General features: G+C 37.8%; 7 protein-coding genes across 11 annotated transcripts; all 7 read left to right on the top strand.

The window, feature by feature from the left end:
* The first annotated feature begins 6756 nt into the window (after nt 1-6756).
* LOC112576295 (E3 ubiquitin-protein ligase TRIM33-like) lies at nt 6757-9927 on the top strand. The gene is made up of 3 exons (XM_025258648.1): nt 6757-6916; nt 8005-9082; nt 9340-9927. Exons 2-3 carry the CDS (start codon nt 8015-8017, stop codon nt 9490-9492), a joined length of 1221 nt encoding a protein of 406 aa, XP_025114433.1. The 5' UTR covers nt 6757-6916; nt 8005-8014; the 3' UTR covers nt 9493-9927.
* Nucleotides 9928-10785: 858 nt separating this feature from the next.
* Nucleotides 10786-24102, top strand: LOC112576265 (E3 ubiquitin-protein ligase TRIM33-like). 2 transcript variants are annotated; one of them, XM_025258587.1, is made up of 7 exons: nt 10788-12715; nt 13311-14400; nt 15405-15458; nt 18252-18410; nt 18756-18908; nt 19608-19787; nt 21004-24102. In XM_025258587.1, exons 2-7 carry the CDS (start codon nt 13327-13329, stop codon nt 21034-21036), a joined length of 1653 nt encoding a protein of 550 aa, XP_025114372.1. In that variant the 5' UTR covers nt 10788-12715; nt 13311-13326; the 3' UTR covers nt 21037-24102. The 2 variants fall into 2 exon arrangements, with proteins under 2 accessions (XP_025114371.1, XP_025114372.1); XM_025258586.1 differs by lacking the exon at nt 21004-24102 and having other exon boundaries at nt 10786-12715; nt 19608-20365.
* A 4812-nt stretch (nt 24103-28914) lies between these two features.
* On the top strand, nt 28915-52810 carry LOC112576268 (E3 ubiquitin-protein ligase TRIM33-like). Of its 4 annotated transcripts, none has more exons than XM_025258605.1 (8): nt 28915-29029; nt 29904-31042; nt 31567-31632; nt 32589-32747; nt 33097-33249; nt 33739-33915; nt 34778-34854; nt 52674-52810. In XM_025258605.1, the coding sequence occupies exons 2-7, from the start codon at nt 29918-29920 to the stop codon at nt 34808-34810; spliced, it is 1713 nt and encodes a 570-aa protein (XP_025114390.1). In that variant the 5' UTR covers nt 28915-29029; nt 29904-29917; the 3' UTR covers nt 34811-34854; nt 52674-52810. The 4 variants fall into 4 exon arrangements, with proteins under 4 accessions (XP_025114390.1, XP_025114388.1, XP_025114387.1 ...); XM_025258603.1 differs by lacking the exons at nt 31567-31632; nt 32589-32747; nt 33097-33249; ... (1 more) ...; nt 34778-34854; nt 52674-52810 and adding exons at nt 38814-38831; nt 39349-39423; nt 40994-41167; ... (1 more) ...; nt 42489-42668; nt 42920-43940 and having other exon boundaries at nt 29904-31006; XM_025258602.1 differs by lacking the exons at nt 31567-31632; nt 32589-32747; nt 33097-33249; ... (1 more) ...; nt 34778-34854; nt 52674-52810 and adding exons at nt 38814-38831; nt 39349-39423; nt 40994-41167; ... (1 more) ...; nt 42489-42668; nt 42920-43940 and having other exon boundaries at nt 29904-31009.
* Nucleotides 44709-49828, top strand: LOC112576294 (transcription intermediary factor 1-alpha-like). Its single transcript, XM_025258646.1, has 6 exons — nt 44709-44918; nt 45574-46635; nt 47362-47520; nt 47850-48002; nt 48740-48919; nt 49193-49828. Exons 2-6 carry the CDS (start codon nt 45907-45909, stop codon nt 49223-49225), a joined length of 1254 nt encoding a protein of 417 aa, XP_025114431.1. The 5' UTR covers nt 44709-44918; nt 45574-45906; the 3' UTR covers nt 49226-49828.
* Nucleotides 52811-57776: 4966 nt separating the features above from the next.
* Nucleotides 57777-68225, top strand: LOC112576273 (E3 ubiquitin-protein ligase TRIM33-like). Its single transcript, XM_025258614.1, has 8 exons — nt 57777-60405; nt 61391-62474; nt 64085-64138; nt 64361-64414; nt 65718-65867; nt 66253-66402; nt 67161-67339; nt 67574-68225. Exons 2-8 carry the CDS (start codon nt 61401-61403, stop codon nt 67575-67577), a joined length of 1665 nt encoding a protein of 554 aa, XP_025114399.1. The 5' UTR covers nt 57777-60405; nt 61391-61400; the 3' UTR covers nt 67578-68225.
* A 1456-nt stretch (nt 68226-69681) lies between these two features.
* On the top strand, nt 69682-73802 carry LOC112575740 (probable E3 ubiquitin-protein ligase MID2). Its single transcript, XM_025257747.1, has 3 exons — nt 69682-70382; nt 71303-72386; nt 73644-73802. The coding sequence occupies exons 2-3, from the start codon at nt 71319-71321 to the stop codon at nt 73800-73802; spliced, it is 1227 nt and encodes a 408-aa protein (XP_025113532.1). The 5' UTR covers nt 69682-70382; nt 71303-71318.
* Nucleotides 73803-79344: 5542 nt separating this feature from the next.
* LOC112576298 (neuralized-like protein 4) lies at nt 79345-98584 on the top strand. Its single transcript, XM_025258653.1, has 5 exons — nt 79345-79946; nt 80971-81129; nt 81465-81617; nt 82327-82506; nt 96585-98584. The coding sequence occupies exons 1-5, from the start codon at nt 79497-79499 to the stop codon at nt 96615-96617; spliced, it is 975 nt and encodes a 324-aa protein (XP_025114438.1). The 5' UTR covers nt 79345-79496; the 3' UTR covers nt 96618-98584.
* The last annotated feature ends 4234 nt before the right edge of the window (nt 98585-102818 follow it).

Raw genomic sequence — 102818 nt, 5'->3', positions numbered from 1 at the left:
GATTGCGAAGTGGGGGCCGTCGATGATGCTTGCCAGCGCCCGAAATCCGGGTAACAGAGGGAGTGGAAGAAGAGCAAGAGCTTGGGAGTAAGAACGTGCAGATGAAATAGCGACGCCATCTTAAATGTGGCTTGTGGACGGAGCATCAAAAGAAAGCAGCTAACAGGTAAAATATCATGCAAAGACACGACAAACTGTCTAAACATGAACTAACCCTACCCGGGTGAGACGAAGGATGAAAAATTTGAAAATTTGAATCTGAAAGTGAGAGGCTGCAGAGTGACGCGGAGCGGCATCTTAGTAACTTTCTATACCAAAAACCAAACCACACAATCCACAAGCAACCACACCACCCACAACAATCAACACCAAACACAACTTTATGAAAGACTACTAGATACATGTGTCAGACACACGGTAAAGCTGTTTGATCAGGATAGCCCCAGCGGTAGTTTGATGCACCTTACTTCACAGTCTTACAAATGTCATATCTATCCAAAGCAGAAAGAGAATGAGATGAGATCGTGAAATCTCACGATACTGCAAGTGACGTTCTCAATTAACCGCCGACGTCTTGGTCGTTGAGTACTCTCGTGTGCGAACCCATTTTCGCATTTGAAGTATACCCACTCTCTGTTGTTAAAATGTAAGAATTTAAGTAATAGGCTGAAATGATCGGGTAGTTATCTTGTTTTCTCAAGGAAACAATACTGGAATGCTCCGACATGGACGACCAGTCTGGGTTACTGACGTGCGAGACACGTGGTGTCTGGCTGTCAACCACGAGCGATTGAGGTAGTGGCTGTGTCGCTTTGGCCGAAACGCTGTCGGATGTATGAAGTAGCCAATGTACCAAAGAGCTAGGCTTTTTCTAATGTCAGCTGGGCTCACAGTATTTTTTTTTAATTTGTAGCGGTAAGTAGTGTAGAGACTATAGGATTCCATCCCTGTAGTGTGTGTATATGCGTGAGTTGAAAGAGGAATGCAGAGGGAGAGCCGTTGCCATACTTGGTTATTGTACCGTTGGTTCGAACCAACATGGGGTAATCGTTTTTACAAGCAGGTTTCATCCGAATTTAAACTCTTTAAAATACTTATGAAAAGAGTTGGTCATGTGACATATGTCAGGAATGTATTGTTTTAGAGAATTGTAATAGTTCAACAGCTAACTTTTTGTATTTGTATGTGATACTACATGCCGATACAACCACGTATCATTTGATCTAAATGGTAACGAACATGCGGCACCCACACAACGATCTAAACATAGGCCGTTTGGAGAATGTTACGGGACGCTATCTACATCAGAAGCTAATACTTCCATTACTGTTCACAGCGGTAGAACAGAGATTGAGAATGGTAACATAAATGTGTTGTAGACTGTTGTTTAGAGCTTGAAATAAGTAGCATAACGTGTACACGCAATCCTGATCCACAAAGGTGATATCAATCCTATAAAAACCTCAAGAGAAAGACCACAAGTTTTTGTAGTTTTGTTCTTATTTAAGAATGCATGTTTTATAAAGAGATTACCAAATTGTCAGTCTCTACTGACGTTAATGTATTTCTATGACAACATCGCCAGTATTTCTGCACAATATACCAAACGTGTTGTGTGGTATTTGGGATTTAAATGTATGGGAAGTGGACTCTAAGACACAGCACTTTCCAAGTGAATAGAACTGTAACAAATTTCAAATCACAATTAATACCTATACAAAAAACATTTTAGTTATAAATCGTATCGTAAAGAATATGTTATATTTCTATTTTATTTTATTATTTTAAACTTATTGCTGTCTTAGATCTGTTAATATTTATTTACAGTTGGTCAAGCCAGTCCTTTGTGTTACGCCACTGCGGACCAACTTCGTTGAACAACGGTAAGGACGGGAGAAGTAGATATGAGACTTCAAGTGCGGGTGGGTGTAACGTGACCTATGTTTGGCGAACCGTCTGTAGAAGTAAGATATTTGACTAAAATATGATCGAGCACGAATTACATTTAATGAATGTTAGTGTATTAATAAGTCGGGAAGAAAGCGCTTTATGAAAAAAAATAAATTTTCTGCTATTACAGTTTATTCACACAGCATATATAAATTTTTTAGCATGTTTTAAAGATCGTTGATACATGTTGAATAAAGGTATGAGGAAAGATTTGAAGTAGGTTGCAGTAATATTCTCTGCTCGCTGTAGCTTTACTGAGAGATTGATCCTTTAGTGCAATAGTCAATGCCTAATAGCTGTCAAGCTTGACATGTCATGACTGGATGTTGACGCGGTCAGTAGACGTAAAGACTGAAAGAGCTATCTCATTGGGTGTTGAAAATTTTCCTGAATACTCCCTGTGCCAGTGGTGAACATAATGATCCGTTATAAGCCGCCGGTGTGTCTATCAACATATATTTGTGAGTCTCATTTCTCTGATACAGATGTGTGGTTTGGTCTTCGTGTAAGATAAAGCTGATTAAATTTTTCTTTTACTGTTATTACAAAAGATAAATTGAAGGTTTCATTGGATTTCTTTTTTTTCTAATGAGCAGGTAACTAAGGAAATTTATCCAATTAAATATCATATTTTGATACTGTAAATAAGTCTCAATCTCTCAATATATTAAGGAATAAAGATATTTAGAGTATTGTATGTTTATCTACAGGTGAGATAGGGTAAACTTTGGAAGGTTTGATTTTTTGGAGAGATTTATCAACTTTTGAGTAATATGCAGTGGTGGTATAAGCTAGATTTGTAGGACATGTTTCTATGGAAGATGATGCCGTTTGAATATTACTAGGCTTTTACTGCTAAATAATCAACTTGAAGTCGTAATAAACACTTTTTTTCTGTCTACAAGTCACGATAAATGAAATCTGCTTGGTCAACTAATTTTCGAAAGGTTCTTTATTACGTGACATGATTAACCAAAATATTAATGAAGATGCGTGTAAATGTAGCAGGTCAGTGGGTGTGTCACTCCAACGCCAGTTATTTTATTAACTATAGATAAAACTCTTTAGGTATTATATGTAGAGTGCGTTACCGCTCGCAATGAATTTGGGGACTTGAGTCGGGAGTCGAGTGGTGGTACTGGTGACCTCATCATACTTCACATTAATGAAGCGGTGGCAGGGCGTTACTCAAGAATGTAAAACCTTGGATTTGCTGTCTTTAGAATTGAGATCGTTAGTAGGTAGAAGGAAAGTTATCTACAACCCAAGTTTAGTCGTCAGGCAGCCCTGCAACCGAATGAGATCCATGAATGAAAAAACAATGCGATGGGCGTCTCAGTTTTACTGAATTAGGCATTCTTTATGATATTTTCTACATTAAACATTCTATATGATATTAAAGGATATAATGATGATACAACGTAACTTAACGATAAATTACTAAAAAGTCATGCAGTCTTACTCCGAAATAATCTAAACATGATTACTCTATAGCTTTTCATAGAACACTATGCACGTTTTCTATCCACAATGAGCTCTGGTGGGCGGGATTACATTTCAGTCTTATACACAACATTCAACACGTGTGTTAGGAAAACCTCATTGAGTTTAAGTGAAGATAGCCTCCCCATAAGAACTAAAGATGTCTAGTTACCTGTCTTCGGTACGACAACTACCCAATGTACAGTCGAGGGAGATAACTTGTTCCCTACTACAAATACTTATATACAGGAGGATTGGATCAGGGGAGACCTAAAGATTTTTAACGTGGATACGTCAGATTGCGTTAATGCGTAAAAACAGAATAATTTTTACTATCCATGGTGTGGGTCACAGCACCGTTTATTACACAGTCATTGTAAGATGTTGTGGTTCTATAGTCAAAAGCATAAGCTATATGTACTCGTGCATATTGGTCCTTTACAGTGGGCTCGCTATCTTTATCCTTTATTCTACAGGGCATATTATAGATACTAGATTTCCTATTCTTACCATGAGAGAGTGGATGAAATATTATTGCAGCAATATAATGTTGTTTAGCATCTAAGAAGTTAACACTGAGTGCTGTTGTAAGTTAGTTACTGGTGTGTAATACATTGATGTTGGCTTTTCTTTGTGTTGATTATTTTAAATGGTTTTTACAGTTAATATTAACATAACCAGAATTAAACCATAATCATCCGTTGTGTGATTTGCTATGCTACCCAATAAGTAAAATTATTACTTACAGTTTTTGTGCCTCTACGTAAAGAAAATGTCTGTATTCATTTCCGGACTGTGTGGGTAGATTAAAAATGAGTAAAATGTAGACCAGGACACTTCACAAGTTGAGAACTACACTTTACGTGACTTCCAATCACTTCTGTGGAAAGCTGTTAACCCTGTGTAGTGTGGTGGCGGTGGTACGACTGTGTTTATTTTCTGTTTTCTTCTGGTTCAAGAAAAGATAAAATGGCCTCTAAAAAGACGATCAAAGGATATCAAAGAAGGAACAGGGAACTAGCATTGACTGTAGTATGTTGAGAAGTTCTACTTAAACACTACAAAGCTTAAAGGATGAAATCAAATGTAACTGCCTGTTAGTCTCAGAATAAACCTGTTAATAGGAAATAGACTTTAGAAATTCCTTCAAGATAATAATGTGCATCCATCTGAAATCAGGTTTGTTTTCTTAAGCGCGGTGTTACAGAGACTTATGTTATTGATATACTCAGGTGTGATTCTAACAAGACAATAAAGTGACTCACATTTCAGTTATCTGACACATCGATGAGCTAAGATGTTTAACTGATTTTATGGCGATTTCGTCAGTTCATTGTTTTCAATTGTCACTTACTAAGATGTGTTTTCCTGTTTATATGGTTTTAATATGTCGGCTGAAAGCTACGGTTAATGTGTGAAGCCTATTCTTTGTCTTGGAAACACAGTCCGATAATGCAACGGACGTGTGTAGGTAGTCTCGCTGTTAGTCTCGGCGAGCCTTAACAATGAATATGACATAACCGGAAGCGTTGTATACACCAGCCTCGTTCTAGTAGTTAACTGTAAACAATCGTCACATGCCTAAAGCATCAACAATCCTTTCCTCACATAGTTTCAAATGCTTGTAATCCATCATCATTGTCAGCAGATGTCGATCCTTTTCCTTCTGTAGCCAAAGTCACATGGTAGTAAATAATATAAACACACTGAGTAAGCTGAATGCTTTGTATTGGTTAGTTACTGTGGTGGCACTGCTCATGTACAATAACAGAGAAAATGTGATCATTCCTGACAATTAACAAACATTAAACAGACTTACTTAAATTAATTTTACTTTTTTGTCATTTTGTATACTCGCCCCAAAGAATTTTTTTCTAAAGCGACTCCACATTCTGATAAAGCATACAGCAACAATGTTTAGATGATTTCTTACTTTGTAAAATAATCGCTTTTTGTGATTGTGTATGCTACAGATATGTCTTCCTGCTTTGTTTTAATGTGGTCTTAGCATAGGTTTTATATTATATATTGGCGCCATCTGTTGGCTATTGACGCTGTAATCCACTATATGCTTTGATAAGTAAAACTTTATGAGATTAGTGTGTATGTTAAAGAAACTCTCTAGTAATAAAATCTAATGATATTCAAATTTCTACATCGTGTACTTGTATTTTCTCATTACGCTTGTATTCTTTAGTACAGGACAGACGGACAGCATAAACAGACATGTGACCTTATAAAAATGTTGTTGAAAGTTGCATTTTTATATCACTTTTTTTCTGGATTTTCATCAACTGTAAACGGATGCGCATAAGTTGATAGATCGTATATGAGAACCAAAACTCAGATGTACAAATAACGATACACAGGCAACAAAATGCATGGACTAGTATGTTTTTTCCGCTTGTATTTTCAAGTTTGTATACAGCTATTGTCTCACAAAGAGAGATAAACAATGAACCTTTTTTAATTTTCTTATGCTTTACATATTTTAATTTTTATATTTCTTTGCTTTTCTTCAATTGTAAGCATACATTAATATATATATAAAAGAACTAAAATGTAATCACCTATGCGTTTGATGGTGATCACAAGAAAATATAGAGAGTCTAATATTTCATGAAATTGTTACTGTCCTTAAGTTTGTGTCTGTTGTACAGCCGACTACAACACAATTATTAAGCTTGAGTAAAAGAGATTTACATGGAAAGTAGGTCCACTTACATTTCTAGAAAAAGGTTATCACTGGGCAGCTTAAAAATTAACAGCAATTAATGTTGATGAAAAGTTTACTCCCGTCAGAAGAATGTGGACATCAGTGAAAGACACATCATCACACAAGTAGTGGATGGTAGGTGAGGGCACGTTCAAATACGGGACTGTCACGCAAAACGTTACAATGACGTCACTTATATATATATATAGAACAAGACAACAATACTCACAGTGTCCTCTGCTGGAGGGACACTGTAGTCAGTGGGACTGTGTGGCTCCCTACTTTCCACTCCCAGACCTTCATAGCTCCTTCAAGTAACGTGGTGACCACGTGTTTCTAGCATCTTCTATTCTTATTTGCATGACGACTTACCCACAATTATTCTCATTATGTGCAACAAAATTACAGGTCATGATAGATAATGTTTTGAACAAAGTCTGACATTAATAAATATATATCAATGTACTTGAAAACAGTTATTTGTTACATATCATTGTTCGGTTTAAGCTGTCTAGAGTGGTTTCTTACAATGCACAAACAAACCCAATTAAGCAAAATCTAATTGTGTACAAAATTATTGTAACGGGAATTTCCAAATTAGTTGCTGTGTCGATAAATATCACGTGACGTACACAGACACGACCGGTCGTCGTAGCGAGAAACACTGTGAGCTAAATAGACTCTTTGGTCTGAAATACTTACGTAGACTTACAAGTCAGGCAGAGTAAAGCCTCTACAAAGTTAGCAATTGTTTATCTAAAGGAGCAGGTGAGTACACTAACTACTTACACTACTTAGTGTCGACACATTGAGTAAGTTCCTGGTCTGTGTGTCACCTACCCGCCATGTACTGTGAGTAGAGGGTGAGTCAGGTAGGTCAGCCGTTGTGTAGTGACATTTATTGCTTCAGGTGTTCAGTTATGTTCACAGTTTGCTGTAGCAGCCTAGAGCTTGTACAGAATTATAATAACAAGTATTAGAGGTCAGGTGCTGGATCATAAGTTCTTCACGACAGTTTCATTTCCTCAGTTCGCTAACTGGTTGTGTATCTGTACCTCACTGCTGCCACTAATCACTCTGTTCAAATTACCTCATTAAATAACAAAAATAATTCATGTGATCAGCTGAAATTCTGCTATTGTTTTTAATGTCAAGAGACATTTGTTTTAGTTCTTCTATTTTATGTTTCATTTCTTTTCTTCCTACATCCAGAACATTCAACCTGCAAGGTGCAAGACTAAGTGAAAACAATTAGCAATAGAAAAACTGCAGCAACAGTCAACGATGTCTACTAAACTCACGTTGTTTTAATTCTTCCTTTCCTTAATTTCACATCTCATTAATCTTTATCTACCAAATTTGTATTTAAAATTTTGAGTTTATCCCGTCGAGTAAGAAAAGAAAAAAAATTGTCACGTTTCTGTTTTGTAACATCAGTAACATAGACTCAAAGATTGCTCAGCGATAAGAAAGACAACGTCCAGTGATTAACACTAAATCATTACTCTGATGATTTAACTATTTTGTTATCTACTGTGTCGACAATGTGTCACTTCTCCGACGGATTCCAAACGTTAAGCTCGTTGTCCGCTGTGTAGGTGTCCTATCGTAGAGCAGTTAGATCGAAGTTCGTGCTACACTCTTGACAACCTGCCGACAGATTTTCTTTTTCATTAAACCTTTATCCTTCTTCGATTGCACTCCTCTTTTTCTTGATTTTGTTCCACTCGAAAATACCTTTTCAAAAACACAGCAATGTGATGTAAATGTCTTTACACTAAATTCTGTTTTACAGAGATAACCACTAACCTAAAACTTCAAACCGTGCATTATGTTTAAATGTTTTGTATATTGAGGTTTGTCAAGATGGCTGAGCCAGACGAAAGAGAGTGTGCCGTGTGTACGAATGACTTTACCATTCCAAAGATTCTACCCTGTGGTCATCACCTGTGTCGAGAATGTGTCATTTCCTGGATGGATTCGAAATCTGCAGCTGGATGTCCTCTGTGTCGATGTCCTATAGCACAGCAGTCAGATGGAAGTTCGTCCGCCACTGTTGACGCCCTGCCGACAGACTTTGTGATGGAAGCGCTGGTGGAGAGCGCTCGTGTACTGAGTAAAGATCACCTTTGTTGTGTGTGTGAGGACGTCAGGGCGGACTTCATCTGTATGCAGTGTCAGGACATGTTGTGTTCAGCGTGTGCCAATGTTCATAAGAAGCTCTCAGTAAGCCGCAGTCACGATGTGGAGAGTGTCAGCACTGTGACACCTGAACGTCTGGCTGCCAGCCGCCCTGCACTGTGTGCTGACCACGGCGACAAACAGGCGGAGTTCTTCTGCCGCGAGCACCGCCTCGCTGTCTGCTCAGCCTGTAGGTCTCACAAACACAAAGTATGTCGAGAAACAAACTATCTTGAAGATGAAAAAGAATTAGCCCAAAATTCACTGAACGACCTAAGAAAGATTCTTGTAGAAGCGGAGCAGAAGCTAGAGCAGGCTATAGGTCAGGTGACGTCATGTCTACAGGAAGTTGATGTCAGCGAACAAGAAGACATGGCGCAGGTAGACAAGTCATGTGATCGTCTTCAGAAGCTGGTGGAAGATTTTTGTAACAAGTTAAAGGAAAACACTCGCACGTCACATCTCAAAATCAGGAATTCATTACGTGAAGTGAAGACTAACTTTAGCAACCGTCTCGGGAAGGTGACGTCACACAAACACATTTTGACGCGAGCCACGGCGGTGTCACCACGTCCTGCACTGATACACATGACACAGACTCTGACAGACAGGGTCATCGGCCTTGACCTTAGCGCTGAACTGCACCAAGAGGTGTGGGTAAAACCCTTGTCAAGTGTAGAATGGTGTCAAGAAGTTGCGGGTCGGATAGAAAACGAACTCGTGAAGTTCAGTCAACAGAACACAGAGTCAGAGGTATATTTTTGGTATTTTATTATTCATTTAGCCCTTTTTGTTAACACAACAGTTATTTTGTCTTATAGTTGTCATTCTCATCTCAAGGACCTTTACTTTTCCCTTGCTTGTATCGGCATTCAGAGAGCGTCAATGTGTGTGCGTTAAAAAAATTATGGTATCATATGCAGTCTGTAGAACTATCTTTTGAGAAAGACAGTCTGTGTGTGCGTGTGTATGTTTTTGTTTCTGGATATCATTTACATTTGGACACACAGCCAGCAGCCTTTGTGTTCCATGAAAACTGCGGAACCAACATCCGTCTGAAGAACTTTAAGATGACCGCCAAGAAAATTGAGCCGTATACATTGGGCAACGGGCAGGTTGTGTCTCGTGACGCTATGTCGACGAACGTCTTGTATGAAGTATGATGATTATTAGTAGTAATATTTTTTTTAAAGTGCTACGGTAAAACATTTAATGTCATTCACACCTATTTCTCTTATATCACAGTGATGAAAACAAAACAATCATTCTGAATTTTTGCTTCAAATCGTGAAGACAATTTGAAAGCTTATCTCGATGGATTGAGTAGTATCATAACATAATGTCTCTGGTCACGCTTTTTGTTTAATTTATAGTAAGAGAGAGGCAGTATGTAGATCAAGTACTCGCCCTAATTAGCTGTCACATATTGGCATGTCATGATAGTGTAATGTTGACACAGGTCAGAGTGGACGCAGTATCAGCAAGATACAGTGAACTATTCGTGGGTGTCACAGGAATCCCTCCTGACCAGCTGCTAGTGACAAACGGGTCCATTGACCTGAAAGACCCCGTCATTGTAGGGCCCAGTTTTGTCCTCCACCAAGGAGAAACTGTGAGTTTCCATGGCTACATGTACAAACAAATGGCTCTGTGGTTTGGTCTTCCTTCACTTTTTTCATGTTAACTCAGCATTTTAAAGGTTTACTTAAATGATCGTGTTCTAATTAGTACACACTAATTAGTGACATGCTATTTACCCAAACTTCTTTGTCTACTGTAGATATGTGCCTAACAACATCACAGTGTACAGGGAAATTTCAACAAGACATAAAAATCCCTTATGTATACGTTCAGCTTGAATGAGTATAAGATAGGAAGTAGGTGATTCCCACAAATCTGTGGGAATGTTGACTTAAGCCGAGGAATACATAGTAAGGAGAAAGAAATTTAATTAAGGCTTTACCTGACCTCATTATAAATCAGACCTCAGTCGTAAGTCAGGACCTTTGTGTCACGAAACAATACAACCATCATAGCCATTACCCAATAGTTTTCGGAAGGCAGGAAGAATTTTTGTTATCATACACAGTTACAAATAATTCTTGGAAAGGGCACATTGCAATTAAAGACGTGATTCAAGGTGGGGGATTAGTGTAAATATTTAATATTTTATTAAAAGCTTAAATTAATAGGTATTTGTCTTCAGGTGTTGAACGCGTTAGGAGAAGGTCTCCAGAAACTTCAAATTGGGAGTCGAGTCGGGGTCCTAGTGGACTCATCAAACGATCTTCACCTCTTCGTCGACGGACAGGACCAGGGTGTGGCAGCAAAATCTGTATTACGACCATGTTTTGCTGTCTTTAGTATTTACGATACAGTCATTAAGGTGAGAGACAAGTTATACAGCATAGTGTCGGATCGGATAGAGATAGTATAACTATTAAACTGTGACAACGTGAAAATGCCCAGAAGTCTGAAGTTAAAGTAAAAAAAAATGTGTGAACATTATAAGTACTTTTCCTGCCGCTGACGTACAGATTTTACCCGGAAAGTGGAGATTTCAAAAATGTTTATTTGCTGTATAGGTAAAACATTATGTTCTGTTCTTGTTGCCTCGTTGTTTGTTTAACAGGTGACAGCCCTTCCCACATCAAGGCGGACATAAAAAAATTAAAGAAGAAGAAGCCTGAAGCAGCAAAAGAGGAATATTTGTGTTACTGACGAAGACATTTAACTGCGTAGTGATACCACCAATAAGAACACTAGTTTGTTTTGTTAACCTGTTTATTATACGCGAAGAGTACATATGTTTTGCATATGATTACTTTTTCTATTGATAGACATTAACAACTAGGGGAAAAATACATATTTTGCTTTTGTTTGAGCTACTCTTCACTCACCCGACACAAAAAGGAAAAGAGTAGGAAAATCTTGAAATTAAAAGAAGTCCGTGTTTTATCTTGTGTAAACAATACAAAAACGTCTACATAATAGTGTTTCCAGAAATTATTTTTTTAAATTAATATCTTTAAATTAGCATTTACATGATTGTGTTCTGTAATAAAATGCTGCTTATGAATAAGCAAATATTTATCTACCGTAAAAATGAAAGAAAAAGGTTTAAAAATAAAACCACTCAATGTCCAGTTGTCATCACTTGTTCACAAAGGTGTTGACGATAGTAACACCAGAAAAAGTTTTGTACAACAGCGTAGAAGGTGGAAGAGCTACACACAGGCAGACTGTGCTGGACTCGAGAGTCTCGCTTCCCTTTCATTGGTTTTGCTTTGTTTTTGTTGTCCACTAACTAAAATTATTAATTACTTACAATTATTACTGACTTCAAAGTGATTTTTTAAGACTATGAAATTTTCTTTGATTCTATTGACCCTTTATTTGCATCAATGAAGATGAAAGAGTGTAGCTAGTAAAAGACGATTGGTCCTAACCGCCACCGAGTATGTACTGCGCATGCGCCGAATAATTTTAAATTTGGTAGGGCTACGGGCCTTTCTAATGCGATTTAATAGTATTATAATGTGAATCTTGTGTTAACCTGGAAATCGCAGTCAGTATAGGTAAAATATTTACAGTTCCTTTTTTGTTGTAGTTCTATATTGCACAAAATAAAATTTGTAAATACTTCTGCGCTATGATTCTCAAGAGAATGTACACATAAAATCAATACTGATCAATAATGAAGCCGAAAATACACACGTACACAAACAATCGCTAATGAAGATAAGATTCTTTTCTTAAGTGATGAGTACGCTACCTAGCACAGCTTTTATTCAATGCAACACGTTCAGCCCTGGATCACACCATCCACAGTCTAATCAGGTCTTTTCAAAAGCTGTCATTCCATCCCATTTCACACACTCTTGATTTCTTACAATGTGGCAGAATAACCGATCATGATGTATAATGTGATTCAACGAATTTCAACAGAAATAAGTAGAGGTCACTGTATATGTACAAAAGAATTTTTAAAAAGTAATCGATGTAAGCTAAGCCGATTTCTCTAAAATAAAAGATAAAAAGGAACGAAACGAAAAGTGGATTGAACTACTGTGACGGGAATTCCCAGATTAGTAGATGTAATTCTATGAACGTCACGTAAACCTGATTGTTATTGTCACTGCTCCGCCTGTCGTGATAGCGAGAAGACGTTGTGAAAGATAAGTTTCTGGACATTTTAGTCTGAAATATTGAGGTATATTGTCAGGCCAGACAGCCAACTCTCACCTAACTCGTTCATTAGAAGGAGCGGCAGTAAGTAAACAGTATCATAACATTGCAATACACCACATATCGTTAACACATTCGCCAACATCTGGGTCAGTGGATACAGCAACCCGCCATCTTTGTGACAACAGTGTGACTCAGGTAGGTCAGTCGTTGTGTAATAACAGTCAATAGGTATTTAGTTAATTTACAGTATGCTTTAGTGGTTGGTAACTTCTAGAAAATAAATAAAATCAAAAGAGAAGCTACTGACATAAACATTACTTTACACCTCATCAATTCGGGTTCTGGTCTTTGTTAAAATAAGAAAGTTAATACAATTGTAAATGTCCGCGAAAAAATAGGTTGTCACTGAAAGAACCTGCCAAAGCTGATGACATTAAAATATTTGTGAATAATTATCAATCAGAAATAATAAAAGAAGTATTATAATCGAATAACTTTCTGATATTCTCTTTAGGAGACTTTCTCATGTTTCGTTTTAGAAAGAGAAAAAAATTTTATCTTTTCACTATTCTGCTGCTCCTTCGCTTTTCTTTTCTAGTCTCTCCATCCTTTGCTTTTTTTCTTCTAATCACAACACACATACATGTCACGGAGCACGGTTAAGAAAACCAGCAGCGATAGAAATGTCTGCAAAAAATCCTGAAACAATAGTTCACAATTTACATTAATTTTCTTGCATTAAATTTGTGTTATTGTCCCTCTAACTTGTCTGTATGTTTCCTATAATCAGTAACTTAGAATCCAGGATGGCTGAGCCACACGAAAGAGAGTGTGCTGTGTGCACAGAAGAACTCACCACACCAAAGATTCTACCCTGTGGTCATCTCCTGTGTCGAGAATGTGTCATTTCCTGGATGGATTCCAAACCTGATGCCGGGTGTCCGCTGTGTAGATGTCCTATAGTAGAGCAGTCAGATGGAAGTTCGTCTGACACTGTTGACGCCCTGCCGACAGACTTTGTGATGGAAGCGCTGGTGGAGAGCGCTCGTGTGCTGAGTAAAGATCACCTTTGTTGTGTGTGTGAGGACGTCAGGGCGGACTTCATCTGTCTGCAGTGTCAGGACATGTTGTGTACAGCGTGTACAAAGGCTCACAGAAAACTTTCGATGAGCCGCAGTCACGATGTGGAGAGTATCAGCACTGTGACACCTGAACGTCTGGCTGCCAGCCGCCCTGCACTGTGTGCTGACCACGGTGACAAACAGGCGGACAGCTTTTGCTTCTGTCACCGACTCGTTGTCTGCAAATCCTGTAAGGTTCAGAAACACAGTGGATGTTTAAAAGTAAGCGATTTTGATTTTGAAATACATTCAGCTGAAAACTCACTTACCCACCTAACAAAGATTCTGGTAGAAGCGGAGCAGAAGCTAGAGCAGGCTATAGGTCAGGTGACGTCACGTCTACAGGAAGTTGATGTCAGCGAACAAGAAGACATGGCGCAAGTAGACAAGACATGTGACCGTCTTCACAAGCTGGTGGAAGATTTTCGTGACAAGGTAAAGGACAAGACTCGTGTATCACATCTTCAAATCAGGAATTCATTACGTGACGTCAAGACTGCCCTTAGCAACCGTGTAGGGAAGGTGACGTCACACAAACTCATTGTGACGCGAGCGGTGGCAGTGTCACCACGTCCTGCACTGATACACATGACACAGGCTCTGACAGACAGGGTCAACAGCCTTGACCTCAGCGCTGACTTGAAACAAGTGGTGTGGGAGATACCCTTGTCAAGTGCAGAATGGAGTCAAGAAGTTGTGGGTCGGATAAAAAACGAGCTCCTGAAATTGGAGCATCTGAGGACTAAGTTTAAAAAAAAGGTTAACTGCTTTTTGTTGTATTATTAATTTGTTTTTTGTTAAAAGAAACAGGTTTCCTCGTCTTTCAGCCATCCTTCTTTCATTGTCCTTTCCTCTCTGCTAGAAGTATCCAGCGAGAGTGTGTCCAAGTTACAATGCGATAGATAAAGGTGTGTGTGTACATAAAATCCCATTCTGTGCTGTTATGTGTAGTCTGTAAACATTTTTGAGAGAAAGAGAAAAAAGATGTTACTCTGCGTGTTTGTGATAACGGTTGATACTTACATTAACTTGGTCGTATAAGTAAGAGTCACTTAGGGTAACTCGTCAGGAAAATTCTTAGACCCGTTATTTATTAGTAAATTGTATTCCAATTTTTTATTTGGGATAACATTGTAATGAGCAATTGTTATATATTTTAAGATACTATATTGATGTTTGTAATAGATTTATACATTACACATTTAATTTGTATTATTTGTATTAATTTATATTATAAAAGTGTATAGATATGCATATTTATGGACAAACCATTCATTTTTAAATGTCTATTTTTACTTTTATATTAATTAGGACATCAAATGCATTCAGTAACAGACAAATTAAGACCCCATACTAATGGTATGTGAAACTAGTATGCAATCATAATAAATAACTGTTTTTGGTAATATACATATAATAGATTTTTAAACTTTAATGTGTTTATGTATATGTATATTATTTAAATACGCTAAATACAAGATGAAACATATAAGAGCCATTAGTTGTGGTCAGTGAAGCAAGTGAACGATTTAATGAAGTCAACGAGTAACGACGTTCTCTGTCTCTCTCACTACTAAATGTCTGTTAGAGTGACTGAAAAGAATAAACATTAAAATAAAGAGAAGCAGAAAATGATATAAACCTTTTTTAAATATGCAAACTAACTCAAAGAAAAATTCTTAAAAGAGTCTTGTTTTCAGACTGTTAATCAAGTTTGGGATCATCAAATGACATGTTTCTCAATGCTCTCTGTCTGTTAATAGAGTTCCTTCTCAAGCTGCTCGTTTAAAGTGGAAAAGACTGATAAGCAAATCAAGGTAAATAATCTTTTTCACACATTTTATTTGTACTCCTGATATATGTATTAATGTAGCTATATGCAAGTTTGTATGTAAATTGTGTAAAATATTTTTCACCTATTTTCCATTATATTACACGCCTAGAAATTTCACAAGTAACTCATTTAGGGGAACAATGCAATATTACATTTAGCAGTCCAAGTCCATCGCATATTTCTCAATCTTCTCTCTCTGTTACTACCTGCCAAATGATTCTTCCAAAAAGAAAAAGTTTGTAAAGAAAAACCAGGTAACAATTTTTCAATATTTTTAGCATCGTCTATATATATATATCATAAAACATATAAAGAAACAGTTTTGAACTTTTGCTTAATTTCCTCAACTGTAAAAGCTCTAACAGCTGGAAGAAAGTATGTCTATAATTTTCCATTTACAGTTGGGTATTGAATCACATCAGCGACTTTGTTGATTAAATGAAGAGTATTCTATGGTTAAGATCTGTCAAATTAATTCTCTCTCTTTCTTCGGGGTTTTTGTAACATTTAAACAAAATTTTTGTTTGCTAGTCTTTTTCCATTTCTTCAGAAACCTTTTTCAATCCCTTGTATCAGCAGCTAGTGACAAAGCGAAAATGGAGTTATATGTAGTGTGTATATATATGTGATTCAAAACAGAGAGAAAGCACGTTTGCCATATATCTGTGTTATCTGTGCCCGCTGATTTCTCACCACATCGGGGTGCTTAAGTTTTAACAAGCAGGTCGTTAGAATCTTTAACCATCTTAAAATATATTATGAAAACAGTCTGGTCATGTGACATGTGTTCAGGAAATGTATTATTTTAGGAAGCATTGTGATAGATTCAAAGCATACTTTCCTTTTGTATTTTTGCATGCGATACCGATACACTCAACAATTACATTTGAACTTAACTGGATACAACCGAACGTGCGCTCAAACACACGATCTAACGATAAGCAAGTTCTATGAGAAGGCTCTTGTAAAAAGGTTTAAGAGGACACAAAGTATCTACACAGCATCACTAGATAATTGTTCATTACTTGTTTCTACAGCTCTCAAAGTAAACAGAGGAAATTTAACTGTGTAACGGACAACTGCGTAGTAGAGGGGGCAAGACGGGATGGGGGAAGGTTGACATCCGGTGTTGACGGTTTGTTTTTAGAAAATGCTTGCGACGCACTTCAGCGAAGACCACGTGCGGGACAGGCAGTGCTGACACCTGGTCTAGAGAGACTGGGGTGGGTATATTTAAGCCCGACCATAAGTGGCCAGGGGGCGGCTGATGATAATTTGGTGGATTTGTGGTTTTAATTCACCGACTCGACGATCTCTGTGGACGTAAAAATATGTATGTATTACGGGGGATCTACTTTGTGGTAGTACCATCTCTGTGGATGTGATACAGTGGCTGTATTACGGGAGATGTACTAGTGCAGATGTACTACTGTGGATGTACATCGTGTTTCTGTAGTCCGCGTCATCGCCGTGGGAGCTCTGTGGTGAGAGCATCCGGCCGTGCAAAGTCTTGGGGGCCAAGAAGCTGCACACCGACGTGGGCGAGCAGGAGCAGTGGACTCGGAGTAAGGAGGGGGCTACCCTGCCCTTCCTTACGCGGACGTACCGACCACCACCAGGGAGGGTACCTGGTCAGCTGAAACTAAATCATCGCCGTGGGAGCTCTGTGGTGAGAGCAACCGGCCGTGCACATTCTTGGGGGCCAAGAAACTGCACACCGACGTGGGCGAGCAGGAGCAGTGGACTCGGAGTAAGGAGGGGGCTTCCTTACGCGGACGTACCGACCACCACCAGGGAGGGTGCCTGGTCAGCTGAAACTAACCGCCGGAGGAGGGATGGTTTCCCTCTAAGTTTTATCCCAGCTGCATATTGTTCTACCCCGCCTGACAGTAACTTATCGGTATGGTAAAAACACTCTTTTATCATTTATTGAACTGTAGAAGAAAAGATTAAAGTAGACTAAAAGAAACCAGGGGACTGGAGAGCTGCAGGGACTAAACGGTTATTAACATGTTGAACTTTGATGGTGTGTTATTATGGTAATTCTTCATATGATGCCGTGTGGATTCCGGCTGAGTGACATGTTGAACTTTGATGGTGTGTTATTATTGTAACTCTTTAAATTGGTGCCGTGTGGATTCCGGCAGTGACTTGGTAAACTTTGATGGTGTGTACGTGATGGAGTGTTATTATTATTGACTGTGGATTACTGTGCATATTTTGTCTACTTGTAAACTTGTGTTTGGTTCTAATAATTAGTGGTGCCTCTAAGGAGGGACGCCCACCCTTAAGCGATCTTATATTGGTTTTTGGAAAGAATGCGCATGTCTGCGGATGGTCCGTGACAAACTGTTATACATCTTTATCAACATCCTGTTGTGACTGTTGTTTAGAGCTTAAATAAATGTCAGGACTAACACTGTAGCTAGCAAAACGCAGATCACAAAAGTGTATATCCCATTTCCTTACATAAAAACTTACAGACACACACAGTCTGTTGTAGTTTCGCTAAATTTATTTCAGAATGAATGTTTTATTTCATCGCCTGTAAATTCTTCAAACGAATGTAAAGGTTAATGTGTGATATGATTTAATGTATGGGAAGTGGACTCTTATAGACATAAGACTTTCCGAAGAGTATGATTGTAGATGTCAGCAGAAAAAATAATTATCAAATAGAAATCATAACACTAATACACAAACATTTTTAGTAAGTAAACACAGTATACTATAGATATGTGTATAATTTTCATGGACAAGAGAATATTTTTTACAGTTTGACCCTCAGCCACCAGTCTTTGTGTTCCATGACAACTGCGGAAAGAACATTCGTCTGACGAACGGTAACAGGACCGCGGAGAAGATAGAGCTGAATACTATCGGTGACTGGGTGGTCGTGTCACGTGACCCTATGTTAGCGAACGTCTTGTATGAAGTAAGACATTTCACTAAAACTATGATGATGACAACGATTATCATTATAATGATGATTAGTACTGTTAGTAATAAATCGGGCTTCAGATTAAAAATTACTTTATTTATGTTTCTTTCTTTTACAGACGCGAACAAAAAATCATTTTGAATGATTTAGTTTCCATTTTCTTAAAATCGTTAATACACGTTGATGACAGCTTACTTACGACGGATTGAGTAGTCTCAATACATTCTTTCTCTTTTCACGCTTGTGGCTTTACCGAGAGATTGACATCCTTTAGTGCAAATAGTCATCTTAATCAACTGTCACAGCTTGACATGTCATGACACTGGGATGTTGACGCAGGTCAGAGTGGACGCAGTAACAGATGGGTACACCGAGCTAGCACTGGGTGTGACAACAATTTCTCCTGCAGGCCTTACTGTGACAACATGGTCTACTGACCTGCAAGACTCCGTAATCATCATGCCAGGTTGGGTCTTGTACCAGCAAAAACATGTAAGTCTTTATATCTGTGAGTGCAGATGACTTGTGGTTTGGTCCACGTGTAAGAGAGGAAGCTAAGTGACATTCACTTTTTTTATCTTTTTTTATTACACAAAGCACAATTGAAGGCTTAGCTTAATTTTCTTTTCTTTTATTTCTAATGAGCAGGTAAATCTTCGGTCAAAAAATTTATTTCCAAATTGAAATCAAAATCTTTGCTTACTGTAAATAAAAACCTACAGACATCTAAATATGTAGAATGAGGCCGATAAGAGAGACTTAGACGAATGCGTATATGTTTGCTTAGGTGAAATAGGATAAGTTATTTTCGCGGTTTGATTTTTTTGGACGGTAAATTTTATAAAATTGTGGAGAAAAAAATGGAAGTGTGTTCTAAGACTTGATTTGTAAAAATGTTTTCCTAAGCCGAGGAAAATCCGTTTGGAGAAATTGAACTAAAGCTTTTACTGACCTAAATAAATTAGACCCTAGTGTTTAAACAAAATCTTCTTTTGTACATCAAGTAAATGAAATCACCCTACTCATACCTAACATTTTTCGGAAATACTAAGCATTTTTTCTCGTACTCAGTTACAAAAAATAATTGTCGAGAAGTGCGTGTTAGAGTTAAAGACGGAGGTCAAGGTGGGGGGCTCACTCCACGCCCAATATTTTATTATTAAGATAAAAATATCAGGTATTTATATGTAGATGGCGATACCGCTCACAAAAGAACTCGGGAGACTTAAAGTCGGGAGTCGAGTCGGGGTACTGGTGACCTCATGCAACGACCTTCACCTCTACATCAACGGACAGGACCAGGGTGTTGCAGCAAAAATTGCTACACAACCCTGGTTTGCTGTATTTAGTATTAGCAGTTCAGTTGTTAAGGTAAGAGACACAGGTTATCACAAACACCACAGTCAGTCATACAGGCAGACACTGACACTGACAGAAGAAAACAAACATAGATCAGTGGGTGTCTCAGTGCCCAGTGGAATTTATTTTTACTTCATTAGCTTCATTTGCTGTTGTAATACTTATTTTCTTTGAAATTCTTTTTCTCTTTTCTAAGCATGATCCTTAATGTAGATATGTTTACAACCAAACACTGTATCTTTACGATCAATTTTACTAAAGAACGTCATGCAGGGTTGTAAACACAAAAGTAAATACATAAACACATGAATCACTCTATATCTATTTATATATTCTACACTATCTCAAAGTTTTCTGAATTAAGTAGGACGACTTGGGTCACAGTCTCTAAAGCTTGTTTTTTTGAAAACCAAGAAATTCCAATGTCTGATAATGGATATGGATCCGCTAATTGGTTTTCACAAACTATAAACTACTTTCACTCAAGATGTCCGCCACGAGGCCTTTTGAAAAGCAAAGGTAGCATCTCTGGGTCACTAGGTTGTTAGACTAATCACAACACAAAAAGAAAATTATCCATTAGTGGATCTTTTCCGTTAGTCTGGGAGTAGCGACGGTTATCCACGCCTCCGAGTAAAATCTCAATATTCTTTGAAACAAATGAGCCTCTGTTGGCTTCTCCAGTAGTTCCACCTGTTACAACTATGAGGGAGGTAGAACCTTTGTAATATTTGTAACATTTTGGTGAGGTTCTTCTGTCAACTTTGGGACTTGTCCAGGCATGTCGTTCCTTTATTTTCCCCCATTTTCTGGGCAAGGAACTACATTACTCCCGACTCTTTCCTTCACAAACTTCACACACTCTTTCTGCCCCACAGGCCTATTAAGGAATGCCTCAAATGAGTTTACAGTGAACACTAGTCTCCCTACTAAAGAATGTTTAGTTATCTGCAGTGACGACAACACACTACACAATCGTAAACAGTCGAGGTCTTAACACAAACACACTTTATATTACACAGAGGAGTTTGGGATTGCCTGGGCAGACTATAACGGTCTCTTTAACGGTGATTACATGAAGTTGTCTAGAAAACTGCTGTTAATGAACAATAAAGAGAAGACACTTGTCTTACCTATCTCCTGGAGTTGGCATAAAACGTTTTTTCAATTTATTAAAGTTTACACTTGTACATTGTTTGTACCTGCTGCTCTGTTGTCTGTTTTACAGGTGACAGCCCTTCGTACATCTTGGAGAACATAAAGAATATCAGAGAACAAGGCTTAGAGAATAAAAGTAGAATTTTTTTGTGATCGAGGATGACACCAACCTGGGAGTTGATATTACCAATGAGAGCTCTAGTGAATTTGTTTTGTCAGACTGTTTGCTATCCAAAACAAGACGAGTACACATTGCATCTGTGTAGGATTTTTTCCAGTTGAAAGAGATTAACAAAAAAAAAATAAAGCTACCTCCCCCTTACACACACACATAAAGAAAAGAGGGAAAACTTTTTAGCATGAAGAGGAGTGGGATGATATATTATTTTAGCAAATATAATATATTGTGTCAGCACTATATAAGTATACACATAAGTGCTGCTGTCAATTAGTTACTTGTTAAATACCTTGAATCGACCTTTGGCTTCTGGTTGTGTTCATTAATTTTGAAAAAAGGTTGTTCATAAGTTACTGTTTATCAACAATTAAAATAATCATACGTTGTGTGCTTTGCTCCTGCTACATAATAAGTAAAATTATTACGTACAGTTTCTGTGCCTCTGCGTGAAGAAAATTTCTCTATTCATTTGTTAAAAAAAAACTTTCCATACTGAGTAGGTAAACACTTTCACGAGGCACTGAGTCATAGCTCACATCTTAATGTTTTGCTTTAGCTTTAACGCAGTTTTGTGAAAATGAGTGAAATGCACAGCAGACAGTACAGTAGTTGTAAATACACTGTACGTGACTTGTAAACACTTCTGTGGAAAGCTGCTTAACTGTGATTTATGGTGGCGGTGGTACGACTGAGTTTATTGTGTGTCTTCTTCTGGTTTAAGAAAAGATAAAATGGCCTCTAAAAATACGACTAAAGGAAAGCAAAAGAGAAAAAAGGGGAACTAGTAACGATGATAGTATGTTGAGCAGTTCTACTCAAACACTACAAAGCTCAAAGGATGAAATCAAATGTAACTGCCTGTTAGTCTCAGAATAAACCTTTTAATAGGAAATAGACTTTAGAAATTCCTTGAATATAATAATGTGCATCAATCTGCACTCAGGTTTGTTTTCTTCAGCTCGGTGTCACAGAGACTAATGTTATTGATATACTCAGTTGTGATTTTAACAATACAATAAAGCGACTCACAGTTCAGTTATCTGACACATCGATGAGCTAAGATGTTAAACTGATTTTATGGGGATTTCATCAGTTCATGTTTTCAGTTTGCACTTACTAAAGATGTGTTTTCTTGTTTATATGGTTTTAATATATCGGCTGAAAATTATGGTTAATGTGTGAACCCTATTCTTTGTCTTGGAAACACAGTCCGATAATACCGCGGACGTGTGTAGGTGGACTGATTGATGTCTGCCGAAACCAACACTAAGCCTCTTGTAAAGCTCTTCACTGTTAGTCTCAACAATTAATATTACTTAACCGGAAGATTTGTATACCCCAGCCTCATTTTAGTAGTTAACTGTAAACAATCGTCACATGCCTAATGAATCAACAATGGGTGCTTTGTACTGTACTGTGCCAACCTCTGTTACTGATGTCATCACGTGACTTTCTAACTAGACACTAGGACTCCATGTGTGATGGAATGAATATAGCGACTCCACATTCTGAGACATCCTAAAGCAACAATGTTTAGTTGATTTCTTACTTACTTTGTAAAATTATCGCTTTTTGTGATTGTGTATGCTACATATGAGTCTTCCTGCTTTGTTTTAATATGTGGGCTGAACATAGGCTATATATTATATATTAACGCCATCTGTTGGCTTTTGACCCTGTAATCGATTTTGTGTTTTAATATTTAGTAAAACTTAATGAGATTAGCATGTGTGTTAAAGAAACTCGTTAGAAATAAAATCTAATAATATTTAAATTTCTATATCGTTTAATTGTATTTTCTTCTTACGCTTGGATTCTTTAATACACGAGGGATTGACAGCACAAACAGACACGTGGCCTGCCTTAAAAAATGTTTATAAAAATTGATTTTTTGAATCACTTTTTTTCTTGTTTTTCATCAACTGTAAACAGAAGAGTAGAAGTTGATAGATTTGTATATATAGGAACCACAACTCAGATGTACAAATAACGATACACAATCAACGACATACACAGACTAATATGATATTTCGCTTGTATTTTCAAGTACAGTATATATATATATAGCTATTGTCTCACATAGTGAGATAAAGAATGAACCTTTTTTGAATTTTTTTTATACATTCTTACATATTTTAATTTTTATATTCTTTGGGATTCGTCAATTGTAAGCATAAATTTAAAAAAATATTCAATAGAAGAACTAAAATGTAATCACCTGTGCGTTTGATGTTAATCGCCAGGCAACACAGAGAGTCAAATATTTCATGAAATTGTTACTGTCCTTAAGTTTTGTCTGTTGTATAGCCGACTACAACTCAAATGTTAGACTTAAGTAAAAAAAAAAAAAGGTTGTTGCCCCTGTCTGTTGTTAGGGATTATTGCCCTTACCAGTATGAGAGTGTGTTTGCTGCGTCGTAGTTTCGCGTCAGAACCCGACGTCATTTTATGACGTAATTTTAGAGGGACGTAGCGTGAAAATTATTTGGAAGAAGGCAGACGGTTGTGAGAAGTGAAGAGAGGCGGACTGAAAGTGTGGAGTGTCCGCTTTGGATCTTGTGTGTCGATCCCAGAGAATATATTCGTGGTGTTTGCTTTGGATCTTGTGTGTTGATCCCAGAGAATATATTCTTAGTCGTCGACTAGATATCTGCCAAGTCAGCACTTACTCCTATTAAGAACCGGAACGTGTATGTGGTTTCCCCTAAAAGTTTTGTTCGTGGATATCAGTCAAGTGTTGCCAAGACTGCACAACTTCTGGACCAGGGAAAGGGAGGAATTTACCAGGACGTTTTATTTTTGGGTTGCACAGACGTTCACTTCAGGCAGTGCGGTGTGAGTAACTAAGACTTTAACGAAATATTCAAAAACATACGTCAGCTTTGATTTACATGCCGTGGTGTGGAAGACCTACAGACTTTATATATATGTAGTTCGCAGTATCGTGTTTGTGTGTTTAATTTTGACTGATATAAAAGTTTTGTTTGCCCACGACAAATCTCTGTGATTTGTGAATGACAGAACACTTAAGGGGAAGTGAGCGTACAGTGAGTGCGAGTAGTGTGAAAGTGTGAATTGAACGCGTCCCCGACACAAAGGTGAAATACTCTTTCCAGAGAGTGAATTTCTTCTATTTGTTCCTCTATTTTCATTTTCAAACTGCACTTTTTGATTTACTGTAGTAACCTAAAAGCGAAGATTAAAATGTTTCATTGAGTGATAGATTATACAAGTCGTCGATTCACTGGTTTTACTCCTTGAAATATTTTTTTGTACAAAAGTAGTTGTGTACTCTGACATAATTTACTTAACAAAAGAACTCTGCCTTCATATTTTAAATCAGCGAATAAGATATGTGTAGTGTTTCATGCTACTTAAAATCATTAATGGTGACATTTTGTGAATGGAAAGAAGACTGTCAAGGGACGGTGCTGCAGGATAAATACATCTTTTTGATTCGTTAATTATACTCTTTGTCGTTAACCCGTCAAATAAATGTGTAGAACATGTTGGAAACAAAACAAAAATAAAAATAAAAACAAAATAATTACCGCAACACCAATTACATTTGGCTGAAAACAACACAGACAGAAGATTATTAATGTCTGAATTTAAAGCTGTTTCTGTTTGTATTTTTACAACCATGTACACAAGCCAATCTCTATTCTCTCGCTTGAAGCTATGATTAAGTATTCAGATAATAAGAGTTAAAACCAAATAAGATTACTATTATAAGCTGAATGACCCGTCCAGCTAATGGTTTCCTACTTACGGCCAAAAGTTCACGTGACTGTCTTTTTTTGTTTAACTTCAAGTTTAAAGTCGTAAACTAAATTGTTGCATTCAAAGAAAGACTTCATAAATATTTTTCTTAATATGTGTGCTTGTGTACAGGTAAGGATATATGTGTGGCTGCTTGTTTATGTGTATGTGTGTTTGTGTGTGTGAGTGTTTGTGTGTGTGTGTGACATACACATGAAGCGGCGTGTGATGATAGATAATGTTTTTCAACAAACCTCGACATAATTAAATATAGGTCACTGTATTTGAAGACACAGATATTTTTTATGAATTATTGTTATGTTTAAACTGTGTAGAGCAATTTCCTTACAATTCACAAAAAGCAAATAAGCAAAATCTACTGTTGTACAAAATTATTTTAACGGGAATTTCCAAATTAGTTGCTGTGTCTATAAATGAAACACTCTTAGTGAAAATGTTCTCACACTTTAGTCTGAAATACTCAGGTAGACCGTCAGGTCAGGCAGATTAAAGCCTCTCCACACCTAGCAATTGTTTATCTAAAGGAGCAGGTGAGTACTCTACCTACTTACACTACTTAACGCCAGAACATTGAGAAACATATCACTCAGTGTATCACCTAACCGCCATACCATGGTAAGTAGACGGTGACTCATGTAGGTCAGTCGTTGTGTAGTGACATTGATTGCTCCAGGTGTTCAGTTAAAATCACAGTTTGCTGTAGCAGCTTGTGACGTCTACAGAACAAGAATAACAAGTATTAGAGCTCAGATGGTGGATCATAAGTTTTTCGTGTTGCTTTTCATTTCCTCAGTTCGGTAACTGATCTTGTATCTACAACTCGCTGCTACCACTACTCATTGTGTTCAAGTTACCTTATTAAATAAATATAATAAAAGAATTCCTGTAATCAGCTAAAGTTCTGCAATTGTCTTTGATATCAAGAGACATTTGTTTTATTCCTTCTTCTATTCATGCTTTATTTCTTTTTCTTCTTCTTTTCCTTTTTTGTCTACATCCAGAACACTCAACAAGCAATGTGCATGACTAAGAGGAAAACAATCAGCAATAGATAAAACTGCAGCAACACTCAACGATGTCTACTAAACTCACATTTTTTTCTTCTTCCTTTTCTCCATTTCACATCTCATTAATCTTAACATACCAAATTTGCATTTTAAATATAGAGTTTATCTTGTCGAGTAAGAACAGAAAAAAATGTCTCGTTTCTGTTTTGTAACATCAGTAACTAAGACTCAAAGATGGCTCAGCAATACCAAAGACAACCTCCACTGATCAAGAATAAATCATTGCTCTAAATCAGTGATGCCCAACCTTTTTCTGCCTGCGGGCCATATACATTTCCGACATGCGTGTCACGGGTCCCTTCGCCGCACAAATGCAAAAAAAGAAAAAAATAGAGCAGATACCATTTTCATTAGAAACAAGTTGTCTTCTTCTTCTTCGTTCCTATTCGCCCCCATTGGAGCATAAGGCCGCAACCACACGCCGCCATCGGACCCGGTCCTGGGCATCCCTTTCTAGTTGGGACCATGTCATGCCAGCTGTCTCTACCTCTCTGTGGACTGATCTCCTCCACGTCTGTCTGGGTCTCCCAACCTTGCGCCTCCCCTGTGGGTTCCAGCCCAGAGCTTGTCGCGTTAAATTGTCGGCTGGCTTTCGTAGAGTGTGGCCAATCCAGCCCCACCACTTCCGCTTCTTGATGTCGTCGCTGGCAGGGTTTTGGTTGGCTCTCTCCCACAGGTCTGTATTGGAGATCTTCTCAGGCCATCGGATGTTAAGGATGCGGCGCAGACATTTATTGATAAATGTCTGTATCTTGTTGGTGATGGAATTTGTCACCCGCCATGTCTCAGATCCATACAGAAGGATTGACTTTACATTGGTATTATAGATGCGGATCTTGGTGTGTAGAGACAAAGCCTTGGAGTTCCAGATAGGTCTTAGGGTGTGGAATGCAAGCCTGGCTTTGCTTATTAGGCTTCTGACATCTTCATCTGTACCTCCGTCCTTGCTGCTGACTATGCTGCCAAGGTAGGTGAAACGGTCAGACTGTGTAATACATTCTCTATGTAGTTGGAGTGGGGCTTCTTGCTTTATGTTGACCCGCATTACCTCCGTCTTCTTGATGTTGATGGTCAGGCCAGTCATTGCTGCTTCTTCTGCGAGCCGAGTGAGCTTTGTCTGTGCGTGTTGTTGCTTGTGGGACACCAGGCTGATGTCATCCGCAAAGTCAAGATCCTCAAGTTGCCTGGCGAAGGTCCACTGAACGCCCGTGTTGCTGTTAGAGGTTGTTCTTCTCATGATCTAGTCTATGACGATCAGGAAGATAGTTGCTGAGAGCAGACAACCTTGCCTCACTCCAGTCCTCACTGCGAAGGGGTCAGTCAGCTTACCCTTGTGTATCACCCGGCATGTCTCGTTCTCATACAACTGCTGGATGATGGCAATGAACTTTGGTGGAAATCCGTAGTGCTGCATCAGTTTCCAGATGGTTTCTCTGTCTACGGAGTCAAAGGCCTTCTCAAAATCTACAAAGTTTATGAATAGTGGTGACTGCCATTCGATGGACTGTTCGATAGTAAGTCGCAGAGTAGCGATTTGGTCGGTACATGATTTTCCCTGCCGAAACCCTGCCTGTTCTTGCCTAAGTCTCCTATCGAGGGCGGTTTTCAGTCGCTCCAGGATGATTTTGGTCAACACCTTGCTTGGAATGGACAACAGCGTAATCCCTCGCCAATTGCTGCACTGTGTTAACTGCGCATGCGCTTAATAATTCTTTTTCTTGGGTTACGCGCCGTTTTATTGCGCTATTATTAGAATTTCGAAATGATTCGCTTGTTGATTTGCATTGATTGATAAATTATTTAGTATTTCCTCGTGTACATTCATTCAATATTGTACACAATGTAATGTGCATTTTCTGTAAAAAGCTCGAGTGTAGAACGTGCACATGGAATCAATACTGATCAATAAGGAAATATAAGACACAAACACAGGCAGACAGAAATTCTCTCTGTCACTAAGACACATGCATACACACGCGCTGACAGAGATTTCGATGTGCAAGTATGGCATTACTGACCACTTGAAATCAATCAGAACTCCATATATGTATTTCTGCATATATACGTGTCTTGATTATTTGTTGTATCTGTAGTATATATTCTTAGATATATGTAGATGTTAAAGATGTAATATCGAAAGTTTTAAAGCAAATCATTTTTATATATGTGTAGACAAGATTTTTTTGGTAGATATATTTGTCTTTAGAAAGGACAGGCTAATGGAATGTAGGTGTCATTGAGCTGCTGTTTTATTTTTACCTTGGAAAGGGACAGGAAATAAGGAAGAAAGAAGGTGTAGAAGGCGAGCAATAGGTTTGTGTTTTTAAATAAGGGTTCCTGAAAGGTCAAAACGTGTTAGGTAGGGATGAATGAAAAAAAGATGATTTATTGTGCTTTGTTTTAATTGTGGGGTCGTCTCTTCCTTTAATGAGTCGAGGAAAGTGATATTCTTCTCCTCGGTTTATAAACAGGAAAGAAAAAGAAGTCCTGACAAGTAAATTTGTCGAATTGAGCCTGTTAAGGTTTTCAGGAGCGGAAGAATCATAGATGGACATAGGAATACAGATTCCTTTAGACTAGACCAATGGGTAGGAACGGCAGACAGATGTGATCTGGCTGACACAAATGAGAAGACGACGTAGTCTTGTAAGTCATTCACTGACAATACCCGGTATCCCCACATGAATCGTGAGCGGACACATGAGAGTGTCTAAACGATTTAAACCATTAAAATCGACAACATCCTGATGTCAATCCAGTATTAGCTGTGCCAAACGAAGGTGACATCCAGGCGATGGCAGTCCCACACACAAAGGGATTAATAAAGAGGGGAGGATGCAGTCATGTGCCTGAGTGACGCCTGTCTCCTGTGCTAAACACACCAAACACAAGTAGTGAAACATTACTAGGGAGATGAACAGATGGGATAAATGAAAAAGAAAATCAATGCTAGTCTACTCACCAAGAAACGGAAATCCCCAATGAAGAAGAACAATCAATACACGAGAGTCACGTGATCTTTTGACGCAGACCATCATTGAGGCGTTCGTCTGTTCTATTTCTTAAAGGTGAGACTTTCTTGTTGTAATATTAGTAATTAACTTAGTAAATTATAAAGGTAATCGCTGTAAATTCATTAGAAATGTTTTATGATGTCTGTTACCCGTTTGTCAAATGATGTTGACACACCTTTAATCCACCTGACACATCAGTTTTCTCTGACTCAGCTCGCTGAACTAGTGGTGTGCTTATTATGACTTTACTAGGTTCTATCAGTTGTAGTGTATATTGACTTATTTTTGAAAGACTAGACACCATGGCTAACTAAAGACACTTTTTTTTGTACATGAGGAGTGCATACTTTTTGAACTATTATAGAAAGCGAACATGACTGACAGAAGCCATTTGCTTCCGGAAGTACAAGATCCAATCCCACTTTTTGCAATATTGCCATCATTTGTTGTTAGGATGAGATTGTTATTGTGTGTTGTGTGTCTTATCTCATGTTATGGCTACAAATTTTTATCCGGACTTATAGACAATAAAATAGAACAGAATCCCCGCCGATCTTTTGGGTGATAACAGGAATACCTCGCTAAAACAGCAGAATATGGGAGGCAATTCTGGAAATGTCACTGTACTGGCTGATGACTTCCCTCCCTTTCAGCGGTTTAAAACAGTGCTCGAGGGTACAAAGGGAGGACTATGTTAGAGTACAGAGAAAGGAGTGTATTAAACAGCTAGTTAGGGTACAGAGATTGAGTTTAAAGATAAAGCTTCAGGAAGATGGGGAATGTTTGCCTCGATACACTAAACACGTTTATTTTACTTTATCGCTATACTAATAATAAAATAAAAGTGTAAAAAAATGGTTTATCTATTTTGACGAGCCGCTTTCTTGTGAATTAAAACATATACATTTCTTACATTTTTTTATTTCAGACTGGCATTTTAACATGGAGGTAGTAGTTCAACCACACGAGCGAGAGTGTGCTGTGTGCACCAATGACTTCACCACACCAAAGATTCTACCCTGTGGTCATCTCCTGTGTCGACAATGTGTCATTTCCTGGATGGACTCTAAATCTGACGCTGGTTGTCCTCTGTGTACCTGTCCTATAGTAGAGCATCAAGGTAATTCATCTCAAAGTTCAGCTGATGTTATTGACGCCCTGCCTACAGACTCTGTGATGGAAGCGATAGTAGAAAGTTCTCGTGTGCTGGGAAAGGATGACATGTGCACTGTATGTGATGACGTCAGAGCTGAGTACATCTGTATGCAGTGCCTGGAAAAGATGTGTCCATCGTGTACTAAGATACACAAGAAGATGTTAGCTACCCGCAGTCACGAGGTGGAGAGTGTCAGCACTGTGACACCTGAACGTCTGGCTGCCAGCCGCCCTGCACTGTGTGCTGACCACGGCGACAAACAGGCGGAGGCATTTTGCGCTGATCATCACCTTAGTATCTGTGCATCGTGTACCTCCATCAAACACAGAACATGTCTAGTTGTGAGAGATATCAACGACGAAATGAAAGCGGCTGAAAATGCACTTTGTGGTTTGACTGACCAGCTGGTTCAGGCCGAGTACAGTCTGAAGCAAGGTACAGAGCAGCTCGCCATACGTCTTCAGAAGGTGGAGGACATGGAACAAGAAGACATGACACAGGTAGACAAGACATGCGACAAACTTCAGATCATGGTGGAAAACTGTCGAAAAGAACTGAAAAAAATGATACATGATTCAAGTTTACAAGTGAAGAATTCGTTATTGGAAGTTAAACGAGAACTCGACAAACGTCTAGGGAAAGTGACGTCACACAGGAATATAGTGACGCGAGCTAGAGCTGTGGCGCCACGTGCGGGGCTAATACACGTCACCCAGGCTCTGACAGACAGGGTCAACAGCCTTCACCTTAACGCCGATGTAGATGAACTGTCTTTGATGACTCCACCTGAGATAAGTGTGGAATGCTACAACGAATTGGAAAAAGCCATAGAGAATAAACTACATCAATTTCAACAACAACAACAACAACAACAACAACAACAACAACAACAACAACACACCAAACAAAAAGTATCCTTTTCTTTCATCTTGTCACATGTTTAAGCTGTTTTTTAAAAAATAATTTAGTGCCGGTATGCTATTACTTGTATTTTAGTTACTAGCTTTTCGCTGACTTGTCAATCTTTCCTTTGGAAGAGGCTTAGTATTATTATATATATATATATGTTTACATGCAAATTAAACTGATTTTTTTTGCGTGTAGCGTTAAACTACATCCATAATTTAGCGTCTTGTTTTTCAGTCTATGACATTGTTATTTCTTTCTAGTGCGGAGCCAAAACTTTTAGTGATGATTCAATTATGTTGATGTTTTTATAAGTGATCTGAGAGCTACAGGAATAGAAATTAGTTTAAGGAGTGTTCGAAGGCCATTCTTTCAAGTAGACAGAGAGTCCTATTGACCAGTGACATAACAACTCCTAACGCGATGAATGTTAAACATTACAAATGGGGTCTGAATTAATATAAGCTCTGGACTTCGAAAGAGGAACGATTGTTTTTTTTTTAAAGTGAGAAAACTTTTCTTGGTTCAGGAGCAGCAAAGACAGGAAGTTAGCATATCATTCAGAGCAATCACCCATGCCTACCTAAGTGACGAGGTAATATCATGTATTCATGTGTGTGGGTTAATATTATTCTGACAAAATACTTGAAAAATATTTTTTTCTGGCTCCTTTTCGGGTATAACAAAAGTATTGAATTATTATATCTTCGGTGTCAATTACTTGCTGTGTTACTGACTTACTTTATGTTATATATACAAAATTACATATCGCTACCAAAATAATTATAATTTCATATTCACTGTAAGAATTTTACTTTCGAGGCATAAACTGTGTAGCCGATAAATCTCAATATTGAATACTTCATTCAATCGCTCTTTGTGAAGCAATGTTCGTTCTTGTTTCCTGCGCTAAATAATTGATTTTGTAGAGTTACGGTATTTCTATTGTACTTACTAGTTTTTTAATATACATCGTGTGTTAACATAAATAGCCTAGTCAAACGCCTGTAATGTTCTACTTAATCCTTTTTTTTATTCCGTCTGAAAGAAAAGCGGGACAATCTATTTACTTAGTTCAAAATAACTTTTAGCTCCAAGCAAACACATTCTAGGCTGAGAGCAATATAATGTGTTCACGTGTGTATGTGTGTGTTTGATAGAACAATAGACAGCTGAAGTGTCAAACATGTCATTGAATGTCAGCTCTGACATTGTACCTGGCAAGACATAATCAAAGTGTTTCTCTTAATCTTCTTCGAACAAATGTATAGGTTTGTGTATGGTATGTAGTGATGTAATGTAAGGGAAGTGTATTCTCCTACACACAAATATTTAAAATTAGAGTATGATTGCAGATCTTAAAAAAAAATAACCGTCTTATAAAGTACAACTAATAACACTAATTATTAAATCATTTGAGTTATTAAATATTAAAATAATATTAGTGTTTTATATTTCGATTTTCTTAACTATTTATTACTAAACATTATAAATGTCGAGTAAATATCTGTTAATAAATTTTATTGACACGAAAAGGGACTTTATTTACAGTTGGACGCACAGCCACCAGTCCTTGTGTTCGACGACAACTGCGGAACCAACATTCGTCTGACGAACGATAACAGGACCGCGGAGAAGATAAATCAAGATGACTTCCGTAACGGGGAGGTTGTGTCACGTGACGCTATGGTGCCGAACGTCTTGTATGAGGTAAGATATTAGGCTAGAATGATGATGACGACGACGACGACGACGACGACGACGACGATGATGATGATGATGTTACTAATAAAAACCAGAACAAAAATATACTTAATCACTTTTTTATAATGCAAAGACGCAAACAAAATAATTAATCTGTAATTTGTTGTTTTAGTTTTTTTTTTAAATAGCTTACTCTAATTTAAAGAAAGGTTACTTAGAACAGTAGTTTCAATTAACAGTGTCTGTGTTTGGTCACTGTTTAACTTTACTGAGAGAAAGAAATATTTTAGTCTACGAAGTTGCCCTAATCAGCTGTTACGTTTTTGCATGTCATGACAATTTAATATTGACACAGGTCAGAGTGGACGCAGCATCATATAAGAACAACAAGTTAACATTGGGAGTGACAAGAATTTCTCCTGCACGTCTCCCTGTGACAGAGTTGTCTGTAGACCTTAATGATACTATTATCATCTCGTGCGGTGCGGTCCTCTACCAGGAAGAATTTGTAAGTTTTATGGTTTCCAGCTCCTACATAAGACTTTGTGCTTTGGGCTTTGCATAAAAGTTAAAGCTTTATTATCATTCCCTTTTTTTTACCCTTGTATACAACAAAGCATTCGTGAAGTTTTCGTTCTATATTCTTTCTAATGAGCACTTAAAATTCAGTGACAAATACTATTGCTTAAAATTAAATTTAAAAGATTTTTCCCTACTGTAAATAAAAACATACGAACATCTCATCATATAGAATAATGATAACATGAAAACCTTCAATAACAGATGTGTAAATGTTGACGTAGACAGGTGGCAGCTTTTCTTTGTAAATCAAGTCACGATACAATCAAATCAATCTTGTCTCTACCTTATCGTACAGAGTTAAATGAAAAATTGTGGAACAGGGCACGCTAGAATTAAAGACGAGGACTAAGCTAGAATGCTCACCTATCGCTCAATATTTTATTAAAAGGTAAAAGTATCAGGTATTTGTCTTTAGGCGTTGACCACGCTCGGAAAAGGTCTCGAGAGACTTGAAGTCGGGAGTCGAGTTGGGTTACTGGTGGACTCATCAAACTACCTTCACCTCTACATTAACGGACTGGACCAAGGTGTTGTTAAGCGTTTCACACCGCCCTGTTTTGCCATCTTTAATATCTTCAGTTCAATAACAAAGGTGAGAGACAAGTACTCATTACATTACACATTAGAGTTTGTGATTGCTTTGGGAGACTATAACGACTATTGAACTAAGATAACGTGAAAATGTTTATAAATTTTCAGTTAACGAATAATAAAGAGTGAACCATTTTATTACTGAACACATTGTCAAACGTGGCCGGCAAAGAATGTACCTTTTGTGGAAGTTAAATAGCTTCTGTGTTAGCAGAGCAATTGTAGGTCGTTTTTACCAATCTTTCATTGAGAGTCTTTTATCCTTCTCATTTGTATGCCTGTTTCATAATCTATCTGTTCATGACAGGAACAGTTTGAATAAAACTGTCCACATCTGTTCCAAGATAATTGGTATTAAACAGAGGGACCTGACTTCCTTCTGTAATCAACAACTATTTAGGAAAGCTTCCCGCATTCTGTCCATACCTGAGCATGTGCTAGCGGGAGAATTTGTTTTATTAAGCTCCGGTAATCGCTATGCCATGCCAGTATGCAAAAGCAATAGGCATCTGAAATCTTTTGTGCAATCCGCAGTCCAACTATTCAATCACAGATGAACTGTCAGCGGTGTGTGATGGGTAGGTGTGCATGTGTGTGTGTGTGTGTGTGTGGGTGTGTTTTGGTTTTTTTGTCGTTTTTTTCCCCCATATACATATATTTTGGAAACAGGGCACATCTCCCATCTAAATTGCCCGTTGGGATTAATAAAGTCGGTTGTTATTATTGTTATTGTTATTGTTACCTACTTTCTAGTTCTTACGTACAGGAGTTTGTTTTGTAAAGTGGACACTTGTACAAAAAATCCTTGTTCTATATAGAAATCATTAGGTTTTGTACCTGTTTCTTTATTGTCTGTTGAACAGGTGACAGCCCTTCCTACATCTACGATGACATAAGAAATATCAGAGAAGAAGGCTGAGACAGTAAATGATGTTCATGTGTAAGTTACTGTTCACCTACAGTTAAAATGTAGTTAAACCGATCCACTCTTCTGTCCAGTTCCTCTCACTCGGTAACAAAGATGTTGACGATAGTAGCAGCCGACAGATGTTTTGTACAACAGCGGAAAAGGTGGAAGAGTCACACACATACAGACTGTGCTGGACTCTTTCAGGAATACGGTCTCGATTTAATTAATTTCCTCTGTTTCTGCTGTCCACTAACTAAAGTTATTACTCACATTTAAATGATTTTGTCAGACTTTGGAATTCTGTTTGATTCTATCTAAGGTTTAAAGCGTGTTGCTCATACAAGATGATTCGCTGTAATCATCAACAAGTATGTACTGCGCATGCGCTGAATAATTCATTTTTTTAGGGTTACTGGATTTCTATTGTACTTATTAGTTTTTCAATATACATTGTGTTTTAACCTGTTAATAGCCTTGTCAATATTACTAAAATATGTACAATTCAGTTGTGTATTTGTTCAATATAATACAAAGCAAACGCTGTCCTGCGGTTAGGTAGAAAGAAGCTGTCAACTCCCCGATACTTTGTCAGTGTATTACTCTTTTACTAACAGTCCTGTTCTCTGTTCTTCATACAACTGACCGAGCCAAACAATGAGAGATGACATAAGATTGTTGCACATCTGTGTCCAGCCATTTCTGTTTGGTGCCTAATTATCCTGTGGGGCCACACTCATGGTGATGTGTAACACTGCTTTTCAAAGTTCAGCTTTTTCTTTAAATGAATCAAACACAAAAATAGACTAGAAACATGGAAGGAGCGAGATGCAGGATAACACGAAACGCATCTTGTTACCAGAACATGGCAGGTGGTGTGAGCTTCTTCATAACTAACACATACACGGAATGTACCGGTGTGTTCACACACTTGTATACTGACCTTGTAACGATAAGTATCCGCTAAATAATTATTCTACTTCTCCAAGGAATTCAGCCCCATTATACCAGTGGGCTCATATTTATATACAGTATAGACCTGAAGGACACACACCAACCTGTTTGATGTATGTGTGGAACAGCGAACATCCATAAGCCTAATCAGGTGTGAAATGGGTACCTGGCTCCTTAGGGGCTGTGGACATAAGGCGATGATGTACACGGGGTGGGCGCCGCCTCAAAAAAACCAGAGATAAGAGCTGTAACACCTTACTTCACTACAACTGTTAACATTATGTAATTACCTTTGCTTCTTACTACACATTTGTCATCAAGTCTTGAATTGTTGCATGTAATAAAGATTTGATTGAAATGTGTTTGTGTCGAGTTTAATTAATTTGATAAGAAATGCTGAAAGTCTGCGAGCCTGACAGACACATTCAGTCCGGTTTGCTAACCTAGTGACCCGTGCGGCGATTGTGTGTGTTGTGGGTAAGGTGAGGGTCAGCGATCGACCTTCAAAGAAGTGTCTGTGACGCAAAGACTGACAATGACGTCATTGAGGTAAAATATATGACGTAAGAGCAGAAATAGGACTTTGCCGAGACTGACCGAGTGTCCTCTGCTGGAGAGAGACTGCAGTCAGTCTGACAGTCAGTGTCCACTGCATGTCAGTCTGCCATCATGGGGGATGTGATTGGTGCTGAGTAAACATCTCCGCTGTGTTTGTGACTCTGTCTGTAACCTTTGTTTACAGAAAAAAGATCAAACGAGTTTAGTAACCGTCCTTACAACTACAGCCGGTCTCTCTTCAACATTCAAAAGCCAAGCAGCGTTGGCAGCGAGGTTAACGAAAACGTCTCGTAAGAATAACAACAAGGAAAAGACATCAGCAACACAGCTGTAAACGGTCACATCAGAGCAACGACAGTCACAACTTGTACACTGACAAAGAATTCGGGCTAAATATTTAATTTATGTTAAAATGTCAACATGTTAAAATAAACAGTCATTCTTATGACTGTCAGGTGAGGTCCACAAAGATAACCTCTAGTGATAGCGAGGACTTAATCTCAACGAAAAGTTCTCTAATCTTTAGTCTAAAGTACGAAGATAAACTGTCAGGCCAGATTCAGTCTTACCTCAGTTGTTTGTTTTGAAGGACACGGTGAGTAAACTGTACATTTTTACACTGCACATTCACTAACATTCAGGTCAGTGTGTAACAAACCGCCATCATCATGATCTACAGTGTGACTTTAGCAGGTAAGTCCTTGTACAGTGACATTCATTGCGGCAGATAGGTTGACAGTTTCTTTTAACGGTCAAAAATGCATAAAAACTGAAAGTAAGGTATTAGAGGAAAAGCGCTTAAATATTATGTCTTGTTTATGACATAAACGTTTCTACCCAGTTCATCAGTCAGTCTTGTACAATAAGATCGTTTTATACATTACTAAAATAGCGTTTGTAATGTCAAAACTATAATGGACTAATATTTTAAACTAGCTGCTGCCGCTTGTGATGTTTCTATTTTTATTTAGAGTAAAAACCAAATACTACTTTACTAATTAAAAAAAAATAATAAAAGTAGTGATGTGAACACCAGGATTTCTAAATTTTTTTCTTTAAGGCAACAGAAAGTTGTTATACTTCTTATTTATCTGTTACTTTTTGGGGTTACTTTTGAGAATTGTAGAACGAGGGAAAAGGCGCTTGAATAAAAAAATGTAAATATTCAGCAAAGAAAAAGATGCTCTAAAACTGTAATTGGTCTGACTGTCTTTAGGGTTGTTTTTTTTCTTTTTTCTCTCCTTTGCTTTTCAAACTCACAAATAAATTCATCTGCAAAAGATGTACTTGAAATTTTTTCAGAATAAGATTTTTTTTAAATTCCATTAATTTTCATGCTTTGTGTCATCAGTGCCTTTGAATCCAAGATGTCTCTATCACATGAAAGAGAGTGTGCTGTGTGCACGAATGACTTCACCGCTCCAAAGATTCTACCCTGTGGTCATCTCCTGTGTCGAGAATGTGTCATTTCCTGGATGGATTCCAAACCTGATGCCGGGTGTCCGTTGTGTAGATGTCCTATAGTACAGCAGTCAGATGGAAGTTCGTCCGACACTGTTGACGCCCTGCCGACAGAATTTGCGATGGAAGCGCTGGTGGAGAGCGCTCGTGTGCTGAGTAAAGATCACCTTTGTTGTGTGTGTGAGGACGTCAGGGCGGACTTCATCTGTATGCAGTGTCAGGTCATGATGTGTTCAGCCTGTACAAAGGTTCATAAAAAGCTCCCAGTGACCCGCAGTCACGATGTGGAGAGTGTCAGCACTGTGACACCTGAACGTCTGGCTGCCAGCCGCCCTGCACTGTGTGCTGACCACGGCGACAAACACGCGGAGGCATTTTGCGCTGATCATCACCTTAGTATCTGTGCGTCTTGTTCGTCCATCAAACACAGAACATGTTCAGCTGTGAAAGATATCAACGACGAAATGAAAGCGGCTGAAATAACACTTTGTGGTTTGACTGACCAACTGGTTCAGGCCGAGTACAGTCTGAAGCAAGGTACAGAGCAGCTCGCCATACGTCTTCAGAAGGTGGAGGACATGGAACAAGAAGACATGACACAGGTAGACAAGACATGCGACAAACTTCAGAGCATGGTGGAAAGCTGTCGAAAAGAACTGAAGAAACAGATACATGATTTAAGTTTACAAGTGAAGAATTCGTTATTGGAAGTTAAACAAGAACTCGACAAACGTCTGGGGAAAGTGACGTCACACAGGAATATAGTGACGCGAGCTAGAGCAGTGGCGCCACGTGCGGGGCTAATACACGTGACCCAGGCTCTGACAGACAGGGTCAACAGCCTTGACCTCAATTCCCATCTAGATGAAGGCTCTTGGATGACTTCACGTAAGATAAGTGTGAAATTCTACAACGAATTGGAAAAAGCCATAGAGGATAAACTACATCAATTTCAACAACAACAACAACAGCAGCAGCAGCAGCAGCAGCAGCAACAACAACAACAACAACAACAACAGCAACAGACCAAGCCTAAAGTATACAGTTCTTTCATCCTGTAATATGTTTAACCTATATTTTTAGAAATAATTTTAATTTATTTTTTTTATCTAAGTTACTCGCTATTCACTGACTTGTCATTCTTTCATTTGGAAGTGGCTTAGTATTATTATACAAACACTTACATGCAAATTAAACTCCGTTTGGTGATTTGTACGCATCAACCATTAAACTACATCCATATCTTAGCTGTTAGGTGTTTATTCCATGAAAGACGGTTACTTTTAAATGCAAATCCGAAACATTTAGATGTGAATAAATTATGTTAATGTTTTATGTTATATGTGATCTGAGAACTAATAGACTAGAGTTAGTTTAGTGAGTGTTTCAAGGCCCCTTCTTTAGGTAGCCAGAAAGTCCTATTGACCAATCACAAAGCAATTCCTAAGGCGATAAAAGTTAAACATTACAAACAGGGACTGAATTAATATAAGCTTTGGACTCTGAAAAAGGAGAGATTGGTTGTTTTTAGCGAGAAAACTTTTTTTAATCCAGGACCAGCAAAGACAGGAGGCTAACACATTACTCACAGAAAAGATCGCAAACACCCGTGTCGACCTAAGTGAGACGGTAATATCAAGTATTGATGTTTGTGTATTAATATTATTCTGACAAAATACTTGAATAAACGATTTTTTTTTGCTGATTTTTGGGTTAGTTTCAATTACACTAAGATGTAAACACAAATAGTGTATACAAAAAGTATTCGATTATTATATATTGGCTGTAAATTACTTGCTGTATTACTTATTTTATTTGATAAGTGTAAAATCGGTACACGGACTTTTCGCCGACGGACGTTTCACCGCCAGACGTTTCGGAGCCGGACGTTTTGCCGACTGGACGTTTCGCCGCTGGACGTTTCGGAGTCGGACATTTTGCCGACCGGCGTTTCGCCGCCGGACGTTTCGGCGCGGGGCACTTCATTTCGGCATTTCAGGCGGGACCTTTAGCCGAAGTCAAGTGTGGGACGCCCCTTAGCTCACACATTTCTCTCGCCATTGTATCAATGTATCAGTCAACTCTCTCTCACTATCCCTCCTCATATAAACCGTTAGCTCACACATTTCTCTCGCCATTGTATCAATGTTTTTTCTCAAAGCTGTTGCGCATAATCTGTGACAATCAAAGTGAACTGTCTGTGAAGTCTGTGTGTAAAATTTGTTTGAAATAAAGAATTATTGTGTAATCTAGTAGTTACTTTCATTCTTTGAGAAGTAAGTAAGCTCTCTCTCTCTCTCTCTGACATAATGCGGCAAAACGTCCGACTCCGAAACGTCCAGCGGCGAAACGTCCGTCGGCAATACGTCCGCACACGGTAAAATCATATATCTTTACCAAATTAAACTATAATTTCATAAACCCTGTAAGAATTTTATTTTTAATGCATGAAACTTTGTAGCCGATAAATCTAAAGATTGAATACTTTACTTTATCGCTGTTTGTGAAGCAATCTTTGTTATTGTTTAGTCAACGATTAAAAAAACAAACAAACAATGAGAATTATGCAATGGTAAATAAATGCATGTAAGGTTGAAAACACTTTCTAGGCTAAAATGACAATAATGTGTGCAAGTCTCTGTTTGTATGTGTGTTATAAAATATATTTAATTTTAGAACAATAGACAGCTGATGTGTGAAATATGTCAGGACCGACATTGTACCTGGCAAGGCATTAAGCAAAGTGCTTATCTCAATACCTTACATCTAAAATAAAAGTAAACAAACACACTCACAGACACATCCACTTCTAGCTCGTTAAAATTATTTCAGAATGTATGTTTTAATAAAATGCCAAAATGTGTAGTATTGTATCTGCCAGCCGTTAAATGTGTATATTATCACATCCCCAGTAACTTATTTAAACAAATGTATAGGTTTTTGTGTGGCATATTGTGATGTAATGTATGGCAAGTGGATTCTTCCACACACAAATATTTATAATTACTGTATAATTGCAGATATTAACGGAGAAATAACCCGTCTTATTAAGTATAACTAAAACACAAATACCAAAACATTTGAGTTATTAAATATTAAAAGAATATTACTGTATTGTATTTCGATTTCTTAACTTTTTATTACTAAAATTTATTATTGTCCAGTAAATATCTGTTAATAAATTTTTTGACACGGGAAGGGACTTTATTTACAACTGGACGCACAGCCACCAGTCCTTGTGTTCCACGAAAACTGCGGAAACAGCATTCGTCTGACGAACGGTAACAGGACTGCGGAGAAGATAAATCGACTTTTCTTCAGTAACGCGATGGTCGTGTCACGTGACGCTATGGTTCCGAACGTCTTGTATGAAGTAAGATATTAGGCTACAATGACGATGACGACGACGACGATGACGATGACGAAGGTGGTGATGATGATGATGATGATGATGATGATGATGATGATGATGATGATGATGATGATGATGATGATGATGATGATGATGATGATGATGATGAATGTTACTAATAAAAACAAAACAAAAATACTCATATGCACTTTTTTATAGTGCACAGACGCAAACAAAATAATCCGTAATGTTTTGTTTAGAGTTCCTTTTTAAAAAGCTGAAGTTACTTTAAAGAAAGTTTACTTAGATGAGTAGTCTCAATTCATAGAGTCCGTCTTTGGTCACTTTTTTACTTTACTGAGAGAAAGACCTACTTAAGTCCACTTAGTTACCCTAATCAGCTGACACAGTTTGCCATGTCATGACACTTTAATATTGACAGGTCAGAGTGGATGCAGTATCACTTAACAACAACGAGTTATCATTGGGAGTGACAAGAACTTCTCCTGCATATCTCCATCTGACAGAAGAGCATCGAGACCTGGAGGATTCTGTTTTTGTCTCTTACAGTGGGATCTACTACTATGGACAACATGTACGTTTAATGGTTTGAAGTCCGTACAAAGGGCTTTGTTCCTTGGTCTATGTATACAAGTTGAAGCTAATTATCATTTCCTTCTTTTTACCTTTTTATACAACAAATCAGTTTTAAACGTTTAGTTCTATATTCTTTCTATTTCAAATGAGCATATAAAATTCAGTGACAAATACTTTTTCCCTAAAATTAAATGTAAAAGATTTCTTAACTGTAAATAAAATCCTGCAAACATCCCATTATACAGAATAAGGTAAACAAAAAAAAAACAAACAAACAAACAAAAAACACCTGAGTACCGGGTGTCTATATGTTGACGTAGACACGATGAAAGCCAAAAGAATATGCTTTTTAGGTGGCTAGGCACAGTAAATTTTATAAACGTGTACCTCAAGAATGGAAATGGGTTATTTACCTAGATTTCTGGGAATGTTATCTCAAGCTGAGGAGTAACCCGTGAGAAGAAAGACAACGAAGGCTTTAACTGATGTCAATAAATCAGTCGTTACTCGTAAATGAAAATCTCTTTCCTTTGTACATAAAGTCACGATACAATCAGATCAGTCCCATCCCTACCTTACATTTTATTTTTCTGAAGAAATCAAGCATTTCTTTTTTTTCGTACGCAGTTCCATGAATAATTGTGGAACAGCGCAGGCTAGAAATAAAGACTAGGATTAAGCTAGGTTACTCACATCCCGCTTAGTATTTTATTTAAAGGTAAAAATATCAGGTATTTGTCTTTAGGTGCGGACCAGGCTGGATAAAGTTCTTAGAAGACTCAAAGTCGGGAGTCGAGTTGGGTTACTGGTGGACTCATCAAACTACCTTCACGTCTACATCGACGGACAAGACAAGGGTGTTGTACCGAAACGTGTGACACCGCCATGTTTTGCTGTCTTTGATATGTCTAGTTCAGTAACAAAGGTGAGAGATACAAGTACAACCGACATTACAAAGAGAAGTTCGGAATTACTTCGGGAGACTATAACGGTCTATTGAACTAAAATAATGTGAAAATGTTTCGGAAATTTTCAGTTAACGATAATAAAGATGAAACATTTTATTAAATACTTTCTAGTTCTGACGTTTCGTAAAGTGGACACTTGTACAAAATTTCCTTGTTCTATGTACAAATCATTAGCTTTGTACCTGCTGCTTTGTTGTCTGTTGAACAGGTGACAGCCCTTCCTACATCTAGGATGACATAAAAAATATCAGAGAACAAGAAGGCTGACACAGTAAATGATGTTCATCTGTAAGTTACTGTTTATCGACAGTTAAAATATAGTTAAACCGCTCCACCCCTTCTGCCCAGTTCTCCTCACTCGATAACAAAGATGTTGACGATAGTAGCAGCCGACAGATGTTTTGTACAACAGCGGAAAAGGTGGAAGAGCGAGACACAGACAGACTGTTGGACTCTATTTTATCAATTTCTTTTGTTTCTGCTGTGGACTTGTAAAATTATTATTCACTTTATAGTGATTTTGACAGACTATAAAATTCTTTTTGATTCTAGTCGCTTTTATCTTTATCGTGAAAGCGTAATGCTCATACAAGATGATTCGCGGTAATCACTAACAAGGATGTACTGCGCATGCGCTGAATGATTCATTTCGTCGGGTTCCAGGATTTCCGTTCCACTTATTAGGTTTTTATTAGGTTTTTTTTAATATACATCGTGTGTTAACCTGTAAATAGCCTAGTCCATATTACTAAAATATGTACAATTCTCTTGTATATTCGTTTAATATTTTACAAAGTTAAATGTGTTTATCCTTCTCTAACCCACTATCTCTGTATTATTTATCGCAGTTTGCTGTATCATTAACAAAGTGGACTATTCTTTCTAGGGGGCTGATCTCTCCAGTTTATATCGCTTTTATTTTTTTAACTGGAAATCATTTTGAGACTTTCTTTTTGGAGTAAACTAAAGGTAATTATTTGTAACCCGTCACATCGACATGAGTCTTAAGTCGGAGATTTTACAAATTGGATATTTTTTAAAATGTACTTGTTTTGGTACCCGTTTGATATATGTGTGGAACATCGAGAATCCTTAAGCCTACTCAGGTGTGAAATGTGCCCCTGGCTCCTTAGGGGCTGTGGACTTAGGGCACATAGGGTAGGCGCCGCCTCACAAAAACCAGAGATAAGAGCTGTAATAACTTACTTTACTACAACTGTTAACATTATGTAATTACCTTTGCTTCTTACTACACATTTGTAATCAAGTCTTCAATAGTTGCTTGTAAATAAAGATTTAATTAAAATGTGTTTGTGTCGAGTTTAATTAATTTGCTAAGAAATGCTGAAAGTCTGCGAGCCTGACAGACACCTTCAGTCCGGTTTGCTAACGTAGTGACCCGTGCGGCGATTGTGTGTGTCAGGGTAAGGTGAGGGTCAGTGACCGACCTTGAAAGAAGTGTCTGTGACGCATAGACTGAAAATGACATCACTGAGGTGAAATATATGACGTAAGAGCATAAATAGGACTTTGCCGAGACTGACCGAGTGTCGTCTGCTAGAGAGAGACTGTTGTCAGTCTGACAGTCTGTAGTCAGTGTCCACTGCATGTGAGTCTATTATCGTGGGAGATGTGATTGGTGTTGAGTAAACATTTCCACTATGTTTGTGACTGTGCCTATAAACATCGTTTACAGAAAAAAGATAAAACGAGTTTAGTAACCGTCCTTACAACTACAGCCGGTCTCTCTTCAACATTCAAAAGCCAAGCAGCGTTGGCAACAAGGTTAACGAAAACGTCTCGTAAGAATAACAACAAGGAAAAGACATCAGCAACACTGCTGTAAACGGTCACATCAGAGCAACGACAGTCACAACTTGTACTCTGACAAACAATTCAGTCTAAATATTTAATTTATGTGAAAATGTCAACATGTTAAAATAAACACAGTCATTCTTATGACTGTCAGGTGAGGTCCACAAAGATAACCTCTAGTAATAGCGAGGACTTAATCTAAACGAAAAGTTCTCTAATCTTTAGTCTAAAGTACGAAGATAAACTGTCAGGCCAGATTCAGTCTTACCTCAGTTGTTTGTTTTGAGGGACACGGTGAGTAAACTGTACATTTTTACACTGCACATTCACTAACATTCAGGTCAGTGTGTAACAAACCGCCATCTTCATGATCTACAGTGTGACTTTAGCAGGTAAGTCCTTGTATAGTGACATTCATTGCGGCAGATAGGTTGACAGTTTCTTTTAACGGTCAAAAATGCATAAAAACTGAAAGTAAGGTATTAGAGGAAAAGCGTTTAAATATTATGTCTTGTTTATGACATAAACGTTTCTACCCAGTTCATCAGTCAGTCTTGTACAATAAGATCGTTTTATACATTACTAAAATAGCGTTTGTAATGTCAAAACTATAATGGACTAATATTTTAAACTAGCTGCTGCCGCTTGTGATGTTTCTATTTTTATTTAGAGTAAAAACCAAATACTACTTTACTAATTAAAAAAAAATAATAAAAGTAGTTATGTGAACACCAGGATTTCTAAAATTTTTTCTTTATGGCAACAGAAAGTTGTTATACTTCTTTTTTATTTGTTACTTTTTGGGGTTACTTTTGAGAATTGTAGAACAAGGGAAAAGGCGCATGAATAAAAAAATGTAAATATTCAGCAAAGAAAAAGATGCTCTAAAACTTAAATTGATCTGACTGTCTTTATGGTTTTTTTTTCTTTTTTCTCTCCTTTGCTTTTCAAACTCACAAATAAATTCATCTGCAAAAGATGTACTTGAATTTTTTTTAGAATAAGATTTTTTTTAATTCCATTAATTTTTATGCTTTGTATCATCAGTGCCTTAGAATCCAAGATGTCTCTATCACATGAAAGAGAGTGTGCTGTATGCACGAATGACTTCACAACACCAAAGATTCTACCCTGTGGTCATCTCCTGTGTCGAGAATGTGTCATTTCCTGGATGGATTCCAAACCTGATGCCGGGTGTCCGCTGTGTAGGTGTCCTATAGTAGAGCAGTCAGATGGAAGTTCGTCCGCCACTGTTGACGCCCTGCCGACAGACTTTGTGATGGAAGCGCTGGTGGAGAGCGCTCGTGTGTGAGTAAAGATCACCTTTGTTGTGTGTGTGAGGACGTCAGGGCGGACTTCATCTGTCTGCAGTGCCAGGTCATGTTGTGTTCAGCGTGTACAAAAGCTCATAAAAAACTCTCAGTGACCCGCAGTCACGATGTGGAGAGTGTCAGCACTGTGACACCTGAACGTCTGGCTGCCAGCCGCCCTGCACTGTGTGCTGACCACGGCGACAAACAGGCGGAGTTCTTCTGCCGCGAGCACCGCCTCGCTGTCTGCTCAGCCTGTAAGACTACCAAACACAAAGTATGCCCCGAAGTAAACTGTCTTAACGATGAAGTAGAGTCAGCTCAAAATTCAATGAAGCACTTGACAAAGATTCTGGCAGAAGCAGAGCAGAAGCTAGAGCAGGTTATAGGTCAGCTGACGTCACGTCTACAGGGAGTTAATGTCAGCGAACAAGAAGACATGGCGCTGGTAGACAAGTCATGTGACCGTCTACACAAGATGGTGGAAGATTTTCGTAACAGGTTTAGGGACAAGATTAGGACGTCACATCTCGAAATAAGGAATTCATTATGTGACGTCAAGACTGACCTTAGCAACCGTCTAGGGAAGGTGACGTCACACAAACACATTGTGACGCGAGTCATCGCAGTGTCACCACGTCCTGCACTGATACACATGACACAGGCTCTGACAGACAGGGTCAACAGCCTGAACTTTAGGTCCGACTGGCAACAAGAAGTGTGGGTAAAGCACTTGTCAAGTGTGGATTGTTGTCAAGAAAAAGTGAGACGGATAGAAAAAGAGCTACTGATGTTGGAGGTAAATGTATTAGTATTTTTTTTTTATTTTATGTTTGCATACTTTTTTAAAAAATATGGTCATCAGAATATTCAAAGCATTTAAAGTTACATCATGAGATTTAGTGTTATTGTTGCATTGACTGTGTGTTTTCGTGCGTGATAGAAGGCAGCAGTTTTAATATTTAAGGAATTCATATGTGTCATGGAATGAAGTACTGTCATTGTATCGAGCAGATTGACAGTTAACTTTAATGTAAACAGATGCCAATGTGGAAGATAAGGAAATGAGAACAAGAATAAGAGGGGTAAGGTGTTATTAAACCGATTAAGTTTTACTTATGATTTTAAAGCTGATTAAAAAAATTATAGAATATTGATTTAATGGTTAGAATTTGCTATTTCTAACGTCTGAAAAAATTCAGACTTCAGTAAACATCAAGACAAAAAACGCCAAATGAATGTGTCTTTTACCTGGTTTTAGGCCTTTCTAAGTAAAAAGAGGATATTTGACTTTTCTACATCATTATGAAGATCCTCTTGTGACTGTTGTTTACTGCTTAAAAAAGAGTAGTTACAGTACATCTAACAACACTAGTGTCAACACATTTTTAGTTTTTAAATATTAAAATAATATTAGTGTTTCATATTTCTATTTTCTTAACTATTTATGACTAAACATTATAAATGTCGAGTAAATATCTGTTAATAAATTTTATTGACACGAGAGTGGAACTTTGATTTACAGCTGGACCCACAGCCACCAGTCCTTGAGTTCCACGACAACTGTGGAGCCAACATTCGTCTGACGAACTGGAACACGACTGTGGAGAAGATAAATCCACTTGCCCTCTGTAACGGGGTGGTCGTGTCACGTGACGCCATGGTGGCGAACGTCTTGTATGAAGTAAGATATTAAGCTAGAATGATGATGATGAGGAGGAGGTGGAGTAATGTCACTTATAAAAACAGAACAAAAAATACTCTTGTGAATTTTTATTTTTTTATAGTACACAGACGTAAATAAAATAATTAATCCGTAATATTTTGCTTCAGTTTTTTTTAAATAGCTGACTCTACTTTAACGAAAGCTTACTAAGAACAGTAATCTCTATTCATACTGTATGTGTCTGGGCAATATTTTTACTTTACCGAGAGAGACAAACTTCAGTACACGTAGTTACCCAAATCAGCTGTCACAGTTCGGCATTTCATAACCTTTTAATATTGACACAGGTCAGAGTGGACAAAGTATCATATAAGCACAACAAGTTATCATTGGGAGTGACAAGAATTTCTCCTGCACGTCTCCTTGTGACAGAGTTGTCTAAAGACCTGGAAGATTCTTTTATCGTCTCGTACATTGGGATCTACTATCGGGGACAATATGTAAGTTTAATGGCTCCAGGTCTGTCTAAATGACTTTGTGATTCGGGTTATGCATAAAAGTTGAAGCTAATTATCATTCCCTTATTTCCCCATTTTTATACAACCAAGCGTTCTAAAAGGTTTACTTCTATATTTTTCTCCATTTCTAAATAGCAGGTAAAAATCAGAGACAAATATTATTTCCTAAAATTAAACGTTTTTTCCCCTACTGTTAATAAAAGCCTACAAACATCCCATTATATAGAATAAGTCTAACAAGAAAAACCTCAGTAACGGATGTGTATATGTTGACGTAGACAGGGTGACAGCCAACAGGTGAGCTGGGATTTGTTATTTAGGCGGCTATGAGTTTCATATCATTCACAGTAAATTTTATAAAAGTGTACCTCACGAATGGAAATGGGTTATTTGCCTAGATTTTTGGGAATGTTATCTCAAGCTGAGGAGTAATCTGTGAGGAGAAAGACATTCAACTAAGGCTTTAACTGATCTCAATAAATCAGTTGTTATTTGTAAATCCAGAGCTCTTGTCTTTGCACATCATGTCACGATACAACGAAATCACTCCTGTCCCTACCTTGTATTTTTCTTCAATCAAGTATCTTTTTTATCGTACACAGTTACATAAATAATTGTGAAACAACGCACGCTAAGAATAAAGACTAGGACTAATTTATGGTACTCACATCCCGCTTACTATTTTTTTAAAGGTAAAAGTATCAAGTATTTGTCTAAAGGTGTTGACCAAGCAAGGAAAAGTTCTTGGGAGACTCAAAGTCGGGAGTCGAGTTGGGTTACTGGTGGACTCATCAAACAACCTTCACCTCTACATCGACGGACAAGACCAGGGTGTTGTAGCGAAACGTGTCCCACTGCCCTGCTTTGCTGTCTTTGATATTTGGAGTTCAGTAACAAAGGTGAGATACAGATGCACGTTACATTACACAGAGAAGTTCGAGATTTGCTAAGGGGGAGGCTATCATGGTCTCTTGAACTAAAAAAAAAAACCGTAAAAATCTTCAGATATTGTCTGTTAATGAATACTAAAGAGGGAACCGTTTTCTTACCTACTTTCTAGTGCTGACGTACAGGAGCTTGTTCGTAAAGTGGACATTTGTCCTGAGTTTGCTTGTTCTATACAGAAATCATTAGGTTTTTTTGTACCTGCTACGTTGTTGTCTGTTAAACAGGTGACAGCCCTTCCTATACCTAGGATGGCATAAGAAATATCAGAGAAGAAGAAAAATATAGTTAAACCACTTAACGCCTTCTGTCCAGTTCTCCTCACTCGGTAACAAAGGTGTTGACGATAGTAGCAGCTGACAGATGTTTTCTACAACAGTGGTAAAGGTTGAAGAGTACACACAGACAGACTTTGATGGCACTTTCATGAATAAAGTCTCGATTTCATCAATTTTGCTCTGTTTCTGCTGTCCACTAAATAAAATTATTACTCACTTTAAAGGGATTTTATCAGACTGTGAAATTCTCTTTGATACTACTAACTCTTTTTCTTTATCAAAGCCTGCTGCTCATAGAAGATGATTCGCTGTAATTATCAGAGAGTATGTACTGCGCATGCGCTGAATAATTCATTTGGTAGGGTTAAGGGATTTCTATTGCACTTATTAGTTTTTTAATTAGCATTGTGTGTTAACCTGTAAATAGCCTAGTTACTATTGCTAAAATATGAACAATTCTTTTTGTGTATCAGCTCAATATGGTACAAAGTAAAATGTGTCTATTCTTCTCCGAAATCCTGCTACAGAATGTACTCATAAAATTAATACTCATTAATAATGAAGTATGAAACACAAACGTACACAAACAACAACCAACATACATTCTTGAAATAAAGAGAATCTAATCATTATGATATAGTTATTGTTCTTATCTGTGTGTTTGCCGTGATTCAGCTGACTTTCTAACGAACGCTATTAACGGGTACAATGTCTAATGAAGATAAGTTTCTAATGGAAGCAATACTGAAGTTTACTAGTATAAAAAAATGGACATTAGCGACAAAGATAGCGTTACACAAGTAGTGGATGAGGATTGGGAAAAAAACTGTTATTGCAATCCAATCAGCATGTACACTCACAGAAACAGTAAAATGCTAAAAAATATTTACCAGTGTGACAAAAGTGAGTATCGAAAAAAAATCATGAAGAAAACTGTATGCTTCACATGCAGTAAGATCTAGAGAACGAGCATGCCACATAAAAATATAAATTTATAGAAGCACAATTTTCATGCCAAACTGTGTTTGCTTATGCACGTATTGCTCCCTAATCGACAGCAAGTGGAACCCTGAGCTTTTTACTGTTCACACCTCATCCATCGTGATTTCTTCAAGTCACGTGGTCACCCAGGTGTTTCTAGTACCTTGAATTCTTACTGCCCTGGCTTCCTGGCAACGTGCCTACAATTATTCTTATTCTGTGTCACAAAATTACCGATCATGATACATGTTTTTAAACAAAGTTCTACATAAAAAATATACGTCAGTGTGTTTAAAGACAAAATATCGTTTTTATATTAATAATTCGTTTGAATTGTCAAAACCCTTTTCTTTACCATATAAAAAGGTAATTATGTACTAAACTGTTTTAACGGGAATTCCCGGATTAGTTGTACGTCTATGAATGTCACGTGACCAACACATCCACAACCTGTCTCGGTAACAAGCAACAGTTGAAGAGAAAAACTTCTCAACTCTGTTGTGTGAAGTATTCAGCTAAACTGTGAGGCAGGTAGATTCAAGCTTCACTCAACTTAACAATTGTTCATTTGAAAGATCCGGTGAGTAAACTCTACAAGTAAACTCTACATGTAAACTCTACATACTTACACCGCTTACATTCGCTAAAATCCGGGTCTGTGTGCAGCTAACCGCCATTTTGTGACCCTGGTATGTCAGCCGTTGTGTGCAGCCATGAGTAAGCTTACGTTTGTAATGACCAGAGCATGATGAAAAGAGTTTCTATTTAAAGTTGCACAAAATTATTAATTTTGTATTAATCTCGACGGTTGCCTAAACCCATTTCTCTACAACAGAAAGAAAGAAAAACAATTATAAAAATCCTACAATTTTTTTTTTAACGGGAATTCCCAATTTAGTAGCCGTAATAAGTGCTACGTGAGCAGCACGGCCTGTGGGAGGAGCGACGAAACTCTCTAGTCTACAGGTAACATTTATCGACTCTTTAGTCTTAACTAATGAGGTCAACTGTCAGGTCAGGCAGATTGAAACCTCACCTAACGTTCATTTGAAAGAGACGGTAAGACAAGCTAACATCAGGGTCAGTGTGTCAAACAAACCGCCTGGCAAACAACAGTGTGACTCAAGTAGGTCAGTGATTATGTCATGACAGTCATTGCTAAACGTATTCAATTAAACTCACTGAGAAATTAATGATTTTAAAGAATAAAGATAAGGTGCTGATTATCGAAGCTTTCCCTCTGACCTAAACGCTATGTATTTTATCAGCTCGGTACTAGTCTAGCACAAAAAGACCGCTTTAGTCCTTAGTATAATTAAGTTATCCAGAAATCAAATACAAGAATTTGTTTTAAAACTCGCTGATGCCGTTAAAAATGTTGTTCCATATTTTTTTAATAAAGAAGAAGGAAAGTATTATAAAGTTATTAATCAGAAATAAAAAAAAAGTCCTAGCTGAAATTCTGATAAACATTTTAATGGCAGAGGCAAGTCGGCTTATTCTTCTTCGTCATTAGCTGCTTCTTTTTCTTTTCTTCTTTTTATTTATCTTCTACTTCTAGAACAATTAAGCGACAAGGACCATGGCTTGCAGAAAAACAATTAGACATAGATAAAAATGCTTGCAAAAAATAGCAAATCCAACAACACAAAGCGATTTACACTATCCTTACTGTCTTTAAAAAAAAAAATTTCACTCACCCTCCATTCCTTTTTAATGAAATAACTCGTGATCTATTACATTCACCATTTAAATATACTTTTCCCCATACCTTAGGATAGCAATAAAAATTCCACTACGTTTCTTTGTTTGGTGTCATAACTAAGATTAAAAGAGGGTTCAGCCCCACAAAAAAGTGTGCTGTGTGCACGAATGACTTTACCACTCCAAAGATTTCCCCCTGAGGTCATCACCTGTGTCGAGAATGTATTATTTACTGAATGGATTCCAGCCCTGAAGCTGGGTGTTTGCTGTGTATATGTCCTATTGTAGAGAAGTCAGATGGACGTTTGTCGGAGAATTCACGATATAAACAAACGCAATCGTCTTTAAGTTAAATTTTATTGTTGGATAGTTTAGTCCTGGTTACTCCTTGAGTACCATAGGGCCGCAATAACACTCATCAGTGGACACGGTACTGGGCAGCCCCCTTCGCCTTACTCAGTTTGGCCGATGTGGTTCTGACGTCCTTTGTTTCGATGTTTATTATTTTTTTTTTCAAGTCTGCTTTGGTCTCCCAACTCTCCTCTTCCCTTAAAGATTCCAGTTAAGTGACTGCTTGGTAATGGTGTCAGATAGTTTGCCCATTTTAATATTAAATGCCCATAGAAAAATTATTATTCCCCTTTGTCCGCTTTATATATATATAAGTCTGCAGTTTAAAGACACAGTTTTGTTTAAAACAAAACTTAACAACTGTGTTTTATGTTTAAATGTTTTATATCTACAGATTTTTTAGAGATGGCTGAGCCACACGAAAGAGAGTGTGCTGTGTGCACAAATGACTTCACGACACCAAAGATTCTACCCTGTGGTCATCTCCTGTGTCGACAATGTGTCATTTCCTGGATGGATTGCAAACCCGATGCCGGGTGTCCGCTGTGTAGATGTCCTATAGTAGAGCAGTCAGATGGAAGTTCGTCAGCCACTGTTGACGCCCTGCCGACAGACTTTGTGATGGAAGCGCTGGTGGAGAGCGCTGGTGTGCTGAGTAAAGATCACCTTTGTTGTGTGTGTGAGGACGTCAGGGCGGACTTCATCTGTCTGCAGTGTCAGGACATGTTGTGTTCAGCGTGTACAAAGGTTCATAGAAAACTTTCAATGAGTCGCAGTCACGAGGTGGAGAGTGTCAGCACTGTGACACCTGAACGTCTGGCTGCCAGCCGCCCTGCACTGTGTGCTGACCACGGCGACAAACAGGCGGAGATGTTTTGCCGCTCTCACGGGCTCCCTGTCTGCTTAGCCTGTAAGTCTAACAAACACAAAGTATGCCCGGAAGTAAACTTTCTTGACGAGGAAATACAATCAGCTCAAAATTTACTAAAACACTTGACAAAGAGTCTGGTAGAAGCGGAGCAGAAGCTAGAGCAGGCTATAGGTCAAGTGACGTCACGTCTACAGGAAGTTGATGTCAGTGAACAGGAAGACATGGCGCAGGTGGACAAGATATGTGACCGACTTCACAAACTGGTGGAAGATTTTCGTAACAAAATGAAGGAGAAGACTAACACGTCACATCTGCAAATCAGGAGTTCATTACGTGACGTCAAGACTTCCCTTAGCAACCGTCTAGGAAAGGTGACGTCACACAAACACATTGTGACACGAGCTGCGGCGGTGTCACCACGTCATGCACTGATACACATGACACAGGCTCTGACAGACAGGGTCAACAGCCTTGACCGCAACGTTTACTTGGAAGGAGAGGTGTGGGAAAAGCCCTCGTCAAGTGCAGAATATTGTCAAGAAGTTGCTGGGCGGATAGAAAAAGACTTAATGATGTTGGCACCGCAAACAACAAAGACAAAGGTATTCTTTCCTTATTATACCATTATTCAGTTTTTAATTGTTACACTTGATGAGAAATTTATATGTAATGAAACTATACAAAAACACCAAATTGTGAAAAATAATTTTATTTATTTCCAATTTGTTTAAAATATCTTTCAGAAATATGGTGGATTGTAGTGGTGGGAGGGATGTAAAAGGTGTGGAAGTGGGTGTGCACCCTTATAATATTTTCTGCGCTGTCTTTGCAGTCTAAATGAAAATGTATATGACTTTGTGAGAATATAGGTGAATCGGGAAGGATAACTGTATATATTTGGATTTATAACCATAGTTTAGAAGGTTGTAGAAAACGTCTATAGCCAATGTGCTTAAAACAATAAGTAATATCCATATCGCTGTGTGTATGTGTGTGTATATCACTGGAAACTTCAGTCTGCACGGTTCGTTCCTGTAATAAAGCAGAAATGCATTCTTGCAGCTTTATTCATATTTTAGTAGGTTATAACTCGCAACATTGCTAAGCTTCCCTCTCATAAGATTCCCTCCTCCAATTGTTATTTCAGAATGTAGCCCCGACCATGCAACACACATCTTTTCCACCAAGTGTTTCCAGCCCTGGCCAAGTTCAACCTGACACAGTAAGAAGCTGTTTTGGTCATCTCAGTGATACCTCTATGTTAATACTTTTGTGATGTCCTACGATGTAATATTTGGATTTAGCTGATAAAGTTGAAGTTCATATATACATTTTTTATCGTAAGACATATATATATTATTATTATTTTTAATGCCCTAGCTATCCAAATGTAAGATCCTTTACTTGTCGTCATTGAAGCAAGTTATTTATTTAGCGAAGTCAACAATTATAAATGTTGCATACCTTTATCCTACTAATCTGCTCTTGAGATTAACTGAGTAAAGAGTAACAGTAAAAAACAAAAATTAAGAGACTCCGTCAAAGAAAAGCAGCATTTTGTTTTCATTTAGACTCAGTAAATGACAAATATCACAAACAGCTGTGTTTATAGATTGAGAACTAAGTTCAAGACCTGAGTAATGAAATGTCTATCAATGCTTTTTGTCTTCTACTAGACTTCATTGTCAGACAGCTCGCTCAAAAAAAGAAATGCTGCAAACAAGAGGCCGGTCAGTAATCTTTTTATATATCTTAAGCATTATATGTTAGAAAAAAAATGTTTACAACTGTTTCTACACATGTTACATAAATTGTTTAAAACTGTGTAGACACACACATATATGTAACACGTGTAGAAACAGTTTTAAACATTTTTTGATTTTTTTCACATTTATAATCTTTTGCAGATACACGACACATACAATATAATATTTACAGCAAAAAACAAACACATACCTAGAAAGTAACAGTCATTTTAGAATACACCCATCTGCCAAACAAGCAAACAATGTAGAATCTTACTCAACAAAGTATGTGCTCTTTTACCGCTCACACAGACATTATAACAGACGCCTTGGGTCGTATGTGCTCTAGACTAACGACAACACAATATCAATATACTGTAGATTCAAAGCATCATTTTTTTGTACTTTTTCGTGCGATACCGAACACCAATACACCCACCCATGACATTTGAACTTAAATCGATGCAACCGAACGCGCGAACCGAAGTTCTATGAGAAGGCTCCTTTAAAAAGGTTTAAGAGGATGCAAAGTATCTACACAGCATCACTAAATAATTGTTCATTACCTGTTCCTACAGCGGTCCAAGTAAACAGAGGAAATTAGACTGTTATACATCTTTATCAAGATCCTGTTGTGACTGTTGTTTAGAGGTTGAAAAGAAATGTATGCACTAATATTGTAACTATAAAGACCCTGAACACAAAGGTGCACATCCAAACTCCTTACATATACACTTAAAGACACACACACAATCACAGTCTCTTGTAGTTTCGTTAAATTTATTTCACTTATTTATGCTTTATGAAGTCATTAGGTCCAGAAATTTGTGGTAAAGTCATCTACTAACTGTAAAATGTATTTCCTATGATCACACCGCCAGGAAATTCTTCAAACGAATGTAAAGTTTTATGTGTGGTATGTTGGGATTTATTGTATGTGAAGTGGACTCTTATGGACACAAGGCTTTCCTAAGAGAATGATTGCAAATCTTAATAAAAAAAACATATCAAAACTCATAACACTAATGCCAAAAAATTTCAGTTAATAAACGTAGAATAATAATAACAACAACAATAAAAAAATAATATTAAAGTTTGATTACTTATTTATTATTATTTATTTTAAAACATTATAGATGTTGACTATAGATCAGTTAGTAATTTTGATGGACAAAGGATATTATTTACAGTTGGTCCCTGTCTTCCACCAAAACTGCGGAACCAACATTCGTCTGACGAACGGTAACAGGACCGCGGAGAAGATAAATCTGAATACCTTTGGTGACGGGGTGGTCGTGTCACGTGACCCTATTTTGGCGAACGTCTTGTATGAAGTAAGACATTTGACTAAAACTATCATGATGACAACGATGATTATTAGTGATTATTTTTGATTATTAGTGCTGTTATTAATAAATCGGAGTTCAGAATAAACACTATTGGTATGCACGATTATTTCTTTTACAGGGTACAGACACGAACAAAAAAAATCACTCTGAATTATTTTGTTTCCATTTTTTTCAAACATCGTTGATACAAGTTTGATGACAGCTTACTGAGAACTGATTGAGTAGTCTCAATACATTCTTTCTCTGGTCAAGCTTGTAGCTTTACTGAAAGATTGACATCCTTTAGTGCAAATAGTCATCCTAATCAGCTGACATGTCATGACACTGGGATGTTGACGCAGGTCAGAGTGGACGAAGTAACAGGTGGCAACAACTATCTATCACTGGGTGTGACAAAAATTTCTCCTGCACACCTCCTTGTAACACAGCGTTCTATAGCGCTGCAAGACTCGGTTATCATCGGGGCCGGTCACGTCCACGGCACGCAATCATTTATGGCATTCCATGTGAGTACAAATGCATTGTGGTATTGTCTATGTGTAAGAGAGAAAGCTAAGTGACATTTACTTATTTTCACTTTTTTATTTTACAGAGGATGATTGAAGGTTTATGTGGATTTTTTTATGAGCATGTAAAACTTAGGGACAAAAAGCAATTCCCAAATTTAAATTAATATCTACTGTAAATAAAAGCCTACAAACATTCAAATATATAGAATGAGGCCAATAAGAGAGACCTTAGACGGATGTGTATATGTTGACAATAAAATGAAATCACCCTGCTTATACCTAACATTTATTGAATGGTTTAAGCATTGTTTATCGTATACTCAGTGTTGTCCATAGGAATGGGAATCCCATGGGAATCCCATGGGAAACGTCCCATAGGATGGGATGGGATGGGACAGCACACATTTGTATTTCCCATGGTAGTCGATACTTGATATTGCAAAATAAATTTACTGTTATTTCATTCATCAAGGATTTAAATCTTTCCTCTGAATCATCTATTGTATGTGAAGTAGCAGGAATTATAGAACAAAAGCCGAAAAGTGGTTTTCAGTGTTGTCCATAGGATTGTTAATACCATGGGAATCCCATGGGAAACATCCCGTGGGATGGGACGGGATGGGACAGGCATAAATTGCCATGGGACGGGATGGGACGGGATAGAAAAATATGTCCCATGGACAACCCTGCGTATACTGTTACAAAAAGTATTTGTGGAAAAGTGCGTGGTAGAGTTAAACGCGGAGGTCAAGCTGGGGTGCTCACCTCAAGCTCAATATTTTATCAAAAATACAAAAATACCAGGTGCTTATATGTAGATGCCGTTACCGCTCGGAGAAGGTCTCAAGAGACTTCAAGTCGGGAGTCGAGTCGGGGTACTGGTGACCTCATCAAACGACCTTCACCTCTACATCAACGGACAGGACCAGGGTGTTGCAGCAAAAAATGTTACACAACCTTGGTTTGCTGTCTTTGATATTGGCAGTACAGTTACTAAGGTAAGAGACACAGGTTATCACAAACACAACAGTCAGTCATACAGGCAGACACTGACACTGACAGAAGAAAACAAAGAGATCAGTGGGTGTCTCAGTGCCCAGTGGAATTTATTTTTTTACTTGATTAGCTTCATTTGTTGTTATCATAGTTATTTTCTTTTAAATTCTTTTTCTCTTTTCTAAGCATGATCCTTAATTTCTATATGTTTATAACCAAACACTGGTTAATTTTACTAAAGAACTTCATGCAGGGTTGAAAACACACACACAAATACATAAACACATGAATCACTCTAAATCTATTTAAATATTCTAGACTATCGCTGAGTTTTCTTAATTAACTAGGACCTCTTGGGTCACAGTCTCTAAAGCTTTATTTTTTCAAAACCAAGAAATTCCAATGTCCGATAATGGATATCGATCCACTAATTGGCTTTCACAAACTATAAACTACTTTCACTGAAGATGTCGGGCAAGGTAGCATCTGTGGGTCACTAGGTTGTTAGACTAATCACAACACAGGAAGAAAATTATCCGTCAGTGGATCCCCTCTGTTAGTCTGGGAGTAGCGACGGTTATCCCTTACCTCCGAAATAAAATCTCAATATTCTTTGAAACAAATGAGCCTCGGTTTGCAGCTCCAGTAGTTCAAACTGTTACAGCTATGAGGAAGGTAGAACCTTTGTAATATTTGTAATATTTGTAATATCTCGGTGCGGTTCAACTGTCAACTTTGACACTTGTCCGGGCATGTCTTTCCTTTATTTTTCCCCACTGGCTAGGAAAGGAACTACATTCTTCCCGACTCTTTCCTACACAAACTTCACACACTCTTTCTGCACCACAGGCCTATTAGGGAATGCCTCAAATGAGTTTACAGTGAATACAAGTCTCCATACTAAACAATGGTTAGTTATCCACAGTCACAACAACACACTACACAATCGTAACCAGTCGAGTTCCTGACACAAACACACTTTATATTTCACAGAGGAGTTTGGGATTGCCTGGGGAGACTAGAACGGTCTCTTGAGAGGTGATAACATGAAGGTGTCTAGAAAACTGCAGTTAATGAGCAATAAAGAGAAGACTCTTGTCTTACCTATTTCCTGGAGTTGGCGTACAGACTTTTTTTTTTTTTAGTAAAGTTGATATTTGTACAAATGTTTGTTTGTTTGATAAGTAAAGCACTAAGCTTTGTACCTGCTGCTCTGTTGTCTGTTTTACAGGTGACAGCCCTTCCTACATCTCGGAGAACATAAAGAATATTAGAGAACAAGAAGGCTGAGAGAATAAAACTAAAATATTTTTTTGATTTAGGATGACACCAACCTGAGTGTTAACATTACCACGTAGAGCTCCAGTGAATTTGATTGCTATCCAAAACAAGACGAGTACACATTGTATCTGATTATGATTTTTTTCCAGTTGAAAGACATTAACAAATAAGAAAACTGGATGAGCTGCCTCCCTCTCCCATACACACATAAAGAAACGAGTGAAACAACTTCTTAGCATGAAGAGAAGTGAATGATATATTATTTCAGCAAATAAAATATATTGTGTAAACACTACGAAACTATACACATAAGGGCTGCTATAAATTTAGTAAATACCTTGCATTGACCTTTGGTTTCTTGTTGTGTTCACTAATTTTAAAAAGGCTGTTCATAAGTTACTGTTCATCGACAGTGAAAATAATCATCCGTTGTGATTTTCTTCTGCTACCCAATAAGTAAAATTATTATTTACAGTTTCTGTGCCTCTGCGTAAAGAGACTTTCCGGACTGTGTGGGTGGATTAAACACTTTCATGTTTCATAGCTCGCATCACAAATAATTTGGTTTTAAGAAATCCTACTACAGAATATGTGTGCTTGTGTATATGTAAGGATATATGAGTGGCTGCTTGTTTGTGTGTGTGTGTGTGTGTGTGTTTGTGAGTGTGTGAGAGTGAAGCGGGGTGTCTGACAGTCAGTGGGACTGTGTGGCTCCTTACTTCACAGTCAGGGAGCCTTCATAAACCCCGAGGTCCTTACTTTCCATATTTATAGCTCCTTCAAGTAACATGGTCGCCCACGTGTTTGTATTACCTTCTATTCTTATTTGGTTATTCTTATCTGGTTACGTGGGAGCTTACCAACAATTATTCTCATTGTGTACAATAAAATTACAGGACATGATAGATAAGGTTTTTGAACAAACTTCGACACAAGTAAGTATCGGTCACTGTACTTGAAGACAGTTATTTCTAATATATTATTTTCAGTTTAAGACGTCTAGAGCAATTTTCTTTACATTCCCCCCCCCCCGCCCAAAAAAAAAGTAAAATCTGATTGTATAGTAATTTATTTTAACAGGAATTTCAAAATTAGTTGCTGGGTTTTTTTTTAAATGTGACGTGACGTGCACAGACACGAACTGTCGTCGTAGCGACAAACACTCTTAGTGAAAACGTTTTGACTCTTTAGTCTGAAATACTCAGGTAGACTGTCAATTCAGGCAGATTAAACCCTCTCCCCACTTTGCAATTCCTTATCTAAAGGAGCAGGTGAGTCCACTACCTGCTTACACTACGGACGTCGACACATTGAGTAACATCCAGGTCTGTGTGTCACCTAACCGCCATATCTTGGAGACAAGACGGTGACTCAGGTAGGTCAGCCATTGTGTATTTATTGCTCAAGGTGTTCAGTTAAAATCACAGTTTGCTTTAACAGCCTGAAACTTCTACAGAATTAGAATAACAAGTATTAGAGCTCAGGTGCTGGATAATATTTCATGTTATTTTACATTTGCTCAGGTCGATAACTGATCATGTATCTACAACTCGCTGCTTCTAATCATTGTGTTCAAATTATCTCATTCGATAGAAATAATAAAAGAATTCATGTAATCAGCTGAAATTCTGATATTTTCTTTAATGTCACGGGGCGGACGTTTTATTTCTTTTTCTTTTTCGTTTCTTTCTACATCCAGAGTATTTAACTTGCAAGATGAATCACTAAGAGAAAAACAATCAGCAATAGAGAAAACAGCACTGAAAGATGTCTACTAAACTCACATTGTTTTCCTTCTTCCTTTCCTCCATTTCACACGTTATTAGTCTTCATCTACGAAATTTACATTTTCAATATAGAGTTTATCCCGTAGAGTATGTAATTTAGAAAAATCGAAACGTTTCTGTTTCGTAACATCAGTAACATAGACTCAAAGATGGCTCAGAAATAGGAAAGACAACGTTTAGTGATCGACAATAAATGATTACTCTAAAGATTTAACCTTCTTCTTATCTCCTGTGTCGACAATGTGTCACTTCCTAGACGGATTCCAAACGTGAAGCCGGTTGTCCGCTGTGTACATGTCTTATCGTAGAGCAGTCAGATCGAGGTTCGTCCTCTACTCTTGACAACCTGCCGACAGATTTTCTTTTTAATAAAACCTTTATCCTTCTTCGATTGTACTCCTCTTTTTGTTGTTTTGGTTTCACTCGAAAATACCTCTTAAAAAACACAGAAATGCAATTTACCTTTATGTCTTGTTACCTTAAATGTCTTCACATTAAATTCTATTCTACAGAGATAATCACTAACCCAACACTGCAAACTGAGCATTATCTTTAAACATTTTGTATCTTCAGATTATTCGATATGGCTGAGCCACACGAAAGAGAGTGTGCCGTGTGCACAAATGACTTCACCACACCAAAGATTCTACCCTGTGGTCATCTCCTGTGTCGAGAATGTGTCATTTCCTGGATGGATTCCAAACGTGATGCCGGGTGTCCACTGTGTAGATGTCCTATAGTAGAGCAGTCAGATGGAAGTTCGTCCGACACTGTTGACGCCCTGCCGACAGACTTTGTGATGGAAGCGCTGGTGGAGAGCGCTGGTGTGCTGAGTAAAGATCACCTTTGTTGTGTGTGTGAGGACGTCAGGGCGGACTTCATCTGTATGCAGTGTCAGGACATGATGTGTACAGCGTGTACGAAAGTACACAAGAAGATGTCAGTGAGCCGCAGTCACGATGTGGAGAGTGTCAGCACTGTGACACCTGAACGTCTGGCTGCCAGCCGCCCTGCACTGTGTGCTGACCACGGCGACAAACAGGCGGACAGCTTTTGCTTCTATCACCGACTTGCCGTCTGCAAATCCTGTAAGGTTCAGAAACACAGTGAATGTTTAAAAGTAAGCGATTTTGACTTTGAAATACATTCAGCTGAAAACTCACTTACCCACCTAACAAAGATTTTGGTAGAAGCGGAGCAGAAGCTGGAGCAGGTTATAGGTCAGCTGACGTCACGTCTACAGGAAGTTGATGTCAGCGAACAAGAAGACATGGCGCAAGTAGACAAGACATGTGACCGTCTTCAGAAGTTAGTGGAAGATTTCCGTAGGAGGTTGATGGAAAAGACACGTACGTCACATCTGCAAATCAGGAATTCATTACGTGACGTCAAGACAGACCTTAGCAACCGTCTAGGGAAGGTGACGTCACACAAACACATTGTGACGCGAGCGGCGGCAGTGTCACCACGTCCTGCACTGATGCACATGACAGAGGCTCTGACAGACAGGGTCAACAGCCTTGACCTCAGCGCTGACTTGAAACAAGAGGTGTGGGTCAAGCCCTTTTCAAGTGTAGAATATTGTCAAGATGTTGTGGGTCGGATAGAAGACGAGCTACTGAAGGTGGAGCAGCTGAAGACTGAGTTAAAACAAAAGGTTAACTGGATTTTGTTGTATTATTAATTAGTTAGTTTTTTGTTAAAAAAAAAAAGGTTTCCTCGTCTTTCAGTCATCCTTCTTTCATGGTCCTCTCCTCTCTGGTAGAAGTATCCAGCGAGAGTGTGTCCAAGTTACAATGCGATAGAGAAAGGTGTATGTGTACATAAAATCCCATTCTGTGCTGTTATATGTAGTCTGTAGACATTTTTGAGAAAAAGAGAAAAAAGATGTTACTCTGCGTGTTTGTGATAACGGTTGATACTTATATTAACTTGGCCGTGTAAGTAACAGTCACTTAGGGTAACTCGTCAAGAAAATTCTTAGACCCGATATTTATTAGTAAATTATATTCGAATTTTTTTTGGGGATAAAATTGTAATGAGTAATTGTTATGTATGTTAAGATACTATGTTGATGTTTGTAATAGGTTTATACATTACACATTTAATTTGTATTATTTGTATTAATTTATATTATAAAAGTGTATAGATATGCATATTTATGGACAAACCATTCATTTTTAAATGTCTATTTAATGTCAAAATGTCAAACGCCGGGGATGCGGAGGTGGAGATTAGAGCCCGAGTGGCGAAAGCCCGCCAGGCCTTCGCCTCACTGAGGAGCACATGGAAGGCAAAAAACATCAGCCAGAAGATCAAACTGAGAATCTTCAAGTCAAATGTGATCAGCACCCTCCTTTACGGATCAGGATCTTGGAAGATGACCAAATCGATCTGTAACAGACTTGATCTCTCCCAAAACAGATGCCTCAGGCGCATACTTAACATCTTTTGGCCAAACACCATCACCAACGAAGAACTCCACCAAAGAACTCAAACCGAGTCCATCACCACGCAGGTTCAACGAAGGCGTTGGCGATGGATTGGACATGTGCTCCACCAGCAGACAGCAGACCTCTCCACAGTCGCCCTACGATGGACTCCAGACGGCCGAAGAAAACGAGGCCGCCCAAAGGAAACTTGGAGAAGAACAGTGGAAAGGGAGATGAAGTGAAAGGGCTGGACATGGGGTCACCTAGAGCGGGTTTCAGCCGATCGACATCGGTGGCGGACTCTGGTTGAGGCCTTATGTGCAACCTGATGCACGAAGAGGAATAGATAGATAGATAGATAGATAGATTTTTACCTTTATATTCATTACGACATCAAATGCATTCAGTAACAGACAAATTAAGACTCCATACTAATGGTATGTGAAACTAGTATGCAATCTTAATAAATAACTGTTTTTGGTGATATACATATAATAGATTTTAAACTTTAATGTGTTTATGTATATTATTTAACTGCGCTAAGTACAAGATAAAACATATATAAGGGCCATCAGTTGTGGTCAGTGAAGCAAGTTAACGATTTAATGAAGTCAATGATTTACAACCTTGTTTTCTCTGTCCTACTAAATGCCTTTTAGAGTAACTGAAAAGAATAAACATTAAAATAAAGAGAAGCAGTAAATGATAAAAATCTTTTTTTAAATATGCAAACTAACTCAAAGAAAAATTCTTAAAAGAGTCTTGTTTTCAGACTGTTAATCAAGTTGGGGATCATCAAATGACATGTTTCTCAATGCTCTCTGTCTGTTAATAGAGTTCCTTCTCAAGCTGCTCGTTCAAAGTGGAAAAGACTGATAAGCAAATCAAGGTAAATAATCTTTTTACACATTTTATTTTTACTCGTGATATATGTATTAATGTAGCTATAAAAAGCAAGTATGTATGTAAATTGTGTAAAATATTTTTCACCTATTTTCTATCACATTACACGTCTAGAAATTTCACGAGTAACTCATTTAGGGGAACAATACAATATTACATTTAGCAGTCAAAGATCGCATATTTCTGAATCTTCTCTCTCTGTTACTAGCCTCACCTGCCAAGTGTTTCTTCCAAAAAGAAAATATCTTTTAATAAAAGCAAGGTACAATTTTTCTATATTTTTAGCATCGTATATATATATATTATAAAACATGTCTAGAAACAGTTTTGAACATTTGCTTAATTTCCTTAACTGTAAAAGCTCTAACAGCTGGAAGAAGGTATGTATATAATTTTCCATATACACTTTTTTAAAGAAAGTCATCAACAAGTTTAAAGCATCTAACATTCCATTATAATAGTTGTCCTTAGTTTGGTCAGGCTTACTGTTACACCGGTTTAGTAAATGTTGCATTTTAGTGAGCATACAACATTTAAACTTAAGCAGACACAATCTTTTACACACACACACACACACAAACTAAACACAGTCCACTGTGGCAGAAAAAGCTCTGACAATATATAATAATAACGATATGTGAAGACTTATATAGCGCATATTCTCACTCTTGCATGCTTTTTAGGGAGGTATATAACAAAGGAAGAAAGTATAATTACATAACCCCTGACCTTCTTGTTGATTAAATAGAGATGTTTCTTGATATTTTTAGGATTTACAAACAATTTTTTCTTACTTATTACCTCATGAAAAGGTTTTAGAGGATACAGTATCTGTACAGCAGTTCAAAATAATCGAGTTAAGGATATGTTAAAGTCCATAATGTACAACGTTTTCTGTCTTCTACTAACCTGGTTTTTAGAGTAACTGAAAGAGGGTAATAAAAATTATAAATAAAGAGAAGCAGCCAATGGTAAACATTTTAAATAAAATGGAAACACAGTAACCGACGAATCTCATAAGCCCGATTTTTGTAGACTGTTAACCATGCCAAAGATCTTAGTAAGGACATGTTTCTCAATGTTCTCTGTTACGAGCTAGAAGAGGCTATTAAAAGCAGCCAGGTAAATAATGCTTTTTTGTATGTTCAGTGTTATATAAGTAATTTAAAAAAATCATATAAATTGCTCGCTCAAACATCGTTAACAACTTTAACATCTCAAGCAATAAAAAGAGACTACTACATAATTTACTGTTTAAACATTTCACTTTTAAAATATTCTAAGCAATAGTTTTCTGGATTCAGAACACACCGGCTTGTATAAGTGTTTACTAGCAGGTCCTCAAAATATTTAAAGCATCTAAAATTTTTGCGTACAAAAATTAAAAATAACCAGTCTCCAAAATACAACACATAAAACAAATAGGAAAAACATTTGAGATATTAACTATTACAATAATAATTATGACGAATAACTTTTGTTACTTAACTTTTTATTATTATACATTATAGATATTGGTAAATATCTGTCAATAAATTTCATCAAAAAGAGGGCGTTGTTTATAGCGGACCGCTGAGCAACCAGTCCTTGTGTTTCATGAAAACTGCGGGGCCAACATTCGTCTGTTGCCCGGCAACACCACCGCAGAGAACAATGGCATCTTCAATGGGGTGGTTGTGTCCCGTGATGTTATGGTGGAAAACTTCTTGTATGAAGTAAGTGATTTTGATGATGATGATGATGAAGAGGAGGAGGAGGAGGAGGAGGAGGAGAAGGTGGAGGAGGAGGGGTAGGAGGAGGAGAAGGAGGAGGAGAAATATTGTTATTAAAATGTGCTACTAAGGAAAGTTTTTCTTATGTATTTTTCTGAGTTTTCTTTCATCGTGCACAGACAAGGTTAAAGCAATCTTATTTGTTTAAAATTGTTGAGATAAGTTAGAGAAAACCTCACTAAGAACGGATTGACTGGTTACAATATTTAGTACCTCGGGTCACAATTTTTTTCGTATTTCTACTGAGAGATAAACATTCTTCAGTTCTCGTAGTCGTCTTATCGAATGTGGCAGTTTGCCAAGTGATGACACTGTACTGTTAATGCAGGTTAATGTAGATAAAGCATACGCTGAAAACATCATGTTAGTGGGTGTGACAAGTATCCCTCCTTCACGCCTCGTTGTGACCCCGTGTTCCACAGACCAGGCAGACTTCATCATCATCGGTCCCTATTGGATTCACCATCAGGGAAAACGTGTGAGTTTCCATGAATACAAGTGCATCAAATAGCTTTGTGGTTTGGTCTACATGGAAGAATTTAGGTTGTTTCACGTCTTTTTAACCTTTTCCTTAGCTTAGTATTCTTAGAGGTTTAGTTGGACATTTTTTTCGTTTTCTAATGAGTAGGTAAAATTCAGGGACAAATACTATTATCAATATTTAATTGAATGTTTTCTTGCCTTCGGTAAAAAAATAGTCATGCATACGTCACATTCTACAGAATAGGATTAAATAGATATACATCAGAATCGTATTTGTACACATTAGTGTCGTGACAATTACAATTAATGTGTTAGTTGCGATGTGTTACATAGGTGATTATTTGGATCATGTGTGCAATGAAGTTTACAAACGTTTGCCTAAAGATATAGATTAGGGTATTCACCTAGATTTGTTAAAATATTATCTGAAGCGGAGGGTTACCATTCAAAAGAAAATCACACAGTTAAAGTTTTAACTGATATTAATAAATGTGACCTTAGCCCTAAAATAATGGATTTTTTTCTTAATTTTTGTGCATTAGGCCACAAAAAATCATATTATCTCTGCTCCTAACAAATGTTTTTGGAAGGCATCGAGCATTCCTTCATCAATGTTTACAATTAAAAAATAAATATGGAAAAGGTCACAAAAGCAGATAAGTCGGGAGTTAGAATGGGTACAGGTTAAATCAAATAATCTCCCTCCCCAACAATAGTTTGTTAATAGGTAACGGTATCAGGTATTTGTATCAGGTATCGCACACTTTAGGAAATGATCTCGAGAGACTTCATGTCGGGAGTCGAGTTGGGGTCTTGTGGACTCATCAAGCGACCTTCACCTCTACATCAACGGACAGGACAAGGGTGTTGCAGCAAAACAAGTCGTACAGCCCTGTTTTGCTGTTTTTGACCTATTTTCTTCAGTCTATAGGGTGAGAGACACAGATATATTATACAGAGAAGTTTGGGATTTCCTCGGGGACCTATTAAGGTCATATGCACTGTTCTACTGTTATAGCGCCTGTAAATCTGTAGTTAATGAATAATAAATAGGAAATACTTTTATCTTATATTCCACTGAGCTCAATATTTTTTGAATTGTTTTTTTTTCCTCGCTAAGTAAATAATCCGGCATTGTAACTGCTGCTTTATTGTCTATTGAGCAGGTGACAGCCCTTCGTACATCCAGGAGGACATGAAGAATATCCAAGAACAAGAATGTCGTGACAGTAAAACACGAATGTCTTTGTTCGCTGACAACAATGTCAACCCTGACACACTTTTTTTTATCGAGATTTAAGTTTCATTTGCTAAAGTTTTTTCTGCAATCCTGACACGTCTGCCAACCTAACTGGCATGGCTGGCTCTATAATGTAGTTCCTCCGCTCATTGATATTTTGCGTGTGTGTGTGAAGCGTCTATGATGCGAAAAGTGACAATGACGTCAATACTAAACAATATTTTGCGTCAGAACAGAAATGGCGTCACAACGGTACTGACAGTGTCGTCTGCCAGAGAAAGACTTCATTGTCCTCCTCCAAGTGATGTCCGCCAACAACCTTTCCCATAATGCGAGTCCTTTTTTCACACCCTTACTTTTGTAATATCATGTTATTCTCAACTCTTGTTCTTGTTATTTGGTTCATCTTTTTTCTATATTTGATTTTATTCTTCGTTTACTGCGGTTGTTAATTCTTTTATAGTTCATATATTATTTGTTTGTTTTCCTGTCACTCGTATGATATGGTTCGTTCTTCTTCTTAAGAGCTAAGAGCATGCTCCTTTGGAGAGTCAGTATGCACTTTAAAATTTTTCATTATTATTATTTTTATTATTATTATTATTATTATTATTATTAAAAAATCTTGAAAAGATGGAATGCTGTTTAGTTCTTTGTGTCCTTAGAGGTTCAAATTTGCGAATGGACTTTTGAACACATTAGAACTCTCGCAGCACCTTCTGTACTCTTGTTACTCACTCCAGGAACGATTTTATAAACAAAAAATGTTTTACCGAGTGAGGAGTACGTTATCATATACAGCTTTCATGACAGCATATTTGTATCTCATACACGCCATTTACATTATAGAGGGATCTTTTTCAAAAGCTCACACTTATTATCTCTGATATTAACCCAGCGTGGAATGCTTTAAAAACTCTCAAGACTCGTTTCAAGTCCAAGTCACATTATCATCCATCACCTTCTGTTCCTCTCTGCCTGGCCTCTTGACAAGTGTCCGACAATTATCCTTATGCCGTGTAACAGTGTGACAGATCAAGTGACATACTGTTTTCAATAAGGTTTAACATAAATAAATAAATCTCCGTATATTTGTACAAACAAAAATTCCTTTACATTTCGATTCTGCAGACCCAGCAAAAGAAAGTTTGTTAGAGTAACGGAGGTAGAAGGGACATGTTCTTAATCTGCCAGGCGGAGAATATGGACAGAGGTACAGAGCTTCAAGGTCCAATAGATTCTCTAGTCCACAGACTTTTAAAGGTTGTTCATCGAGTAATACCGTCCCCAGAGGATAAAAAGTGCGAACCAGGACTTTCCCTGAGGACAAACGTACTCCCCTGCCTTTCACCCAAAGTAGTCCTTCCACCTGTCGCTCACGTCACCGGATGTGGGAGGAAAGGGCAAAGCACTCACATCGTGGGTCACAGATAGGAGATTAGTAGAAGTGTGAACTCAACTATCAGAAGGACGTTTTGTGTCGTCAGGAATTTCTAGATTAGTTTGTGGAAGTGTACAAGGGTAACCTGAACCGTGGTTGGATGCTATAGCTCGGACTAACGTATTGCACAGATCCTCTAAGGAACAAAGTTCTCAACTTTTGAAAGTACTGAGGTAAACTGCAGGTCAGACAGAGTCAAGCCCAATCTAACTCGTTCATCCAAAGGAGACGGTGAGTAAACTCTCAATACTTTCACCACCTAATATCGCCACACTCGCTAACATCCGGGCAATGCATGCAGCTAACCGCCATCTTGGTGAACTATAGTGTGACTCCGATCAGCCTTTAAATAATTACATTCATTGCTGCAGGTATTCATTTAAACTCACAGTTTTTTTAATCAGTCGGAACCTCCAACAACAACAAAAAAAGCCTTAAAGGAAAGTTACTAATTAATAAAACTTTTGTTTTGACAGACATTTCCAACCATGTTATTAGATTAGATTGTTTTCCAAGATTTAATGTCTAAAAAATACAAAACTAAAGTCTGATAAAAAAATAAAGGAAAAAAATCCACTCAAAATCAAAAAAAAAAAAAAAAAAAAAAGGCAGTAGTTAAGAAAGTATTTACAATGGGATTATCAGTATCGGTAAGCCCTAGCGCATGAATCGGCTTTACATATATCACCACATTTTAAAAATTGAAAAAGCAAATGTCAAATATAAAACCTGAGGCTGTTCACTGCCTATAAAAATAAAATTATCACGAGAATAGCAAAAAAAAAAAAAAAAACAAGCACAAAAAAAAAAAAAAAAATCGGGAGGTGATATCTTCTGGGCTTTGCTTGTGAGCAGTTGAGTTTGCTCACTGGTGTTATCTCGAGAGTGTAAAGAGTGGAAAGAACGCCTGACAACACGGGAATGTTTAGCTCATGGCTGATGTACCTCCTACTAAGCTTAAAACTTTATCGGACCTTCCCTACTTCCTTCTCCCTTACTCTAATTTTTTAGTGACACGTGACCTGGTCAAAAATGGAGTTTAAACTAGAACTGTAGTTTAAGAAACCTTAAATAAAAGTAAACAGCTGGGACACATTTACTACAGTCGGGCTGTAGAGATACTGAATAGTTTTCTGATGTGTCTTCAAGGATGATTCACATGTATAGCTGGGAACCAAGGCAGCGTAAAGTGCAAGCAAACAGCAGGGTCCACTGCATGCAAATTGGTCCTAACTCCGACGAAGATTAGTAAATAAAGCTCAGGTCAACATCTTTGTCTGATGTACTATAACAGGTGGCCAACATGTCAAGGATATGAACAGGACATCGTCTATCTCTGTCACACGGCTACTTTCTCTCCCTCCCCTGTATTTCTGATGCTTCCCTTTGTCTGTCTATCTCTTGTAGGATAATTTCTCAAATGATGAAGATAAAATCTGTTCTGCACTTGACTGACTGCAATGTGCGCAGTAGGTGTCGGAGGCAATCAAGTCCTATCCCCCAGCCGACAGTCAGTCAAGATTTAAAGAAGTGGAGAAGTAGATGGTGTTGGCGCTGGTAATAGGCAGTTTAACTAAGCTAAATTATGTTATAAGAAGTATAGCTAAGCTAAATGCGTGCAAATGTGTTTAAAAAAGTCTAGAAATAAAAGCAGTATGTGTGAATCGAAGGCTTCTAAAAAAACATTGCATTTCTGTAATAATACCGAGAAGTCAATCTAAGGTAAAAAATTCTTGACTCTTTAGTGTAGAATATTCAGATACATTGTCAGGCCAGGCAGATTCAAGCCTCACTTAAATTTTTATCTCAAACTCACTGTAAACTCTACTTACACTGCTTATCATCGGTACATTCACCATGTCATGTGATCGGCTCAAATTTTGATATTTTCCTTAATAGCACGAGACCATAGTCTTTTTTCCTTCTTCTTTATTTACTGCTTCCTTTCTTTTCCTTTTCCTTTTCCTTTTTTTAATTCTATTTAGAAAGCATTTCAGCGTATGGTTAAAAAAAAACAATCAGAAATAAACAAAAAAAAATGGACAAACAAACGCAGTTATACTCCAGGATTTCCACTAATCTTACTCGTTTTGAGAAAACATTTTTCATACTCCCGTCCCCGTTTCAAATCACTTAAATATAGATATTTAAATCTATAATTCAAGACGTTAAAATGACAAAGAATATAATCACTGTAATGTTGTGTATCATCAGTAACTAGGATTGCAAGATGGCTCAGACACACGAAAGAGAGTGTGCTGTTTGCACCAAAGACTTCACGAAACCAATGATTCTACCCTGTGGTCATCTCCTGTGTCGAGAATGTGTCCTTTCCTGCTTGGATTCCAAACTTGATGCTGGGTGTCCGCTGTGTAGATGTCCTATAGTAGAGCACTTCTTTGAAAGTTCGTCCAAGGCTGTTGACGCCCTGCCGACAGACTTTGTGATGGAAGCGCTGGTGGAGAGCGCTCGTGTGCTGAGTAAAGATCACCTTTGTTGTGTGTGTGAGGACGTCAGGGCGGACTTCATCTGTATGTTGTGCCTCGAAACGTTGTGTTCAGCGTGTGCGGAAGCTAATCAAAAGCTTCCTGCAACCCGCAGTCACGATGTGGAGAGTGTCAGCACTGTGACACATGAACGTCTGGCTGCCAGCCGCCCTGCACTGTGTGCTGACCACGGCGACAAACACGCGGACAGCTTTTGCCTCTGTCACCAAATAGCTGTCTGCAAAACCTGTTGGTCTCATGAACACAGAATATGTTCAGAAGAAAGCAATTTTGACGATGAAATACAATCAGCTCAAAACTCACTGAACGACTTGACAAAGATTCTGGTAGAAGCGGAGCAGAAGCTAGAGCAGGTTATAGGTCAGCTGACGTCACGTCTACAGGAAGTTGATGTCAGCGAGCAAGAAGACATGGCGCAGGTGGACAAGACATGTGACCGTCTTCACAAGCTGGTGGAAGATGTTCGTAACAAGTTAAAGGACAAGTCTCGCACGTCACATCTCAACATTAGGAATTTATTACGTGACGCCAAGACTGACCTTAGCAACCGGCTAGGAAAAGTGACGTCACACAAACCCATTGTGACGCGAGCGGTGGCAGTATCACCACGTCCTGTACTGATACTCATGAGCATGGATCTGAGAACCAGGGTCAACAGCCTTGACATCAGTGCTGACGTGAATGCAGACTGTTGGGAGAAGCCCTTGTCAAGTGTAGAATGTTGTCAAGAGGTTGTGAGACGGATAGAAGACGATCTTCTGATGTTGGTGCAGCCTAAAATGGAGACAGAGGTAAAGGTCTTTTGTATTACCGAAGTATTTGTTTCTTTTACTGTAAAACTAATACAAGTTTTTCCTTTTTCTAGTCATCGTTCGGATCTTGATGACTTTTCATTTTTTCTTCCTCTTATCAGTTTCCATTAAGCGAGCTAGTGACTAACCGAAAATGAGAAAGAAAGTGTGTGTGTGTGTGTGTGTGTGAAATCATATTTTGTGTTAATATATGTAGGCTGAAGAAATGTGTCAATAAACAGGGCGAATGTTTGTGTATCTGTCTGTCTGTGTTGTTTTTTTTTAAGTTACCATCAGTCTTTTTTTTTATTTTATAAAAGTTTAACGATTTATTGTTATTTTTGTAACGATAATATATACAAATATTAATACGTGTTCAATATGTCTCTAACATATATTTTCAACATGGTATTATACTTTGCGGCCGCAACCATCGGCACCTTTTTCTCCTACTGAGGAGAAGGATTGGAGGATTGAAGATAAAGCCGTCCTTTACTTCCCATGGACAAATAACGGGTCGTTTTACAACATGACCACTATTTTCATTTTTTGATTGTTGAGACATTTACCATCTGGAAAGAAAATAACAATTACTTTTCTCATGCCATCTTTAATTTATAACACTACATTGATGCTTTTGACACTTTTTCTTTACTTTTATGTGACTCGGTTAAAAACTACGGAGGGCTAATAGGCTAACCCTCGCATCCGCTTTAACCACGGGTAGTGCGCATGCGCTGAACCGTTGAAAAATACTCTCAATAAATGACCGTAACAAATAGTTATGATCTGTGAAACAAGTACACAATCTTATTTATTATTTTATTTGTGATACTCAGATATATATATATATATATATATTTAATAACTCTGGTCATAGGTATGATATAAATCATTTATCTGTGCGAAGTGAAAGAGAGGCCATTATTTACAATGTTTACAAACATTATTTACAATGTTCATCGTCTCCGAACCTTTGCAACCCTTTTTTTCATTGAAAGAGCATCGGTGTGCATGTTTTTCATAGCAGGTCATGGAAATGTTTAAGGCATTCAAAATGATATCATGAGAATTTGTTTTTCTCTTGTAAGTGCTTACATTACATAGATTTAGTAACTGTTTGACTTAAGTAATATATTGAAAGCATACTCTGTGTGTGTGTGTGTGTGCGCGCGCGCGAGCATAGATGTCAATTACATATCTGTCAATAAATTGCATCGACAAGAGAATGGAAATTTTTGACAATTGGATGCACAGCCACCAGTCCTTGTGTTCCACGACAACTGCGGAAACAACATTCGTCTGACGAACGGTAACAGGACCGCGGAGAAGATAAAGTCGCAGAACTACGTTGACGGATTGATTGTGTCACGTGACGCTATGGTGGCGAACGTCTTGTATGAAGTAAGATATTAGGCTAAAACGATGATGATGATGATGATGATGATGATGATGATGATGATGACGACGAAGAGTAGGAGGACGATAATGATAATTATGATTATTAGTGCTATTATTAATAAAACAGTCTTCAAAATAAAAAAAAATAATTTTATGTACTTTTTTCTTTTTTAGTGCACAGACTCAAACAAAATAATCACTTGGAATTATTATTGTTTTTAGCTGTTTTAAAGTTTGAGAAAAGCTTACTTACAACGGATTGAGTAGCCTAAATACATAGTGTCTCTCCATGGCCACTCCTTACTAAGTGATGCACAGCCTCTAGTCACTGTAATCAACTGTCACAGTTTGGCATGTCGTGACACTGTAATTCTCACACAGGTGAGAATTAACGCAGTAGCAGGTAAATACGGCGAGATACACCCGGGAATAACAAGAACTTCTCCTGTACACCTCTTTGGGACAAAGCCTGAGGACTGGAATGACTTTGTTACCATCACGCCCCATGACGTCTCATACGAGGACTTTGATGTGAGTTTTCATGGCTTCAAGTCTGTACAACTGGCTTGAGATTTCGCCTACGTATAAAAGTTAAAGCTAATTATCATTCACTTCCTTTTTTACCTTTTTTTAAACAAAGCATGCTTAAAGGTTAAGTTGGATATTCTTTCCATTACTAATGAGCAGGTAAAATTAAGTGACAACTATTATTTCCCTAAACTAGATTAAAAAAACTTCTTTGCTTATAGTAATAAAATGCCACTAACATCTATCTTAGATAACGAAATGAGGCTAATAAGATAGAGGTAAGTAAGGATGTGTATATGTGGATGAGGGTGACAGCCAACAGGTGAGCTGTGAATATGTTATTTTGGCGGTGATGATTTTGATCATTTTTATAGTAAATTTTAGAAGTACTGTCATACTGAAGAATGTAAGTTGGGTATGCCTCTTTTCTTTGTACATCAGTCACAATAAATTCAAATCACCTCCGCTCGTATCAAATAGTTTTTTAGAAGACTTCATAATTTCTTTTTTCATTGTAGCACAGAAGGATAATTGTAAAAAGTGCATGCTAGAATCAAAGACAAGGGTCAAACTAGGATGCTCACATCTCCATCCAAGTATTTCTATAAAAGGTAAATGTTATCAGGTATTTGTCTTTAATATATATACGCGGGCTAGGAGGAGGACGAGGCCTTGAAAGTCGGGAGTCGAGGCTGGAGTACTGGTGGACTCATCAAACTTCCTTCACCTCTACATTGACGGGAAAGACCAGGGCTTTGTAGAAGAACCTGTCAAACCGCCTTGTTATGCTGTATTTAATCTTTTATATAGGCACTAAGGTGAGAGATATAGGTACAAGTTTTAAATAGACAAAGGAGTATGTGATTGCCTAGGAAGACTACAACAGTCTCATTAAACTGTGATAAATGTCCAGACTTTCGTAGTTAATAAATAATAAAGAGGGAATCTTTTTATTACCTGTTTTCTTGTGCTGATGTCAAGGCGTCTTTTCTCTTCAAAAATGGACATTTACACATTTTTTCGTTTGTTATAAAACTAAATCATTAAATTTTATACCCTCTGCCTTATTGTCTTTTAAACAGATAACAGCCCTTCCTACATCTAGGATAAGATAAAGAATATCAGAGAAGAAGAAGACTGAGACAAGAAACGAGAATATTTTTGTGGCTGACGACGACACCAACCTGAGTGTTGATATTCCCAATGAGAGCTTGTTGTGTTAAACTGTTTATTGTGCATAACAAGAGGAGTACACATTTTTTTCGTTTATGATTTTTTCTGTTGAAAAACGTTAACAACTAAAAAAAAATTGTATGAGCTGTGGGGACACACACATACAGAAAACAGGGGAAGCATCCTTTTCACATTAAGGGAAGCTGACGGAGTATTATTTCAGCAAATAAAATATATTGTGTTAGCGATACGAAAGAAATGTACACATGAGTGCTGATGAAAATTAATTTTTAAATACCTTAGAATGATTATTGCCTTCTGGCTCTGTTCATTAATTAACAATGCTGTTTATAAGTAAGTTACTGTTCATCAACAGTTATTCCTCTAAATGACATGAAATGTTGATAGCGTTAACCAGAAATGGAGTCCAACACTACTTTGTTCTTCATTTCATGACGAATACTGTGGAATCTGAATACTTATTTTATCAAAACAATGCAATATTTTATACTATATTTTTATTATATTTTTATAATATATTAATATTTTATCAAAAAAATGTGAATACATGTACCATAAACTGCAATGACTGAACATAGTAATGTTAGAAAAGATGAAAAGAGTCTGTATCCCAAAATCTCTTCAGACCTTTATTACTTAATCAGAAAACAACTGAGAACATATTGTTTTAATTAGGCTCACATTCTGTTATTGTAACAAAAGTCAGCATTACTTAGGCTGAAAAAATGTGATTACTGCCGAGCACATAAGTCATTGACAAGCTTTGCATGAAGTCCACATGAAAATCTCCCACAACAGCCGCAGGTGTATTTTGTGATTCCATCTTGGACAAGAGAATGAGTGCTGTGACTTTCTTGGCAATGGAGTTGCATTCCGCGAAGCTCTTAAAAGGTGGGAGAGTGATTTAGCTCGTGTAGTCTACCTTATTCTTCCTGGAAAACATTTTTCTTTATAGATTTTCAAGCCCAGCAAGTTTCTTGCCCAGTTTCATCAGAAAGATTAGCCTTTTATGACTTTTCTCCCATTGCCACAATGGATTTAGGAAAGTCCAAACAATGTAGGCATTGAAGATGCATGTATCCACCATGTTGTAGAAGAGTACCTTAGACCATCTTCTTGTTTTTCTTTTCTTGGTGTAAAAGAGAACCAGTGATGATTGATTATTGATTGATTAATGATTGATTGACAAACAAGAGTAGTCAAATAACTGAGCTGTTGCTAGTTATCGCTAAAATTTCGTAGTTCCGCAACTTTGGGAGGAAAAGACATAAAATTACTATTCTACTACATCTCTACTAATGAAGTTTATTTAGTAAAAATCACCTTGTGTACACAGGTGGGCCTGACTATGTTTCACATCCCAGGAAACAAGAACGTGTCAAGCTATAGCTACAAAAATGCTTGAGTGTAATACTTGCAAATATTTGACTCAGCATAAAGATTTTAAACACATTGTATGCCTGCATGCTGCCTGACACAATAATTATGAATCACTGATCTTTGTCTTAGGAGTTTTAATTCATGTATTTATTTATTAACTATAATTAAATTTTGTCTATTTTGTGTATGACAAGCCTTTAGCTATTAATAAATTTGAAATTTCTCATCTTCTTTTATATTTTCAGACTGGCATATTCTTCTTTTAGATTTCCTGGAAAAGTACTATTCTTAGAAATCTGAGGTAGAACATTTATTTGACTACGGAATTTTATTGATGATAGTGTACGCACGTGCACGCATACACCAACACGCACGAGCGCAAACAAGCTGCCAAGCGTCGATGCTCGCATTAAAGCGCAAAAGTCGAAAGTAAATAGCTAAACCTAAAGCTAGCAACAAAAATACTTACACAAATCTCGTTTTCTATTATTATTCTTATTAGCTTCAATTCGTGAAGCTTGTAAATCGTGTTAAACATTATTTTATCCAATGTGAAAATAACTCTTAACTGTTTCACAGCTAAAATGATAAACTACTAATATCTAATACTAATGAAAATGAGACCGGAAGAACAACAGCCTACTGGCTTTGACAATCCAAGATATTTGTTAAACAACGACGAAAGCAACAACAGCCCCATAGTCAATTGCTACTTCCTACAGATGCCTTATAATAATTCTTCACACTCTTGAGAACGACGGAATGCAGTTTAAACCTTTGTGTTATAATAGTAGCAAGTACGATGACTGAACTTGTGGACAGAAGAGAACTCCTGCAGCATATTCTGTGTGCTAGTTGTCCTCAGTCGAAATGTATGTACAAACAAGCAAATAATTTCTGAGCAATGAGTACACTATACATTACAGCTTTCAATACATTGAGCCTGGCAAACACCATTTATATTCTAGTGGCATCTTTATAACAGCTCCCTGTCATCAGCACCTAAATAACAAAATTATGAGAAGCTTCACAAACGCTTGGCTTCTTACTTTCCACATGCAGGTCATTGTAGATCATCTAAATCACCTTGTGTTTTATCAATTATATTCTTGCATGCCTGGCTACAATTAAAGCATTTTACAATTATTATTATGAACAAACTAAAAGACGGTAATATATAACAATTTTGACATCATTCAAGGTAACTAAACACGAGTCATTACAAGAATCCTTTTTTAAAATAAATCTTTAGTTTAAATTGTTTAAATCGTTTTCCTTCTGATACAAACAAGTAAAGTTTACTGAACTATGTTAAAGGGAATTCCCAAATTACTTGTGCAAAAGTCACGGGACCTGTGTCAGTGTCATAGCACGGTCTGTTGTCATAGCGAGGAGAATCAAAAGGAAAGAGTTTCAACCATTTCGTTGGCAATATCAGGCCCACTGTCAGGCCAGGAATACTCAAACCTCATTTTGTGTGTTTAACTAACGAAGACGGTAAGTAAACTATACATGTTTACCGTTTAACATCGACACATTTGTAAACATTCCTGTGAGTGTGTTCAGCGAACCGTCCTGTCTTGGTGACTCAAGCAGGTCAGTTATTGTGTACAGACATTCATCGGTGCAGGTACACAGTTACGTTCAAAATTTGCTTTAGCAGTTGGAACTTTCTAGAGCCTTCAATGGCACATACTAAATAAAATAAAAACTCTTGCTTTTCTCAAAGAAATATTGCCTCCCTTTTCTCGGTTACTGGTCTTCCTGCAAAAACGATTACGCAATTAGTCAAATCAGTTATGCAATGTCCAGAGAAAAATCTCCTCAGACTGCTGATTAATTTTTAAATCTGTTACATTCTTCACCTAACCTAATTTCTAAAGTAATTATGACCTAGAAACTTCAGTTTGAAGACAACTTTCCATATTCCTTAAAACTACAAATATCGTATTTTATATAAATTTTGTGTACAATTTTTGAGATTTAAAGATGGCTCAACCACAAGAAACAGAGTGCGCAGTGTGCACAAATGACTTCACCATTCCAAAGATTCTACCCTGTGGTCATCTCCTGTGTCGAGAATGTGTCATTTCCTGGATGGATTCTAAACATAATGCCGGGTGTCCGCTGTGTAGATGTCCTATACTAGAGCAGTCAGATGGAAGTTCGTCCGACACTGTTGACGCCCTGCCGACAGACTTTGTGATGGAAGCGCTGGTGGAGAGCGCTCGTGTGCTGAGTAAAGATCACCTTTGTTGTGTGTGTGAGGACGTCAGGGCGGACTTCATCTGTATGCAGTGTCAGGACATGATGTGTTCAGCCTGTACAAAGGTTCATAGCAAACTCCCAGGGACCCGCAGTCACGATGTGGAGAGTGTCAGCACTGTGACACCTGAACGTCTGGCTGCCAGCCGCCCTGCACTGTGTGCTGACCACGGCGACAAACACGCGGAGTTCTTCTGTACTAATCACAGCCTCGCTGTCTGCTCAGCCTGTAAGGCTAACAAACACAAAGTATGCCCGGAAGTAAACATTCTTCAGGATGAAGCAGAAGCAGCTCAAAATTCACTTACTGACCTATCAAAGATTCTGGTAGAAGCGGAGCAGATGCTAGAGCAGGCTATAGGTCAGGTGACTTCACGTCTACAGAAAATTGATGTCAGCGAACAAAAGGATATGGCGCAGGTAGACAAGGCATGTGACCGTCTTCACAAGTTGGTGGAAGATGTTTGTAACAAGTTGAAGGACAAGTCTCGCACGTCACATCTCCAAGTCAGGAATTCATTACGTGACGTCAAGACTGCCCTTAGCAACCGTGTAGGGAAGGTGACGTCACACAAACACATTGTGACGCGAGCGGCGGCAGTGTCACCCCGTCCTGCACTGATACACATGACACAGGCTCTGACAGACAGGGTCAACAGCCTCGACGTCAGAGCCAACTTGCAAAGAGAGGTGTGGGTGGAGCCCTTGTCAAGTGTAGAGTGCTTTGAAGAACTTGTGAGACGGATAGTAAACGAGCTCCCGATGTGGAAGCAGCAGAAGACAGAGTCAAAGGTAAAATTTTCTCATTTGTAATTATTTATGATTTTTTAGGGTTTCTTGTAACATTACTTTTCACTACCTTTTATCAACAGGTAGCCACAAAGCGAAAATGGTGTTATATGTAAAGTGTGTATATATGTGTGAGCGAGAGATAAAGAGAGAGAGAGAGAGAGAGAGAGAGAGAGAGAGAGAGAGAGCACATTTGTCATATATCTTCGTTCAGCAGCACACTTCAGACTTGAACGACCGAGTGTTCAGTCAGGGAATGCTAACAAGAAGACTGCGGGTTTCAGATCCTTCTCTAATGCAGCCCCGCTTTTGTTGAACTCACTTCCCCTCTCGACCAAGGAGTTTGATAGTATTGCATCTTTCAAGAAAAATCTTAAGACTCACTTGTTTAAACTTTTTTGAAGTTATCATTTGACCTGCAGTTTGGTGGCTGCTGGGATCACCGCGCATTGAGCGCATCTTTGTGATGCGGATACTAGCGCGTTATAAAACTACATCATCATCATCATATCTGTGTTATCCTTGCCCGCTGAATTCTTACCGCATCGGGGTGCATAAGTTTTTACAAGAAGGTCATCAGAATCTTGAAACAATATTAAAATACATTATGAAAACAGTTCGGTCATGTGACAAGTGCTCAGGAAATGTATTATTTTTGGAAACATTGTAATACACCTAAAGCATATTTTCTTTTTGTATTTTTGCGTGTGATGCCTAACACCGATACATTCTTTAAAGGAATGTAAAGGTTTATGAGTGGTAGGTTGTGATTTAATGTATGGTAAGTGGACGTATACAAGACTTTACAAAGAGTATGATTGCAGATCTTAACGAAAAAAAAACCCACTGTAAAATACAACTCTAAAACACTAATACTAAAACTGTTTCGTAATTCAATACAGTATTACAATGCTAATTATTTATTAGTTTATTTACGTATTTATTATTATCAATTATAATAAAACATTATAGATATTGACTATAGATTTGTTAATAACATCCATGGACAAAAGAATATTATTTACAGCTGGTCACACAGGCAGCAGTCCTTGTGTTCCACCAAAACTGCGGAAAAAACATTCGTCTGACGAACGGTAACAGGACCGCGGAGAAAATAGGGACACATAACGTCGGTGACGGGGTGGTCGTGTCACGTGACCGTATGTTGGCGAACGTCTTGTATGAAGTAAGATATTGGACTAAATCTAAGATGATGACAACGATGATGATTGTACTGATATTAATAAATTGGGCTTCAAAAAATCTTTTTTATTTACGTTTCTTTCTTTTACAGGGTACAGACACAAACAAAATCATTCTGAATTATTTTGTTTCCATTTTCTAAATATCGTTGATACAATTTGGATGAAAGCTTACTGAGGACGGATTGAGTAGTCTCAATACATACTTTCTCTGGTCATGTTTGTGGCTTTCCTGAAAGATTGACATCCTCTAGTGTAAGTGGTCGTCCTAATCAGCTGTCACAGCTTGACATGTCATGACACTGGGATGTTGATGCAGGTCAGAGTGGACGCAGGAACAAATGTGTACAACAATTTAGCACTGGGTGTGACAAGAATTTCTCCTGCACACCTTGCTGTGAAACAATGGTCTGAAGACCTGCAAGACTCCGTTATCATCGGGACCGGTGAGGTCTACTATCAGCGAAAATGTGTGAGTCTTCATCTCTCTGAGTGCAGATGGCTTGTTGTTTAGTCTTCGTGTAAGAGATAAATCTGAGTATCATTCACTTATTTTCGCTTTTTTATTACACAAAGCATGCTTGAAGGTTTATTGGATTTTCTTTTCTTTTCAAATGAGCAGGTAAAACTTAATTAAAGACAAATGTTTTTCCTAAATTAAAATTTACATCTTTGCCTACTGTAAATAAAAGCCTACAAACATCTCAATATGTAGAATGAGGCCAATAAATGAGACCTTAGACGAATGCGGATATGTTGACTTAGATGAGATAGGATAAGCTTTTTTGGCGGTTTGATTTTTTTGACAGTAAATTTGATAAGATTGTGGATAAAACAATGGAAGTGTGTTATTAGCCTTGATTTGTAAAAATGTTTTCTGAAGCCGAGTAATACCCCGTTTGGAGAAATTGAACTAATTTTTTTACTGACCTAAATAAATCTGACCCTTGTTGTTAATCAAACACTCTTTTTTTTTGTACATCAAGTAATGGTAAAATGAAATCACCCTCCTTCTACCTAACATTTTTCAGAAGGTTTCAAGCATGTTTTCTTGTACACAGTTACAAAAAATACTTGTGGAAAAGTGCGTGTCAGAGGTAATGACGAAGGTCAAGCTGGGATGCTCACTCCACGCCCAATATTTTATCCATAAGATAACAGTATCAGGTATTTATATGTAGATGTCGATACCACTCGGAGAAGATCTCACGAGACTTGAGGTCGGGAGTCGAGTCGGGGTACTGGTGACCTCATCCAACGACCTTCACCTCTACATCAACGGACAGGACCAGGGCGTTGCAGCAAAAAATGTTACACAACCCTGGTTTGCTGTCTTTAGTATTGGTAGTTCAGTTAGTAAGGTAAGAGACACAGGTTATCACAAACATCACAGTGAGTCATACAGGCAGACACTCACACCGACACGCGTCATAAAACAAAAAACAAACATCTGCAGGTGGGCGTCTCAGTGCCCAGTGGAATTGTTTTACTGGATTATCATTTCTTCTTATACTAGTTATTCTTATATATTTGTTTAATTTTTCCTAAGCAATATTATTAAGGTATACATGATTACAACCAAACACTAAAACTTAACAATCAATGTAACTAAGGAAAGTCATGCAGGGTTAAAACACGAGAACATTATTACACAAACACATGAATTTCTTTATGTCTATTTATATATTCCACACTATGGCAGTTTTTTTTTAATCCACAAGGACCTCTTGGGTCACAGTCTGTAAAATTTCGTTACTTCAAAACCTGGAATTTCCAACGTCCGATACCGGACCTGGGTCCGCCAATTGGTTTTCACGAACTATAAACTTTCGAAAAAAAAGGTGGCGTCTCTTGTCTCTGGGTTTGACTCGTCACAACACAGGATGAAACATGTCAGTAAAGCCTCTCCGTTGCTTGGGAGTAGCGACAGTTACGCCGCCTTTCAGTGGAATCTCAATATTCTTTTAAACTGCCTGCTGAAACTGTTAGTTGTGTAGAACCTTTGTAATATTACGTTGTGGTTCTAATGTCGACTACAACGTAGATGGAAAGATAAATCGTCTTCTTTCTTATTTGAAGCGAGTCTGGAAACCTTGTTCCGCCGTTCTTCGCCCACTGGCTGGGCAAGGGATTACATTCTTCCGCACTCTTTCCTTCACAACTTTCACACATATCTTTTAGGGAATGCCTCAATGGAGTTTACAGTGAAAAACAGCCTCCCTACTAAACAATGTTTAGTTACCTTGTCTTGCAGTCACGACAACACACTACACAATCGTAACCAATCAGGTACGATACCTTTGGTTCCTACTACAAATACACTTTATATTACACAGAGAAGTTTGGGATCACTGGGGAGACTATAACGGTCTCTTTAACGGTGATAACGTGAGGATGTCCAGAAAGTTCCAGTTAATGAGTATTAAACAGAAAACAATTTACCTATCTACCTGGAGTTGGCGTACAGACATTTATTAGTAAAGTTAACACTTGAACAAATGTTTGTTGGTTCTATCAGTAAAGCACTAAGCTTTGTACCTGCTGCCCTATTGTCTGTTTTACAGGTGACAGCGCTTCCTTCATCTAGGAGGACATAACGAATATCAGAGTACAGAGGCTGAGACTGTAAAACTGACGATAGCATCAACCTGGGCGTTGAAATTACCAATGAGAGCTCCAGTGAATTTGTTTCTTCGCTGCTAGTCTCGGAGAGCCTTAGCAATGAATGTTACATAACCGGAAGATTTGTATACACCAGCCTCATTCTAGTAATTAACTTGAAAAAATCGTCACATGCCTAAAGTATCAACAATCCTTTCCTCATATAGTTTCAAATGCACGTTAGCCACAATCATTGTCAGCAGACGTCAATCCTTTTCCTTCTGTAGCCAAAGTCACATGGTAGTTGTCAGGTATCCCCACGATTCTGAGATAAGATAAACACACTGAGTAAGCTGAATGCTTTGTATAGGTCAGTTACTGTGGTGGCGCTGATCATGTACAATAAAAGAGAAAATGTGATCATTCCTAACAATTAACAAACATTAATCAGACTTACTTAAATTTGTTTTACTTTTTTGTCATTCTGCATACGCCCAAAAGAATTTTTTTCTTAAGTGTGTATTACTTAAAAGATCCATGCAAAGAAGTGGACAGAATGTCAAGTAGATAGAACCCAGGTATGACCAGACTACGGTGGACTTCTACCGATGTCACTGCGCTACTACAACACCACTAAGAGATGGTGAGACGACCTCCGAGGTCTGTACTGTGCCAACCTCTGTGTTACTGATATCTGTTAGTGTGGCTAGGACTCCATGTGTGATGGGGTGAAGATAGCGACTCCACATTCTGATACAGCATGAAGCAACAATGTTTAGCTGATTTTCTACTTACTTTGTAAAATTATCGCTTTTTCTGATTGTGTATGCTACAGATGTGTCTTCCTACTTTATTTTACTATGTGGGTTTAACGTAGGTTATATATTATATGTTAACACCATCTGTCGGCTTTTGACCGTGTAATCCACTTTATGCTTTGATAAGTAAAACTTCATGAGATTAGCATGTATGTTAAAGAAACTCGTTAGCAATAAAATCTAATGATATTAAAATTTATATTTCGAGTATACTTGTATTTTTTTCTTACGCTTGTATTCTTTAGTACAGGACAGACTAAATGCACAAACAGACTTGTGGCCTGCATAAAAAAATTGTTTATGAAAGTTTAATTTTTAAATTACTTTTTTTCTAGATTTTTATCAACTATAAACAGAAGCGTTATTAAGCTTTAGTAAAAGAGACTTACATGGAAAGTAGCTCCACTCACATTTCTAGAAAAAAGTTTTTAACTGGGCAGCTTAAAAATTAACAGCAATTAATGTTAATGAAAAGTTTACTCCCGTCAGAAGGATGTGGACATCAGTGAAAGACATCATCACACAAGTAGTGGATGGTAGGTGAGGGCTCTGCAATACGTAGAAAAGAATTTTTGTGACAAACTAAAGACAATTAAATGTTTTTGCTTTCACATTCGAGTCTCTACAGTTAATCAAATCAAATAAAATTAATAAAATCTAATGATATTTAAATTTCTACATCGTATACTTGTATTTTCTTCTTATGCTTGCACTCTTTACTACAGGACGGACGGAACGCACAGACATGCGGCCTGCCTTACAAAAATGTTTATGAAAGTTGAATTTTTGATTTTTTTTTTCGATTTTCATCAACTGTATTCAGAAACGCAGAAGTTCGCAGATTCGTATATGAGAAGCACAACTCAGATGTACAAATAACGATACACAGACAATGACATGCACAGAGTAGTATGTTTATTTCCGCTTGTATTCTCAAGTGTGTATACAGCTATTGTCTCACAAAGAGAGATAAACAATGAACCTGTTTTTAATTTTCTTATACTTCACATATTTTAATTTTTATAATATTTTACGTTTCTTCAATTGTAAGCATAAATTCACATTTCTCACATTTCTAGAAAACGTTTTTCACTGGGCAGCTTAAAAATAAACAACAGCAACTAATGGTGGTGAAATTTTTTTACTCTCGTCAGAAGGATGTGGACATCAGTGAAAGACACATCATCACACAAGTAGTGGATGGTAGGTGAGGGCACTCCAATACCTAGAAAAGAATTTTTGTGACAAACTAAAGACAATTAAATGGTTTTGCTTTCACATTCCAGTCTCTACAGTTAATCAAGACCCACGCTGGACAAGTGGATAGAGATAGCAAAGTGACAACAAAGTCACAGTAAGCATAGAATGGTTTCGGTCCGTCTAAAGTATATGTAGATATCAACTGACAGAGAAAACAGCCAAACGTCGAAAGTTTTACGCTCAGTAGATAATTACCTTCACTACCATTGCACTATGTAAAGCTAAGGAAGGTGAAATACACTTTCTAGAGAAAGTATTTCTTCTATTTGTGCCACTCTTCTCATGTTAAAACAGAGGACACTTGATAATGTACCAGAATAACCTAAAAGCAAACGATTAACATGTTTACTTGAGAGATAGATTAATAAGTAATCCATGCATACGTTACAATGACGTCACTTATATATAAATAGCACAAGACAACAATACTCACAGTGTCGTCTGCTGGAGGGAGACTGTAGTAAGTGGAACTGTGTGGCTCCCTACTTCATAGTCAGGGAGCCTTCACAAGCCCCTAGCTCCCTACTTTCCACTCCCAGACCTTCGTAGCGGCCCGGTGGCGCAACGGTTAGCGCTGTTAGCGCCTGTCACCAATACAGTGAAGGTTGGCTGCCCTGAGTTCATTTCTCGTCTCGGGCACGCTGATCTTTCTCTGCACGTGGCATCTGTTTACGGGGCTGGCTGCTTGCCGTAATATAGCCTTAGTTGCTGACACGGCGTAAAACACCAATGCCCCCCCCCCCAGACCTTGGTAGCTCCTTCAAGTAACGTGGTGACCACGTGTTTCTAGCATCTTCTATTCTTATTTACCTGTCTGCATGACCACTTACCCACAATTATTCTCATTCTGTGCAACAAAATTACAGGTCATGATAGATAATGCTTTGAACAAAGTTTGACATAGTGTGTACAAAATTATTGTAACGGGAATTTCCAAATTAGTTGCTGTGTCTATAAATATCACGTGACGTACACAGACACGACCGGTCGTCGTAGCGACAAACACTCTGAACTAAATAGACTCTTTGGTCTGAAATACTTATGTAGACTTACAAGTCAGGCAGATTAAAGCCTCTACAAATTTAGCAATTGTTTATCTAAAGGAGCAGGTGAGTAAACTAACTACTTACACTACTTAGTGTCGACACATTGAGTAAGTTCCTGGTCTGTGTGTCACCTACCCGCCATGTACTGTGAGTAGAGGGTGAGTCAAGTAGGTCAGCCGTTGTGTAGTGACATTTATTGCTTCAGGTGTTGAGTTATGTTCACAGTTTGCTGTAGCAGCCTAGAGCTTGTACAGAATTATAATAACAAGTATGAGAGGTCAGGTGCTGGATCATAAGTTCTTCACGACAGTTTCATTTCCTCAGTTCGCTAACTGGTTGTGTATCTGTACCTCACTGCTGCCACTAATCACTCTGTTCAAATTACATCATTAAAAATTAAAAAGAATTCATGTAATCAGCTGAAATTCTGCTATTGTCTTTAATCTCAAGAGACATTCGTTTTATTTCTTCTTTTATTTCATGCTTCATTTCTTTTCTTTCTACGTCCAGAACATTCAACCTGCAAGGTGTAAGACTAAGTTACAAACAATCAGCAATAGAGAAACTGCAGGAACAGTCAACGATGTCTACTAAACTAACATTGTTTTAATTCTTCCTTTCCTCAATGTCACATCTCATTAATCTTCATCTACGAAATTTGTATTTAAAATTTAAAGCTTATCCCGTCGAGTAAGAAAGGAAGAAAATTTGTCATGTTTCTGTTTGGTAACATCAGTAACATAGACTCAAAGATGGCTCAGCCAAACGAAAGACAACGTCCAATGATCGACAATAAATTATTACTCTAAATATTTATCTATCTTTTTTTTTTCTATTGTGTCGACAATGTGTCATTTCTCTGACGGATTCCAAAAAAAAACCAGTTGTCAGCTGTGTAGGTGTTTTATCGTAGAGAAGTTAGATCGAGGTTCGTGCTATACTCTTGACAACCTGCTGACATATTTTCTTTTTCGTTAAACCTTTATTCTTCTTGAAATGTACTTCTCTTTTGCTTGATTTTGTTCCACTCGAAAATACCTCTTCAAAAACTCAGCAGTACTATTTGCCTAAATGTATTTACACTATATGTTGTCATAAAGAAATAATCACTAAGACTACAAACTGAGCATTATGTTTTAATGTTTTGTATCTTCAGATTATTCAAGATGGCTGAGCCACACGAAAGAGAGTGTGCCGTGTGCACGAATGATTTCATCACACCAAAGATTCTACCCTGTGGTCATCTCCTGTGTCGAGAATGTGTCATCTCCTGGATGGATTCCAAACCTGATGCCGGGTGTCCGCTGTGTAGATGTCCTATAGTAGAGCAGTCAGATAGAAGCTCGTCCGACACTGTTGACGCCCTGCCGACAGACTTTGTGATGGAAGCGCTGGTGGAGAGCGCTCGTGTGCTGAGTAAAGATCACCTTTGTTGTGTGTGTGAGGACGTCAGGGCGGACTTCATCTGTATGCAGTGTCAGGTCATGTTGTGTTCAGCCTGTACAAAGGCTCATAAAAACTTCCTATGACCCGCAGTCACGATGTGGAGAGTGTCAGCACTGTGACACCTGAACGTCTGGCTGCCAGCCGCCCTGCACTGTGTGCTGACCACGGCGACAAACAGGCGGACAGCTTTTGCTTCTGTCACCGACTCGCTGTCTGTAAATTCTGTAAGGTTCAGAAACACACAGAATGTTCAAAAGTAAGCGATTTTGACTATGAAATACAATTATCTGAAAACTCACTTACCGATCTAACAAAGATTCTGGTAGAAGCGGAGCAGAAGCTAGAGCAGGCTATAGGTCAGGTGACGTCACGTCTACAGGAAGTTGATGTCAGCGAACAAGAAGACATGGCGCATGTGGACAAGACATGTGACCGTCTTCACAAGCTGTTGAAGATTTCCGTGTGAGGTTGAAAGAAAAGACTAGCACGTCACATCTGCAAATCAGGAATTCATTACGTGACGTCAAGACTGCCCTAAGCTACCGTCTAGGGAAAGTGACGTCACACAAACACATTGTGACGCGAGTCATGGCAGTGTCACCACGTCCTGCACTGATACACATGACACAGGATCTGACAGACAGAGTCAACAGCCTCGACCTTAGCGCTGACTTGAAACAAGAGTTGTGGGAGATGCCCTTGTCAAGTGTAAAATGGAGTCAAGAAGTTGTGAGACGGGTAGAAGACGAGCTACTGAAGGTGGAGCAGCTGAAGACTGAGTTTAAAAAAAAGGTTAACTGCTTTTTGTAGTATTATTAATTAGTTTGTTTTTTGTTAGATAAAAAGGGTTTCCTCGTCTTTCAGTCATCCTCTTTTCAAGGTCGTTTCCTCTCTGGTAGAAGTATCCAGCGAGAGTGTGTCGAAGTTACAATGCGATAGATAAAGGTGTGTGTGTACATAAAATCCCATTCTGTGCTGTTATATGTAGTCTGCAAACATTTTTGAGAGAAAGAGAAAAAAGATGTCACTCTGCATGTTTGTGATAACGGTTGATACTTATATTAACGTGGTCGTATAAATAACAGTCACTTAGAGTAACCCGTCAAGAAAATTCTTAGACCCGTTATTTATTAGTAAATTATATTCGAATTTTTTATTTGGGATGAAATTGTAATGAGTAATTGGTAATTGTTATGTATTTTAAGATACTATATTGATGATTGTAATAGATTTATACATTACACACTTAATTTGTATTATTTGTATTAATTTATATTATAAAAGTGTATAGATATGCATATTTATGGACAAACCATTCATTTTTAAATGTCTATTTTTACTTTTATATTAATTACGACATCAAATGCATTCAGTAACAGACAAATAAAGTCTCCATACTAATGGTATGTGAAACTAGTATGCAATCATAATAAATAACTGTTTTTGGTGATATACATATAATAGATTTTTAAACTTTAATTTGTTTATGTATATGTATATTATTTAACTGCGCTATGTACAAGATGAAACATATATAAGAGCCATTAGTTGTGGTCAGTGAAGCAAGTGAACAATTTAATGAAGTCAACGATTTACAACCTTTTCTGTCTCTGTCCCACTAAATTCCTTTTAGAGTAACTGAAAAGAATAAACATTAAAATAAAGAGAAGCAGTAAATGATATAAACTTTTTTTAAATATGCAAACTAACTCAAAGAAAAATTCTTACAAGAGTCTTGTTTTCAGACTGTTAATCAAGTTGGGGATCATCAAATGACATGTTTCTCAATGCTCTCTGTCTGTTAATAGAGTTCCTTCTCAAGCTGCCCGTTCAAAGTGGAAAAGACTGATAAGCAAATCAAGGTAAATAATCTTTTTACACATTTTATTTTTACTCGTGATGTAAATATTAATGTAGCTATATGCAAGTATGTCTGTAAATTGTGTAAAATATTTTTCACCTATTTTCTATCACATTACACGCCTAGAAATTTCACGAGTAACTCATTTAGGGGAAGAATGCAATATTACATTTAGCAATCCAAGATCGCATATTTCTCAATCTTCTCTTTCTGTTACTAGCCTTACCTGCCAAGTGATTCTTCAAAAAAGAAAAAGTTTGTAAAGAAAAGCCAGGTAAAAATGTTTTCAATATTGTTAGCATCGTCTATATATATATATTATAAAACATATAAAGAAACAGTTTTGAACATTTGCTTGATTTCCTTAACTGTAAAAGCTCTAACAGCTGGAAGAAGGTATGTATATAATTTTCCATTTACACTTTTTTAAAGAAAGTCATCAACAACCTTAAAGCATGTAACATTCCATTTTAATATTTGTCCTTATTTTGGTCAGGCTTACTGTTACACACGTTTAGTAAATGTTGCATTTTAGTGAGCATACAACATTTAAACCTAAGCAGACACAACCTTTTGCACACACACACACACACAAACTAAACACAGTCCAGTGTGGCAGAAAGCGCGCTAACAATATATAATAATAATAATGATAAGTGAAGATTTATATAGCGCATATCCTACACACGCATATCGTCGACACCTTTGTGAACAAGTGATGACAACTGGACATTGTGTGTGTATGTGTGTGTGTATGTGCAAGAAGGAAGCGGTCCTATCATTCAAGTGTAACAGAATTAAGTACAGAAATTGTAACAAACGGCTTCACTATTTCAAATGTTTCTTCACCCACAATTTAAATTTGAATTTAAACAAATACAATCGTATGCACACGTACATATACTTGTGTTGGATAAAAGTCTTTGACTGCAGGTCGGTAATAGGTTAATACAGTTGGGTATTGAATCACATCAGTGACTTTGTTGATTAAATGAACAGTATTCTATGGTTAAGACCTGTCAAATTAATTCTCTCTTCCTTCGGGGTTTTTGTAACATTTAAGCAATAGTTTTGTTTGCAAGTCTTTTTCCATTTCTTAAGAAAGCTTTTTTCCCTCCCTTGTATCAGCAGCTAGTGACAAAGCGAAAATGGAGTTATATGTAGTGTGTGTATATGTGATTCAAAACAGAGAGGAAGCACGTTTGACACATATCTGTGTTATCTATGCCCGCTGAATTCTTACCACATCGGGGTGCATAAGTTTTAACAAGCAGGTCGTCATAATCTTTAAATCATCTTAAAATACATTATGAAAACAGTCTGGTCATGTGACATGTGTTCAGGAAATGTATTATTTTAGGAAGCATTGTAATAGATTCAAAGTATTCTTTCTTTTTGTATTTTTGTGTGTGATACCTAACACCGATACACTCAACCATTACATTAGAACTTAACTGGATACAACCGAACGCGCACACACACTCGATCCAGACAGAAGAAAGTTCTATGAGAAGGCTTTTGTTAAAAGGTTTAAGAGGATGCAAAGTATCTACACAGCATCACTAAATAATTGTTCATTACTTATTGCTACAGCTGTCAAAGTAAATAGAGAAAATTTAACTGTTATACATCTTTATCAAGATCCTGATGTGACTGTTGTTTAGACCTTGAATAAATGTCAGGAATAACATTGTAACTAGCAAAACCAGATCACAAAAGTGCATATCCCATTTCCTTACATAAAAACTTAAAGACACACACACACAGTCTGTTGTAGTTTCGTTAAATTTATTTCAGAATGAATGTTTTATGAAGTCATCCCTGTAAATTCTTCAAACGAATGTAAAGGTTAATGTGTGATATGATTTAATGTATGGGAAGTGGACTCTTACAGACACAAGACTTTCCGAAGAGTATGATTATAGATCTCAGCAGAAAAAATAATTATCAAATACAACTCATAACACTAATAACAGAACATTTTTAGTTAATAAACACAGTATATCCATCTGTTAATAATTTTCATGGACAAAAGAATATTATTTACAGTTGGTCTCACAGCCACCAGTCCTTGTGTTCCACGACAACTGCGGAAACAACATTCGTCTGACGAACGGTAACAGGACCGCGGAGATGATACAGCGGACTACATACGGTGACTGGGTGGTCGTGTCACGTGACCCTATGTTAGCGAACGTCTTGTATGAAGTAAGATATTTGACTAAAACTATGATGATGAAAACGATTATCATTATAATGATGATTAGTACTGTTATAAATAAATCGGACTTATAATAAAAGTTACTTTTATTTACTTTTCTTTCTTTTACAGGGTACAGACACAAACCAAAAAAATCATTTTGAAATGTTTTGTTTCCATTTTCTAAAGATCCTAAATATTAGTTGATGACAGCTTACTGAGGACGGATTAAGTAGTCTCAATACGTACTTTCTCTTTTCACGCTTGTGGCTTTACTGAGAGATTGACATCCTTTAGTGCAAATACTCATCCTAATCAGCTGTCACAGCTTGACATGTCATGACACTGGGATGTTGACGCAGGTCAGAGTGGACGCAGTAACAGGGTTGTACAACAGTCTAGCACTGGGTGTGACAAGAATTTCTCCTGCACACCTTCCTGTCACACAGTGGGTTGAAGACCTGCAAGACTCCGTTATCATCGTGCCCGGTGAGGTCTACTACCAGCGAGAACGTGTAAGTCTTCATGTCTGTGATTGCAGATGACTTGTGGTTTGGTCTTTGTGTAAGAGATGAATCTGAGCATCATTCGCTTATTTTCACTTTTTTATTACACAAAGCATAATTGAAGATTTCATTGGATTTTCTTTTCTTTTCCAATAGCAAGTAAAACTTAGGGAAAAATGTTATTCCCAAATTAAAAGAAAAATATTTTCCTACTGTAAATAAAAACCTACAAACATCTTAAATATACAAGATTAGGCCAATCAGAGAGGCCTGAGACGGATGCGTATAGGCTGACTTAGGTGAGATAGGATAAGTTATTTAGGCGGTTTGATTTGTTGCACAGTAACTTTAATAAATTGTGGATAAAACAATGGAAGTGTGTTATAAGACTTGATTTGTAAAAATGTTTTCTGAAGCCGAGAAAAACCCGTTTGGAAAAATTAAACTAAAGCTTTAACTGACCAAAATAAATCAGACCCTAGTGTGTAAACAAAATCTTTTTTCGTACATCAAGTCAATAAAATCACCCTGCTCATACCTAACAAGTTTCAAGCATTTTTTCTCGTACTCACTTACAAAAAGAGAGATGTCGAAAAGTGCGTGTTACAGTTAAAGACGGAGGTCAAGGCTTGGGGCTCACTCCACGCCCAATATTTTATTAATAAAATAAAAATATCAGGTATTTATATGTAGGTGCCGTTACCGCTCGCAAAAGGTCTCAGCAGACTTAAAGTCGGGAGTCGAGTCGGGGTACTGGTGACCTCATCCAACGACCTTCACCTCTACATCAACGGACAGGACCAGGGTGTTGCAGCAGAAGATGTTACACAACCCTGGTTTGCTGTCTTTAGTATTGACGATTCAGTTACTAAGGTAAGAGACACAATCAGTCATACAGGCAGACACTGACACTGACAGAAGAAAACAAACATAGATCGGTGACTGTCTCAGTGCCCAGTGAATTTTTTTTAACTTAATTAGCTTCATTTGTTGTTGTCATAGTTATTTCCTTTTAAGTTTTTTTCCTCTTTTCTATGCATGATCCCTAATGTATATATGTTTACAACCAAACACTGTATCTTAAAGATCAATTTTACTAAAGAACGTCATGCAGTGTTGAAAACAACAAATAAATACATAAACATATGAATTCCTCTATATCTATTTATATGTTTTACACTATCGCACAGTTTTCTTAATAGCGCTTTCTCAGGTTGCTAAAAATAGATTGTGACGTCACGCAGCAGAGAATCATGGGATTGCTTTGCGGGCAAACACTGCACGTTGTTCTTTCTGTTTACGCTACGGCGACATTTTTTTATATTAATCTCTGAAACAATGGTGAAAACAGGAGGAACCAAGCAATGCTGTTGGGGTTTATGTAAATCGGACTCCAGATATCCAGAGCGATTAGAGGAGGGGATGTTTTTTTATTCCATTCCCAAAGCCTGGTAAGACAGTGACAACATGACCCATGCAGTGGGAAAGACAACAGAACACATATATCTGCTCTCTGCATTTTCGTGGTAGAAAAGCCCAACTTCTGAGAAGACGAACCAATATTAGCGACGCTTACACACGAGGAAACACAAATCCGACAGAGACGTCAAAGGAAGGCTCCAGTTCAACGTGGCGACCAACCTGCACATTATCGACGGGACAAATGAGAAGAAAACTGGTCCATCTAGGCGTTTTACCCCAAAATAGGAACTTTTCATTACACTTCTGAGGCTGCGAAAAGGACTTTCACTGAAAATGATTGCCTACATGTTTGACACATCTGAATCGTTTGAGAGCAAATTTTTATCACTTTATGTTCCTACACTTCAAGTCTATGAATGTACCTATATTCCCAACAAAGGATATAGTTAAAACATCTTTGCCAAGAGTGTTTAGATAGTTTAAAAATGTCAGATACTCTGTAGACTGCACACAATTCTTTTGTCAGACACCCAGGGATTATGGGCAGCAAGGCAATGTGTATTCCTCTTACAAGCACCACACCACAATGAAAGGACTGATTGCAGTCCCCCCTAAAGGTGCTGCATGTTTTGTTGATATGTTTGAGAAATGTGGCATTCTACAACACATTGAACAAGGAGATGTTTTGCTTGTGGACAAAGGGTTTAAAGTGTAGGATTTGCTTTTGTCAAGACAGGCTACTATAAAAATCCCTGCATTTCTAGATAAGCGAGCTAGCCTGTCTGCAGAACAGGAGATGGATACAAGGAGGGTAGCCAAGGCAAGAATTCATGTAGAACACTTTAATGAAAGACTGAAAAAGTTCATGCTTCTCAGTGGAACTATCCCACTAAGCCTCAGTTGTGTTGCCTCCCAAATGGTTTTTCTTGGATGCTGTTTGGTAAATTTTCAGAGTAGCTTATGTATTTAAAAGCAAGTGAAATGCTAATGTACCACATGTATTGGTCAAAGACAGAAATGTGGGAGTATTTTTTACCAAAAACAGACTGAAAAGAATTTTTGGTGTTAAACTGATGGTCAACCTATCAATTCATTCAGGGGCATATGACAGAAAAGTATCGTAAATAAATCTGTATAGTAATTAATATTATAGGTTACAAGTAGTGTTCTGCTTCATAGTAAACAAAGAGAAAAATAAAAAATCAAAACCGCATTTTTACACGTTCACGTTTTGTCTTTTTTTAACAATAAACTGCACAGCAACGCATTCGCTACAAACGCTGGTGTAGTACATGTGGGGAATATACTTGTCCGCTTTGCATTCCCAGAAGCCCTAGATCGTGACGTCATCTGTGGAAAGCGCCATTAACCAGGACCTCTTGGGTCACAGTCTCTAAAGCTTGGGTTTTTTTTTTTCAAAACCAAGAAATTCCAATGTCCGATAAAGGGTATGGATCCACTAATTGGCTTTCACAAACTATAAACTACTTTCACTCAAGATGTCCGCCACGCGGCCTTTCCAAAAGCAAAGGTAGCATCTCTGGGTCACTAGGTTGTTAGACTAATCACAACACAGCAAGAAAATTATCCATCAGTGGATCCTCTCCGTTATCCTGGGAGTAGCGACAGTTATCCCCGCCTCCGGGTAAAATCTCAATATTCTTTGAAACAAATGAGCCTCGGTTGGCAGTTCCAGTAGTTCCACCTGTTACAACTATGAGGGAGGTAGAACCTTTGTAATATCTGTAACATTTCGGTGCGGTTCTTCTGTCAACTTTGGGACTTGTCCAGGCATGTAGTTCCTTTATTTTCCCTCATTGGCTGGACAAGGAACTATATCCTTCCCGACTCTTTCCTTCACAAGCTTCACTCACTCTTTCTGCCCCACAGGCCTATTAGGGAATGCCTCAAATGAGTTTACAGTGAATACTAGTCTCCATACTAAACAATGGTTAGTTACCTGCAGTCACAACAACACACTACACAATCGTAACCAGTCGAGTTCCTGACACAAACACACTTTATATCACACAGAGGAGTTTGGGATTGCCTGGGGAGACTATAACGGTCTCTTGAGCGGTGATAACATAAAGGTGTCTAGAAAACTGCAGTTAATGAGCAATAAAGAGAAAGAGAAGACAGTATCTTACCTATTTCCTGGTGTTAGAGTACAGACTTTTCTTTTTTTTTTAGTAACGTTGACATTTGTACAAATGTTTGTTTGTTTGATAAGTAAAGCACTAAGCCTTGTACCTGCTGCTCTGTTGTCTGTTTTACAGGTGACAGCCCTTCCTCCGTCTTGGACAACATGAAGAATATCAGAGAACAAGAAGGCTGAGAGAATAAAACTAGAATATTTTTGTGATTTAGGATGGCACCAACTTGAGCGTTGATATTACCAATGAGAGCTCCAGTGAATTTGTTTCGTCAGTCTGATTGCTATCCAAAACTAGACGAGTACACATTGTATCTGTGTATGTTTTTTTCCAGTTGAAAGACTTTAACAACAACAACAACAACAAAAAACAAACCTGGATGAGCTAATTCCCTCTACTACACACACACACATAAAGAAAAAAGGGAAAACTTGTTAGTATGAAGATGAGTGAGGTAATATATTGTTTTAGCAAAGATTATATATTGTGTAAGCACAATGAAAGTATACTCATAAGTGCTGCTGTCAATTAGTTACTTGTTAAATACCTTGAATCGACCTTTGGCTTCTGGTTCATTCATTAATTTCGAAAAAAAGGCTGTTCAAAAGTCACACAATATGTAAAATTATTACTTACAGTGTCTGTGCCTCTGCGTGAAGAAAATGTCTGTATTCATTTAAAAACTAAACTTTCCATACTGAGTAGGTATATTAAACACTTTCACGAGGCACTGAGTCATAGCTCACATCTTAATGTTTTGCTTTAGCTTTAACGCAGTTTTGTGAAAATGAGTGAAATGCACAGCAGACAGCACAGTAGTTGTAGTTGACTGTACGTGACTTGTAATCACTTCTGTGGAAATCTGCTGAACAGTGTTGTATGGTGGCGGTGGTACGACTGAGTTTATTGTCTGTCTTCTTCTGGTTTAAGAAAAGATAAAATGGCTTCTAAAAATACGACTAAAGGAAAGCAAAAGAGAAAAAAGGGGAACTAGTAACGATGATAGTATGTTGAGGAGTTCTACTCAAACACTACAAAGCTCAAAGGATGAAATCAAATGTAACTGCCTGTTAGTCTCAGAATAAACCTTTTAATAAGAAATAGACTTTAGAAATTCTTTGAATATAATAATGTGCATCAATCTGCACTCAGGTTTGTTTTCTTCAGCTAGGCGTCACAAAGACTTGTGTTATTGATATACTCAGGTGTGATTCTAACAAGACAATAAAGCGACTCACAGTTCAGTTATCTGACACATCGATGAGCTAGGATGTTAAACTGATTTTATGGGGATTTCATCAGTTCATGTTTTCAGTTTGCACTTACTAAAGATGTGTTTTCTTGTTTATATGGTTTTAATATATCGGCTGAAAATTATGGTTAATGTGTGAAGCCTATTCTTTGTCTTGGAAACACAGTCCGATAATACCACGGACGTGTGTAGGTAGACTGATTGATGTCTGCCGAGACCAACACTAAGCCTCTTGTAAAGCTCTTCACTGTTAGTCTCGGCTAGCCTTAACAATGAATATTACTTAACCGGAAGATTTGTATACCCCAGCCTCGTTTTAGTAGTTAACTGTAAACAATCGTCACATGCCTAAAGAATCAACAATGCTTACTCATATAGTTTCAAATGCTCGTAAGCCGCCATCATTGTTAGTAAATGTCGATCCTTTTCCTTCTGTAGCCAAAGTCACATGGTAGTTGTCAGGTATCCCCACGATTCTGAGATAAGATAAAGACACTGAGTAAGCTGGATGCTTTGTACTGTACTGTGCCAATCTCTGTTACTGATGTCATCACGTGACTTTCTAAATAGACACTAGGACTCCATGTGTGATGGGGTGAACATAGCGACTCCACATTCTGAGACATCATAAAGTACAATGTTTAGTTGATTTCTTACTTACTTTGTAAAATTATCGCTTTTTGTGATTGTGTATGCTACATATGAGTCTTCCTGCTTTGTTTGAATATGTGGGCTGAACATAGGTTATATATTATATATTAACGCCATCCGTTGGCTTTTGACCCTGTAATCGATTTTGTGTTTTAATATTAAGTAAAACTTCATGAGATTAGCATGTACGTTAAAGAAACTCGTTAGAAATAAAATCTAATGATATGATGATGATGATGATGATGATGTAGTTTTATAGCGCGCCAGTATCCGCATCACAAAGATGCGCTCAATGCGCGGTGATCCCAGCAGCCACCAAACTGCAGGTCAAATGAAAACTTCAAAAAAGTTTAAACAAGTGAGTCTTCAGATTTTTCTTGAAAGATCCAATACTATCAGACTCCTTGGTCGAGAGGGGAAGCGAGTTCCACAAAAGCGGGGCTACATTGGAGAAGGATCTGAAACCCGCAGTCTTCTTATTAGCATTCCTGACTGAACACTCGTCGTTCAAGTCTGAAGTGTGCTGCTGAACGAAGGTTCCGCTGGGGTGGTAACAGCGAATGAGTTCTTGCAGATAGGCAGCGCGCAGGTCGTGAAGACAGCCATAGGTTAAGGTTAACAATTTATGCTCAATTCGCTCTCCACAGGAAGCCAGTGTAGGTCGCGTAGTACAGGAGTAATATGGTCAGATGTTTTCTTTCCTGCAACTATCCTCGCAGCCGTATTCTGCACTCGCTGTAGCCTCGACAACTCGCTCTTTGAAATCCCCCAGAGGCAGCTGTTGGCATAGTCTAATGTAGAACCGATGAGGGACACAGCAACTGCATTGCAGTCTTCTTATTAAGACTGGGTCGGAGTCGTCCAAGAGTGCGGATATGGAAATAAAACATGCCTTGACTACAGAACTGACATGAATCATAGTTAGACGGAGATTGTCAACATAGAGTCACAAGGTTCCGTACGGAGCTGGAGAGAGGAATTCTAGCTTGACCCACTTGGATGGAGTCTAGAGAGACTTTACTCAGGCTAGCTTGGAACCACATAGCATCGCCTCTGTCTTCTCATCATTAAGCTTGAGTTTATTCCTCAGCATCCATGACTTGACCACTAAGCAACAATCTTCTACAGCACAAACTGCCTCACGCACCGACTCACTGTCAGTACTAAATGAAAAATAGAGTTCAGTGTCATCTGCAAACATCTTACGGTTCACATTATGCTTCTCAATGAGAGGACCAAGCTGAGATGTGTAAATAGAAAATAGAACCGGGCCCAAAACAGAGCCTGCGGGACACCGCACAGCAGTGGAACTGTCACTGAGAAGCTTGATTGACCATCACCTTTGTGTGCGATCACTGAGGTAGGAATGGAACCACTGCAAGGCGGAACCACCAATGCCCACCTCCATTTGGAGACGAGTCAGTAAGAGTGAGTGATCAATGACATCGAAGGCCGCACTCAGGTCAAGGAGGACCACAAGAGTCACTTTCCCTGCATCCGCACTGCACAGAAGATCGTTCATAAGACGCAGAAGGGCTGTCTCACAGCTGTGCTTGGGTCTATACGCCGACTGGAATTTATCCAATAAGCTGTAGCGGTCAAGGTGGAATGTCAACTGCTGAGCAACGACACGCTCCACAAGTTTCGAAACAAAAGGCAAATTTGACACAGGTCTATAGTTTTTACACAAGCTAGGGTCCAAGTTGTGCTTCTTTAAGATAGGCTTGATCACAGCTGTTTTAAATTGTCTGGGTACAGAGGCAGAGAAAAGGCTAGCATTGACTATGCGAACTAGTGCAGGAAGTAGAATGTCAAGGTGCTGGAGAAGAACACTAGTGGGGATAGGATCATCCACAGAATTAAAATTTCTATATCGTTTACTTGTATTTTCTTCTTACGCTTGGATTCTTTACTACAGGATGGATTGACAGCACAAACAGACACGTGGCCTGCCTTTAAAAATGTTTATAAAAATTGATTTTTTTAATCACTTTTTTTCTTGATTTTCATCAACTGTAAACAGAAGCGTAGAAGTTGATAGATCCGTATATATAGGAACCACAACTCAGATGTACCAATAACGATACACAGGCAACGACATACACAGACTAAAATGATATTTCGCTTGTATTTTCAAGTACAGTATATATATATATAGCTATTGTCTCACATAGTGAGATAAAGAATGAACCTTTTTTAATTTTTTTATACATTTTTACATATTTTAATTTTTATATTCTTTGGGATTCTTCAATTGTAGACATAAATTTTAAAAATATTCAATAGAAGAACTAAAATGTAATCACCTGTGCGTTTGATGTTAACCGCCAGGCAACACAGAGAGTCAAATATTTCATGAAGTTGTTACTGTCCTTAAGTTCCTGTCTGTTGTATAGCTGACTACAACTCAAATGTTAGACTTAAGTAAAAAAAAAAGTAGGCTCATATGGAAAGTAGGTTAGATCACATTTCTAGTGGACAAATTAAAAATAAACAACAGCAATTAATGTTGACGAGATGTTTTTCGTCCGTCTAAAGTACAATTATGTAGATATCAGTTGACAGAGAAAATAACCAAACGTCTCAAGTAGATAACTACCTTCACTACCATTGCTATGTGAAGCAATCTGCTGTATCGCTAACAAAATGTTTGGAACAGGGGGTTGTTGCCCTGTCTGTTGTTAGTCAGGGATTATTGCCCTTACCAGTATATGAGTGTGTTTGCTGCGTCGTGGTTTGGCATCAGAACCAGACGTCATTTTATGACGTAATTTTAGAGGGACGTAGAGTGAAAATTATTTGGAAGGAAGCAGACGGCTGTGGGGAGTGAAGAGAGGCGGACTGAAAGTGTGGAGTTTCCGCTTTGGATCTTGTGTGTCGATCCCAGAGAATTTATTTGTGGTCTTCGCTTTGGATATTGTGTGTTGATCCCAGAGAATATATTCTTAGTCGTCGACTAGGTGTCTGCCAAGTCAGCACTTACTCCTATTAAGAACCGGAACGTGTATGTGGTTTCCCCTAAAAGTTTTGTTTGTGAATATCAGCCAAGTGTTGACAAGACTGCACAACTTCTGGACCAGGGAAAGGGAGGAATTTACCAGGACGTTTTATTTTTGGTTGCACAGACGTTCTCTTCAGGCAGTGCGGTGTGAGTAACTAAGACTTTAACGAAATATTCAAAAACATATGTCAACTTTGATTTACAGGCCGCGGCGTGGAAGACCTACAGACTTTATATATATATAGTTCGCAGTATCGTGTGTGTGTGTTTAATGTTGACTGATATAAAAGTTTCGTTGTCCACGACAAATCTATGTGATTTGTGAATGAAAGAACACGTGAGGGGACAGTCAGTGCGAGTAGTGTGAAAGTGTGAATTGAACGCGTCCCTGACACAAAGGTCAAATACTCTTTCCAGAGAGTGATCTACTTCTATTTGTTCCTCTATTTTCATTTTCAAACTGCACTTTTTGAGTAGCCTAAAAGCAAAGATTAAAATGTTTCATTGAGTGATAGATTATACAAGTCATCCATACACTGGTTTTTAATTCCTTGAAATATTTGTGTACAAAAGTGGTTGTGCTCTGACATAATTTACTTAACAAAAGAAGTCTGCCTTCATATTTTAAATCAGCGAATAAGATATGTGTAGTGTTTCATGCTACTCAAAATCATTAATGGTCACATTTTGTGAATAGAAAGAAGACTGTCAAGGGACGGTGCTGCAGGATAAACACATTTTTTTAATTCGTTAATTATGCTCTTTGTCGTTTTAAAGGGTTAGTGTCGTCTGCTACATGGAGACTAGTCAGAGAGCTTCACAAGCCCCGACCTTCGTAGATCACGTGTTTCTAGTACCTTCTATTCCTATTTGCCTGGCTACATCGCAACTTACCCACTATTATTCTCATTATGTGCAACAACATTACAGGTCGTGATAGATAATGTTTTCCGAACAAACCTCGACAGAAATAAAAGTTGGTCACTTAATTTGAAAACATATATTTTTTATGCATTATTGTTAGGTTTAAACTGTGTAGAGCGATTTCCTTACAATTCACAAAAAAAAAAAAACCCAAACAACAAATAAGCAAAATCTAATTGTGTGCAAAATTATTTTAACGGGAATTTCCAAATTAGTTGCTGTTTTTATAAATGTCACGTGACGTGCACAGACACGACCTGTCGTCGTAGCGAGAAACACTCTGAGTGAAAAAGTTCTCACTCTTGAGACTCAAGTACTCAGGTAGACCGTCGTCAGGCAGATTAAAGCCTCTACAAATTAAGCAATTGTTTATCTAAAGGAGCAGGTGAGTAAACTAACTGCTTACACTACTAAATGTCAGAAAATTGAGAAACATATCAGTATGTGTGTCACTTACCCGACTTATCTTGAAGAGTAGACGGTGACTTATGTAGGGTAGCCAGTGAGTAGTGACATTTAAATGCTCCAG

This window comes from Pomacea canaliculata, linkage group LG11 (assembly GCF_003073045.1).
Source record: "Pomacea canaliculata isolate SZHN2017 linkage group LG11, ASM307304v1, whole genome shotgun sequence".
Lineage (NCBI taxonomy): Eukaryota > Metazoa > Mollusca > Gastropoda > Architaenioglossa > Ampullariidae > Pomacea > Pomacea canaliculata.
Note: the sequence above shows the minus strand (reverse complement) of the source record. Positions and strands in the feature narration are given on the sequence as shown.

Coding starts and splice junctions, on each gene's coding strand:
- LOC112576273 (XM_025258614.1), top strand. CDS start 61,401: ATGGCTGAGCCACACGAAAGAGAGTGTGCCGTGTGCACAAATGACTTC. Junction 62,475..64,084: donor AGACTGAGTTAAAACAAAAG/GTTAACTGGATT, acceptor GTCTGTTAATAG/AGTTCCTTCTCAAGCTGCTC. Junction 65,868..66,252: donor TGGAAAACTTCTTGTATGAA/GTAAGTGATTTT, acceptor CTGTTAATGCAG/GTTAATGTAGATAAAGCATA.
- LOC112575740 (XM_025257747.1), top strand. CDS start 71,319: ATGGCTCAGACACACGAAAGAGAGTGTGCTGTTTGCACCAAAGACTTC. Junction 72,387..73,643: donor AGCCTAAAATGGAGACAGAG/GTAAAGGTCTTT, acceptor TTGGATGCACAG/CCACCAGTCCTTGTGTTCCA.
- LOC112576295 (XM_025258648.1), top strand. CDS start 8,015: ATGGCTGAGCCAGACGAAAGAGAGTGTGCCGTGTGTACGAATGACTTT. Junction 9,083..9,339: donor AACAGAACACAGAGTCAGAG/GTATATTTTTGG, acceptor TTGGACACACAG/CCAGCAGCCTTTGTGTTCCA.
- LOC112576294 (XM_025258646.1), top strand. CDS start 45,907: ATGTTGTGTTCAGCGTGTACAAAAGCTCATAAAAAACTCTCAGTGACC. Junction 47,521..47,849: donor TGGCGAACGTCTTGTATGAA/GTAAGATATTAA, acceptor ATATTGACACAG/GTCAGAGTGGACAAAGTATC. Junction 48,003..48,739: donor TCTACTATCGGGGACAATAT/GTAAGTTTAATG, acceptor ATTTGTCTAAAG/GTGTTGACCAAGCAAGGAAA.
- LOC112576268 (XM_025258602.1), top strand. CDS start 29,918: ATGGAGGTAGTAGTTCAACCACACGAGCGAGAGTGTGCTGTGTGCACC. Junction 39,424..40,993: donor GTGTCGACCTAAGTGAGACG/GTAATATCAAGT, acceptor TGACACGGGAAG/GGACTTTATTTACAACTGGA. Junction 42,669..42,919: donor TGTCTAGTTCAGTAACAAAG/GTGAGAGATACA, acceptor TCTGTTGAACAG/GTGACAGCCCTTCCTACATC.
- LOC112576298 (XM_025258653.1), top strand. CDS start 79,497: ATGCTAGAGCAGGCTATAGGTCAGGTGACTTCACGTCTACAGAAAATT. Junction 81,130..81,464: donor TGGCGAACGTCTTGTATGAA/GTAAGATATTGG, acceptor ATGTTGATGCAG/GTCAGAGTGGACGCAGGAAC. Junction 81,618..82,326: donor TCTACTATCAGCGAAAATGT/GTGAGTCTTCAT, acceptor ATTTATATGTAG/ATGTCGATACCACTCGGAGA.
- LOC112576265 (XM_025258586.1), top strand. CDS start 13,327: ATGGCTGAGCCACACGAAAGAGAGTGTGCTGTGTGCACAGAAGAACTC. Junction 14,401..15,404: donor GGACTAAGTTTAAAAAAAAG/GTTAACTGCTTT, acceptor GTCTGTTAATAG/AGTTCCTTCTCAAGCTGCTC. Junction 15,459..18,251: donor AGACTGATAAGCAAATCAAG/GTAAATAATCTT, acceptor TATTTTTTACAG/TTTGACCCTCAGCCACCAGT.